A 144,179-nucleotide genomic window follows, 5' to 3' on the forward strand; every position below is an offset into this window, starting at 1 on the left:
TTCAATTCAGTTTTCATTATGTTCTTGTTTTTCATTTCGTGCTCTTTTACATTTCACCTTTCATCATCAATCACAATATTCTTGTATTTTTCCTTTGCCATCTAGAAGTGAACTTTCACACTTACTTAACCACTTGGTTAAGTTCGTCTCCAGTGGGGATCTTCTTTGGGTTCTCACCTTATAATTGCTAAAAAAATATCAATCTAAGTAAAGTGTCACATCTAAAATCAACTCACATCATGTGGTATTAAGAGCTTTGGTTTTTTAGCTTATCTTGTTTAGAGTTGATTGGAACTGTACTTTCTTGCATCTTTTTCATTGTCTTTACATTCATTACATTTAATTTCTTGTCTTTACATTCAAGCACTTTTAATTTCAGCCCTTTATTTTCTTGCTTTTAATTTCGGCATTTACCTTATTCAATAACATTGTTTCGCTTTTTGAATGTTCCTTTATGTCTTTTATTGTTCTTATTTCTTTGCCTTGAGTCATATGTTCTTTAGTGTTCCAGGAGTCCTTATATTTTTGCCTCTACTTACTTGCTTTTAATTGTGAAAGTTTATAAGTAATTGGAAACTTGTTTTAGTAGAAGTAGATTTAAGTTCCAAACAAAAGATTTCAAGTCATCAATTATTTTGAATCCCAATTTTTTGTGTGAAAATTGGAGTTATTGGAAAATATGCATGATCAAAACTATGGACATTTCATTTCCATAATTCAAAAACTAGTATAAAAAAAGTGTGAAGCGCAAATTTGGGGTTCCATTTTCTTAAAGAAAAACATTTTTTGGGTTCAACTTGATTGGCAAATTGATTTCAACCATTGTGGAATTTTTTATCCTTTTACTTTAACAATTTCTAAAGAAAAAGTTTCATTGTTAAAAGTTTAGTAAGTATCTTAGAGTCTTTTTGTGTGCCTTTTTTCTTTCTTGTCTTCCTTTTCAAGTTTTGTCATATTCTCTTTCTCAAATTTGGTTTAGCTTTTCTTGCTTAAGCTTTTCTTGATTGTCTTTTGTATTTCTTCCTTAAGTTTTCTTGCGGTTTCCATTAAGATCAAGTGTTTAAGACTTTGGTCTTTTTCATTTGAGAGTTTTCAACCTCAAGAAAGACCTTTGTGAGAGGATAAAATTCTTTTTGAGTGTTTTGAGTGTGATCTTCTTGATTCTCTTTTCACCAAAAGTGACACAAGCTTGAGAGTGTATTTTCTAACTTCTATTTCACTAATTGTTTGTTCACTTGTGAATTGTGGCTCATCTTTTTTTCAGGGGAGTCATCAAAACCCCAATATGCCCGAAAGGCATTCCTTATGGGTGAGTTGGTTCATATAAGACAACCAAGGAGATGGGAGCATAGAAGAGCTACACGAAGTTTCACTTAATATGGTAGTCATGAGGAAGAAGAAGACTGGAGATTGAATCACTTTGATGATAGGCTTCAACATGTTTCAAGACCTTCTTTGCCTTATGTAAAAATTCCTAGTTTTAGTGGGCAAGGTGACCTTAAAATTTACCTAGGATGGGAGGCTAAAGTTGAACAATTTTGTAATGTACATGAGGTCCAAGAAGACCAAAAAGTCAAGTTAGCCTCCTTAGAGTTTTTAGACTATGCCATGCAGTGGTGGCATAAGACTGTAATGGACATTAGACTTAACAAGAGGCCAACTGTGGTCTGTTGAGAGGATTTAAAGTTATGCATGCGCGCTAGGTTTGTTCCTCCTCACTATAGGAAGGAACTCTTGTTGAAGCTCCAACGACTTCAACAAGGAACAAAAAGTGTTGATGATTATTTTAAAGAGCTTGAAACGACTTTAACTCAAATTGACATGCATGAAAGTGAGGAGTCGAAAATGGCTAGATTTGTAAGTGGATTGAGAAGGGAAATCCAAGATGTGGTGGAACCTTATGAGTATTCATCATTAGAAAAATTGGTTCACCTTGCCATCAAGGTTGAAACCCAACTTTCAAAGAAAAACCATTTCAAAAACTCTCATAATGATGGCTACTACCAATCATCTTGAAAAAAAAGACACCAAAACTTCTTCCAAAACATTTCCTTCAAATGTTGAGAAAGATTCCACTTACAACCTAGACATTCTAATCCCTCCACTTGAACACCTAAGTCACCTACCAAAACCTCAAGTAGAAAGTGTTTTAAATGTTTAGGTTTTGGGCATATTGCATCTAGTTGTCCTTCAAAAAGAAACATGATGGTTAAAGAAGGGGTTGTCATGAGTGAGCATAGCTCCCAAAGATCTAGGTCCCCTAGCCATTCTAGATCCCCAAGTGAGGAAAAAAGTGAGAGTCCATGTGAAGGAGACTTATTAGTAGTGAGGCGCATGCTAGGTCAAGTTTTGAAACCTTTTGATGAAAGTAAAAGGGAAAACATTTTCCACACAAGGTGCCTCCTTAATGAGAAGTTGTGCTCCTTAATTGTGGACGGGGGGAGTTGTGCAAATGTGGCAAACACAAGAGTGGTAGACAAACTTGGGTTACCTACCATCTCTCATGAAAAGCCCTATAAACTTCAATGGTTAAGTGAAGAGGGGGAGATCATAGTTAATAAGCAAGTCCTCAAAGCCTTTTCTATTGGAAGGATGAGGTCTTGTGTGATTTTGTTCCTATGGAAGCTACTCATATTCTTTTAGGTAGGCCATGACAATATGATAAGAAAACCCTTCATGATGGCCTTACCAACAAAATCTCTTTCACCTTCCATGGGAATAAGGTCACACTAAAATCTCTCTCACCAAAAGAAGTCCATGAGGACCAACTTAAAATGAAAAACAAAAGAGAAAATGAAAAAGAGAAAGAAAGAAAAGATAAACCAGGTCACAAAATATCATCTTCCACAGCTAAATCAATCATGTTGACTCGTGCCATGCTACCAACTACACCTCCAAGGTGTCCTTCTTCTTTTTCTTTTTCATTACCAAATAAATCTAATTACTTGACATCTTGGACAAAGAAATTTTGGGATGAACATCAAACACCTCCTAAGGGTTCTCACCTTTTAATAGGATTTTTATCACCATGCTCTAGTTAGAAATATCAAGTAAATAGACATTGTTTGATCTCTTACCAACAAGTAGAACTTCCTTTGAGTTAGGTAGTAGAATTTCACATGTGTTACTTCTGAATGTGACTTGGTAGCCTCTGTCACAAAGCTGGCTTATGCTGAGAAGGTTATGTTTGAGCCCTTCTACATAGAGAATACCATGGATTAGAAAGTTATTTTCATTACTTATGGTACCTTTGCCAAGGATCTTCCCTTTATTGTTGTCTCCATAGTTCACATGCCCTTCCTGTTTAAGAGTGATGCTAACAAACTTTGATGCATCTCCAGTCATGTGCTTGGAGTAGCCACTGTCCAAGTACCATAAATGATGTTTTCTCACCAAGAAATCTTGCAAAATTCAAAATCAGGTGGCAAGATCTGGTCCCCTAACAAATTTGGGTCGAAGAATGTTAATCTGATTGTAAGGAACCTTAGGATTCTTGGGAACCCACTTTAGGATACCTTTAGGAACATAAACCTTTCGAATTTTACAAAATCTGAAAAAGTGACCCTTTCTCATGCAGTAGAAACAACAAACAACCGGTTGTTTCGACATTTTAATCGGTTCAATTTTTGGAATGGTTGAAAAAGGTTTTAAATAGCCATTGTTCTTGCTTTGTGGGTTAAAACCCAAACCAGATTTACCAAAGACACATCTTTGAGATGTTAAAACATTCTCAAGATTGGATTTACCTTTTGAAATTGTGTCAACTGTTTTTACAAGATACAAAACTTTCTTTTGAAGAGATTCACAATTTTTGCAAGTTCTAGATTCACACTTGCAAGAAGATTTTTGATAAATCATTTCAAGATTTTCAAAATCAGTTTTTGAATTGTTCAAATTTTCTTCCAGAACTTTGACTCTCTCCTTCAACTAGTTGTTTTCACTTTTCAATCGATTGTTAGAAAGGGTTAATCTATTAGCTTTTTCATGAGTCCCTTGGAAAGCCTCAATAAGTTGATAATAACTATCATTTGATGGAGGAAGATGTACTTACTTGGTTTGATGCAGATTCCTCTCTTGCCATCAGACAAACATCCATCTTGGAATCTGGAGGGGATGATCCAGCAGAGGACTCATCACTGTCCAACAAAACACTTCTTGGATCTTTGTGTATATTTCAATAGTATCCCACATTTCTTTAGCTGAGATACACTGCGAAACTTTAAGAATTTCATCAGAATTAAGGGCAGAAATAATGATGTTCTTAGCTACACAATCAAGATGATTTCTTTCATGTAAGGCAACATTATTTCCAAGTAGATGTGTGAAAGCATTGTTTGTAATGACATCCCAGATTTTTCTATCTAATGAGTCAACACAAAATTTCGTTCTTATACACCATAGCTGATAGTTTTCACCACAAAATAGAGATGGTTTATTTAAAGAAGAACCTTCCCCAAAAGAAAACTTGCTAGCCATTAAAGCAGTTTTAGAAAACAAAACAAAACTTGAGTATTTTTTAAGAACCTAGCTCTTGATGCCAATTGTTAGAATTAATGGCTTAAACAAGAGGGGGGTGAATTGTTTGTGAAAAGATTTTCGCAAAGATTGAATAAGAATGAAGCTTGATCAACAATCACAAACTAAGCAATCAAGGAAGCCAATCAAACAACGTAAAAGAAATTGTTTGCAGAATTACAAACAGAGAGAGAGAGAGAGAGAGAGAGAGAGAGAGAGAGAGAGAGAGAGAGAGAGAGAGAGAGAGAGAGATAGAGAGATTACTCAACCAATTTATGCAGGTTTACTTAACCTTGAGCTACATCCAGTTCCCAGAACAACCATTGGATTCCACTAGTAACCAATCACAGATTACAATACACACAAACACAAATAGGTGATCTTGATACCACAAGACCCACTCACCCTCTTTGCTACACACACATCCTTAGTCAGAACACCCTCTGACTTTACAGGTTTTCACATTCTTCACAAGTTTATAAAAGAACAAATACAAGAATCATGAAAGGAACAAATTACACCTGAATTTTTCAGGAATCACAGAGCTCCTAAGATTAGACCTTGAACTAGTGCACAACTATTTAGAAATCTTGCAAACCTTTGAAAAACTTTTCTCAAAATCAATCTCAATCTCACTGTATTTGATATCTTTCTTGTATATTTTTTTTTGAAAGAAAAGCCATGTTTATATCTCTCAAAACTAGCCGTTCGAGGCAGCAATCATGAGCCAAAATAATTTTGATTCAATTGCAAAACAAATTAATAGGTTTTTGAAAAGCTGTTATGAAATGTGACAATCAACCGGTTGAAAACTCGTTTTAACCGGTTGAAAACTCGTTTTAACCGGTTGAATTGGTTGGACAGATATTTAACCAAGTCAAAAACAGTTTTAAAACCTTCAAACAAGCTAAGTGACAAACAACCAATTATTTCGTGGTTTCAACCGATTGTTTTTCTATTTGCTTAGAAAAACAGTTTTCTCTTTTAAAAATAGTTTGATCTAGCTTGTGCAAGGGACTAGGAATGATCTTTAAAAGAAATCCAAACAACCTAGACTAAGCCCAAACCAAAAGCAACACAACTTCAACCTTCATCATAGATTTGAAACATCAAAGGTCCCATGTTTTACACATATGCACATTCAAACATTCACTGGTTTTGCCTTGTGTGATGTGCTAGTTCAATGCAGTTGTTCATCACCCATCTGCTCCGATCCACCATTCTTATGAGTAAATGTTGTGACATTTTCTAGCAGCGATTACCACAATTATACGTGCCAAGCTTGTTATAAGTTTGTATGGTTATATGCTTTGTTTTTTGGTTAAGATGTAGTTATAGCATGTTATAGATGGTCTAACATTAGTAAGGGGCGTGATGCATATGGTTAGAATAATTTGGATGGGTGCTAGGTTTGTAAGGTTGTCATTAGTCTGTCATGGCATCACTGTCACGTTTGGAGTTTTGGTGTTGTATTGGTTTGTATGGTGTTATATTTATTTGGAGAAAGTGAGGAAGGAATGTATAAGAAGCCTAAGCCTATTGTGTTGGGTCTATTAGTGTCTAAGTTTAAGAGGGGTTTGAATTGAGCTTTTAAAAATTTTCACAAACAAAAACTATTTTCCAGTAATTCTGAGAAAAAGAACAGATTGATTTTAAAAAGAACATATTTATTTTCTGATTACTTTTTCAAATCCTGTACTTATTCAGAATTTTTGCACACAGATTCAAATATTTGCACACAACCAAGAACTTATTCAGGATTTTTGAAGAACAGTATGAACAAGCCCAGAAAGAACAAATTTTATTTTGATTCAACAGATTTATTTGTTGGCATATTATCAGATTACGCAGAAAACGAGTGCATGGATTGAGAAGAAAGATAAACACACAGTTTATACTGGTTCACTCATCAAGAGCTACATCTAGTTTCATCTCACACCAAGGTGGAATCCACTAACAATACAATACCAATTACAAGACCTTGTGGTTCTTGAACTCTTCAAGAACAAGACATAAACAATTCCGAAAACCCTATTTCAGCAGCAAGAACACTCCAAGAAAACTTATCAAGAAGTGTCTATACAACCACCTTTACACAAGAATGAATAAGGAAAGAAAGCACCTGAAAAGAAGATGCAAGAAACCTAAAACAACAGACACTCTTTTGCAACACAACAATGACAATACCTCATCCTTGACCAAGGCTCAAAATGAACAAACACACTTTTAAATCTTTAAGAGAACCTTTCAAGAAAACATTTAAAGTTTTTATCTCTCAATGAAAACTCTTTGATCTATGTTGAAAAACGTGATCACTCAGCAGTCTTTTACGTAAGATGTGCCTTTCTTTATATAGAAACCAATTCATAACAATTTTTGCAAAAACAGTTGAAAGTTCTGATAAAAAGAACATGTTGAAGTTAAAATAAACATATTGTTTTTCTAAAAACACTTCAAGCTCATCTTAACAGAAATAACGGTCTACAACAATCTGTTTGGTGCCCTAACAGAATTTTGGAAAACATTTCACCAGTTCAGAAATAAATCTATTGTTTTACATAATCAATAGATTTATTTTTGTGCAGTATCCTGATTTTGAAAAAAACTTAAGGTAGTGGATAAAAGAGTTTTGAAAATTTTTGTGCTTGATCTTACCACCTTGGTTAAGGATATGAAGTAGGCCACTCAGCAAAAGGCCACCTTAAAGACACTCTAACTTCTATAACAACATTACAAACTTCAAAGCAAACTATACATTTTTCTACATGAAACATACGTACTAAGACTAGTGGAGAAGAAACTTCATTCATCTTCAACAATCTCCCCCTGTTTGATGGAGACAAATCCCCATTGCTAAGCATTTCTTTGGAGGAAGGTTGTAAACAAAAGAATGTTACATGCACTACAAATCTAGAATCTACAGAGAAAAATTCAAGTAGTAAGTCATAACAAATTTAAAGATTTGTACCTTCCTGCAACTAAAACCTGCATACACTTGCAGAAGCAATCTGCATGAGCTATTCTTCTCCCCCTTTGGATTCATCACACAATATCCATACATGACAGTTCAAAAATAAAAACACCATAAAATGCTATTACAATCCAGAAAACAAAACACAACCAGTGTAGAAAATTGAAAAGCAGATTGTTCAACAGGACATATAAGTGAAAGATTTGAAGAAGGATCACTTGTGCTTGTAGTAAAGTTCTGCTAGTTGCTCCTGGACACCTTCAATTTGATATTCTAGGTGTTGAAACCTAGCTTGAGTCATTTCAAAGTATGTCTTTTGATCATCTGTGAGTGTATCAAGTCTTGAAGAGCTTGTCTTTCAAACATTGATAGAGGTTCACCTCTATACTCAGGTGCTTGATATGCAACCAGAGCATTAAAATTTTTGGCAGCAACATCCTCATTCATAAATGAATGGACTGGTGATTCCTCCCTATAATGCATAGATGGTTGAGGTAGTGATTCTACCCTATGTGATTATGAGTGACGCATCTCATAGCATGATGCCTCTACAGCCTGCACACCAGCATCATCTTCTTCTGCATTGCTCAGATTGGAAGCTCTATTTTCCATCCTTGGAGTAGCAATTCTGTGAAATACCCATGTGTTTTCTTCCTTTTGAAAACCCATCTTGATGAGAGTAGAATTATCTATCTCACTTGCTGCTTTGATAGTGTCATTTCTTTCATTTGTAGTATCCACTTCAAAATAGTCAATTAGTTTGGATACAAATATTGCATATGAAAAGCGATAATCAGGGAGCCTTTTTGATTTGACCATATGTTCCACCATAGTACTCACCTAATTTACCTTGATTTGATACATTATGCAGTAAAGCAATATCAAATCTTCTTCATGAAGAACAACATGATTGCTACCTCTAGGAGTGAGTTGCCATGCAATGATGTGAGCTAAAAGTCTTGGAATCATAATCAAATTACTTGAATGAAATCTGACCTCTTGTTCAGTAGGATTTCTCACACAGCTTCGATAAAATTGCATCTTGCTGAACTCTTGAATCCTAGTAGTATTTCCTTTACTCACTTTCAGTCTTGAGTACTTAATTCCAACAATGTTGCTCCAGACCTCTTTGGTGATTTTCAGCTTCACTCTTTTCACATAGGAAACAAGATTCTTGCCATCTTGAGTAAGGTTACTATAAAACACCTTCACTAGGTCTGGATAGACATTTCCAGTCATTTCCAAGAAGTGTTTCAACCTTGATGCTTGAGGAAGGCTCTAGTTTCTGTCAAATTTTCACTCTTCAGCCATGAAAATTCCAGCACTTTGCGTATGTTGATTTGCTTCCTGCTTGTCTCATGTACGAACTTTGCCATTGCTTAAGAATCCCGAGAAAACCAATTTTCTAGAATACCTTGGCTGTTGTTAGGTTGCTATCAGGATTTCTTCCTTCTGTGTGAAGAATATGCCATTTTTTAATATGTTTTTTCTGCACCTATTTAACAAGATATGTTACTAGTTAGAAAGAATGTTAGTGCAAAATTTATATGATAGAAGATAAAGCTAACAGAGTAGAGAATGTAAACCTGAACAACTTGTAGCAAAGAAGGAAAATGTGAGAAAGAATTGTTTTAAACCCAACTTTTTATAGAAGAACATATTAGATTTCAGAATTTATTGGTTTGAAAAACAGAATCATGAAAACAGGTGTAGTACAGATTTGATTTTCTTTAGTACAGAGGAGTGCAATTTTGGGTTATGCAAGAATATATTGAAAACATGTTTCAAATATCAAGTCAAATCTGTTGCATAATCAATGTATCAAATCAGTTAGGATTTCCACATATCAATGTCATAAACCTTCTGGTCAATAACCATAAAAGCAATCAATGGTCAAAGAGAGAGAAATAATTATTTCTCTTTTCCTAGTCATAATTGTGATTCTGAAATAGGAAAATCAACACGTTAAAGCATGAAACAACAAATTTAAATATTTACTGTAGTGAACAATTTATGCTAATAATTCCCAATTCATTTAGTAGAAAGTAAAACCTATCTTTAGCAAGGGGTTTAGTAAACAAGTTAGCCAATTGAAATTCAGTACCAATGAATTTGATATCACATGTTCCATTAGCTATATGTTCTCTTAGAAAATGATGTCTAATTTCAATATGTTTAGTCCTAGAATGCATAACAAGATTCTTAGACAAATTTATGGCACTAATGTTATCATAATGAATAGGTATTTTGTTTAAGAGAATTCCAAATTCACTTAGTTGTTGCCTTAGCCATAGAGTTTGAGCACAACAACTTCTAGCTGCTATGTATTCAACCTCTGCTGTAGAAAGAGCAACACACGCTTGTTTCTTACAATGCCAAGAAATTAGACTTGATCCAAGCATGTGGTAAGTTCCACTTGTGCTTTTCCTGTCAATCTTGCATCCTGCAAAGTCTGGATATGAAAAACCAGTTAAATTCAAGGAAACATGTTTGGATACCATAGTCCAATATCTTTGGTTCCTTGCAAGTATTTCAGGATTCTTTTGGCTGCATTGTAGTGTGATTCCTTTGGATCTGATTGATATCTGGCACATATACATACAACAAAGATAATATCGGGTCTAATAGCAGTTAAGTATAATAAAGAATCAATTAACCCCCTGTATTTTGATTGATCCACTGATTTTCCTACATGATCCTGATCTAGTTGACAACTTGTTGGGATTGGAGTGTTGATTGCTTTGCATTTGTCCATCTCAAACTTCCTAAGCAATTCCTTGCAGTACTTTGCTTGAATTATGAAGATTCCATCCTTGAGTTGTTTAACTTGCAAACCAAGAAAGTAATTAATTTCCCCCAACATGGACATCTCGAATTCGCATTTCATTACTTCTACAAATGCTTCACACAACTCTTCATTTGTGGATCAAAAAATGATGTCATCCACATAGAATTGCACAAGTATAATGTCTTATCTTTTCTTCTTTATGAACAAGGTTCTATCAGAGGTGCCTCGGTCATAACCTTGAGAGAGCAGAAATCAGTTATCTTTTCATACCATTGTTTAGGTGCCTGCTTAAGTCCATAGAGTGCCTTCTTGAGCTTGAACACGTGCTCTAGATGTTTGTAGTCTTCAAATCCTGGAGGCTGAGAAACAAAAACTTCTTCATTAATATATCCATTTAAGAATGCACTATTTACATCCATTTGGAATAACTTGAATCCTTTTATGCTGAAAAATGCTAAGAGAAGTCTAACAACTTCTGGTCGTGCTACTGGTGCATAAGTTTCTTCAAAATCCATTCCCTCTTCTTGGTTGTAGCCCTTAGCAACCAGCCTTGCCTTGTTTATGGTGATAGCCCCATGTTCATCCATCTTATTTTTGTACACCCATAAGAAGCAGTGTATACTGCATCTGCCCATAAATATTTTGGTAGGTTGGATTCATTTAACATGGTCCTAGCTAACTCCTCAAGTGATCTATTCTTCCTTTCAACTACACCATTTTGTTGGGGAGTTTTAGAGGATGAATAACTATGTATTATCCCATGTTTTTCACAAAACCTATCAAAATTTTCATTTTTGAAACTCTCCTCCATGATCACTGCGAATCTGTTTTATGCTATTATCACTTTCATTTTGCAGAACCTTGGCCAGTTTCTTAAAAGCTTTGTATGCATCACCTTTAGAAGCAAGAAAAAGAGTCCAGGTATATCTTGAGAAATCATCAACAATTACCAAAGCATAGAAGTTTCCAGCTAAACTAGCAGTCCTTGAAGGTCCAAACAAATCCATATGCAGAATATCCAAGGTCTTATTTGTAGAAATCATATTTTTTGTTTTAAAAGAAGTTCTTGTTTATTTACCCTTTACACAAGCATCACACAATCTGTTATCTTGAAATTTTATATTTGGTAAACCAAAAACAAGATCCTTAGATTTCAATTTATTCAAATTGATTTGTATGGATATGAGCTAACCTCTTGTGCCACTGCCAAGACTCACAATTTTTTGATAAGAGACATTCATTTTCAGAGCAATTGTTCATGATATCTAATAGATAAATATTATTTACCCTTTTACCTGTGAAAAACGCCTTACCAGAGGTTTCATATAAAATTACACATTTGTTGGCTTCAAAGTTAACCTTGTAGCCCTTGCCACATAATTGGCTAATACTCAACAAGTTGTGCTTTAGTCCTTCGACATATAGGACATTTTCTGTTGTGGTTGAATTTCCAGTTCCAACATTCCCTCTTCCAAGAATCCTTCCTCGGTTATTATCTCCATATGTGACATGCCCTTTAGCTTTAAGTTTCAGACTTGTGAACTGAGTCAAATCACCAGTCATGTTCTTTGAGCATCCATTATCTAAGTACCACTCGTTTTTCCTGTTGTTTTTCTGCAAAACAAGATTAACACATATGGTACCTCTTTTTAGTCTAGGGTCCAGCAGGATTAATACTTTTCCTTAGGAAGTCATTTGGCCAATCCTTTAGGAACAAGGTACTTTCTAGCTTTACATGTTCTAGAGATATGTCCAGATTTCATATAGTAAAAGCAATAGACAAAATGAATTGTATTTGAACTGTTAAAAGAAGAAAAACATGTTTTAGAAGGAACAAAAATCTGGATAGCTTTTTAACATTGTTCTTTCTTCTAGGATTATATCTTAGCCCATTTTTATTAAAAACAACATTCTGTGATCCTAGCAGTGTTTCAAGATTTTCTCTTCCTTTGGTGAAATTTGATAAGGATTTCAGCAGATATTCAACCTGTTTTTCTAGCTTCTTACAATTTTCATAGGTTTTTATAGATGCATGCAAACATGTCAATTAAAGATTAACAACATCAGTTTTAGCTTTGTGTAATTCTTTCTCAAGTGACTTAATTATTCAGTTTGTTACATATGACAACCAATCTCTTTGCTTCATCATGTGTTTCTTTAAAGGCAATTAACAAATGATCATAACTTTCAGAATCAGTGGAAAAATCACTCACTGAATCAGAGATTGGTCCTTCATCATTCACCATGAAGCACAAATTTGTTTCTTCAGTTCTAGTTGAAGAATCACTTGCTGAGGAGACTTCATTTTCCTCCTAGGAAATATATGCTCTTTTTCCCCTGCCTTTTTCACCCTTCTTGCTAGCAAATTTTTCTTTAATTTGATTGTTTGGACAATAAACTTTTATGTGCTCTGGTTTACCACAACCAAAGCAGGTAAAATTTGAAGAATTTGATTCATTGGGTTTAGAGTACCTCTTCCTTTGTTGAGTTCTGTCTTAGTTTATCCTTTTTAGGAATCTATTAAACTTTTTGGTGAGCAGACTCAAGGTCTCATCATGTTTAGGATTCTCCTCCTTCTCACTTGTCTCATGTTGTATGTTAGTCTTCAAGGCAATTCCCTTGGTTTTTCTCTCCATTGTTTCTTGTTCTTTCAGTCTTTTGAGCTCTGGTTCATGCTCCATCAATTTCCCAAACAATGCAGCAGTGGACAACTTGGATAAATCTTTGGTTTCAGATATTGTTGTGACCTTAGGCTGTCAGCTTCTGTCAAGACATTTCAACACCTTTATGTTGATCTCTTCCTTGTTAAAAACCTTACCTAGTCCAGTGAGGTGATTTATAATATGTGTAAACCTTTTCTACACATCTGCCATAGTCTCTTCTTCTAGTTGCATCCTGAAGAATTCATACTCTTGGATGAGGGTATGCTTTCTAGCCCGTTTAACATCATCTGTGCCCTCACGAGTTACCTCTAATATTTCCCACATCTCCTTAGCTGAGTTGTACTGAGACACCCTGAAGAATTCATCCATATTCAAGGTAGATGTGACGATATTCTTTGCTAGAGAATCATATTGAGCCTTCTTCTTTTCAGTTTCATTCCATTGAGACCATGGCTTCATTACTGTTTCTCCTTTGACAACCTGCATAGGCACAAAAGTTCCATTGACCATTGCATCCCAAATTCCCATGTCAATAGATTCCATGAAAATTTTCATTTTAATTTTCCAGAATGCATAATTCAATCCACCAAACTTAGGAGGTTTATTGATAGACGCACCCTCAACAAAAGAGATTTTAAACTTAGACATAATGCACAAAACTCGAGTAAAATACAAGTCCTAGCTCTTGATACCAATTGTTGGGTCTATTAGTGTCTAAGGTCAAGGAGGGGGGGGGGGCGAATTGAGCTTTTAAAAAATTTCACAAACAAAAACTGTTTTCCAGTCATTATGAGAAAAAGAACAAATTGATTTTAAAAAAGAACAAATTTATTTTCTGATTACTTTTTCAAATCCATAACCTTAATCTGATTAGCTTGAGATTAAAATATAGTTTTTCCAAAACAGTGTAAGCTGTTTTACTGCAACAATATTTCCACCCAGAAATTAAACTTTGAATCTTTAACAAGTGATCTTTAAGGAAATATGAATCTTGAAAAGATTTAGTTTAAAGATTTATTACTCTCTTTAAACAGCCAACACACATATTCATATATTTGCAAACAATCAAGAACTTATTCAGGATCTTTGAAGAAAAGTATGAACAAGTCCAGAAAGAACAGATTTAATTTTGATTCAACAGATATATTTGTTGGCAGATTATCGGATTATGCAGAAAACGAGTGCAGAGATTGAGAAGAAAGATGAACACACAGTTTATATTGGTTCACTCATTAAGGGCTACATCCAGTTTCACCTCACACCAAGGTGGAATCCACTAACAATACAAAACCAATTACAAGACCTTGTGGTTGTTGAACCCTTAAAAAAAAGACATACACAATGCTGAAAAACTCTATTTTAGTAGCAAGAACACTCCAAGAAACTCTATCAAGAAGTGTTTATACAACTACCTTTACACAAGAATGAATAAGGAAAGAAAGCACCTAAAAAGAAGATGCAAGAAACCTAAAACAACAGACACTCTTCTGCAGCACAATAGTGACAACACCTCAACCTTGACCAAGGCTCAAAATGAACAAACACACTTTTAAATCTTTAAGAGAACCTTTCAAGAAAACATTTAAAGCTTTTATCTCTCAATGAAAACTCTTTGATTTATGTTCAAAAATGTGATCACCCTGTTGTCTTTTAAGTAAGATGTGCCTCTCTTTATATAGAAACCAATTCATAACCGTTTTTGCAAAAACAGTTGAAAGTTGTTATAAAAAGAACATATTGAAGTTAAAATAATCAAATTGTTTTTCTGAAAACACTTCCAATTCATCTTAATAGAAATAACGGTCTACATAAGACTGTTTCGTGCTCTAACAGAATTTTGAAAACATTTCACCAGTTCATAAATAAATCTATTATTTTACATAATCAACATATTTATTTTTGTGCAGTAACCTGATTTTGAGAAAAACTTAAGGTAATTGATAAAAAGAGTTTTGAAAACTTTTTGTGCTTGATCTTACCACCTTGATTAAGGATATGATGTAGGTCACTCGGCAAAAGGCCACCTTAAACACACTCTAACTTACTCTAACTACTAGAACAACATTACAAACTTCAAAGCAAACTATACATTTTTCTACATCAAACATACATACTAAGACTAGTGGAGAAGAAGCTTCATCCATCTTCAACATATAGGTGGTGAGGGCTTCTTGGTACTTATATACAGGTTGGGATACCCCAAAAGTATTCCCTTTTTATTCATTTTTTTCTTTGCTGAAAAAAAAAGAAAAAATTTCGTAGACTTCATTATAGGTCATATTTGATTTAGGCTAAGTTTTAATTTCCTTTTCTAACAAACATGGAATATTATACTTCAAAACAATCCCAAATTGAATCAAATTTATCCCATATTTATCTTAACACAAAAAGAAAGATAAATGCACAACAATTTAAAGTCATTCAAGTCCACACAAAAATTCATTTTAAGCTTAAATGAATCAACACAAAATTCTTGCAAAAAATAAAAACAATGTGGACATACTTCTTTACATTCATATAGTTTATCCTAAGGTACAATAATAATAATAATAAAAACTTAACTAGTTTCCCTTGTTTTTAACTTTCTTAAAAAAACTTTAAGCTCCAAACTCCACGAAACTCTATGAAAGACTAAATTTGTACACAAAAAATTTTGATCAATTATTTGAAGATACATTTATGCTCCTAGACTAACAAAGATTCAGTTTTTCTCTAGAAACACCACATACATCCAAGTTCCCCAAACATGCAAAACTTCTCAAAACTGATTCAAGAAAAAGGAAAAAGAGCTTATACCCTAAAATAGATTCCGATAAGATAAACTTCCTCTATTATTCAGCAAGATTCCTAGAGTGGACTTTGATCTTCAAAAGAATAAATGATTTTTTCAGAAATTTAGAGTAAAGGGAAGAAGGTTTTAAAGATGATAGTTTTTTAAAATAAAGTTTGATTAGTTAATTTTTTTTTTATAAATTTTATACTCTTAAACAACTTTTTAGTTCCTTACACTAGTTCATGTATTTTCTTTTCTTTTTGAATATATATATATATTCAAATAAAAATATTGAAGATATTATTCTTTAGTTTAGAATTATATAATAATATTAAGTACTATTTTTTCCTTATTTTTTGATAAAATATAGTTTTATTAGTTTTTAGTATGGAAATAGTTATATTATTTTCATTTTCAAATAATTTTTTTTATTTCTACTTCATAGTATATGTTACATAGATAATTATTATCTTTGTTGAAGAAACATTGGAATATTGTTTTTATCATTTATTGCTTTTATTTTTTAATGATATAAATATTTATTTGATTATAATAATCTTATGAATTAAATGTTATCCATTAAACTTCATTCATAAATTGAATAAGCTAAACTATGAAAAACATATAACTGAGTCATAAAATACACATTAATAATAATTATAACTTAATTTCTTACATTTGTTTTCTTTTCTTTTTATTATCTTTTTTTTTCTTTTGTTACTTCAAGTACATGAATTTCAATAAAAACAACTAAATTAGATATTGAGTTGTTCAAAAAAACTTAATAATACTCGTTTTCATGGAGGAACCAACATGCGTACATTTTTTTTTTGATGAACTATAAAAGATTATATAAATGAAAGTACTAGGAGTATTTAGAAAAAAAATAAAAATTAAGTGATCTCAAAACACTTTAATAGAGTCACCCAACCCTTGAAAAAAAAATAAAATAAAAAGACTCCTAAAATAGCAGAGGTTCCCTTAATAGAGAATAAATCTTCACTAACTATCAAACCTTTCAACCAAAAGATAAAAATCTTAACAATTGAGATGCCTAAGATATTGACACCATAATCACATCCTGCTTCGCCTACAGGCATGCTGATGAGAATAAACATATAATTTCAAAAACAAAAAATAGTGCTTCAACCGAAGAGAGGTCTATTCAAATAAAAATATAGGTCTGATAAAGCGTGATAGGGTTATCCAACCAAAGACACCAACATACTTACATGACAAAGTTTATTTAAATTAATGAAATATTTTTATATTATATGTGAAATTGATAATATGATAATATTTAATTTATCAACTTAAATATATTTTCCTCTTAATATTATGAGAAATCATTAATATAACTCAACTTTCTTTATGCATATCCGTGTACATATTTATGGGAAAACTATACTTCACACTCACCAAAAAAGTTATACCACTTCACAATTATTTTAATAATATAATAATATATATTGGTATTTCAAGTTAAAAAAATATAATTAAAATATTAATATGTTATGTGATCCCTATTTATTACATGAAACTAGCCCAACCCATGTCCTAAATTCCTTCCCCAATTATAACTTATTTAAAACATATTATACAATATGATTTTGGCATGTTTCTATGCTTGCCCTTTCCGTTAACCACACACCACTAATATTTTACCATGCATAAAAATTAACAAATGTTATCCTTTGGCCATGCACAACATAGAGGAGCCAAATCTCCATTGCCTTCCCAAACTCGTGAGAAATTAACATTAAAAAAAAATATGCATGTTCCAAATTTACACGCTTTCTATAATTCGTTGGGCAAAAGGCCCACATTTTCTACGAAAACCACCAATTAAACACAGAAACACGATTATAATATTCATACGTGTCTTTTCTGCTTTCTTTCTTCCTCTCTTAATGATTACTCAAAGAGATCAATGCATCAAGACAAAAACAAATTACCAGTGCTTTGGTGTTACTACCAGTGTTCATCTTTTAACATCAAGGAATTAACGAGTTATCATTATATGCATGCAACCGTATGATACATAAATAAATAAAAAATGAGCATGCAAAAAGAGAGCACTCTCATTAGACTCCTCATTTTCGACCAAGGTCATGCATGGCTCGCTCTTTTGCACCTTCTCATTCACATGTCACCGCCAGTAACCGGTCAATCGGTAACTCCGACGATAGAACCCGACGACAACAATTCCGTGATCGCCATCATGGTCATCATCGCCGTAATGTTCCTCATCTCAGCCTTCATCTCTCTCTACTCTCGCAAATGCTCCGACCGACAAGCACAGACACGTGGCATTCTCGACCTCGCCGCATCCACAGGCGCAACCGGTAATCCGTCGTCGCAAAGCGAACCCAACGGTCTCAGCCAATCCACCATAGAAACCTTCCCCACATTCCTCTACTCCGACGTGAAGGGTTTCAAAATCGGAAAAGAGACGCTAGCATGCGCCGTGTGCTTGAGCGAGTTCCAAGACCACGAAACCCTTCGCGTGATCCCCAAATGTTGCCACGTGTACCACCCTAATTGCATCGACCTGTGGTTAACGTCTCACTCCACTTGTCCAGTGTGTCGCGCCAACCTCGTTCCACAACCTGAAGATATGAACATGAACACGAACATGCTACCAATGTTGTCCATTCAGGTACCCGATGAAGATGAAGATGAAGATCAAAGTGGTGAACATGAACAAGAGAGTGTTATCAGTGAGGAAGGAAAAAGAGGCCATGATGACGTGGACTCGCCGAAGGTGGATATGCTTCGGAGGATTCACACATTGCATCAGAGCCGTCCATCAAGGTCGAGGTCCACGGGGTTCTTATCCACTCTCTTGTTTCCGCGATCGAACTCAATGGGGCAATTGGCGCAGCCAGGGGAGAACTATGAGAGGTTTACGCTAAGGTTACCGGAGGAGGTACAAAGCCAGATGGCGAACTTCAGGCTTAAGCGTGCGAATAGTTGTGCATGCTTTACGAGAATGAGCAGTGGCACGTGGGGGTATAGAACGAGAAGCGTGGGGAGTGGACGTGGGAGAGGGTGTGTGCAGTATGAGAGGTTCAATGGTGAGGAACAATGGGGTTTCTCTTTGACACCACCGAGCCTCGTTAAAAACGATTCGAATAGATCCTCCAGAAAATCATTGGTTCAATGTTCAGGTGTGGTGTTGGATTATAATCCTAATGAATGATCATCTGAATTCTTGCGTCTTGGGTAGCTATTTTTACATTCGAATATGGGGTTTGTACCAGTTCTGGGATCATACCAATCCTATCCAACATGATTTTGTACTAAAAGGGGTTTTAATGTTGGAGAAGAAGATGAATGTTCTTCTCTGTTGATGAGTAGACAAGACCTCAAGGAAATAACTATCTGTTTGATTACTTGGGTAATGGAAGACTTGTTTGGAGGATGTTTTTTATAGGGTTTTTAAGTATGATGGACTTTTTTTTTTTTTTTTCATTTTATTAAAATGAGGTTATTTAAAAAAAAAAAAATATAAATTTAGGTAAGTCGTGCCAATTCGGCACGAATTTATATGCACAAATCGTTTCAATTTGACACGATTATCCAATTTTTTGTTCCTTAAAACTATCAGTCTTAGAAAATTATGTATCAAATTAATTTTTAACATTACATAACTTACTACCCAATATATAAATAATAAAATTAAAAAAAAATATGACGTGACAGAAATCATGTCAAGTTGGCACGACTTCAGCATGATATGGCAGAAGTCGTGCCAATTTGGTACGACTTCAGTATGACATGGTAGAAGTCGTGTCTAATTGAGACGATTTGTGCATATGAAGTCATGCCGAATTGGCACGACTTGCCTAAATTTGTAAATTTTTTTAAACGAACCCCATTTTAATAAAAAAAAATAAAAAATAACCCATCATAGTCAAAAACCCTTTTTTTTATAACCTGTAATTTGTAAAACATCTTAATACTATTAAAGTTAGTTTGTTCACAGATTAAAATTATTTTAAGAATCATTGATTGCAGTTTGTAAGATCAGTTTAGATCACACTAAATCCAATTTAAATTGAATGTAAATTACATATCCATTTTAATTAAATCAAATTAATTTAAATTTTTTAATTCAATTTAAATTAAATTAAATTCACTTTATTAATTAGATTAAATTATCATCTAGAATTGATTTCAAAATCATAATCTCATTGTTAGTTTAACAAATTTTGAACAAACTTTTGCCCTTATAAAATTTGTTGCATTAACATCAATTGAAAGTAAATCATAACATTTGTGTGGACATTTTTAGGAGATTTAAGAAAAAAAATGACGTATTTAACAAACAAAAATAGAAAATGTTATAAAATAATGACTAAAATTAAAAATAACATGTTTATACAAACAATAAAAAAAATGATGTTATCAAATATAACATAATCAATATCAATCATGTTAGTATTTTGAACATAATAAAAATAAAGAAAATATTTAAAATTATAAAGACGAAAATATTGCTTATAAAATTCAATAAAGTTATATTTACTAAAATATTAGTTATCGCTTATATCTTTCACACAATGAAATAAAGAAGTATTGTAAGATGCTAAAAGAGATAATTTAATATCTTCTATTCATCTAATATACTTATTTATCAATGATAAGTGTATTTAATATTTATTTAAATATATTTTTAGTACATGTAAATATTACTCTGTCTAATTCCTACAAAAACATATTTATCGATTTTAAAATTATAACATTTTTAACTATTTTTATTAGTTTTTTTTTATCATAATTTTAATTAGATTCATGCTAAAAATGGAATATAATTTAGATAACAAAAAACGTTCAAGTTAAGGTAATTGAATTTTTTAAGTTAGGTAATTTAACCAGTAATATACTTTTTATTTAATACGAATAAAATAACTGTATATATTTATATATATTTTATTCAATTACTTCTTTTAACATCCTATATATAATTTATTTATATATATTATTTTGATATTATTATTTTAATTATTGCAAAATAATTTAATTTATGATATATATATATATAAATAAGGATTTTGTTTCTATAAAAAATCATAAAATAGCTATTATATTTCTAGAATTACTAATCATAATATACTAAAATTATTTAAAATGAATGTTAAATAATCTTGATTTTGGATTTTTAAAATAAAAAAAAATTATCCAATCCAAATCTAGTTGAATGGATTGGATTTAAAATCCAAAAATATGGATTTAGATTTTAAAATAAATCTATTTAAATGGACTTAAAGTAATATTGATTTGGATAATTATGGATTGGATTTGATAATTTGGATTTTTTGTCCACCCTTACTTATAGTGATTTCCTCCATAGCAACAAGAAAACTGAGAATAAAGAGACAGGGAGAGAACATGAAACAAGAAAACAGAAAGATTATATATATCTTTGTATCATTGAGAGGATGGAGAAGGGTTTATATATAAGGAAACACAGTTGAACAAGATGCTTTGATGTCTTCAAATCCAAGTGGAAAGCTTGAAGACCTACTGGGTGTGTGTGGTGTCTTGTAGTTTTTAACTTGTCAATTAACTCCTTAAGATGATTCAAGTTCAATTGAATCTTTACCTTTTTGAAAAGATGGGTTTTCTAAAAGTGTGTGAATTAAATTTCAACCTGTTGAAATGTCGAATCAACTGGTTGTTTGACACTTAGTGGTTTTTACAATGATTTGGAAAAGCTTGGCTTTGTTTTGGCTTTGCTGTCAAACAGAATCAACAGGTTGTTTCGATAAATCAACTGGTTGTTTCGATAAATCAACTGGTTGTTTCGATAAATCAACTGGCTGTTTATGTGAAAAACTTAAAAAAAAATTGTTAAGTGATTTTAATCTAATTTAAATGATTCCAACAGCTTTTGGTTTTTGAATTAACTGCTTTGACCATTTGATTGGGGTATATAAAGGTTGGTTTACGCTCTTATGCATTAACGAAGAAAGAGAGATTAATCAAAAACAGTTTTTAAGATTTCAAAAGCTTTAGATCATCTCAAGTGTGTGAAATAGGATTGGATTTTGTACTTCTGAACTTTAAGCTTTGATTTACTCATGTGTATTCTATTCCCTTCTTCCTTGAACATTGTATTTCTGTGTGTTCTTGTGTAAGGAAGTTTCAGAAGGTGTTTCTGGTGTTGTTTACCATAAAGTGGTGTGTGTTCTTGAAAGGTTCAAGACTTAGGGTTGATTGCATAGTGAATTCTCAGTGGTTAGCTGAGGACTGGATGTAACTCTTTGTTAAGAGCAAAGCAGTATAAACATCTTGTGTGATTCTCTCTATCCCTACACTCATAAACTATTTCAACATTGTTTTTCAATTCTGCTGGCATAAACAACCAATTGTTTCGTGAAAGCAACTGGTTGATTTTTTAGAATCAAACTTAAAACAATTTTTTATTGGTTGAACAAAATTTCCACATTGATTGAGTCTTCATACCTTTTCACTCTAACTTAAATTTTTGCGAAAATATTTCAAAAATAATTCACCCCCCTCCCCTCTTATTTTGGCCTCTAATTCTAACTAAAAGAAAACTAAACAGAAAACCAAAAGGAAAAACTAAAACAACTAACTAGTGATAAGCGAAAAATGGATAAGAAAACCAAAAAATAATCTCCTGGAAAATTCCAAGTTCGAAAATAAGCCCTTGAACGAAGTTAGAGGAATGTTTGGTAAAGATATGAGCATTGAAGCAAGAGAAAGAAGCTTGATCAAACAAACGTTAATTTTCTTGTGAACAATGTCATAGTCGATTTTGATGTGCTTCATTCATTCATGAATGACTTGATTTGAGACAATTTTTTTGTTGTTGATTGGTTATCACAATATACAAGGGTTGGTGATTTGGAATAAGACACACGAAAATCTTTAAAAGGGCAAGTGATTAATTGTATTTCACACATAGTAGTAGCAAGCTCACAATATTCTACCTCTAATGAACTTTTGGATTTAGTGGGTTGTTTCTTTGACTTTCAAGATATGATGGAATCTCCAAGATTAAGGTTGAGTATCATGTAATAGATATTTGTGTTTGTGGATAATTGGCCTAATCCGAATCACTAAAAGCTTTTAATTGAATGGTGTTGTGATTTATAAGAAACATACCATGATAGGGAACTCCTTTCAAATACCTTAGGATCTAAAAGACATCTTGTTGATGGTCATTAGTGGGTGAGGAAACGAATTTGCTTAGTTGATGAATTGCATAAGTGATGATGGGAAATGTAATAGTCAGATAAATGAGATGTCTTATAATTCTTTTGTATTGGAAAGAGTATTGATAGTTGATTTTATCATAATTGTCCACATAAAGACGAGAAGAATGAGCCATAGGTGTAGGAGCAGGAACTCAATGCAAGCAATTTAGTTTGAGGATATCTAAGGTGTATTGCTGAGAGATGTGTATTCCTTTGTTGTTTTGTGCCACCTAAATACCAAGGAAGTAAGATCTCCAAGGTTTTTAATGAGAAAGTTATGATCAAGAAGAATTTATTCGAGGGATTTCCCCATAATCATTTTCAGTGTGGATAATGTCGTCAACATAAACCAAAAGACCAGATGTAGAATGGCTAGAGTGCTTCAAAAATAGGGAATGATTTGAGGAGAAATAAGGATACCTATGAGAAATTAGAAATTGAGATAGTTTTGCGTACCACTGTCTCATAACTTGTTTTAATCCATATAAGCAATGTTGAAGTTTGCAAAGTTGATTTCCATTTTTGTACTGAAAACCTAAAGGGAGTTGTATGTAAACGTCTTGATGGAGATCTCTATGAATAAAAGTGTTATTTGTTATACAAAGAAGCTTTGATGCCCATATAAAAGTCATTTATATCGATTCTTCGCCATATAAAATTATTGAGAGTCTCCTAAATATTGATTCCTCGCATATTTATAAAAACTAGCATTACTATTAGATGTTGATAGCAATTAACATTTCAAATATATTCATAGCATTCAAATATTTAAGCATTGTCATTTGGGTCAGAAACTTAGAGACACTTTTCAGTCAAATATAAGGATCTTGATAATGGTAAACAAACATTACAAATAAAATGACAATACCAATCATCAATCAAGAAAAAAAAATATTATATTTAAATATCACCTCAATGCATAGGAGTTTGAACAGATAACTCCCAATCCCAAAGGGTAAAATTAGCCATTCATATTGGCCATTATAAGCATGGAAAGCAAGAAAAAAAGATTCAGGATGTTTTTCCTTGACAGTTGCCTCCTCTAGGGTTTTCTAACACCTTTTATTCTCCCCATTAATGTCTAGTGCTTCACACCTCATAATTAACCTAGTATAACTTGGGCTAAGTGATTTCTCGCTTGTGTGTGATTGGGCTCATCTGGGCGAGTTGGACCAAAACAGGACCAATGTGTCTGGAGTGTTCTCGCCTGGACGAGATTGGACGAGATCCTCTGGAAGCTTTTGGCTTGGACGAGTGCTGAAGCATTTCAACTTTCCTTTTTTATCTTTGTACATTCTCTTTTTGTCCTTTCATCTTCATTCTTCCCTAGAATCATAAAATTAACATAGATTTAGGAATAAATCGTTCTTATTCAAATTATAATCACAAAAATATATGTAAAAAGGTTTAAATTCATAAATTATTGGTTATATTATAGTTATTTTATCAATTAATATCCATAAGTGCATGTATTTTAATATGAAATATTAGTAAAATATGACACTTATCAACTCCCCCCAACTTATGATCTTGCTTGACCTCAAGCAAAGTAAATGAATATAACTAAATCATATTTGAATTTAATATCAAAACAACTTTATTCACTAAACAAGAAATTAAATTAGAAAGTTATGTTGCTTCCAAATTCAAATATAGCAAAATATAGATATAATCAACTTTCAGGATCAAACTAAAGCAATAAAATGACAATTCACCAAGGAATTTATTCTCATATGCTCACAGGTAAGTGTTGCTCTCTATTTTTACTTAATCATAACAAATCATAATTGTTTTTCATTTCATCTTCATATCTCCAACATATTAGAAGCATGAATCTCAAGGTCTTTTACAAAGTTATAATGAGGTTGTGTTTCTAAAAGGCATTGGTTTTTCAGATAATAAAATGCACATTTTAAAGAAGAAGAACATACCTACAATCTAATTATATCATGTACCGGGATGGCCGACCGGTCTATTGACCCGGTCAACCCATGCGTCAAGACCATACTTTAAGGTATGAGATCGACCACGTGTCATATGTGGCCGACCGACATAAGGTGCTCAAGTCAAACCGTTGACCCAATTAGCAAAGGCTAACCCACGGTTAAGGAACGGCCTAATCCAACCCTAATCGCTAAACAACCCCCTAATCCGGCCCAACAGCGAGGGCCCATCAAGGTAATATAAATATCATGCATTCCAAGGAAGAAGGTACGTCATTATCTACAGTATTCTAGCCAGCCGAATACGATACCCCACTGACTTGAGCATTGGAGTGCCATCTGCAGGTACCCCACCCGCCTGAGGAGTCATCCTACGAGAAGAACCGAAGGAGGAAGTGAAGTACGACCGACCGAGTGACATCCGAAGACAATAGTTCTCCCAGTCCCCAACCTATCACATATGTTATATTTTTTAGGCCCATTGATGGAATGTGTTAATGATTGCTTTTAAGAAAAAGAAATTAGTTCTCCTTCAACCAAGTACGTGAGATACTTTCTTCTCCATCAAAAAGTCTTGTAAAAGTGAGAAAAAGGTCAAGAAGAAGAAAACCAATTTTGTGGTCATCTATTTAAGAGGGGGTGAATTGTTTAAGAGGGGTTTCTGAAAACTTTTTCAGGTTTAATGAAATTCTTTGTATAAATGCAGAACAGGAATCAAGTTTAGCCAAGAACTCAAGCATTTATACAACAATACACAGAAAAACAATCGAATGTTTCTTCAAAACAATCGGTTGTTTATATCAGTTAAGCTTAAAACAAAATTTAAATGAGTTCAGGGTAAGAGAGAAAAACACAAACAATTTATACTGGTTCACTCTTAAGCCAAGAGCTACATCCAGTCCCCAGAATACCACTGAGTAATCCACTAAGCAATCAAACCAGATTACAAACACAAACCACCAAAGTAGTGACCTTGAACCCTTAGAGAAACACACTACCTTTGGCAAACCACACCAAGAGTATTGATCTTGAACACCTCAAGAGCACACAACACTCATTGACAACACAACACCAGAAATACAGTAGGTTTAGAAAGGATTACACCTGATCACAGTACAATCTGAATTGAATACAATTGCAATCATATTCCACTCTCTCTTGAAAATCCAAAGCTTGATGTGAATCTTGAAATCTTAGAATCAAATCTGTCAAACATAATTTCTCAAAAATGTTTCTTACATATTTGAAAACATAAACAAACCATATTTTCCAAAGATTGGTCAAAACAATTAATGAAGGAGCGTATTCAGTTAGAAAACATTTAAAATAGATTCACCATTCAAAACTAAATTCTGTTAGGATTTTCAAAGAAACAATCGGTTGAAACCACGAAACAACCGATTGTTTTGGCTTGATTTTTATGTCAACCGAACCAAAACAGTTTTCAACCTTTTTCAAAACTCCTAAGAGCAAAACAACCGGTTGATTCGACAAAACAACAGGTTGTTTTTCATTTAGTTGGAAGAACACTTGATTTAAAAAAAAGGTTTTAAATCACATCAGTTTTAGATTCAACAAAGGAGTGGATCACATTCTATTCTACCCAGATCCCACCCAAACACAGCAGCAACATCAGCCTTGCATCAAACACCTTGGATTTGGATTCTTCAAAGCACATGATCACTCTTGATCAACAATCTCCCCCTATTTGATGAAGACAAATCCCTAGTTGCTTGTGTTGATCTTGATTGAATCTGAAACAACACTTGCAAAACAAAAAAGCTATGCAATGCAAAACATCTCTCATAGCAGGTTAAGATGGTACATAAACCAGTTTTCTACATAATCATAACAGATGAAAAAACAGCCAAAAAACCAAGCTAAAACACACCAAACAAAAACTCCATACAAACCAGATTACATCAGAATTATAAAACAAAATTATAGCAGGTTATAACAGTTTGTAGGACAACACATGAACCGTATTCTCCCCTTATTTGTCTTCACAAATACACTTTAGGAAGAGATGAAAATAGAATAGTCCAAAATAAAGCAATACAAGCATAGAAAGAATAACAAAACTTGGCTTTCAAGATTCATAATCGGTTGTTTCGTGATATCAACCGATTGTTTTGGCTTCAATCTTCTTTATCATACTGCAACTCAAAAAGATGGTTCTGAACAACTTCAATCTGTTCATCAAGGGTCTGAAAACGTGTATCCATGCTTTGAAATCTGTTGTCAAAGTTCTGAAAATTTGTAACACAAAGATCATGAAGATTTCTTTGGTTTTCAGCAATGTTGTCCAGCCTATTAACCATGTAACTCTCAAAGGAAGACATTGAAGGAGTCTTATTTCCTTGATGTCCATCACTTGTTCCAGCACCTAAATCAGTAGCAGGTTGTTCTTCATCTTGAACATTCATATCAGCACCTTCAGCAACTTCTTGATCTTCTTCACCATGTTCAACATGAATTCGACTTGAGGAACCACCATGTTTACAATCCTTACTTACCCATCTTCCATTAATCTTGGTAAAACCCATCTTGCTTAGTGAACCATTGTTCACTTCATGTGTTGATTTTACCCTCAAGTGGAACTCAGATGTTTCATCCTCAAGATTCACTTCAAAATAGTTTAAGAATTTAGAAATCAAGATAGCACAAGGATAATGATAGTCACTTAACCTCATAGATTTTTGCATGTATTCCTTGATGATATGGATCCAATTGATCTTGACTTTGCTCATTATGCAGTATATGTAGACAAGATCTTCCTCAATGAGAACAAAATGGTTGCTCCCTCTTGGTGTTAGAATCCAAGTGACAATGAAAGCCAACAATCTTTCATTCAATTTCAACCCTTCAACAAAACAAGTTCTTACTTGTGTATGAGGATTCGTCAAACAGCTTTTGTAATATTGAATTTTGTTGAAATCTTCCACCACATCAATGTTCCCTTTGTTGATTCTCAAACCAGCATACTTTAGGCCAGTCACATCAACCCACACCTCATGAGTGATCTCCATATCCACACCCTTGACATGAGAGACAAGATTGTCACTTTCAAACTTTAAATTGGTGTAGAAAACCCGAATAAGATTCAGATAGATGTTCCCTTTCATCTCTAAGAACCTCTTCAGCAGTTGTTCTTTTATTAGTCTTCTCACATCATCCAACTTTTGACTCTTCAACCAGCTAAAAGAGACAACTTTTGAATTGTTTATCACTTTTCTACTTGTTTCAAAGTGATATTTCTCAATCAATTCATTGTCTCCTGAAAAACAGCCTTCAAGACGTCCTCCTGATCTTACAACTCTGGTTTTAATCCTTTTTTATGATGGAGGAGTGGAATCCATGAAACCAGAATGAGAGAAATCAGAAAAGCAGAGGAAGATATGAGATGCAACAAGAGATATGCCGATGGGTTGTTTTTGTGTAGAAAAACGGATGCAAAGGATTTTATAGCAAAACATAAATCCTCTTTGATCCTTTGATTGCAGTGGGTTTCAGGAGAGGAATCTGGTCCAATCTTGCACATAACCACGTCACACCTTATTAGAAAATCACATGGTCAGCACATGTGGATTTGACTAGTCATAAAGGCACTTGAATTTCCAAGATATGGAATATATTCCTTTTATGACAAGAAACAACTTTCTCCTGAACCAAATCAGACCTCATGACTGTTTTATTGACTCATAATCCTTTTTTTAAAAAATATGTAAAAGATAAAATGCATAAAGAAATTAAATAAATTTTATGCAGTGCTGCCAGAGAAGAAACAATCAGTTGTTTCGAGAAAACAATTAGTTGTTTTGAGAAAACAATAAGTTGTTTTTCTGAAGCAGCACCAATGTTTGTCTTTAAAACAAAAAAATAGAGAAGAATCAAAATGTAATTGTACATATACAGATAGATGAAGATTTTAGCATGAATTTATAATTGAAAAACAAAGAGAAAGAAAGTCTTATCCTTTTGTCATGGACTCCCTTCAATGAGTCATTATTCATGATCAAGAATGCTTCTTTTGACTTTCAAGACGCCTTGAGCTGGCATAGAACCTTAATTCTATTCCAGAAAAAATCATTTCCTTCCAAAAGCTTGATCTGATAACTCAAGACCCCATGCTTCTTTTAGTATCCCTGCAACACAATAAATTCAAGCAACAAAATTTAGTCCCCTTACAAATGTGGATCCTTTTGATTCATCTTCATCACTTGAAACTTCAGAGCCTTTGGGAATCCATCTCATAATACCTTTAGGAACAAATATTTCCTAATTTTACAGAATCTAACTAAGTGGCCTCTCTTCATGCAATAAAAACATGTAACAACCGGTTGTTTCGATCTTTCAATCGATTGTTTTTCTGACACCTTTCAATCGAAAAAGGCTTTGAAATCCCATTTTTCTTGTTTTGAGGATTAAATCCCAAACCATATTTTCCTAAAACACATTTTTGGGATGCCAAGACAGTTTCAAAGTTGGATTTACCCTTTGAAAGTTTATCCACAGTTCTTACAAGATAGTGGACCTTATTCTCAAGAATTTTACAATTTTCACAAACTTTAGAGTCACACAAGTAAGAAGAATTTTTGCAATGCATTTCAATATTTTCAAAATTAGTTTTTGACTTTTCCAATTCTTCTTCAAGAGTCTTGACTCTATTTTCAAGCCAGTTATTCAATCCTTTCAATCGGTTGTTTAAGAGAGCCAATCAGTTAGCTTCTTCATGAGTTTCTTTAAAAGCTTGAAGCAATTGACTATAGTTTTCAGCATTTAAGGAGGCACAAGAACTTACACTGCTTGAGTTGCTTGAATCATCATCTCCTTCAGCCATCAAACACAAATTGGCTTTTTCATCTTCACTTGATGAGGAGCTTGATGAAGAGACTTCATTTTCATCCCAAGCAATATAGGCTCTTCTTGATTTTCCTTTCTTTTCCTTATTGCTTGACTTCTTTTCCTTGCCTTCAAATTTTATATGCCCTTGTTCTCCACAACCAAAGAAAGTGTAATTGTTAGAATTGAAATCACTAGTTTTCTTGTTTCCATACCTTTCTTTGTTGGATTCCTTGTTGCGGTTTCTCTTCAAGAATTTGCTGAACTTTTTGGATAGCAAACTAAGATTTTCTTCCTCACATTCATCACTTAAGTCTTGCTTATTCTTGTGCTTGGAAGCTTTCAAAGTAATGTTCCTTACATGCTTGTCTTCACTTTCTTGAACATTGAGTCTATTCATCTCCAACTCATGTTCTCTAAGCTTTCCAAACAAGGAGGTTGTAGTCAAAGATGTCAAGTCCTTTGATTTTGAGATAGCCGTGACTTTAGGTTGCCAAGATCTATCAAGACACTTGAGAATCTTGATGTTCAACTCCTCTTTGTCAAATATTTTTCCAAGACTCATTAGATGATTGATAATGTGAGTGAATCACTTTTCTACTTCAACAATTGATTCTCCTTTGAGCATTATGAACATTTCATACTCTTGTATTACAATATGTTTCCTTGCTCTCTTCACATCATTTGTTCCTTCATGGGTGACCTTTAGAGTATCCCACATTTCCTTAGCAGATGCACAATGTGAGATCCTGAAAAATTCATCAGAGTTCAAAGCAGAGGTTATGATATTTTTGGCAATGCAATCAAACTTGGCCTTTTTATTTTCAGCATCAGTCCATTGGGACCATGGTTTTTCAATAGAAGATCCATCATTTTCCAATTTAGGAATAATAGGGCCATTTTCAAATGCATCCCAAATTCCTTTATCAAGAGATTCAACACAGATTTTCATTCTAACCTTCCATAACTGATAATTCAAACCACAAAACAAAGGTGGCTTGTTAATTGAGGCACCCTCCCCAAAATGTAGTTTTTCAGCCATTGAAAAAAGATTTTAGGATCAAACTTGAATATTTTTTAAGTACCAAGTTCTTGATGTCAATTGTTAGAATATATGGCCTTAAACAAGAGGGGGGGGGGGGGGTGAATTGTTTAAGAGGGGTTTCTGAAAACTTTTTAAGGTTTAATGAAATTCTTTGTATAAATGCAGAACAGGAATCAAGTTTAGCCAATAACTCAAGCAGTTATACAACAATACACAGAAAAACAATCGGTTGTTTATATCAGTTAAGCTTAAAACAAAATTTAAATGAGTTCAGGGTAAGAGAGAAAAACACAAACAGTTTATACTGGTTCTGATATGATTCCACTAACATGATAGAGATATGATATGAGCATGTTATGGATTCAACAAGAGTTGGAATATGGTTAGGCACTTTTTAAGAATTGGATCAATGTTCTTAACATTCAAGAACTCACCAAAACACAAAAATCAAGCCAAACTCACATAGAAACCCATTTTGAACAACAAACCCATGGATAGAAACTCAAGAACACAACATATAGCATTTATACCCATGGAGGACATGACCAGAACAACAAGAACAACCAATTTGCACCGATTAAAATTGAATATAAGTGCAGCAAATGAAAGAGGACATCATAAGGAAGAGATTGCACCGATTGAAAGTGAAAACAAACAAGTAGAACAAAAATGGGTAATTTGGAATGAAGGGAAAATGGACTTATGTGGATGAAGCTCTTGGTATGTGCACGCCACTTGAAGGATGGTTGGCTTCAAGATGAGTGTTGTTGCCGCCACTTGAGAGCCCAAGAATTCACTCAAGCCAAACAACGACGCAATGAAGCAAAAACCCAAACAACACGCAATGAAGCGGTGGTGACCTTTGCCACTACATGAAAAATAAATAGATAAAAGAAACAAAAAAAAATATATAAACCAATAGTGAAGAAGAAAGAGAACTCGAAACAAACTTACAATGGCACAAAGAAGAGAATGAAGGCTCGCAGAAAATGAGAGGAAGCACGAGAGCAGAAACAAAATATAAAATGAAGCGCTAGAGAACCCTTCACCAATGCATGAAAACAAACAAATAAGTGAAACGAAAAAAATTTATAAACCATTGGTGAAGAAGAAAGAGAGCGGATCGAAACGAACTTACAATGGTACGAGAACACAATGAAACTCGCAGAAGAAGAGAAGAACACCAGAGCAGAAACAGAGAGAAAACGCGAAGCCAAGAAGAAATAAAGTATGAAAGTGTAAGTGGCGCGCTTCAAAAGTAGGGTAAAAAATGATTTAAAAATGCGGCTATTAGTAATAGCCGCATTCTTAAATCATGCACTTTGATTTACGAATGCAGCTATTTAAATAGCCGTATTCGTAAATCATGCGTTTTATTTAAGAATGCAACTATTTAAATAGCCGCATTCATAAATCATGCGTTTTGATTTAAGAATGAGCCGCATTCGTAAATCAAGCGTTTTGAAAGTTAATTTAAAAAATGCCACTGGGTTTTGAATAACAGCGGCTAACCCTAAAATCGCATTAAATAAATAGTCGTTATTTATACATTTTGTGCTAGTGTCTCTCTCACTCACTCACCAATTTAGTAGAGGTTCTTTACTATAAAAAATCAATCTTATTATTTCAAAGACCTAAACACCCATTTTATAATAGAGAGGGCTGGTCACAAAATACAAGAGAAGCTTTTAAAGGGTCACCTTCTAACTCCTTCTATTATAGCGCCTAAAGGAGTGTGAAGAGACAACTTTCTAGTTTCTTCCTAAAAACTAACGCCTAAGGTACTTACAAAAGATGTGTCTTTTTGGTTTCCCTCTTAGTACCTTCCTAAACACTAATCCTATATGTTTTACAAATTTATACAAAATAAATTACATAGAAAGATATTAATTGGAGCCCATTCTTGAATGCTTGTAGTCTTCTTGTTGGCTTTGGGCTTGATCCTCCCTTTATTTAATTATTCTTTAATTTTTGAGAAGACTAGAAGGAAGAACTTTAAATGTTTGGGTGGATGGCCTCTTCCTTTATTAGTAAAATCCTTTTCTTTTTTATCTGCATCAGGTTCACTTTTAAGCCAAGAGCTACATCCAGTCCCCAGAATACCACTGGGTAATCCACTACGCAATCAAACCATATTACAAACACAAACCACCAAAGTAGTGACTTTGAACCCTTCAAAAAACATACTACCTATGGAAAACCACACCAAGAGTATTGATCTTGAACACCTTAAGAACACACAACACTCCTTGGCAACACAACACCAGAAATATAGTAGGTTTAGAAAGCATTACACCTGATCACAGTACAATCTGAATTGAATACAATTGCAATCCTATTCCACTCTCTCTTGAAAATCCAAAGCTTGATGTGAATCTTGAAATCTTAGAATCAAATCTGTCAAACATAATTTCTCAAAACTGTGTCTTACATATTTGAAAACATAAACAAACCATTTATATTTCCCAAGATTGGTCAAAACAATTAATGAAGGAGCGTATTCAGTTAGAAAACATTTAAAACAGATTCACCATTCAAAACTGAATTCTGTTAGGATTTTCAAAGAAATAATCGGTTGAAACCACGAAACAACCGATTGTTTCTGCTTGACTATTATGTCAACCAAACCAAAACAGTTTTCAACCTTTTTCAAAACTCTTAAGAGCAAAACAACTAGTTGATTCGATAAAACAACCAGTTGGAAAAACACTTGATTTCAAAAAGGTTTTAAATCACATCAGTTTTAGATTCAACAAAGGAGTGAATCACATTCTTCTCTACCCAGATCCCACCCAAACACAACAACAACATCAACCTTTCATCAAACACCTTGGATTTGGATTCTTCAAAGCACATGATCACTCTTGATCAACATCCCGTCTTTATTATTTTCGTCAAATTAAAAATTTATTGCAATTGAAAAGTAGATTATTATTATTTATGATGATTCAATATTGATTTGATTGCATAGATATAAAAGTAATAAATTGTTCTTCAATAGTATAGTATGAACAAGTTAAATATAATAACACCAAAGATTAAAGTATAATTATATAAGTGGAAGCATATTATATAAATTTTATTATAGTTATTGTTGATTTCTCAAAATCATGGTAGTGAGATGAAAGTAACACAAACAACTCCACAATGAGGAACATTGTCCTTGATTAAAATTATGTACATTACGAATAATTTGTTAGTCACCAAAGTGACCAAATTATAATGTTTTGATAAATGTAATGATTATGTGATGTTATTAATGAGATGATATGATGATTTATACATATCTATATTTTTTAATGGGTATATTGAATTTCATTGATTATAAAATGTTTAAGGATCACCCAAAGGTTGATTAATTTTTTTATAATTATGAACATGATAGTGGTTAAGTAGTTAATATATTTAATTAAATATGTTTAGTAGATCAAAAGATTGCAAACATGTCTTATTGAAGTATATCTAATTACCATTTACGTAAGAAAATATGTATATATATATATATATATTTTCAATCATATATACATATATATACATATTATTAGTATCAATCATGTTTATTGAAATGCATTGTTCGATCACCCAAAGGAGAACTTCAATGTACGTTTATTGTCTGTATGAATGTTATCTAAATCTATATTATATGTTTATGTTCATAACTCAAAGTATTAAACTGTGAGCATTATGTGTTTTATGCAACATTTGGTTATGTCTCTCTTCATTCGCAAGCTTCGCCTATTATGAAGTTTAATGGACTTAATTTTTCTTGAATGGTCTGAACAAGTTCATTTTCACTTAGGTGTTCTGGATCTTGATTTGGCACTCTTAACTGGTAAGTCTGCTGCTATTACTGAAACTAGAAGTGTTGAACAAAGATCTTTCCATAAGGTTTGGGAAAGATGATCAAATAGACTAAGTTTAATACTGATGTGAATGAAAATAACTGAGAGCATTAGGTCAACGATTTCTAAAACTAATTATGCTAAGAAATTTATGGAATTTGTGGAAAGTATGTCTCAGTCTGATATAACTAATAAGTCAATTGTTGGGACACTAATGGGTACGTTAACTACCATGAAGTTTGATGGTGGTCGTACAATGCATGAGCACCTCACTGAAATGAAAAGCATAGCAGCAAGATTGAAATCCATAGGATTGGAAGTGAATGAAAGTTCCTTATACAATTCATCATGAATTCCTTGCCTGCTCAATATGGTCCATTCCAAATAAATTACGACACTATTAAAGATAAATGGAATGTGGCAGAATTGCAAGTTTACTTATTCAAGAGGAAGCAAGGAAATCACTTTTCTTGTGGGTAAGTCATGAGCTAAGAAAAATCCAATAAAGAAGAATCAAAGGGGCAATAAAGGACCGTTAAAGGTTAATGAGTCATCCATCCAAATCCACAGAGAACAAAAGAACATGTGTCATTTTTGTAAGAAAATTGGACACTATAAGAAAGATTGCCTGAAACGTAAGATATGGTTCGAAAAGAAAGGTAAGTCTAGTGCTTTCGTATGTTTCAAATCAAATTTGGCAGAAGTTCTTTATAATACTTGGTGGATTGATTCTGGTTGTACCACTCATGTTTCTAATACGATGCATGGATTTCTTATCACCCAAACCACAAGCTCAACTGAAAGATTTATGTTTATGGGAATCGAGTCAAAGCTTCAGTTTAAGCCATCGGAACTTATCGTTTAATTTTAGATACTGGACATCATTTATATCTTTTCAAACTCTTTATATTCCTGTACCGACTCGTCCACGGGCGTTGACCAAAGTTAACACTTGGTGGGACCCATCAAGGGCACAGGGAGACAAGAAGGGAGGTGGTCAGGCCTCGGGCGTTGACCAGCCTTGGGCATTGACTGGGTCCAAACCAAGGGGTGCTTACGGGCACCACCTCCCGATACCCACGGGGAGGAACGACCGTGGAGGAGGCGGCACCATAGGACACGCCCACAGATAGGAGGGGCCACCCCCCGATACCCACGGGTAGGGAAGACTGTGGAGGGGGCGGCACGGTGAGAGGCCACGGTAAGGGCGTGGAGGCCTCGGGCCTCGGTACCTCATAAGAGTAATAAAGAGAAGAGAAAGGTGGCTTCAAGGCCATACTCCCAGTACCAGCACGGAGAGACCTGACTCGCGAAGTACCCATGCATGAGCTGTAGAGACGCGACAGTGCACGCCACCTTTGGAGAACCACTGGGACAGATACGACCCGGGAGAGGGCCACGTCCCAGGGAGTAATCTACATGCATGGTATGAGAGGAAGGTAGAGATACTCCCAGGGCGAGTGACTAGAGGCTGGGGTGCATGAGTTGGCACCCAGGTAGTCACCCCCTACGCTGGATGCACTTCGAAGAAGGGAGACTTACGCGCTGGGATTTCCCTAAGTTGGGTTACAGCGTCGTTAGGCCTCCACCCAGAGTTGCGCTTAAGTCCTAAGTGACACGTGGCTGAGGCACTGAAACCCAAGGTATATAAGCTTTTTTGAAAGGCTTAGTGAGGTACGTTTTACATGTTTGAATCATTTGCAAGCTTACACACTGTATGCACGAGTAATTTGAGCACAAGAGAGAAGTTAGTTAGAAAACAGTTACGCACCTTCAGAACACATTAGTTGTGGTGTTCTGAAACGGAGGTGCACGGTGTTTACTGCCATACTGACTTGAGCATCAGAGTGCAAACGACCGCGAGGGCGCCCTTTGTTCTCTATGTTTCAGGTACTCACGGTGGCGAAGGGTGGAGATTTGGAACAAAGACGAAGGAGTCCTTGATACGTGAGTCTTAGCTACGCACGAAACACGATCTAGTCAACCGGCAAGAACATTTGGCGCCCACCATGGGGCCGATCTAAAACATCAGTCCCACCGCAAGTAGTTGGAGGTTCAGTAGCAAGTTTTGTGGAGGTTTCTCAAGAATCTTGCAAGATTTACCGATAATCTTCGAGTTTCGTTCAGTTTCACCGATCATTTCAGTTTCGCTCAGTTTCCACCGTTCATCTTCAAAGTTTCATTCAGTTTCACCGTTTGTTCACGGTTTCGTTCAGTTTCTACCGTTTATCTTCGGATTCGCGCAGTTCTCTCGGTTGTCTTCTAGTTTTTCTCGGTTTACACTGATTTTTTTCGATTTCGCTCGGTTTTTGCCGAAGGATTTTCCAAGAATCACAGTAACAATTCGAAGTTCTACAAGAAGTTGCGAAGAATGAGGACAACGAGGCAGAGTTCGACGCGTGCTGAGAGTGATGACATGACCATGCAACAGGTCATGGAAATGATGCAAGGCCTTCAAGAGGCGATGGCGGCATCAAAGGCGGAGCAAGAGCGCATACAGGTTGACCTCGCAACGTCGCAAGCGAGGAATGAGGAGTTATGTCACGCGAACGAGGAGTTGTGTCGCGGGTTGCGCAATCACCCTGGGAGTCGTGAAACAGAGGACCGTGAATATTTCACGCCACCTAGGGAGTTCCCTATGCCGTTCTTGCAGTCTATTATGGAGGCGGTGATTCTGCACACGTTCGTAGGTCCTAAGATGACGTTCACGGGGATGGAAGACCCCGAGGCACACCTCACTGCGTTTCACACGCAGATGATGCTGGTTGGCGGTTCTGATGCTATGAGGTGCAAGATCTTCATGAGCACATTGACAGAGATGACAATGGACTGGTTTATCAGCCTTCTAGATGGCCATATAACTTCCTTTGTGCAACTTTGGCAGCTGTTTAGGGAGCAGTACATCGCGAATCGGGCTCCCCGTTGATGTCGTATGATCTCTTTGATGTGAAGCAATATCAAAGAGAGACGTTGAAAGAATATATCAACCGCTTCGGGGCGCAGGTGATGAAGGTTGGCACCACAGAAGAACCCATGATTGTGTACGCGTTCAGGAAGGGGATTTGCCCTGGACCATTCTGCGAATCAATCATCAAAAACCGCCCCCGAACCTTTCCAGAGATTAGGCGTCGCGCAGTGGAGCACATCGCCACGGAAGGCGAGGTGTGCGAGAAGCGTGAGAGTCTTGCACCAACACGCCCAAGAACGCAGTCATGTACACAGCCCGGCAGGGTGAACGAGGCCGCGACTGGGAGGAGAGGCCAGGACAGGAAGCGCCCCTACGAGGCGAGGAAGCCCCAGACGAGGGGGCGTACAAAGGGGAATAGGCCGGTGAGGCACAACTTCGTGGTGGAGTTGAAGGACTTAATTGTCGTGCCTAACATTGCAGATAGGCTGAGGGCCCCCGCGAAGACTGATAAAGTGCTGGGACCTCACAAGGACGCATGGGCCATTAGTTGGATGAGCTAGTGAAGAGTGGATTCCTGAAGGATTATCTGGCTGGGCCCTCTGCGGCTGCGGCCTTGGCAGTACCAGAGGAGGATCAGGCACACGAGATGTCAATCCATGGGGAGGTGCACACCATATCTAGTGGCTTCTCAGGAGGAGGATGCACTGCCTCTCAGCGAAAGAGGTACGTCCGATCAGTGAACTCGGTGGTTGAGTAGGGGGCGGATGACTCGTTGGACATAGACCTTTCATTTACGAAGGCTGATCTCCACGACGTTGTCCCCCACGACAATGACCCCGTGGTGATATCGGTCGTCAGCGTAGGGAGGAAAGTACATCGTGTGCTCGTGGACCAGGGCAGCTACGCGGACGTGCAGTTGTCCCTTGATTAGCTGAGGCCATACACATGGCGCTTGTATTTTTTCGCAGGGGACTAGGTAGAGGTACGTGGCTACTTAGAGCTGAGAACGACGTTCACCGATGGAGCGGCGTCGCGTACCGAGAACATTCGGTACCTAGTTGTGAACGTCAATTCGGTGTACAACATTCTGTTGGGGAGGCCCATGGAGGAAGAGCCCGTGGAAGAGGCGGTACCCGTGGGGGAGACGCCCGCCGAGGCTGGGACCACGGGGGTGGCGCCTAGGGAGGTGGCGCTCCTCCCTAGGCCTCGCCCATGGAGGAAGCGCTCGCTGAGGCAACGCCTAGAAGAGAAGGCTGCGGAAGCGAGTCTCGTGCAGAGAGCGCCCAGACAGACGACCCGAGGCAGTAAAGAACGTGGTGGAGAGGCAGATTGGTGGTAAGACCTTCAAGTTGGGGCGACTGCTGAGTCGGGAGGAGCAGGACCAGGTGGCGACAGTGATCTCACGCCATCTGGATGCCTTTGCATGGTCTGCCTCGGACATGCTAAGCATCGACCCAGATTTATTGAGCCACTGTCTCACCATGGACCCCAAGGTCCGCCCTGTACGGCAGAGGAGGAGGAAGTTTAATGAGGAGAGGCGCCTCATCGTACAAGAAGCAACTAAGAAGCTGCTGAGTGCCGGCCACATCAGGGAGATCCAATACCCTGAGTGGCTGGCCAATGTGGTGTTAGTAAAGAAGGCAAATGGGAAGTGGAGGATGTGTGTGGACTTCACGGACCTGAACAAGGCGTGCCCCAAGGATTCGTATCCCTTTCCCAGCATCGACGCGTTGGTGGACAGTGCCTCAGGCTGTAAAATGCAAAGCTTTTTGGATGCGTTCTCGGGGGACAATCAGATCAAGATGCATCCTCGTGATGAGTGCAAAACGGCATTCATGACCGAGACGTGTAGTTATTGCTACAAGTTCATGCCGTTTGGATTAAAGAATGCAGGCGCCACCTACCAGAGATTGATGGATAGGATCCTTGCACCTATGCTGGGTAGAAACGTGCAAGTCTACGTAGATGACATGGTGGTGACCTCCCAAGAGAGAGGGCGACACACAACTGACCTGGAGGAAATGTTCGCCACTCTAGCAAAGTACCGCCTCAACCTGAACCCAGAGAAGTGTATTTTTGGGTCGAGGCGGGTAAGTTTTTGGGCTTCTTGCTCACCGAGCGGGGAATAGAGGCAAACCCCGACAAGTTTGTGGCGATTTTAGCGATGAAGAGTCCCGCCTCGGTGAAAGAGGTGCAGCAGTTGACAGGGCGGATGACCGCTCTGTTTAGATTCGTATCAGTTGGAGGAGACAAGGGGCATCCTTACTTCCAGTGCCTCAAGAGAAATGGTAGGTTCGTATGGACCGAGGAGTGCGAGGCAGCGTTCCTCAAGCTCAAGGAGTATCTGGCGGCTCCTCCCGTTCTTTGCAAGCCACAGACTGGCGTGCCACTCAGGTTGTACTTCGTGGTGATTGAGTGGGAGATCATTGTTGTGCTAGTTCAGGAGCAGGACCAGACTCATAAGCCCATATACTTTGTAAGTAAGGTCTTGCAGGGCCCGGAGGCGAGGTATCAATCGTTAGAGAAGGCAGTTCTGGTAGTGGTTTTCTCTTCTAGGAGGCTCCGTCATTACTTCCTAAGCTTCACGGTAGTGGTAATGACGGACCTCCCCATCCAGAAGGTGTTGCAAAAGCCAGATGTCGCAGGGAGGATGGTCCGCTGGGCAGTGGAGCTGTCTGAGTTTGATATCCAGTACGAGCCCAGGGGGTCCATCAAGGGGCAGGTATACGCAGACTTCTTGGCGGAGCTTTCACCAGGAAGCACACAGCAAGAGCTACAGGTGGGCTCCCAGTGGGTGCTTTCGGTGGATGGGTCCTCTAATCAACAAGGAAGTGGAGCCAGCATGGTCCTAGAGTGGCCAAACGGTTTGCTGATCGAGCAGGCCCTGAGGTTTGCGTTTAAAGCCAGCAACAATTAAGCAGAGTACGAGGCCCTCATAGCTGGGATGCTCTTAGCCAAGGAGATGGGTGTGCGGAGCCTGTTGGCGAAGAGTGATTCACAGTTGGTCCACGGTATATAAGCTTTTTTGAAAGGCTTAGTGAGGTACGTTTTACACGTTTGAATCATTTGCAAGCTTACATACTGTACGCACGAGTGATTTGAGCACAAGAGAGAAGTTAGTTAGAAAACAGTTACGCACCTTCAGAACACATTAGTTGTGGTGTTCTGATACGGAGGTGCACAGTGTTTACTACCATACTGACTTGAGCGTCGAAGTGCAAACGGCCGCAAGGGTGCCCTTTGTTCTCTCTGTTTCAGGTACTCACAGCGGCGAAGGGTGGAGATTTGGAACAAAGACAAAGAAGTCCTTGATACGCGATTCTTAGCTACGCAGGAAGCACGATCTGGTCAACCGGCAGGAACAATTCCTTTCATTTCTAGAGATTTAATTTCTTTGTCTAAACTTGATACAGCTGGATATTCTTTTAAGTTTGAAAATGGATGTTGCAGTTTGTTTAAACTTAATCATTTTATTGGTTCTGGTGTTCTTTGTGATTGTTTATACAAATTAAAACTTGATAATCTGTTTGTTGATACTCTATTAACCTTGAATCATAATACTGGTACTAAACGCGGTTTAGTGAAAGAAAGTTAAGCTTATTTGTGGCATAAACGTTTGGGTCACATATCCAAAGAAAGAATACAAAGATTGGTAAAGAATGAAATCTTACCTGATTTGGATTTTACTGATGTTTGTATATTTGTAGATTGTATTAAGGGAAAACATACAGAACACACAATTAAGAAAGCAGCCACAAGAAGTACACAACTCCTTGAACTTATACACATTGATATGTGTGGACCTTTTGATGCTTCGTCTTTTAGTGGATAAAAGTATTTTATCACATTCATTGATGATTTTTCACGTTATGGATATATCTATTTGTTGCATGAGAAATCTTAGTCAATAGATACCTTAGAGGTATTTATTAATGAGGTTGAAAGACAATTAGATAGAAAAGTGAAAATTATCAGGTCTGATAGAGGTGGTGAATACTATAGAAGGTATGATGAAATGGGACAACATCCTGGCCCATTTGCTATGTTCCTTGAAAACTGTGGCATTTGTGCCCAGTATACAATGCCAGGTACACCACAACAAAATGGTGTTGCAGAAAGGCGTAATCATACTTTAATGGATATGGTTAAGAGTATGTTGAGTTATTCTTCTTTACCCTTTGTGGATGTATGCTTTGAAAACCGCCATGCATTTTTTGAACAGGGTTCCCAGTAAGGCAGTTCCAAAGACACCTTTTGAATTGTGGACAGGAAGGAAACCCAGTTTGAGGCACTTACATGTTTAGGGTTGTCCGTCATAAGTAAAAATATATAATCCACAAGAAAGAAACTGGATTCAAGAACAACTAGTGATTTTTTCATTGGTTATCCAGAAAAATCTAAAGGGTATAGATTTTATTGTCCTAGCCATAGTACGAGAATTATTGAAATTGGAAATGTCAGGTTCATTGAAAATGGTGAAATAAGTGGGAGTGTCAAACCACGTAAGGTGGAAGTTGAAGAAGTTAGGGTGGAGATTCCTTTACCTAAAGTTTCTTCTCAGGTTGTTGTTCCCACAATTGTAGAAACATTTGGCAACATACAAGAACAATAAACAATAAATGATGAAACACCCCAAAATGAAGTTGTCACCGATGAACCTGTAACAAATGAACCATATGGAGCAGTATTGGGAAGATCTGAAAGGCAGAGAAGACCTGTTATTTCTGATGATTATGTGGTTTATTTACAAGAGTCAGATTTTGTCTTAGGTATTGATGAAGATCCAGTTTCATTTTCACAAACCATGAAAAGCAGTAATTCTATTAAGTGGTTAGATGCAATGAAAGAAGAGTTGAAATCAATGGATCATAATGAAGTTTGGGAGCTTGTTGAATTTCTTGAAGGATGTAAAAGAATTGGGTGTAAGTGGGTTTTTAAGACCAAGCGTGACTCTAAGGGGAATGTTGAAAGACACAAGGCTAGACTTGTTGGTAAAGGTTTCACTAAGATAAATGGTGTTGATGACAAAGAGACCTTTTCTCTAGTTTCTAAAAAGGATTCATTTAGAATTATCATGGCATTGGTAGCTCGGTATGATTTAGAGCTTCATCAAATGGATGTAAAAATCGCCTTTCTAAATGAGAATTTAGAGGAAGAAGTTTATATGGATAAACCTGAAGGATTTGCAATTAAAGGAAAGGATTACATGGTGTGTAAGTTTAAGAAGTCAATATATGGACTTAAACAAGCTTCGGAACAATGGTATCTTAAGTTTAATGATACTATCACTTCCTTTGGATTTACGGAAAATATTGTTGATCGATGTATATATCTAAAGGTCAGTGGGAAAGGTTTATAATTCTAATTTTGTATGTTGATGATATTTTGCTTGCTGGTAATGAATGATCTTGGTTTATTACACGAGACCAAGAAATTTCTCTTCAAAAACTTTGAAATTAAAGTATGGGTAAGGCATTCTATGTGATTGGAATTGAAATTATTCCTGATAGATCACAGGGATTATTAGGTTTGTCTCAGAAAGCATATATTAATAAAGTTCTAGAGAGGTTTAAGATGGAAAAATGCTCCGCAAGTGTCGTTCCAATTCAGAAAGGGGATAAGTTTAGTCTTATGCAATGTCCAAATAATGAGTTGGAACACAAGGAAATGGAACGGATTCCTTATGCATCTATCGTTGGCAGCTTGATGTATGCTCAAACTTTTACTAGACCAAATATCAATTTTGCTGTTGGAATGTTCGACAAGTATCACAGTAATCCAGGATTAGATCATTGGAAAGCTGCAAAGAAAGTATTGAGATATTTGCAAGGAACAAAAAATTACATGCTCACTTATAGAAGATCTGATCACCTTGAGGTGATAGGATATTCAGATTTAAATTATGTTGGATGTATGGATACAAGAAAAATTACATTTGGCTATTTGTTTCTTTTAGCTAGAGGAGCAATCTCGTGGAAGAGTGTGAAGCAATATGTCAATGTTGTATCCACTATGGAGACTGAGTTTGTGACATATTTTGAGGCCACTGTTTAGGGATTATGGCTACGAAACTTTATTTCAGGACTTGGAATTGTTGATAGTATTGCCAGGCCGCTGAAAATTTCTTGTGATAGTATCGCATCAATCTTCTTTTCTAAAAACGACAAGTATTCAAAGGGTGCTAAACACATGTTATTGAAATACCTTGTCATAAAAAAAGAAGAAGTTCATAGACAAAGGGTGTCAATTGAACACATTAGCACCAAACTTATGGTTGCAGATCCTTTGACAAAAGGTTTGCCACCAAAGACATTTAATGAGCATGTTGAAAGAATGGGTAACTAAAAACCCTTATTGACATTATGATTGAGTATTATGCTCTTTATGTATTGGCACTCTGACCCCATTACATTATTGTTTCTGATATTTAATGCATCCTGTTTTATTGAATTAGTTGTTGTATATACATAATGAGTTATGTTGATATAACAGGATTTGTCTTTGACTAAGACATTATTGTTGGACCATCATGAGCCTTTCATTTATAGGTCATATTAAGTAGAAAACTAATATTGTAGTACTTAGAAGGAATTATGTCGATTTAATGACATAAAACTACTAAGACTTTTATTAGTCTATTTAATGATGATAGAATTATATAACCAATGCTTAAGATATTTTCACCTTATATTTATGGTTAATTTTTCCATTAACGTAGTTCTGCCACATTGGTCAAGTGGGAGAATGTAAAATATGCATATATGACCTATGTGAGAAATGTTGATGAACCTGGATGCATCACCTGTCATATGTTTTGAACAGCCACTATCTATGTACCATAGGTGTTGTTTTCTCTCCAAACAACCCTACTAAAGAAACAAAATCAAGTTGCCAAATCTGGTCCCCTTGTGAATTTGGGTCCATAGGTGTTAATGTGTTTCCAAGAAACATTAGGCTCTTTAGGAACTCATTTCATAAAACCCTTAGGTACAAAGAACTTTCTGATTCTGCAGAACCTAACAGAGTGTCCCTTTTTCATGCAATAGAAACAACAAACAACTGGTTGTTTCGATGCTTTAACTGATTGTTTTTTAGTGAAGGTTGAAAAAGGTTTTGTGCACCCACTTTGTTCGTTTTGGGGGTTAAAAACCCAAGCCAGATTTTCCAAAAACACATGTTTGGGATGCCAACACATTTTCAAAATTTGATTTTCCTTTCGAAATAACATCAATTGTTTTCACAAGATATAAGACTTTCTCTTGAAGAGACTCACAGTTTTTGCAAAAATTTGAATCACATTTGCAAGAGGATTTTTCATACATCAAACCAGAATTTTCTAAATTAGTTTTTGATTGATTCAAGTCTTTTTCTAAAACTGTGATTTTCATTTTCAACTTGTTGTTTTCACATTTCAATCGGTTATTTGAAAAAGTTAATCTCTTAGTTTCTTCATGTATTTCTTGGAAAGCATCAAGCAATTGAAAATAACTTTCACACTTATTAGAAGAGGTTTTACTTACTTGACTTGATTCTGATTCTCCCTTGGTCATTAAGCAAACTTCCACTTTATTTTCAGAAGAGATTGAGCCAGCAAATGACTTTTCTTTATCTACCAAGTCACTCCTTGGATTCTTGTGCAATTCCTCAAGTTTGTCCCACATTCCTTTAGTTGTAGTGCATTCTGAAATCTTGAGCAGTACATCAGAGTCTAGAGCAGACACAATAATATGTTGGGCCATACAATCAAGATGTTCTTTAGAAGATTCATTAATTTCAGGCATATGCACATAGGTATTATTTGAAATAACATTCCAAATATTCTTATCTAAGGATTGAATAAAGAATTTCATTCTTATGCACCAAATAGGATAGTTTTGACCACAGAACAAAGGTGGTTTGTTCAAAGAGGCACCTTCCCCAAAAAAACTTTTATCAGCCATCACAGATTACACAAACACCACACACAAAGAGGTGACTTTGAATCTCACAAAGCATACTCACCCTCCTTGCACACAACACACACCTCAAGCCAGAATCACACTAACTTTACAAGATTTCACAGCACCCTATTGATCAGTTCTTTGAACCACAATACACCAACACCCTATTGATCAGTTATTTTGAACCACAGCAAAACACAAAGCAATCTTGCTAAAACTTGATGAAAAACCTTATCAGAAGCAGTTTTTGTAATCTCTCAAATCAATCTCAACTCAGAGTATCAACAAATTTTGTTTCATCAATCTTTAAATGTTTGAATCAAAAACATATTTATAATACTTGAAATGCTAACGTTGAAGCAAATCGAAACAACCAAATCAGTTGAAACAGATTTTCAAAAAGTTGTTACAAGGACATACATTTAATCGGTTAAAAGCACGATTTAACCAGTTGAATGCTCTTGTCAATTATAAAACAGTTTCAAAACCTTTTTTGCCAGCTAAGTTACAAACAACCGATTATTTCGAAACATTAATCAGTTGTTTTTCCCTTTCCATGGAAAAACACTTTAATCTTTAAAACTGATTGAAATGAGCTTTGTTTGAGAATCAAGACTGATCTTACAAAGATTCTAAACCCCAAACCAAAACCTGAACCTAAAACATTACACAGCTTTAGGGTTCATGAGGATTTGACACATCAAAGCTTCCCATCTTCAACACCAGAAACCTTTGGGTATCCACTAAGTAATCAAAAACCAGATTACAAACACACAACCACCAAAGAAGTGATCTTGATCCCCTCAAGAACACACACTTCCTTTGGCACACCACAAACACACCACAAATCATAACACCCTCTGACTCTGTGAACACTAGTACTTACAGAATTACAAATCAAGAAAAAATAGGATTAATCACACCTGGTACAAATCAAATCAAAGTACACAATAAGTCCTATTTCACTCTTAGAGAAATATCCAAAGCCTTAAGCAATCTTGGAGAAAACTTGATTTCAAAAACTGATCTTGTAAGTCATTTGCTAGGAGTGTATAACAGAACATTTATACTCCAATTAGAAGTTGAAAACATTTATTATCAAAGTCATCATTTTCAAATCATTTAAAGCAGATTTAACAAACTTAACAGAATTTTGTTAAGACAGTTAAAAAAATAGTCGGTTGTTTTGTCGAAATAACCGATTGAATTGGTTTGACAGCAAAATCACCCAAATTCAAATCTGCCAAAACCAGTTTCAAAAACCTTAAGTATGAAACAACCGATTGAAAAAAGAAAACAATTGGTTGTTTTTCTGATTCTTCATAAAACACTCTTTTCAAAAAGATTTGAATTAAACCAGCTTTTGGATTCAAATTAAGAGTGAATTGACAAATTCAAACTACCCATAACACACTACAATCAGCCTTCAAGCAATCCATGGAGATTTGGAGTCATCAAAGCTCTTCTTCAACATCCTCCACACCTAAGTTCACACCTACACAAGTTTGGAATAGAGTAAAGACTTATCCTAAGATAAATGAAAGTGGTGTGCAAAGAATACATGGTTACGGGGAATGGCATAACTGGACAAAAAAAGCATCTTTTGGAATCTTCCATACTAGAAAGACAATATATTAAGATATAATCTTGATGTTATGCATATTGAAAAAAATTTATTCGATAACATCTTTAACAATGTCATGAATGTGAATGGGAAGACAAAGGACAATGACAAAGCACGAATGGACTTAAGTTTGTATTATAGGTGAAGAGACTTGGAACTGAAGTCACATCCTAATGGAAAGATGTTCAAGCCAAAAGCAAATTACACACTTGCAACACCTACACAAGTTTGGAATAGAGTAAAGACTTATCCTAAAGTAACTGAAAGTGGTGTGCAAAGATTACATGGTTACGGGGAGTGGCATAACTGAACAAAAAAAGCATCTTTTGGGATCTTCCATACTGGAAAGACAATATATTAAGACATAATCTTGATGTTATGCATATTGAAAAAAATTTCTTCGATAACATCTTTAACATTGTCATGAATGTGACTGGGAAGACAAAGGAAAATGACAAAGCACGAATGGACTTAAGTTTGTATTGTAGGCGAGGAGACTTGGAACTGAAGTCGCATCCTAATGGAAATATGTTCAAGCCAAAAGCAAATTACACACTTGCAACAGAGGAAATTAAACATGTGTGTCAATGGTTAAAAGATGTTAGGATGTTTGATGGATATTCTTCGAACTTGGCTAGATGTGCTGATGTGAACAAGGGAAAGGTACTTGGATGAAAAGCCATTATTGTCATCTATTCGTGGAATGCCTACTTCCCATAGCATTTAGTTCGTTACCAACTCATGTTCTGAATCCCATTATTGAGGTAAGTCATTTTTTCAAAGATTTGTGTTCTACAACACTAAAAGAGGATGACCTTACTATGATGGAACAAAATATTCCAATAATTCTTTGTAAGTTGGAAAGAATATTTTCCCCTGCATTTTTTTATTCTATGGAACATGTCCCTGCCCATTTAGCATATGAAGCCAAACTTGGTGGACCTGTAAATTATAGATAGATGTACCCATTTGAAAGGTAATAATAAGAGTTATTAGTATTTATTTAATGTGAAGAATAATTATGAATCATAACATATTTCTTTGATTATAGATTCATGGGATATGCTAAAAGATCAGTGAAGAATAAGGCTAGGGTAGAAGGATCTATTTGTGCATCTTATTTGCATCGTGAGACAACTCATTTTTGTTCACACTATTTCAACAACTTCATGTTAAGACCACAACATTGTAGAAATGAAGTGGACATTGAAAGTGAAAGGCTTCCATCAATCTTATCTTTCTTTGATTCTGGGAGGGAGATCACTTGTTGGTTAATTGATGAAGAATTGAACTCCACTCATGTTCATGTTTTGATCAACTGTAATGAAGTTAAACCATACCTTGAGTAAGTCTCACGCAATATATCCTTTTAAACCACTATTATTCATTCATTAAGTTATCACTAACCTAATGCATTGACACTTATATATTGACAGCTTTTTCTTACATTCTAATCAAATTTCCGAATCACATGCTTCGGCTCGTATACATGCAAATTTCCGTTTGTGGTTTAGGATACAAGTATGTATCTACAAATTCTATAATTTACTTTTTCTTGACTTCTTTGACCATTTCATAATTAATGACATTGATATATTTATAGGTTCGTAGAGACCCTTTAAGTGTGAAGAACCAACACCTAAGAGATTTATTGTTAGAATATATGGCCTTAAAAGAGAGGGGGTTAATTGTTTAAGAGAGGTTTTTGAAATCTTTTTTAAGTTTAAAAAAATTCTTTGTATGAATCCAGAACAGAAATCAGGCTAGCCAAGAACAAGATCAATAAAATAGCAAAGCAACAAAAAAACAATCGGTTGTTTCTGCGAAACAATCAGTTGTTTATACCAGTAAAGCTAAAAACAAAATGTAAATGAGTTTAAAGGTAAGAGAAAAATACACCAACAGTTTATACTGGTTCACTCTTAAACCAAGAGCTACATCCAGTCCCCAGAAAACTTCTGGGTAATCCACTAAGTAATAAAACCAGATTACAACACACAATCCACCAAAGCAGTGACCTTGAACCGTTCAAGAAACACACTCGCTTTGGCAAATCACACACCAAGAGTATTGATCTTGACCACCTCAAGAGCACACAACACTCCTTGGCAACACAACACCAGTAATACAGAAGGTTGAGAATAGATTACACTTGTTTACTGAAGAATTTGAAATCAATACAAATGCAATCATATTCCACTCTCTTAGAAAACCCAAAGCTTTGATGTGAATGTTCAAATCTTGAATCAACTCTTTCACAACTGAAAAACTCAAATTTGTTTCCCTTTTCTGTTTGAAAATGTACCGACCCGTCCTCGGGCGTTGACCAAAGTCAAACACATGATGGGACCCACCAAGGAGCCCCAAGAAGGAAAGTCAATGGGTTGACCGCTTTGGGCGTCGCCAGGTATGGGCGTCGCCAGGTTTGGGCGTCGACAGGTTGAAGCGTCTCCCACCTTAAAGGCACTACCCGTTACTCTGAGAGCATGTTTCGGCTCGGATGGTGACACCCTCCGATACCCACGGGTAGGGAAGACCGTGGAGGGGGCGTCCCAGCAAGAGGCCACAGTACGGACGAGGAGGCCTCGGGCCCCGGTACCTCAGAACATTAATAAAGAAAAGAGTAAGGTGGCTTCAAGGCCATATCCCTAGTACCAGTAGGGAGTAACCTGACTCGTGAAGCAACCACACCACTTCTGGAGAATCCTTGGGACAGATACGGCCCAGGAGAGGGCCACACCTAGGGGTAATCCACGTGCGTGGTACGAGAGGAAGGCTGATACACTCCTAGGGCGAGTGACTAAAGGCTGGGGTGCATGAGTTGGCACCCAGGTAGTCACCCCTTGCGTAAGATGCACTTCGAGGAGGGAAGACTTACACGCTGGGATTTTCCCTAAGTTGGGTTACAGCGTCGTAAGGCCTTCCACATGGAGTTGCGCTTAAGTCAGAAAGGCCACGTGGCAGTAAGCATTGAAACCCAAGGTATATAAGCTTTTCTGAAAGCTTAGTGAGGTACATTTTTACACACGTTATAATCATTTGCACGCTTACACACTGTACGCACGAGTGATTTGAGCACCAGAGAGAAGTTTGTTAGAATACAGTTATGCGCCTTCAGAACATCGCAGTTACGGTGTTTCGATACGGAGGTGCATAGTGTTTTCTGCATACTGACTTGATCGTCGGAGTGCAAACGGCCGCAAGGGCGCCCTTTGTTCTCTCTGTTTCAGGTACTCACGGCGGTGTAGGGTGAAGATCTGGAACCAAGACGAAGGTGTCCTTGATACGCAAGTCACAGCTACGCACGAAGAACATTCTGGTCAACCGGCAGGAACAGAAAACATAAACAACCTTTTTATATTTTTCAAAGATTGGTCAAAGCATTTAATGAAGGAGCGTATTCAGTTGGAAATCATTTAAAGCACATTCAACCACCAAAACAAAATTATGTTAGGATTTTCAAAGAAACAATCGGTTGAAACCACGAAACAATCGATTGTTTGGTTTGGCAGTTAAGTCAACCAAACATAAACAATTTTCAACCTTTTCAAAAAACTCCTAAGAGTAAAACAACCGGTTGATTCGACAAAACAACAGGATGTTTTTCACTTAGTTTGAAAAATACTTTATTTCAAAAAGGATTTAAAACACATTACCTTTAGATTCAACAAAGGAGTGAATTACAAATAAAACTACCCATATCCCTCCCAAAACACAGCCTTGTATCAAACACATAGGATTTGGATTCTTCAAAGCACTTGATCACTCTTGATCACTCTTGATCAACATTTATCACTTGGTCCTTTAAGGTGAGCAAAAGAATGGCACACATTCTTTGTGAATGCGTACAAATTCCACACTCATGCATGGAGCGAGGGAAAGAAAACATTAAGTAGTGGGATGCATCTAAAGGGTCTTACAGAAGGAGGTGAGGATGATTTCTACTGTGTGATTCAACACATGTATGAGGTGGAGTACAATTCTTCGACCTCAAATAAGAAAGTTGTATTATTTTACTATAATTGGTTTGATCCATCAACAAGAGGTACATGAGTGGATTCCAAATATGGTATTATGGATATTCGAATGGATAGAACAAATGTGTCATTTGATCCTTGTATCGACCAGTCCTCGGGCGTCGTTGACCACTAGTAATGATGGGGCCACGTAAGTTGGGTCCCACGAGCGGCTTGGGCCAGTGTCTCGTAAGGAACGTGAACCAAGGTGTCGAGGAGTGGTCAAGCGTCGATCATCAGGATGTACTGATGTGTCCTCGACAGTATAGTGAGGGCGATGAGAGATCGGACATCGGTGACTCAAACAGTAGAGCTGGGTCATAAAAGGTGGACCCCAAACCACAGACCACTTATTAGTGAGGGAGAAGCCTAGGCCACGAGAGTCCATGCGTGTAGTGGGAATGGCACGTGAGCAGCTAGGGCACTCCCAGGACGGGTGACCCCAGAGATTAGGTGCACGAGGTGGCATCTAGGTGGTCATTCCGTCAGAGGTCGCACTCTACTTATGGAGCCCTACGTGCTAGGTTATCCTTAGAAAGCCTATTTTGGGTATTGGAAACAACGGAAACCCTGGACTATATAAAGGGTTAGGATAAATCTAGTAAGGTACGCTATTCATTTGCGCCACTCCACACACACAATTCACACAGAGCTTTTACGCTTAAGAGTTTTGGTGTTTCCTAGCCCTAAGATTGACTTGAGCGTCGAAGTGCAAACGACCTCTAGGGTGCCCTTTGTCTTTGTGATTTCAGGTGTTAGATTGAGAGAAGCACGAACGAAGGCACAGAGAATCGGGTGTGGGAGTATCGTGAGACATACGAAGGCGATCGAGTTAACCGACGGGAACATTTGGCGCCCACCGTGGGGCATGATCTAAAACACTGTTCCACCAGCAAGAACAAGAAAGATCAAGAAGATGAGAAATACGAGGCAAGGATCTGTTGCACCAAACGAGGGCGAAAGCCTCACCCTGCAACAGATTATGGAATGATGCAGGCCCTCCAATAAGAAGTGGTTGCATCAAGAGCGGATCAAGAACGCATCCAGGCTGATTTGGCTGCGTCGCGGGCAATAAACAAAGAACTGCGCCAATCGAAGGAGGAGTTGTGCAAGGATCTGCAGAATCAGGCAGGGGAACGTAGGTGGAAGATCTAGAACTTGCGACGCCCCCCAGGGAGTTCCCGATGCCGTTCTCACAAGCGATCATGGATGTCGTGATACCAACCACGTTCGTAGGTCCCAAAGTCACCTTCATTGGTATGAAGGACCCAGAGGCTCATCTCACGGCTTTCCATACGCAGATGATGTTGGTTGGGGGCTCTAATGCGGTGCGGTGCGGTGCAAGCTGTTCATGAGCACTTTGGTGGGAACAACGATGGTCATCAGCCTCCCTGATGGCCACGTGACGTCGTTCCCACAACTCACTATGTTGTTCAGAGAATAGTACATCGCGAATCGGGCTCCCCCGTCCATTTCTTACGATCTTTTCGACGTAAGGCAGTGATCCTGCCTGTTGACCAGAACGCAAGAGCCTTGCCTCGTCAAAGGTAGCTTCCTCTGGATCGGCTTTGCACCGTGTTAGCTTCCGTCCTTCACCTTGATTCACCTCAAGAACCTACAAAAGATAGAACGGCGCCGCTGCGGCCGATCGTGCTCCGACGCTCAAGTCAGCGACTGAACCACCAAAATACTAAGAGGAAAACTAAGAACTTCAGGAACCGTGCAATGTTCTCTCTCCGCGTACTCAAGTTATCGCAAGCATAAAAGAAGTATTCTAAAACGTGCGTACCTCAGAAGTTCGTTAGAATCCCTTATATACCTGTGCGCTTTCTCTCTCCTGACAGTTACACATCTGGACACGTGGCTCGCATCCAGCTGTACACGTGTCACCATCTGGAGCATTCTCTGCTTGAGCGTCACTTCTTACTCTTCAGGCTGTTCGACTAAGTTACCCATGCAGGAAGTAACTCAGTGTATAGCTGCCTTGGAGCGCGATCTCTTCTGTGTGGCGAGTACGGGTGTCATCATACACACCTTCCCTGTGGTCTCGCCGGCCACCATTATGATCTGCTTCATTTACCTTACCGTGCATGTTCGGGTAAGCTGTTCCCTGACCTCAACCTCTGGCCAGCTAGGGAATGACCATCTGACAACTTTATCCTTTGCTTCGAAAGCCTGGAACAAGCTTTCCTGATCTTTCGGCGATGTCCTCCTCTCGGCGATCTCCGATCGCCTTGTCGCCTGGGTTCACATCCGGCGACTACGACACAAACTTGGTGATCGCCGGTTTAGGTATGCTAGAGATCGGGGCACGCCAACTTAACGACTGGCGACTACACGAGCCCCCCGACTTCCCTCCCTTCTGCCAGCCTGGTGTCCCGTTCAACGCGCCTATGTTATAGCTTGCTGCCACGTCATCACTTCCGACTACCTGGGCGGTACAGGCAGTGTCAGGGAGAGTCCCTGAAGAAGTTCCTCAACTGTTTTGGGGCACAGGTGGTGAGACTGAACACTAAGGATATAACGATGATGGTGTATGCGTTTAGAAAGGGCATCGTGCCAAGGCCTTTCTGCGAATCACTTATCAAGAACCGCCCCAAGACTTTTGCTGAGATAAGGCGTCGTGCGGTGGCCCACATCGCGGCAGAGGGAGAAGTTAATGAGAAACGCACGTGTATTGTTCCCACGCACCCACGTGCACCTGGTCGACCTCAACCCCTAAGGGTACACGAGGCAACGACAGAGAAGAAGACCCCGGCGAAGCAGCAGCCCTACCAACCTAGGAATCCCCAAACTAGGGGGCGCGCAAGGGAGAACGTGCCGCCAAGGCACAACTTTATGGTAGAATTAAAGGACCTCTTCGCTATCCCCAACATAGCGGAGAAACTGAAGATACCCGCGAAGATAGACAAGAAGTTGAGGCCCAACAAGAACGTCTGGTGTGAGTTCCACCAAGCATTTGGCCACCCCATACGCAACTGTTTGGCGCCTGGACACCAGCTAGACGAGTTGGTGAAGAACCACTTCCTGAGGGATTACTTGCAGGAGACACAGGGTGCCGAGGACGTGGCGGTGACAGGGGTGACCAGGGGCATGAAATCCCCGTGCATGGTGAAATCCACACCATTTCGAGAGTTTTTCAAGAGGAGTTTGCACCGCTTCTCAGCAGAAGAAGTATGCATGGGCGGTGATGTCGGTAGAGGCACAAAGGGCAGACGATGCCTTTGACGTTGATGTTGTCTTCACCAAGGCCGACCTCCGAGATGTTGTTCCCCACGATAATGATCCGGTGGTGATCTCAATAATAACCGCTAGGAGGAAGGTGCACCATGTACTGGTGGATCAAGGAAGCTCGGCGGACGTAATGTGCTGGACGACTTTCAACAAGCTGCAGCTGTCCCCTGACATGCTAAGGCCTTATACTGGCTGCCTGTACAGTTTCACGAGAGACCAGGTAGAGGTGCATGGGCACTTGGAGCTAAGGAGCACCTTCACAGATGGTACCGCGTCCCGTACGGAAAACATCAGGTACCTTATCGTCAATGCCCCCTCCGCTTATAACATACTGCTAGATAGACCTACGTTGACAGGCTGGGGGCGATATCGTCGACAAGGCACATGAAGATGAAGCTACCTGACTTAGGGGGAAAGGTGATTACCATCAAGTCGGATCAGAAGGAGGCCAAGAGGTGTTACGAGAACAGCCTCAAAACGAAGAGAGGGGTGTTCATGGTCACTACCCGTGCACCGCACTCAGAAGAGGTCGCCCGGACCGAGATCATTCACGCAGAGATCGCCCGGGAGGGGCGAGTGCAGAGAGGAGTACCCACTGTCACCACTCGGGAACAAAGTGAAGAGCGGGCCGCTAGAGCAGAGATAACCCGTGCAGAGATCGCCCGGGAGAGGCGACCTGAGCTGGCCGGTGATGTGAGGGAAAGAGAGATTGGAAGAAAGATTTTCAAGCTTGGCAGCGCTCTTGACCAAGCGACGCAAGATCAGATAGCCGAGATCATAACACGGCACTTGGATGCCTTCACATGGTCCGCCTCGGACATGCCGGTATAGACCCAGACTTCCCGTGCCATCGCCTGAGCATGGATCCCAAGGTTCGGCCTGTCCGCCAGAGATGAAGGAAGTTTAATGAAGAGAGGTGTCAGGTCATCAGGGAAGAGACACGGAAGTTACTGAGTGTTGGCCACATCAGGGAGATCTAGTACCCGGAGTGGTTGGCGAACGTGGTCTTGGTGAAAAAGGTCAATGGGAAGTGGAGAATGTGCGTTGACTTCACGGACCTCAACAAGGCGTGCCCAAAGGACTCTTACCCTCTGCCAAGCATTGACGGATTGGTATACAACGCCTCGGGTTGCTAAATGCTCAGCTTTCTAGATGCCTTTTCTGGGTATAACTAGATTAAGATGCATCCCAGGGACAAATGCAAGACAACGTTCATGACTGAGCTATCTTGCTACTGCTACAAGGTCATGCCCTTCGGGCTAAAGAACGCAAGCGCCACTTACCAAAGGCTGATGGACAGAGTGCCCGCGCCCATGATAGGGCGAAACGTGCAAGCCTACGTGGATGACATGGTGGTGACCTCGCATGTGAAAGAACAGCACGTCACTGACTTGGAAGAGCTATTTACGACAATAGCTAAGTACAGACTGAAGCTGAATCCGGAGAAGTGTGTGTTCGGGGTAGAAGCAGGGAAGTTTCTAGGTTTCTTGCTCACCGAGTGGGGGATAGAAGCGAACCCAGAGAAGTGCGTTGCAATCTTGGCAATGAGAAGCCCAAGTTCAGTGAAAGAAGTACAATGGTTGACAGGGTGCATGGCCGCCCTGTCCAGATTCGTATCAGCTGGAGGAGACAAGGGACACCCCTACTTCCAATGCCTAAGAAGGAACAACAGGTCCGTATGGACCCAAGAGTGTGAAGAGGCGTTCCTCAAGCTGAAGGAGTACCTGGCCAGCCCTCCAGTCCTGTGCAAACCGCAGCCAAGCACACCATTTCGCCTGTATTTTGCAGTGACTGACCGGGCGATCAGTTCAGTCCTTGTTCAGGAGCAGGACCAAGTTTATAAGCATATATACTTCGTGAGCAAAGTATTGCAAGGGCCTGAGGTCAGATACCAGGCCTTAGAAAAGGCAGCCCTGGTGGTTGTGTTCTCGATGAGAAGGCTTCGTCACTACTTCCAGAGTTTCACTATGGTGGTGATGACAGATCGGGCCATTCACAAGGTCCTACAGAAGCCGGATGTGGCAGGTAGAATGGTGCGTTAGGCGGTGGAACTATCTGAGTTTGATATTCAATATGAGCCTAGAGGCCCTATCAAAGGCCAGGTCTACGCCGACTTCGTGGTAGAGCTTTCCTCGGCAGATGCACACCAAGAAAAAACCAACTTCCGATGGGTGCTCTCTGTAGATGGGTCCTCTAACCAACAAGGCAGCGGGGGGTGCCCTCACGCAGGACCGAACGGGTTGTTGATCGAGCAGGCCCTACGTTTCGCCTTCAAGGCCAGCAACAACCAGGCGGAGTACGAAGCCCTCATTGCAGGTATGTTGTTGGCAAAAGAAGATGGGAGCGCGAAGTCTGTTAGCGAAAAGCGACTCCCTACTAGTCACAGGTCAGGTGACTGGTGAATATCAGGCCAGGGACCCTCAGATGGTTGCCTACCTAGGGTATGTTCAGATTTTGAAGGGGTCTTTCGCGGTGTTCGAGCTGGTGCACGTCCCAAGAGAGCAGAATGCCCGAGCTAACTTGCTAGCTAAGCTTGCCAGCTTAGGCAAGGGGGCAGGCAGAGGACGATCATACAGGAAACCCTAAAGACACCTCGAACATTCACTGCAGATAACTGGGTGCATCAGGTCAGCACAACAAGAGGAGGGATGAGGAGTCATCGGTCATTGACTCAGGAAACACTGCAGACTCCCAAGGTAAGCCTGTATCCAGTCCTACGGGTGGAATCAATGCAGGTTTGCTTGGTCAGGCGACACATGGATGACGCCTTACAAGTGCTACCTGGCCGATGGGATACTCCCATTGGAACCCGCAAAATCCAGGAAAGTCAAGAAAAATTCTGCCAAGTACACTCTCATTGACGGGGAGTTGTTCAGACATGGGTTCACCCATCCCATCTTGGTATGCGTAAGCGGAGACCAATGCGTGCGCATAATGGCATAGCTCCACGGAGGGATATGTGGGAGTCATATCGGTGGTCGATCTCTAGCATTGAAGGTCATTCGTGCGGGATATTATTGGCCAACCGTAAGGGAAGACTGCACGAGGTACGCACAGCAGTGCAAGCAGTGTCAACAACACGCTTACTGGCACAAGGCGCCGCCAGAAGAGCTCAGGTCGATTTACAGCCTGTGGCCTTTCCATACATGGGGAATCGATATCCTGGAGCCCTTTCCTCTGGCGATAAGACAGATGAAGTACCTCGTGGTCGCCATAGAGTACTTCACGAAGTGGATTGAGGCTGAGCCCATGGCCCAGATCACGGCCCACAAGATAACGCACTTCGTATGGAGGAGTATAGTGTGCCACTTCGAGTTACCGAAGCGCTTTGTGTCTGACAATGGCACACAATTTGCAAGCCAACAGCAGGGTAAGCTATGCTCAGAGGTTGGAATAAAGTAGGTGTTCGTCAGTCGAGCACCACGAGACAAATGGGCAGGTCGAGTCTGCCAATAGAATCCTGCTCAGAGGTGTGAAGAAAAGGCTTAAGAAGGCCAAAGGTACCTAGGCAGAGGAGGTTCCTAGAATTGTGTGGGCTTACCACACCACTCCCCAGTCCACCACCAGAGAGACACCCTTCAGCTTGGTGTATGGGTCGAACGCGATGATTCCAATGGAGATCCAGGAGAGCTCGCCATGCTTCTTGAACTTCGTGGCTGAAGAGTCCAACGAAGAAAGAAAGGTGAACCTGCACCTACTGGATGAGGTCAGGGAAGAAGGAAGAATCAAAGCTGAAGCGTTGAAAAGAATAGTGGAGTGCAAGTACAGCTCGAAGCTGAAACCTCGCCAGTTCCAGGTCGCCGACCTGGTAATGCGGAAGGCCCACTCCCATCAATTATAGAACAAGCTATCCCCCAAGTGGACTGGTCTTTTCAAAGTGAGAGAGGCCCTTTGGAATGGGGCATACAAGGTTGAGACGCTGGAAGGAGGCGTGATTCCTCGTACATGGAAGGCGGCCAACCTCAAGTTTTATTTCAGTTAAACAATAACATTGTACATAGTTCTGAGGAGACACTCTTTTTCCCTTATAAGGGTTTTTTAATGAGGTCACCTAATAAATTTCAATTGAAACATTTTATCGAATTTTGAACAAGGCAGTTACGAACTTGTTCCCTGGCGTTAGAGGTCTTGAAAGCGGGAAAGGTAGGTTCGTAAAGAACACCCCCCCCCCCCCCCCCCTCGAGTGAGAACGCCAAGGCTGAACGAAATAGTTCATCAGTTAAATCCTCATCGCCCTTGAACGAAGATGAGTTCAGTTAAGAACTTGTTTGTCTTGTATAGAAACTTATTTAAGCTAAAGCTTGACCCACAAATAATGTTGACTAGTCAGCAAAAACTCAGTCTTCTTGTGTTCTTCTGGCCAAAGCTCTATTTTATGTTTTGAGGACTTGGAGGTCTTCTTGAATTTGTTTGTACATTCCTTCACCCTAGAGTTTTCCTCTTGATTGGGCCTACAAAAATAAACAAAAGCCCAATTAGACTCATATTTGCAATTAAATCAATAAACAACCTTTAGGTCTTCATCCTCCTTATTATGGGGTTGTGTGTGGCTAGACGGTTTCCAACACCATCTCCACATGTTGGTTCTAATGCATCAACCCTAAACCCAAATATTACACCATCTCCATATACAAATCTTGGAGGGACGCATTCAAATTTTGTAGCCAATAACTTAGAGGGCGAGGTCCTCTCAACTAGTGATCACCCTCTTATTCAGCCTATTGGGGGAGGGTAAGAATATAATAAAATTCAATTTATATAATTTAATATTATTGTCTTATAATTTTGACTAACTTTGTTTTGGTATTTAGGTTTTATCCATCAAAAGTTGCATCAAAAACCATCACTGCCACCATTAAGCAACAATTTGGTGAGCCATGACTAACATGGCGGGCAATCTCAAAGGCTGACTGGGATATATTTTTTCAATGTTTTAAGGTACTTGTTTTTTATTCGCTTTAAAAATGCTTATATTTTACAATTTGGATTGATGATTTTTGTTGTTTTTCAGAGGAAGGTCATATGGAGGGTTGAGGATGAGGAAAAAATTAAGAAAAATTTCCATACGAAGGCTTCTCACATCCTTTCACAAATGTTTAAAATGGCTTGCCACGAAGCTAAACGACCAGAATGGATTGGCAATAATGTTTGGAACAACCTCTTGGAATAGTGGAACATGCCTTTGTATCGATCCAAATGCAATACAACTAAAAAAAAATTGTTTGTCTGAAAAAGGTGGATGTCTGCATACCGGAGGATCCATTAGCGTGCATGAACACGCTATTCGTTTGGTATGACTTCCATATAAAATTTTGTATTAGTCTATGATTAATTATTACCTCCTTAGTTTATAAAATGTTTTCTTTACTAACAGAGGAGCTTGGTCGCTCGGTCCATGTTGAATATCAAACAATTTTATCAAGTAGCATCCTGGCTAGAGAAATTGAAACTTGGGACATTTAGGAACGTAGAGCAAGTTATCCAAGCATTACCAAATTTTAGTACGAGCTTAATGAAGTTGAGAGAAACACTTTCTCAACTGGCCCCACTAAGATTGATGACTAAATCATCGACAGAAAACAAAGAATAAGGGATCTTTAGAGTAAAAATGAACTTACTCTATTTGAAAATCTAATTGGGTAGAAATGTACCCTAACTCCTTAACTACAACATGGTGTGATCAGATTTTGGAATAAACGAGGTATGAGAGAGAAATTGAAGAAAGAAGGTAGAGGGGGAGAGAAGGGAGAGAGAGGATGAAAGAGGGTTACGATTTTGTTCCTTTTCTTCTTGATTTTTCTACCTGGTTATATGTAAGGTTAGAAGATCTCTAAAATAATTTTTCATTTAATACTCTTAACCTTGTAATATATCTTAAAATATTTTCATTCAAGTTTAAAATAAATAAAAAATATGTCTTATGAATTATTATTATTATTATTATTATTATTTGTACCGGCAGGCACCGGACGAACTGATATACCGACCGTCCGACCGAACTCATAATAAATGTGAGGGCGCAACAAGACTAAGGTAGTTAAGATACTCCGAAAAATAAGGAATACGTGTGTGAAGAAGATATTTTCCCCCGGGTATTCCGGAGCACGATTGGTAAAACCTATCCATAACCACCCTGAGCCCAAGAGGTAGAAAGCCCATTTAGAGGTAGAAAGCCCATTTAGCAATCCTATAAATACAGTGCTCAAGCCAGAGAAAGGTACGTTTTGATTCACTCACTAAACCTCACTTAGAATCTCATACTTACTTGAGCGTTGGAGTGCCTTCGCAGGTACCCTCCCCCGCCCGACCGAAAGAGATACCAAGAAGAAGCGACCGACTGAAGGAGAAGAAGACCGACACGTCAGCAACTACACTACATCAACCGACCGTGCCTGGGCCCCATCTCTCCACTCAGGTACAATTGGCGCCCACCGTGGGGCCGAGGCAAATCTTCAATTTGTGAAGCTATAATGGTTGCGACAAGAAACAACAACGACGCTATGGCAGAACAGATGACTATGATTCAAATCCTCCAAGCTCAGATGGAGGAACTGCGACAAAAGGGGATGGAAGACCATCGTCAACATGAAGAAGACAGACGCCGCCAAGAAGAAGATAGACGCCGCCAAGAAGAAGAAATCGCCTTATTAAGAGAGCAGAATGCACGACTCCAACAACAGGTCGATAATCCCGAACGAGAAGGCCAATCCCATATGGCCGACCGAACCGCCTCTCGCATACCTACACCTGCCAATACCAATCCTGCTTCCAGAGCTGAAACAGTCGAAAGAAAGTCAAGTAAAAGGGGTCATCCTTTTACAGACGAAATTATCACCACTCCACTTCCTGACAAATGGAGAGGTCTCGCTATTAAACTCTATGACGGCTCGACCGACCCGGACGAGCATTTAAATGTCTACATCAGAATTTATCGGATTTATATATGCCTCGTTCGACATCAGAATTATTACTTTAACGTAATCGAAATTATTTATGCCTCGTTCGGCATCAGAATTTATCGGATTTATATATGCCTCGTTCGGCATCAGAATTATTACTTTAACGTAATCGAAATTATTTATGCCTCGTTTGGCATCAGAATTTATCGGATTTATATATGCCTCGTTCGGCATCAGACTTATTACTTTAACAATCGGAATTATTTATGCCACGTTCGGCATCAAAATTATTCAATTATTTATGCCACGTTCGGCATCAAAATTATTCAATTATCTATGCCACGCTCGGCGTCAAAATTAATTTCTTTATGCCTCGTTCGGCATCCGACTCATTTATGCCGAGTTCAGCATCAGAATTAACTTACTATAACGAAATCGCAATTATGTATTACTCATTTGCCTTCGCATTGTTACTAACAGAATCAACTACACCCCGTTCGGCATCCAAAATGAAAATCTACAGCATACAACCAAGGTTGGTCGGCACAAGCTTTCCATCCACCACTAACTTCTCAATATCATACCGGTCGTCCTCCAGGGGCGTACCGTGCAAACAAGCCACTTGTTGGACGCCTAGCCGGAAGTATTCTTCGCTAATGCGACCCATAAAGTCCTGACACTTAGCCACTTCCGTCTGTAATGCCTCCTCCCGGTCGGCTCCTTGTTTCAGTTGCGCCTCAAGGTTCTTTGTAAGTTCCTCTTGCGCTTTTAAGGTTGTCTGCTTCTCCGCTCTGATATGTATCATCCCGTACGACGGCCAACCTTTTCTTTGCAGCAGCCGAAGCACCCGCCGCAGTAACCGTTGGGGCCGGCACAGCTGCCGATGGCCCGGTCGTACCGATAGAAGCGTCCGCACGACTCATGATTTCTGCAAAACACAGGAATTAAACACTATTAATGAAGTTATTCAGTAAAACCGAATTTACAATTACATACCAATAAAATCCGCCCAGGGGTCGGACGACGCATATAATGAAATTATCTCCCTCGCAGGTAACTTGTGAGGGAGTTGGTCAAACACCACCATGAAGCAATACCATCATTATAAAAGTACTCCAGGTCGTCCGGATCTACGAATATCTTGAAATATCGTTCCCTGAAATTCTTGTAGGACGTGGTGAAGGCCGCCAACCGCACACTTCCCGGACGGCTGGTCAATGACACCCAACTTACAGGGTTGGACGAATATGTGTTATAATAAAATAAAAACACTCCCGCTCTAGGCGTCAAGTCAAAAAGTTAACACACCATTCAGAAGGCCTGTATGCACGCCCACACGTTCGGATGAAGTTGGGTTGGTGCTATGTTGAGAAACCGTAGCACATCCATTGTGAACTCATCGAACGACAACGTTACTTTCAAATCAACGAATAACGTACTATAAACATAAAAGAAATCTACTGGAGCATTCTCCCTTCCATGATAGACACGGTCGGTGTACCCACATATTTCAGCAATGAGAATATCCGAAGGTAAACACGACCGCACTACGGGGGCCCTAGCTATCACTTTGTCAAGGTCGTCCGGTTTCTTAAAAACAGTGGGTGTGTTCCTAACACTCATCTACCCAGTCATAGCTCGGACCCACAGATCCACTCGTACTTTCGTCACTTCCGGACGATGACTCCCCACTCTCACCCGACTCTCTACTCCCTACCCTATTTGAAGAAAGTTGCGACATAACTAACCTTTCGTTCACAAATTAACACCTCGGTCGACAACTATGGTTCGTACGGCGCAATAACTCGCAATGTAGACACTGCAATCAGAGCAACTCGGATGCCGAACTCAACGAAACGTGATCTCTTTGCAACTGGGAACGCTATTTATAGCATTTCCCTCTCACCCCCATCCGTTAGATTCCCTCTCATCCTACGACCCATATCAGCCGGAATTCGAAACGTCATTTAATCCACACCGCCGGATTCATCTCCGCCGTCTTCGACCAAAAGCAAATGTCCCATCATACCGTTACACTTAATGCCTGACACCTCGAAAGCACAACCATTACGACTCTTCGGCCTTTGTTCACCTCGAGCCTGGGGGGCAAGTGTACCGGCAGGCACCGGACGAACTGATATACCGACCGTCCGACCGAACTCATAATAAATGTGAGGGCGCAACAAGACTAAGGTAGTTAAGATACTCCGAAAAATAAGGAATACGTGTGTGAAGAAGATATTTTCCCCCGGGTATTCCGGAGCACGATTGGTAAAACCTATCCATAACCACCCTGAGCCCAAGAGGTAGAAAGCCCATTTAGAGGTAGAAAGCCCATTTAGCAATCCTATAAATACAGTGCTCAAGCCAGAGAAAGGTACGTTTTGATTCACTCACTAAACCTCACTTAGAATCTCATACTTACTTGAGCGTCGGAGTGCCTTCGCAGGTACCCTCCCCCGTCCGACCGAAAGAGATACCAAGAAGAAGCGACCGACTGAAGGAGAAGAAGACCGACACGTCAGCAACTACACTACATCAACCGACCGTGCCTGGGCCCCATCTCTCCACTCAGGTACATTATTATTATAACATTTATATACATTTAATGCATGAACTTGTGTATGGAAACGGTGAAAGAAAATTTAATGCGTGAAAAAACTTCTTAAGAAAAGTTATTGGTTCATAATTTATAAATATATAACCTATATAAATATCAAATAGAGGATCATAAACTATAAAGAAATAACTCATAAATTAAAAAATAAAATTAAAAGAATTAAAAAGAATTTAATATTTTTATGAAGCCATAGAAGCATCATAATAGCCTAGTCTTTCAGTTTTATACAAAGGTATGTTGATATATAAGAATAATAAAATTATAATAACCCCTCATAATAAATTTTCATTAAAATTAAATATTTTTAAGTGTTTACATGAATATCTTAATCATAGAATTATTAGTAACACATTCTTCTTTTAAGGAATCACTTGAAAATTTAAATCATTATACTATAAGAAAACTAAAAGTACAAATTAGAATTTAACTTTAAAATATAACCAATCAAAATCGAATAGTAAAGAAATTTTATTTATGACTGATCTATTAATAGAAATTAGGATAAGAAAGAAATATATTTTTCTTATAAACTATTCCAACGATAAGAATCATCTTTTGCTTTAGAAAAAAATCAAACATTGTCCATCTTCTATAACTGCCTAACTACATAATACACATTTAAGGATTAGAGTACTTAATGGTACTCCAATTCTTATAACAAACGATCCATATAACAATACAATACTACCTAAACACTAGCAACTACTATTGAAATGAGGCACCTTATTAATCTGGTTTATATAATGAAACAATTATTTGTTTGGTATTTTATTTTCCTTATCAAGGTGCAAATATTTTTATATAATCCAATTATAGTAATGATAAAATTAGTAATTATTTTAAAATATACATCTGCATTTCTTTTAATTTATTAATAATGCAAAAAAAAAACTATAGTAAAAAGTACGAAAATCTAACATCACAAAGGTTAGTGGCTTTAAAATATGTTTTATTCACTTGTAAAAATTATTTTATTCACTAAAAAAATATTATACTTTTTTAGATTTAGTTCCTCTTTAATAATTTAATTTTTGTATATAATAAAATTAGTATAGGTTTAGTCTTTCGAAAAAATTATTTTTAAAAAACTGATAAAATAAATTTTTATCTTTCATGAATATATACCTTTGGCTCATTCTCAATGGCTTTTAACTTCTCACCACCATCTTGGTAGTCGCAGGTAGTAATAATAGTAAAAATTAATAAAAATCAAACATTTTGCTTCACAAACTTTCATTTTCAGTTAAACATTTATATATGATGTAAGTTTGAAAATTAAAGAGAAAAACTAAAAATTAAAGATTATTATGAGACAAATAGGAGAGAGTATTTTAACAAATGGATGATTAATAAATAGGAAAATACATGTTGGATACCAAATTTGAAAGATGAAATAGGATGATGGTAGTGCCTCCAAAACAAGATTAAGAAATGAAGATAAATTAGGTAGATGAAATAAGAAGATTAAGAAATAAAATAAGAAAAGTGATTTGTAGAATTATATATGTGCTTACAACTAATTAAAAGTGATATGGGCTTTCTCTCTAAAATTGTTAAAAGTTGCCTCCAAAAATAAATGTGTAGAGAAGTGAAGTGGGAGATTAATGGATTTTGTGTAAAATTACCTTAACTTTAATAAATCCCAAGAAACTTGTATCTCTTATAATAACCCCTCATAATAAATTTCCATTAAAATTAAATATTTTTTAGTGTTTACATTAATATCTTAATCATGAAATTATTAGCAACACATTATTCCTTTCATGAATTACTTGAAAATTTAAATTCTTAAAAAAATTATACTATAAGAAAACTAAAAATACAGATTAGAATTTAACTTTAAAATATAATCAAGCAAAATCATGAATAGTAAAGAAGTTTTATTTATGATTATTCTATTAATCGAAATTAGAATAAGAAAGGGATCTATCTTTCTTCTAAACTATTCCAATTATAGCAATCAGTTCTCCCATTCAAAATCAAACATGGTCCATTTTCTTTGACTATCCAATTGCAGATGCTACATGTATCGTGATCCCTTCTTGTTTTGTAAATAACAAACTTATGCAAGACGGAATCCCATTGAAAGGAACAATGGAACAACGTTGTTCCAAAGACGTTAATTTGGAATTTCCACCGAAAAGAAGTATTAGGATGCAAAAGTTGCACACCAAGATCATCGTCAGCAGATTCGCAGTGAAGCAACAGGTCTCGACCTCCTTGTAATCCATTTTCAACAATAATAGTTTTTTCAGAATCAGAAAAACTTGTTAAAGGTTGCCCAAGCAGAAAAGTAAGAAAAAACTTTTAACAGTTAAAGACATTGCTTCTTTTCCAATTATCATGACTCAAGTTTAGTTCTCATATTATATTTATAAGTATAAGAATAATTATCAATATCAATATAATTAATAATATAGATATTATTAATATTCATATATTTAATATCATTTTTATTATTATTCAAATTAATAATATTAATAATTATTAAAAAAATATTATTAATATTATGAAATATTCTACTCTTATTAAATATTCATAATATTTTTAAATATTATTAAATATTATTAATACTATTAAATATTATAAATTTTATTCATACTATTAAATATTATTAATACTCTTAAATATCATTAATACTATTAAATATTATTAATATTATGAATATTATTATTAAAATTATTAAATATTATTAATATTATGAAATATTTTACTGTTATTAAATATTCATAATATTATTAATACTATTAAATATTATTAATACTATTAAACACTAGCGGGCACATGCGCTATGTATCTGCATTTTTTATTTTTATCATTGATATATATATATATATATATATATATATATATATGTGTGTGTTTTTAATATTAAAATTCGAATAAATAATGTTATTATTCGCACACTTATATTAACAATATAAATTTATAGTATATTATGAATAAAAAATATCATTATCATCATTGTGTAAAATCATTGTTCTTCTCTCCAGTTTTCTTTTTTTTTTTCTTACTAATTTTTTTTTTATAATATATAAGTTTTTCACAGAATGTAGAAAATATGGTAAAAAAGAATGTGAAAAGTAGGTACGTGAAGGAAAGAGAGTGAAAGTGGGAAGTAGGGTAAGTGGTTTATGTGGACGGGAGAATCATAACAACTTTTTCTTAAATAAATTTTAAATTTGTTACAATAGTGGAGAGTAATTAGGAATAATAAATGTAATGCCCATCTAAAACAGTTCTTTCAAATTTAATATTAACTATTTTTTTAGTTTTAAATTTAAGTAATTATAAAATGACGAAATAACCAAAATAAAATATTGATATAAAGATAAAATAGAAAAATAAATTTATAAAAAAAAAACAGTTATAATGAGAGGTATAAAGTATAGATAACTAAAATAAAATATTTGTTAATATTTGTTGCTAGATAACTAAATAATTTATTTTGTAAATAAGGTTATATAATATTTTAATACTATTTTTTAATAAAATTACAGTACTAAAAATTAAGTTAATTAATAATTAGATAAACAATATTTATATATTAATTTCAAGTGAGAAACATAAGATGTTAAAATATAAGTATACTGAGATTGAATAATAAATTGTTATAAATTAGAAGTGCTTAATTTTATAATAATTTCTTTTAAAAATATATTAAAATTGTAAAACTATGAACTAATTTTAGGATACCATTGTTAAGATTTTGAATGTTTATACCACATTAATATTTTAAAAATTAAAAAAAAATAATGTAAAATAAATTAATTAGGATTAGTTATATAATTTTTCTTTAAATTATTATATATGTCACAATTGTTCTCATTCATTTTTTTTTTCACATTTTGCAATCATAAATACACTCTTTAATAAATATTTGTAAATAATTTTTTTAAATAATATTATATAACTTTTTAACACTATTTTTTGATAAAAGTAATTAAAGTAAAGAAAAGTAAGTTAATAAATAATAAGTTAAAAATAGAAGGGTATTGATATATTAATTTTAAGTAAATTTCATATTTGTTAACAATATTAATTTATCTGCAAAGGAACTTATGTGATATTTCTTTATTATAAAATTTAAGAAAAAAAACAGAAAATATCTAAAATATGAAATTGATCAATTTTAAATGCAAATGATAACATTATAAAATACTTTTTTTTAACTGATTTCATAAGATTGTTATTGTCTTTAAAAACTCACATATTACAACACAATAAAAATTAAAAATTAATAACTATTAATAAAACATGAAAAACATACTATCAATTTATTCCTAATCTTTATTCCTCTCTCCAGTTTTCACTTTTTTTCTTATTAATTTTTTTTATAATGTATTAGTTTTTCACAAAATGTGGGAAGTATGGTAAAAAAAGAATGTGGAAAGTAGGTACATGGGAAGGAAAGAGAGAGAAAGTGGGAACTAGGGTAAGTTGTTTATGTGTTGTGGTAAATCATAAAAACGGTTTCTGAAATAAATTTTAAAACTGCTACAATAGTGGAGAGTAACTAGGAATACAGAGTTAGCCAACAATAGTTTGTGCATGTAAGAGAGTCTAAGAAAATATAAGAAATATAGTAGGAATAAAAACTTAATTATCCACCAGTAATATGCAAGTATGCAAACTTTAGAATAACATGAAATGAAAATTCAGCCTTTTTCCAATATTAACAAAAAACTATGAGATTCAAAATCATGAGAATTAAAAGAAAATAATACCATTATTGTGGAATACTTTTATACTATATTTAATCCTCTCTACTCATCACCCTAAAAAAAACAGACCAAACATTCCACGAATACGAAAATACATTAGTCAACAGTGGTTGGTGGTGCCTCATTGTCAAAATGGTCAATCACCGACTCTTCAGATGCTTCATCATTAGTAGCCAGTTGTACCGACCAGTCCTCGGACGTCGTTGACTGCTAGTAGACATGGGGCCACATAAGCTGGGTCCCACGAGCGGCATGGGCCAGTGTCTCGCAAACAGTGTCTCGCACACAGATTACACAGTGCTTTTTACAGCTAAGTTTCGGTGTTTCCTAGCCCTATACTGACTTGAGTGTCGGAGTGCAAACGACCTCTAGGGCGCCCTTTATCTTTTCATTTTCAGCTGTTTCATCGAAGAAAGGCACGAACGAAAGCAGAGATAATTGAGCGTGTGATCGTCGTAGATGTACGAAGGCAATCAAGTCAACCAACAGGAACATTTGACACCCACCGTGGGGCCCGATTTAAAACGTTGTCCCATTCACAAGAACTGAGAAAGATCGATCAAGATGAGAAACACGAGGCAAGGATCTCTCGCACCGAATGGAGGCAAAAGCCTCACCCTGCAACAGATCATGGAAACGATGCAGGCCCTCCGAGAAACGGTGGCTGCATCAAGAGCGGATCAAGAACGCATCCAGATTGATTTGGCTGCCTCGCTAGCAAGGAATGAAGAATTGCGTAGGGGGTTGCGGAACGTGAGGTGGAAGATCAAGAACCTGCGACACCACCCAGGGATTTCCCAATGCCATTCTCAGATGCAATCATGGACGCCGTGATACCAACCACGTTCGTGGGGCCCAAAGCCACCTTCACAGGTGTAGAGGACCCAGAGGCTCATCTCATGGCCTTCCATACGCAGATGATGTTGGTTGGGGCGAGATCAGACGTCGAGCAGTGGCCCATATTATTGCAAAAGGAGAGGTCAACGAGAAGTGCACATGCATTGTCTCCTCGCGCCCACGAGCATCAGCTCGACCTCAACCCTTGAGGGTGCAATAGGCAACGACGTAGAAGAGGGCCCCAGCAGAGCAACAACCCTACGAACCCAGCAAGCCCTAGATTAGGGGGCGCGTAGGGGAGAATGTACCACCAAGGCACAACTTTGTAGTAGAATTGAAGGACCTGATCATCGTCCCCAGCATAGCAGAGAGATTGAAGATACTCGCAAAGACTGACAAGAAGTTAGGATCTAACAAGAACGCCTGGTACAAGTTTCACCAAGCATTTGGACACCCAATATGAAACTGTTTGGCGTTGGGACACCAGTTAAACGAGCTGGTGAAGAATGGCTTCCTCAATGACTACTTTGTGGAGTCATAGGGAGCCCAAAACTCGAAAGCGTCAGGAGAAGATCAGTGGCACGAGATACCCGTGCATGGTGAAATCCATACTATTGCTGGGGGTTTCTCAGGTGGAGGGTGCACTGCTTCTCAGCGAAAGAAGTATGCACGAGCAGTGATGTCAGTAGAGGCCCAAAAGGAAGACCAGGCCTTTGACGTCGACATTGTCTTCACCAAGGCCGAGGACAATGACCCAGTGGTGATCTCAATAGTGATCGCAGGGAGAAAGGTATGTTGAAGATGGTTGTTGCCCCCTTCAAGATTGTGTTTGATGAAGACTTATATGTAGTGTTTGATGAAGACTTGTATGTACTTTTCATGTATTTTTGCTTTGCTTTAAGTATGTCTTAGGTAGTGCTTAGAGGTTGTCTAAGAGTGGGCTTTTTGCTGAGTAACTCACCTCATAACCACTGGCCATGTGTTAAGAACAAGCATAAGTTTTCTTAAACTGGTTTTCACATGTTTTACACAAAAACACGTTTACTGCATAAAAATAAATCTGTTCTTTCCTAAATAAACAGATTCATTTTTCTCACTGATGCCTTGGCTAAGTTCTGTAAAAATTAGTTTTTGTGCATCAGGTATTTTGACTAAGTCTTCTTCTTTTCAAAACGACTGAGTTTTAAGTAGTTAAACTTTCTCTGTTTTCGTTTTGAAAAATAAATCTGTTCATCTGTAAATGAATAGATTCTTTTTTGTCTCTGGTGCCATGTCAAGCTTAAACGTTTTTCCGTTTTATCTCAGCACCAGAATGGTTGACTAAGTCTCCTCACTTAACAAATTCTCTAACTGCTTTTGAAAATAAATCAGTTCATTTTATTTTCAATCTGTTCATTTTATAACAGCTTTAACTGTTTTTCAAAATTCTGTTATAAGCTGGCTTTCTATAAAATGCAAACTTGTTTCTGAGCTTAATAACAATTCATACATTTGCAAAAACAAGTTTTGACAGCAGAGAGTTAAGTGTTTACAAAGGATTAACATTTGTTCTTCAAAGATTTCGAAAATCAAAAAGTGCTTGTTCTTGGTTTGATTCAAAAGCTTGGTGTGAGGTGCAGCTACTGTTCTAGCAATCTTGCCTACTGGTTTAAGGCAGATCTGTGTATCCTCAATCAGGTGTAGTCGTTTCACATCTCTTTCTTGTAATAGTTTGGTTGAACACTCTTCTTGATAGGTGTTCTTGAAGAGTGGGTGTGTGTATGCTGAAATAGGTTTTTTCAGCAAGAGTACCTAAGTTCTTGTAGGTTTCAAGAACAGTGGGAAGTGTACTTGGTTGTACTGTGTGTTAGTGATTTCCACCTGTTGTTGGTGAAGACTGGATGTAGCTCAGTTGAGTGAACCAGTATAATTGCTTGTGTTCATTCTCTCTCACTCTCTGCAATTTCGTTTCTGCACAATTGATAAAACAACAAAGAAATAAATCTGTTCAATTGAAAATAAATTTGTTCTTTCTGGGCTCTGTGCATACTGTTCTTGATTTCTGAAAAAGGTGTTTGAATCTGATAAGAACATATATAATCTGCTAAAAACCATTGGAACAGATTGACTGTGATAAGTTGCTCAAGAAACTGTTAATGCTATTAATTGAACCTTAAACAAATTGCTTAAAGTTGAAACTTGCTATTCTGTAATTCATTGTTCTTAATTTATGGAAAATTGCTTGACATCAAGAAGAACACTCATAGTCTGTTAAAAGTCACTGGAACAGTTTGTTTGCAAAGGTCACTGGAACAGTTTGTTTGCAAAGGTCACTCAATTAATTAGTATGCTATCAATTGAACCTTAATCACTTGCTTGAAATTGAAGCTTGCTGTTTTGTGTTTCACTGTCTTTTCAAATCTGATATTTGTGTGTGTGTTGCTGGAAATTCTCACTGCATAATCTTGTGATTAATCTTGCTGAATTAAAAGCTTTTCAAACAAAAACAGTGCTGAAATAAATCTGTTCATTTTCACATAAATCGATTTATTTTCTGTAAAACTGTGTTAAATACTGTTTCTGCGAGAAAGTTTTAAAAGGTCAATTCACCCCCCCTCTTGAACTTTGGCACTATTAAACCCAACAATTGGTATCAAGAGTTAGGACTTGTATTTTAATCAAGTTTGTTTGTAATAATGTCTGAGTTTAATGTGCTTTTTGCTGAGGGTTCTGCTGTTAATAGACCACCTATGTTCAATGGAATGAATTATGCATTTTGGAAAGTTAGAATGAGAATTTTCATGGAATCCATTGATGCATTAATTTGGGAAGCTATGGTCAATGGACCTTATGTGCCAATGCAGGTTGTCAAGGATGAACAAGTGGAAAAGCCAAGATCAGAATGGAATGAGACCGAAAGGAGGAAAGCTCAACATGATCTTGTGGCCAAGAACATCATAACCTCTGCATTGACAATGGATGAGTTCTTCAGGATATCCCAATGTAAGTCAGCTAAGGAGATGTGGGAAGTCTTAGAAGTGACTCATGAGGGTACTGAAGATGTGAAAAGGTCAAGGAAACATGCACTCATCCAAGAATATGAGCTGTTCAGAATGCAACCCGAGGAGAGCATTGCTGATGTGCAGAAGAGATTCACCCACATTGTGAATCACCTCACTGGCTTGGGAAAAGAATTTGACAGAGAGGAACTCAACATAAAGATATTGAAGTGCCTCGACAGAAGCTGGCAACCAAAGGTGACAGCTATCTCTGAAAGCCGTGATCTGTCAAAGTTGGGAACTGCTGCATTGTTTGGAAAGCTGATGGAGCATGAGCTAGAGCTCAAAAGACTAAAAGAGCAGGAAACAACAGAGAGAAAACCCAAAGGTCTTGCACTAAAAGCAACTGAATTGGATGAGATCAAGGAGGAAAAAGAAGATGCTGAAGATGATGACACAATCAGCCTTCTTACAAAAAGATTCAGCAAATTCCTGAGGAAGAAAAGCAAAAATAGGAACCAGCAGAAAAGAAGGTATCCTAAACCCAATGATTTAAATTCCTCTAAATATACTTGCTTTGGATGTGGCAAAACAGGGCATATCAAAACAGATTGTCCAGACAATCAAACTAAGGACAAATCTGCCAGCAAGAAATTTGAAAGGAACAAAGGAAGAAGAGCCTACATCTCATGGGAGGAAAATGAAGTATCCTCAACTAGCAGCTCTTCAACAGAAGATGAGGAGAACAATCTGTGTTTCATGATGAAGGATGAGGAGTCAAGCTCTGAATCAGTAAGTAATTTTTCTGCTAATTCTGATAACTATGATGATTTGCTTGCTGCCTTCAAGGAAACACATGATGAAGCCAATAGGCTAGCTGTAATATGCAATAAGCTGCAAAAGGTAAATAATGTGCTTGCACCTAAAGTAAAAACACTTGAGGAAGAATTGCATAAGGCCAAAACAGATTTGGTAAGCCTTGAACTGACTTGCTTGCATGCCTCTATTAAAAACTGTGAAAACTGCAAAAGATTGGAAAAACAAGTGGAATATTTGCTGAAAACCCTTTCCAATTTCACCAAGGGAAGAGAAAACCTTGAGTCTCTCCTTGGATCACAAAATGCTGTTTTCAATAAGAATGGACTTGGTTATACCCCTGGAAATACAACCAATGTTAAAAAGCTTTCAAGTTTTTTTGTTCCAGCAAAATCAGGTTTTTCAGCTTTTAACAGTGGCAAAAAGGCATCTCATGTAACCTGTTTTTACTGCATGAAATCTGGTCATACATCTAGGTCTTGCATTGCTAGAAAGCATCTTGTTCCTAAGAACTTAGCAAAATGGCTACCAAAGAGAAGGTTTTAATCTGTGCTGGACCCTATACTGAAAAGGGTACCATTTGTATATTTTTTATTCTGTTTTGCAGATTGGAAGCAAGAAAAACCAGTGGTACTTGGACAGTGGCTGTTCCAAGCATATGACTGGAGATCTTACAAAGTTCACCAGCTTAAAGCTCAAAGCAGAAGGACATGTAACCTATGGTGACAATAACCGAGGGAGGATTTTGGGCAGAGGAACTGTTGGAACAGGGAACTCAACAACCATTGAGAATGTGCTGTATGTAGAAGGACTTAAGCATAGTCTTCTCAGCATAAGTCAGCTTTGTGACAAAGGATACAAAGTGAATTTTGAGTCAAATGGCTGCACAATCTCAAGTAATTCATCTAGTAAGGTACTGTTTACTGGTAAGAGAGTGAATAACATTTATCTGTTGAATATCATGGAAACTAACTCTTCAAATGAGTGTTTGCTGTCCAGAAGTGATGAGTCTTGGTTGTGGCACAGGAGGTTAGCTCACATACACACAAATCACTTGAATAAATTGAAATCTAAAGATTTAGTTTCTGGTTTACCTAACATTAAATTTCAGGACAACAGGCTTTGTGATACTTGTGTGAAAGGTAAACAAATCAAATCTTCTTTCAAGTTAAAGGATATTGTCTCTACAAAAAATCCATTGGATGTGTTACATATGGACTTATTTGGTCCATCTAGAGTTGCTAGCTTGGCTGGAAATTTGTATGCTTTAGTTGTTGTGGATGATTACTCTAGATTTACATGGACTCTATTTCTTGCACATAAACATGATGCTTATTCTGCCTTTAAGAGATTAGCAAAAATTCTGCAAAATGAAAATGGTTACTGCATTAAATCAATTCGAAGTGATCATGGGGGAGAGTTTCAAAATGCTAAGTTTGAGAGGTTCTGTGAGAAGCATGGGATAGCACATACCTTTTCAGCCCCTAGGACACCTCAACAAAATGGTGTAGTTGAAAGGAAAAATAGATCACTAGAGGAACTTGCTAGAACTATGTTGAATGAATCTAAGCTTCCTAAGTATTTTTGGGCTGATGCTGTTTATACTGCAGGTTATGTCTTAAATAGGACCTTAATAAGACCAATTCTTAAGAAAACCCCATATGAATTGTATAAGGGCAGAAAACCTAGTGTGAGTCACCTTAGAGTATTTGGGTGTAAATGCTTTGTATTGAATAATGGCAAAGAAAATCTTGTAAGTTTGATGCTAAATCTGATGAAGGTGTGCACATTGGTTATGCTTTGAATGGTCATGCATATAGAGTCTTCAATAAAAGGTTGCTCATAGTAGAAGAATCAATGCATGTTGTTTTTGATGAAACTGATCATAGTGTATCTAAAACTGCTGCTGATGAACCTGACAGTAATGAATTTAAATCTGTTTTAAATCAAAATGAATCGATTCATTTTGATACTGCTGATACACATGCTATACAAGAATCTACTGTAGCTGCAGATTTGCCAAAAGAGTGGAAAACCCCAAGAGACCTAACCCTTGATAATGTCATTGGGAACATTGAGAAAGGAGTGTCAACTAGAAAATCCTTGAACAATTTCTGTGAAGCAATGGCCTTTGTATCTCAAGTTGAACCCAAGAATTTGAATGAAGCTCTCAAGGACAGCAACTGGATTTTAGCTATGCAAGAGGAACTGAATCAGTTTGCTCTTAATGAGGTCTGGACTCTTGTTCCTAGAATACCTGAGATGAATGTAATTGGAACAAAATGGGTATTTAGAAACAAGATGGATGAGCATGGAGTGATCACCAGAAACAAGGCTAGGCTTGTAGCTAAAGGGTACAATCAAGAAGAAGGAATAGACTATGATGAGACATATGCACCAGTGGCTCGGTTAGAAGCTGTTAGACTGCTGCTTGCCTTCTCCTGCATCAAAGGGTTCAAGCTATTTCAAATGGATGTGAAAAGTGCCTTTCTAAATGGCTATATAAATGAAGAGGTATTTGTTTCACAACCACCAGGTTTTGAAGACCATCAACATCCAGAATATGTGTTCAAACTCCAAAAAAGCTCTCTATGGACTCAAGCAAGCTCCTAGGCAATGGTATGAGAGGCTAAGTGATTTTCTCACCTAACAAGGCTGTGACAGAGGCACATCAGATAAGACCTTGTTCATTAAGAAGAAAGGAGATGACTCAATTCTAGTCCAAGTATATGTGGATGACATCATTTTTGGATCAAACAATGGAGAATTGTGTGAAGCTTTCGTGAAAGTCATGAAGAGTGAGTTTGAAATGTCAATGATGGGTGAGTTGAACTATTTTCTAGGCTTGCAGGTCAAACAACTCAAGGATGACATTTTCTTAAGTCAAGCTAAGTATTGCAAGGATTTGCTGAAGAAATTTGAAATGGACAAGTGTAAACCAATCAGCACACCCTTCTCAACAAGCTGTCATTTGGATCATGATGAAGCTGGAATTTCTGTTGATGAAACCAAATACAGAGGACTCATAGGATCACTACTGTATCTCACTGCTAGCAGGCCAGATATAATGTTTGCAGTGTGCATGTGTGCAAGGTTTCAGTCTGCTCCTAAAGAATCACACTACAATGCTGTCAAAAGGATTTTGAAGTATTTGCAAGGAACTAAAGAAGTTGGCTTGTGGTATCCAGGTAATATTTCATTAAGCTTAACTGGATATTCTGATTCAGATTTTGCAGGTTGCAAAATTGATAGGAAGAGCACAAGTGGAACCTGTCATTTGCTTGGATCAAGCTTGATCTCATGGCAATGCAAAAAGCAGGCTTGTGTAGCTCTTTCCACTGCTGAAGCAGAATACATTGCAGCAGGGAGTTGCTGTGCTCAAACTATATGGCTAAGACAACAATTGAATGATTTTGGTATCTTACTTAACCATATACCTCTGCTGTGTGATAATACAAGTGCAATCAACTTAACCAAAAATCCTGTCATGCATTCAAGAACCAAACACATTGAAATAAGGCATCATTTTCTAAGGGAACACATATCTAATGGAACATGTGATATTAAGTTCATTGGTACTGATTTACAACTTGCTGATTTGTTCACAAAACCATTAGCCAAAGATAGGTTTAATTTTCTGCTTAATGAATTGGGTATTATAAATGTCAATTGTGCCTAGCAGTAAAAAATTAAATCTGTTTATTCGCAATTAAATGTGTTTATTTTCTGCACTGATATGCATTGATGACTAGGAAAGAGAATTTCTGATCTTTGACTGCTTGACTGACTTAGTGGGCATTAACCTCTGTACCTTTGACGGTTTTGGTCATGGTTATGTAACCGATTTGATGGTTTGGGTGCCCAATAAGAGTTTGGGTGTATGCATTGTGACCCTAAATATTTGGTGCATATTTTCAAAGATTCTCTGCCCAAATTCAGAGCATAAAATCTTCATGCATATCCACTCATAACTGCCATATCAATCCATTTATTCTGCTATAAATCTGTGTGAATACTTGCTACCCACATTGGCCATTCTCTTTCTGTTCTCACCATTTGAAACCAAGAAAAGAATTCAGGTTCAACCATGGCTTCTTCTTCCAAGAAACAGAAAAATAAGGGGAAGCAAACCACCTTTCAAGGTGTATTAGAAGGATGGTTCGCTGGAAATGAAGAAGGCATCAATGCCTACATTCATGAGACAAGCAGGAAGCAGATCAACATACCCAAAGTGTTGGATTTCAACTGGCTGAAATCTGAAAAACTGGTAGAAACAAGGGCTGTGTTGAAGCACCAGAAACTGAAAAAAGATGCTGGAATTAACGGGTAATGTTTATCCTGACTTGGTTAAGGTGTTTTATACTAACCTCACATTGGATGGGAAGAATGTTGTCTCTTATGTGAAAGGAATCAAGATGAAGATCACAAGTGAGGTGTGGAATTCTGTGGCTGGAATAAAATATGTTGGATTGAAAGTAGGAAAGGGAAACACCAGTGGAATCCAAGAATTCAACAAGCTGCAATATTATAAGAGTTGCATGAGGAATCCTACTAAGAGTATAAACAGGTTCCGTGCAGGGCATTTGAACCTCACTCCACGCCTAGTTGCATACATCATAGCATGGCAACTGATTCCAAGAGGGACAAACCATGCTGTCTTACATGAAGAGGATCTCATTCTCCTATATTGCATCATGAACCAGATTAAGGTAAACTGGGTGTTCATTGTCAATGAACACATGCTCAAGTCAAAAAGGTTGTCTGATTACCGATTTCCCTATGCTATTCTCGTTTCCAAATTAATTGATTACTTTGGCGTTGATGTTACAAATGAGAGAAATGACCTTATCAAAGCTGTAAGTGAGATTGATACTTCAACTCTCACCAAAATGGGTTTTCACAAAATTGAAGACAAGTGGGTGGTTCTCAAGGAGAAGGACCCTCAAGCAGAACATGAGGATGAGGATGAAGCTGTTCCTATGGATGATGACTCACCTGCTACCCAATCTAAACATGAGGAAGTTGCTGCAAATGCCATAGTTGCCTATCAAGGTCCAGAATACCGTGAAGAACCAATGTCTATGTTTGAGAGGCAAGTGCTGTATCGTCTTGATGTAATGTCTGCAGAACAAAGGGCACACTTTGAGACTACTCATGCAAGGTTCCAACACCTTGATAATCAGATTGAAGGGGTTCAGGCACAACTCGCAGAGCTTTACTACAAGGATTAGTAGTTTTCTGTTTTTAATGCTTTCTTTATCAGTTTTCAAGTTTCTGTAATGTTGAACAATTTGGTTTTATGTTTCTGAACTATTATGATTGTGGTTTTTGCTTTATATCCCTTTATTCCCTATGCTTATATGCTGTTTGATGAATCCAAAGGGGGAGAAAAATAGCTCACCATGCTAGGTGAAGCTAGCTGAAACAGGGAGTTAATTCTGCACCTTAAAACCATGTCTTATGCTATGCAATACTGCTGTTTTTTCTAGTTTAAAATCTAGTGCAGTGCAGGAGCAATTCTGGTTTAAAATCTGGTGTAGTGCAAGTGCTTAAAGCAACAAAGCTATGAGGTTAGCTATGGGGATTTGTCTCCATCAAACAGGGGGAGATTGTTGAAGATGGTTGCTGCCCCCTTCAAGATTGTGTTTGATGAAGACTTATATGTAGTGTTTGATGAAGACTTGTATGTACTTTTCATGTATTTTTGCTTTGCTTTAAGTATGTCTTAGGTAGTGCTTAGAGGTTGTCTAAGAGTGGGCTTTTTGCTGAGTAACTCACCTCATAACCACTGGCCATGTGTTAAGAACAAGCATAAGTTTTCTTAAACTGGTTTTCACATGTTTTACACAAAAACACGTTTACTGCATAAAAATAAATCTGTTCTTTCCTAAATAAACAGATTCATTTTTCTCACTGATGCCTTGGCTAAGTTCTGTAAAAATTAGTTTTTGTGCATCAGGTATTTTGACTAAGTCTTCTTCTTTTCAAAACGACTGAGTTTTAAATAGTTAAACTTTCTCTGTTTTCGTTTTGAAAAATAAATCTGTTCATCTGTAAATGAATAGATTCTTTTTTGTCTTTGGTGCCATGTCAAGCTTAAATGTTTTTCCGTTTTATCTCAGCACCAGAATGGTTGACTAAGTCTCCTCACTTAACAAATTCTCTAACTGCTTTTGAAAATAAATCAGTTCATTTTATTTTCAATCTGTTCATTTTATAACAGCTTTAACTGTTTTTCAAAATTCTGTTATAAGCTGGCTTTCTATAAAATGCAAACTTGTTTCTGAGCTTAATAACGATTCATACATTTGCAAAAACAAGTTTTGACAGCAGAGAGTTAAGTGTTTACAAAGGATTAGCATTTGTTCTTCAAAGATTTCGAAAATCAAAAAGTGCTTGTTCTTGGTTTGATTCAAAAGCTTGGTGTGAGGTGCAGCTACTGTTCTAGCAATCTTGCCTATTGGTTTAAGGCAGATCTGTGTATCCTCAATCAGGTGTAGTCGTTTCACATCTCTTTCTTGTAATAGTTTGGTTGAACACTCTTCTTGATAGGTGTTCTTGAAGAGTGGGTGTGTGTGTATGCTGAAATAGGTTTTTTCAGCAAGAGTACCTAAGTTCTTGTAGGTTTCAAGAACAGTGGGAAATGTACTTGGTTGTACTGTGTGTTAGTGATTTCCACCTGTTGTTGGTGAAGACTGGATGTAGCTCAGTTGAGTGAACCAGTATAATTGCTTGTGTTCATTCTCTCTCACTCTCTGCAATTTCGTTTCTGCACAATTGATAAAACAGCAAAGAAATAAATCTGTTCAATTGAAAATAAATTTGTTCTTTCTGGGCTCTGTGCATACTGTTCTTGATTTCTGAAAAAGGTGTTTGAATCTGATAAGAACATATATAATCTGCTAAAAACCATTGGAACAGATTGACTGTGATAAGTTGCTCAAGAAACTGTCAATGCTATTAATTGAACCTTAAACAAATTGCTTAAAGTTGAAACTTGCTGTTCTGTAATTCATTGTTCTTAATTTCTGGAAAATTGCTTGACATCAAGAAGAACACTCATAGTCTGTTAAAAGCCACTGGAACAGTTTGTTTGCAAAGGTCACTCAATTAATTAGTATGTTATCAATTGAACCTTAATCACTTGCTTGAAATTGAAGCTTGCTGTTTTGTGTTTCACTGTCTTTTCAAATCTGATATTTGTGCGTGTGCTGCTGGAAATTCTCACTGCATAATCTTGTGATTAATCTTGCTGAATTAAAAGCTTTTCAAACAAAAACAGTGCTGAAATAAATCTGTTCATTTTCACATAAATCGATTTATTTTCTGTAAAACTGTGTTAAATACTGTTTCTGCGAGAAAGTTTTAAAAGGTCAATTCACCCCCCCCCCCCTCTTGAACTTTGGCACTATTAAACCCAACAAGGTACACCGTGTATTGGTGGACCAGGGAAGCTCGACAGACGTGATATTCTGGACGACCTTCAACAAACTGCCGTTTTCCCCTAATCAACTGAGGCCTTATACTGGTTGTTTATACAACTTTGCGGGAGACCAGTTGGAGGTGCGTGGGCACTTAGACCTGAGGACCACTTTCACAGATGGTGCTGCCTCCCACATAGAAAACATCAGGTACCTCGTTGCCAATGCCCCCTCCGCTTATAACATATTGTTGGGTTGACGTACACTGAACAGGCTAAGGGCGGTAGCATCGACGAGGCACAAGAAGATGAAGCTGTTTGACTTGGGAGGAAAGGTGATAACCATCAAGTCAGACCAGAAGGAGACTAAGAGATGTTACGAAAATAGCCTCAAGACCAAGAGAGGGGTGTTCATGGTCACCACCAGGGCACCAAGTTAAGTAGGGGTCGCCCGTGCAGAGATCGCCCGGGAGAGGCGACCCGAACCACCAGGAGACGTCTTGGAGAGGGAGATTGGAGGCAAGACGTTCAAACTTGGAAAGTCACTAGGCCAAGCAGCACAAGACCAGATTGTGGAGGTCATAGCACGACATCTGGAGGCCTTCGCATGGTCTGCCTCGGACATGCCAGGCATAGAGCCAGACTACTTGTGCCATCGTCTCACCATGGACCCCCAGGTCAGGCCTGTCCGCCAGAGAAGAAGGAAGTTCAACGAGGAGAGGCGACAGGTCATAAAAGAAGAGACGAAGAAGCTGCTGAGCGCTAGCCACATAAGGGAAATCCAGTACCCTTAGTGGTTGGCAAACGTGGTCCTGGTGAAGAAGGCCAACGGAAAGTGGAGGATGTGTGTTGACTTCACCGACCTCAACAAAGCTTGCCCGTAGGACTCCTATCCTCTACCAAGCATCGACGACTTGGTGGAGAGTGCCTCGGACTGCAGGATGCTCAGTTTCCAGGATGCTTTCTTTGGGTATAACTAGATCAAGATGCATCCCAGGGATGAATGCAAGACGGCGTTCATGACAGGGTTGTCTTGCTACTGTTAAACAGTGATGCCCTTCAGAATGAAGAACGCGGGCGCCACCTACCAGAGGTTGATGGACAGAGTGCTCGCGCCCATGATAGGGTGAAACGTGCAAGCCTATGTGGACGACATGGTAGTGACCTCACAGGTGAAAGATCAGCATGTGGCTGATTTAGAAAAGTTATTCACGACAATAACTAAGTAAAGACTGAAGCTGAACCCTGAGAAGTGCGTGTTCGGGGTGGAAGCGGGTAAGTTCTTGGGTTTCCTAGTCACCGAGCGTGGGATAGAGGTGAACCCAAGAAGTGCGCTGCAATCCTCACGATGAGAAGCCCAATCTCAGTGAAGGAGGTGCAACAGTTGACAGGGCGAATGGCCGCTCTGTCTAGATTTGTATCAGCTAGAGGAGACAAGAGTCACCCTTACTTCCAGTGTCTGAGGAGGAACAGCAGGTTCATCTGGACCAGGGATATGTGGGAGTACCTGGCCAGTCCCCTAGTGTTGTGCAAGCCAGAACTGGGTAATCCACTCCACTTATACTTCGCTGTGATGGAGCGGGCAATCAGTTCGGTCCTTGTGCAGGAGCAGGACCAAGTGCAGAAGCCTATATACTTTGTGAGCAATGTATTGCAAGGGCCTGAGGTAAGATACCAGGCCCTAGAGAAGGCAGCACTGGCAGTGGTGTTCTCAGCTGGGAGACTTCGCCATTATTTCCAAAGCTTTACAGTGGTGGTGATGACAGACCTGCCTATCCGCAAGGTCCTATAGAAGTTGGACGTGGCGGGAAGAATGGTACGATGGGCAGTGGAACTATTAGAGTTCAATGTCCAGTACGATCCCCGAGGTCCTATCAAAGGCCAAGTCTATGCAGATTTTGTGGTAGAGCTCTCCTCGGCAGATGCACACCAAGAGAAAGCCGACTTCCGGTGGGTGCTCTGTGTAGATGGGTCCTCTAACCAACAAGGCAGCGGGGCGTGTGTCATCTTGGAGGGACCGAATGGGCTATTGATCGAGCAGGCCCTACAGTTCGCCTTCAAGGCCAGCAACAATCAAGTGGAGTACGAAGCCCTCATCGCTGGCATGCTATTGGCAAAGGAGATGGGAGCGTAGAATCTGTTGGCGAAGAGTGACTCCCTATTAGTCACAGGTCAGGTGACTGGAGAATACCAGGCCAAGGACCCTCAGATGGCCGCATACCTAAGGTACGTCTAGATTTTGAAGGGGTCATTCGCGGTATTCGAGCTGGTGCATGTCCCTAGAGAGCAGAATGCCTGAGCTGACTTGCTAGCTAAGCTCGCCAGTTCAGGCAAGGGGGGCAGACAAAGGACGGTCATACAAGAAACCCTGAAGACACCTCAAACTTTCACCGCAGATAATCTGGTGGGGGTCCACCAGGTCAGTACGTCTAGAGGAGGGGCGAGGAGTCATCGGTCACTGACCCAGGAGACATTGAAAACTCCCAAGGTAAGCACATATCCAGTCCTGGGGGAGGAATCAATGCAGGTCTGCCTAGTCGAAGGAGGAGAAACCTGGATGACACCCTACAACCGCTACCTGGCTTATGGAATACTCCCGTTGGAACCCACAGAAGCCAGAAAAATAAAGAAAAATTCTGCCAAGTACACTCTTATTGATGGAGAGTTGCTCAGACACGGGTTCACCCACCCAATCTTGGTATGTGTAAGCGGAGACCAATGCGCACGTATAATGGCGGAGCTCCACGAAGGGATATGTGGGAGTCATATCGGTGGTCGATCTCTAGCATCGAAGGCCATTCGTGTGGGATACTATTGGTCAATTGTAAGGGAAGACTGCACGAGGTACGCACAACATTGCAAACAGTGTCAACAACATGCTGACTGGCACAAGGCGCCGCCAGAAGAGCTCAGGTCGATTTATAGCCCTTGGCTATTCCATACATGGGGAATCGATATCTTGGGGCCCTTTCCTTTGGCAATAAGGAAAATGAAGTACCTCGTGGTCGCCATAGAGTACTTCACGAAGTGGATAGAGGCTGAGCTAGTGGTGCAGATCACGGCCCACAAGATCCAGCACTTCGTGTGGAAGAACATAGTGTGCAGCTTCGGGGTACCGAGCGCTTGGTGTCTAATAATGGCACACAGTGTGAAAGTCAACAGCTGCGCAAGCTATACTCAGAAGTTGGAATAAAGCAGGTGTTCGCATTAGTCGAGCAACCACAGACGAATGGGCATGTCGAGTCTGCCAATAGAGTCCTGCTTAGATGTCTGAAGAGAAGGCTCGAGAAGGCCAAAGGAACTTGGGCAGAGGAGGTTCCTAAAATTGTGTGGGCTTACCACACCACTCCCCAGCCCACCAACAAAGAGACACCCTTCAACTTGGTGTCGGACGCGATGATTCCCGTGGAGATCCAAGAGACCTCGCCACGCTTCCAGAACTTCGTGGTTGAAGAGTCCAATGAAGAGAGAAAGGTGAACCTGAACCTAATGGATGAGGTCAGGGAGGAAGCAAGAACTAAAGCTGATGCATTGAAGAGAAGGGTGGAGTACAAGCACAGCTCGAAGCTGAAGCCTCGCCAGTTCCAGGTCGCCGACCTGGTGATGTGGAAGGCCCACCTATATCAACTAGAGACCAAGCTGTCCCCCAAGTGGACTGGTCCTTTCAGAGTGACAGAGGCCCTTGGGAATGGGGCATACAAGCTTGAGACGCTGGAGGGAGGCGCAATTCCTCGTACATAGAATGCGACCAACCTCAAGTTCTACTTCAGTTAAACTTTAGCATTGTACATAGTTCTTAGGAGACGCTCTTTTTCCTTTATAAGGGTTTTTTAATGAGGTCACCCAATAAAATTTGATTGAAGTATGTCCTCGAATGTTTTGTACAATGCAAATACGAACTGTTTCCCTTGCGTTAGAGGTCTTGAGAGCGGGAAAGGTAGGTTTGCAGATAACACCTCCCCCCTTGAGTGAGAGCGCTAAGGTCGAACGAAATGGTTCACCAGTGAAATCCTCCTTCGCCTTTGAGCGAATATGAGGTCAGATACGAACCGTTTGCTTGGGTTAGAAGTCTCGAGAGTGGGAAGGGTAGGTTCGTAGAGAACACCTCCCCCTCGAGTGAGAACACCAAGAATGAACAAGTATGGTTCACCAGAGAAATCCTCCTTCGCATTTGAGCGAAGATGAGGTCAGATACGAATCGTTCCCTCGCGTTAGAGGTCTCGAGAGTGTGAAAGATAGGTTCGCAGAGAACACCTCTCCCCTCGAGTGAGAGCGCTAAGGTCGAACGAAATGGTTCACCAGTGAAATCCTCCTTCGCCTTTGAGCGAAGATGAGGTCTGATACGAGCCGTTCCCTTGCGTTAGAGGTCTCGAGTGCGGAAAAGGTAGGTTCATAGAGAACGCCTCCCCCTCGAGTGATAATGCTAAGGTTGAAAGAAATGGTTCATCAAAGAAATCCTCTTTCGCCTTGAGCGAAGGTGAGGTCAGTCATAAGCTTTCCCTTGGGTTAGAAGTCTCGAGAGTGGGAAAGGTAGGTTCGTAGAGAACACCTCCCCCTCGAGTGAGAACGCCAAGGTTGATCAACGTTGTTCACAGTTAAATCATCCCTTGACTTTAAGTAAGGGCGATGTCAGTTCAGAACCTTCCCCATGGGTTAGAAGTCTCAAGGGTGGGCAGGATGGTTCGTAGAGAATGCCTCCCTCCCCGTCGAGTAAGAACGCCAGGGGAAAGAAGTAAGGTTCGCCAGTTAAATCCTCTCTTGACTTTATACAGCAAGGACAAGGTCAGTTATGAGTTTCTCCTCGGGCTAGAAGTATCGAGACTAGGCATGATAGTTCGTAGAGAACAGCCCCCCTCTCAGGTGAGAGCACCGTAATGGAGACAGTGCGGTCCAGAAGGTGAGTTCTCCCCCAAACCCATGGTGGACAGATAGGGAGCAAACACGATTTCTCCTTGGGCCAAGAAGCTCAAAGCGGGATAGCGCGGAGTGCACCTCCCTCTTGAGCGAGAACGCCGAGGCGAGGTCATCACGACTCGCCAACGACATCAGTAAAGCGCCTCCTTGCTCAGTAAGATAGGGGCAAGGTCAGTTAAAAGGTGTCTCTCTTCCATGCCTTGTGAAGCAGGTTCGAAGAGCGACTCTCAGAGGTTCCCTCACCTTGGTGTATGAGAGTGAGTTCAGTTACAGGTTAGTGTGCGCACCCCCGCTGCCTAAAGAAGTGCATACGGTAGGGCGGGGGTAGGTAAGCGTGCTACCTAAGGTTCAAGTGATCGTAGACGTTGTTAGCAGTGTTAGCGCGAGGCGCGACAGTTAATGGTCAAAGACGAAGAATGCAAGTTAAAGTAAGGTAAAGATGCGACATTCAAACAGATCAAGACCAAGGAAACAGTTCAAGCAATTAAAGGTTTAAAGCAATTAACAGTTCGGACAGTTAAAATCAAATCAAGCATTTACAAAAAAAAAAGGAGGATTGTTCATTGAAAGACTAAATACAAGCTAAGAGGGAGGAACCCTAGGAACAACTTGCCCATCTACGACACGGTTCGACGTCACGAAGGGTGAGGTGTCCATCTTCAGATGCACGCAGGCAAACTGAGCAAGGGCATCCTCGAACCCTATAGCGTAGGCACCGACAACGTCCTCGATGAGTTCTGCCTCGGTCTTCTTGAAGGCTTCAGCTTGTTCGGTGAGTTCAACCTCCATCCGGCCAAGTTGCACCTCCTGATTAGTGGCCCTCTCCTCCAGCTTGGCCATCTTGGCCTTGGTTGCTTCGGCCTCTTCTTCCAGTTCAACTACCCTGGTGCACAGAGGCAAGACCCTTGACTCAAGATCGGTATAATCTTTGCCTTTGTCGAAGAGCCGCTTCTGGACGTCCCTTTCAGACTGGCGGATACTGCTGAGTTGTTGCTCCAAAGCAGTTTCACTAGCTGGACCAGTTCCCCTTCTTTTTCTCCTCCACCAGAGCCAGATCTTCCTTGGCCTTCGCCTCCACCAGGGCCAGGTCCTCCTTAGCCTTTGCCTCCACTAGGTCCGGTTGCTCCTTGATCCTCACCTCAGTCTTGCTTGTGAGGGCATTTGATTGGGCAAGGAATTCGCCAATACTGAGGCCCAAGCATTCTCTTATCGCGTCCTCGTCCACGTCCTCTGCTACCCCTCGTTGGAAGCCTTTGAGGGCATGTTGAAGGATAGTGGGCAGCTCGGGGAGGGTGGAGTTTGCTCATTCCCAGGAGTGCTCTCACCACCACCTTCGAGCGCGAGGAGGTCGTGAGGCGAAGAAGCGTTTGGCGGGTGATCCCTGAACGATGCAGGGCAGCCAACGATGGTGGAGTGGGAGGTCGCCGCCACCACTGCCCTTCGCCTCTTGAAGACGGGTCCTTCTGCAAAGTACTCGTCGGATTCAATCTCCACGACCCCTTTGTCCTTCTCAAGAGGGGCAGGAGTAGGCGAGGCCCGGACAGCGGCCAGGGGGACTGCGACAATGGGAGCAAAAGGGGCGGGGGAAGGCACGACATGGGCAGAGATGGGAACGAAAGGAGCTGAGGCACCCGCGAGATCAAGTGCCCCTTGGCAGTGGGCAAGGGAATTAGCTAGCCTAGCCCTCTTCTCTTCGTTCAGCACCATGCCTGCGCCAAAACAAGAAGGCATGAGAAGGCAGTATTCACCAAAGGCAAGAGATCAGTACATACACAAGCGTGAAGAAGCAGATAATAACAGGCAAACATAGTGAAGTGTAGAAGGTAGCATAAACGAACCGATGTAGCCCTTGAGGCTTGAGGCGCTGAACTCATGTTTGATCAGTTGGCTAGTGTTGAACACTGCCCCTAGACTTGAGAGAACCTGACAGACTTCGCGATCGGGAGGGGCCAGTTCCTCGAGATTTTTGGGCTTCTTAAGTTTCAGTTCCCTCACCCAGTATAGGGGGAACCTGTCCAGCAACTGGCAGGAACATTTGCACCCACCGTGGGGCACGATCTAAAACACTGTCCCACCAGCAAGAACAAGAAAGATCACCAGGATGTCTCATAAGGCACGTGAACCAAGGTGTCGAGGTGTGGTCAGGCATCGATCACCAAGATGTACTGATGTGTCCTTGGCAGTATAGTGAGGGCGATGAGAGATCGGACATCGGTGAATCAAACAGTAGAGTTGTGCCATAAAAGGTGGACCCCAGACCACACACCAGTTATCAGTGAGGGAGAAGCCTAGGCCACGAGAGTCCATGCGTGTAGTGGGAATGGCGCGTGAGCAACTAGGGCACTCCCAGGACGGGTGACCCCAAAGATCAGGTGCACGAGGTGGCATCCAGGTGGTCATTCCGTCAGAGGTTGCACTCCAGTTACGGTGCCCTACGCGCTAGGTTATCCTAAGAATGGGTAATAGTGGCGCTAGGGCACACCCTCAGAAAGCCTATTTTGGGTATTGGAAACAACGGAAACCCTGGACTATATAAAGGGTAAGGATAAATCTAGTAAGGTACGTTATTCATTTGTGCCGCTCCACACACAGTTCACACAGAGCTTTTACGCATAAGAGTTTTGGTGTTTCCTAGCCCTAAGATTGACTTGAGCATCGGAGTGCAAACGACCTCTAGGGTGCCCCTTGTCTTTGTGATTTTAGGTGTTAGATTGAGAGAAGCACGAACGAAGGCACAGAGAATCGGACGTGGGAGTATCGTGAGACGTATGAAGAACGATCGAGTCAACCGGCAGGAACAATCCTTTTATCATTCCATATAATGTTCGACAAGTTTATTATATACCATATCCAACATTATGCAGAGACAAACGTGACTGGTGTATTGCAATCAAAACGAAGCCCAAAGGTCGTATAGATTCTAATGATCTAGAAGTTGAAGTGCCATATCAAGTTGATGAAATGTCACATGTTAATGAAGTTATTGAAGTTGAACAACTTCCAGGATTAAGATATTTAGAGGTTGAATTTGAAGAAGTGGACATAAAAAATGTATCATTATTTGAAGATGAGATAGATGAAGAAACAAATGAATGGGAAGAAGACAAGTGAAGATGAATATGGAGATGACTTTGACATCTCTAGCTCTGAATAGACTTAAGCAACCAGTGTTAACAAATAATATCTATTGTAGGAACTACAATGGTACTGTTGTTGTTAACAAACTATTTATTACTCTAGTTAATTTGATGTCATATTCTTGGGTTATGTTTGCTGATGAAATTTTTGCATGTTTATTTGAATTTTTTTATTGAACTATATTCAATATATTTTTCTCCATTGATAAACTTATATTACCTTCATTATCATTTCATGTCATATATATAGATGTCATCAGGAGGTTCTGATCAACCATCACCGAGTAACAACAAAAAGAAAGGAAAAAAAACCTTATGTGATAAAATTGTTATCACGATTTAACAATCAAAATCCATCATCCAGTCAACCCAATACACATATTCCTTCTTTAGCTCATGGATCTACCCCACCAGTAGCAGATGTTACCCAATCCACCCCACTTGATGGATTTGTGCCTTCATGATCGAATTCTTTGATTGAATTTTGGAGAGGATTGGGGAAAGCTTCAATGGATGAGGCGTGCAAGGAGCTCACTTAGAGCTTGTGGTTTCCTTGGAGGTGCATGCTAAGTATGGAGAGTGATAAGTGAGGCCTAATCACTTGAGCTAGGTGGAGAATTGAAGACTAAAGTGTCTATCCTAAAAAGGCAAGACAAGAGTAGAATTGGCTCAATATTTTGACAGCAATTTCACTCATTCATTAATCTTACCAAATGAGAGCCAAACACCTCAATTTATAGGAGAGAGGGTTGAACATTTTGGATCCAAAATTTGAAAATTCAAAATAAAACTCTCTAATGAGAAGGTGCTATGTGGAGTCATGCTTTCCATGTTTAGCTCACACATTCCATGCTAAATCCTCTCCACTTCTAGGTTGCCATGTGGACGTCCATGTGCTCCATGCCAAGGTATTTTCGTTCTCCAATATACCCTAGACCTTTTAGGGTTACATTGGGCTCAAAGAAGCCCAATTGTTACCCTAACTAGTCACTTTAACCCTAACTAGTCATATTTTACTATTGGCCCAAAAACCTATGCTACTTGGCCCAAATATTCGGTCCATTTATTTTATGTTACTACCCATAAAATCCTAAACAACTTTATACAATTTATTTAAGCTAAAGCTTGGCCCTCAAATAATGTTGATCAGTCAGCAGAAACTCAGTCTTCTCGTGTTCTTCTGGCTAAAGCTCTAGTTTATGTTTTGATGACTTGGAGGTTTTCTTGAATATGTTTGTACATTCCTTCACCCTAGATTTTTCCTCTTGATTGGGCCTACAAAAATAAACAAAAGCCCAATTAGACTCATATTTGCAATTAAATCAATAAACAACCTTTAGATCTTCATCCTCCTTATTATGGGGTTGTGTGTGGCTGGACGGTTTCCAACACCATCTCCACATGTTGGTTGTAATGCATCAACCCTAAACCCAAATATTACACCATCTCCATATACAAATCTTGGAGGGACGCATTCAAATTTTGTAGCCAATAACTTAGAGGACGAGGTCCTCTGAACTGGTGATCACCCTCTGATTCAGTCTATTGGGGGAGGGTAAAAATATAATAAAATTCAATTTATTTTATTTACTATTATTGTCTTATAATTTTGACTAACTTTGTTTGGGTATTTAGGTTTTATCCATCAAAAGTTGCATCAAAGGCCATCACTGCCACCATTAAGCAACAATTTGGTGAGCCATGACTAACATGGCGGGCAATGTTTTAAGGTACTTGTTTTTTATTCCCTTTAAAAATGCTTATATTTTACAATTTGGATTGATGATTTTTGTTGTTTTTCAGAGGAAGGTCACATGGAGGGTTGAGGATGAGGAAAAAGTTAAGAAAAATTTCCATACGAAGGCTTCTCACACCCTTTCACAAATGTTTAAAATGGCTTGCCACGAAGTTAAACGACCAGAATGGATTGGCAATAATGTTTGGAACAACCTCTTGGAATAGTGGAACATGCCTCTGTATCGATCCAAATGCAATACAACTAAAAAAAATTGTTTGTCTGAAAAAGGTGGATGTCTGCATACCGGAGGATCCATTAGCGTGCATGAACACGCTATTCGTTTGGTATGACTTCCATATAAAATTTTGTATTAATCTATTACCTCCTTAATTTATAAAATGTTTTCTTTACAAACAGAGGAGCTTGGTCGCTCGGTCCATTTTGATGAAGTGTTTCAACAAACACATATAAGTAAGAGTAGTGAGAATTTTGTAGACGATAGATCGAGGCAAACACATGTTAGTTTTTTCTCAACATGTTTTAAATTTTTTTCATGTACATTAATTACTATGATAACAAATATTTTTCATTTTAATAGGAAGATTTTCAAAGTAGATTCTCTCGAGCAGCATCTGAGTCACAATCTACGTCTGCCTCAATATCTACTCCATTAGATCCTGTTGAGGAGGAAAGATTAAGAAACAATTGTTGGTTACAATCTGTAGGTGGAAGGTACAAGGGAGGAGTATATGGGGTTGGACGTGTCGAGCGTTAGGACGATTGTGTTGATCGCTACCTACAAGAAACACAAACATCTTCTAGTAATAAGAAAGTTGATTCAGAAGAAATTGTTGAACATAGATAGCAGATACAACACATGAATGCTTAGTTTCAATCCTTTCAACATTTTATGATGCAATATCTATCACCTGAAGCAATAGCAGCTGTACAAAATATTTTTCAACAACCAAATATCCCGCAACCAACTCAAAAAAATCATATGCAAGACAATGATGAAGTACAACATGATAGTAATCATGATGAACAACAAAATTCACCTGGTCAAGATTATAATAATTATTCGCTTCTTTAAAACTTTGTAATGACTTGAATTTCCTTTTATTATATGTTTTTAATGTTTTAAGGAAACATACATTTGGATATTTTGAACATTTGAAAATAGAATTGTATTTATTGGCAAGCCTGAATGTTGATGGATATTGTCTTTGAATGAATTCTGAAAACTAGAATTGCTTTCAATATACGCAGGTTCTGAACAGAATTCTAGTGCTTACAAATATTGAAAATACCGCACAGCGTTACATACAAATTTATCCGTATGTAAGCTTGCCCACTGTTACATACGGATTTATCTGTATGTAATAAATCCGTATGTAAGTCTGCCCACTGTTACATACGGATTTATCGGTATGTAAGTCTATACCGAGTTACATTTGGATATTACACGCTTGGCTCTCACTGGTAAGCTCCTCTTCGCCTAGTCGAACTTGGCTCGAGCCTGGGGGCTTGTGTACCGAACAGGAATGCTCGGGACCTCGGTCCAAGCATTTAGGTATTGGTCAGCTCGATTTTGGGCCCAAAAGGCGGGTCATGAGCTCGACCTAGATGTTGGTGGTCAGTTCAGAAAAGATCAGTAAAATAGAAAGAATATTCATATTGGTTATAATACATATGTTAATTAAATATAAATAAAGTTGTTGTGAATAAAGTAGCGAGCACTAGAAAATAAAGGTGCCTGTGAACATAATGTTTTTCTCTTATGATTATATGCTTTCTATTGAGATTATATGCTCATCAGAGAAAGTTATTAAAGGGATATCTATAAAAGGGGCTTGAGACCATGAGTAAAGGTACGCTTTTTTTGAATACTTAAGACTAAAACTGAATATTTACTTTGTATGCTCTCACTGACTTGGTCATCAGAGTGTGATCAACAGGTAGAGCCCCCTTTGTCCCAGTGGAGCAGCATCTCGGAGCACCAATTGGAGACAAGTCAGAAGCGAAGCTCGCCATTTAACTCAAACATGACAAGAAAAGCAAGGGTAAGCTAATGAAAAGAAATTCCACAACATATCTAATTCATGCAAAAAGAACCAATTAAACTAATCATTATAAACATTTCTTTAAATGTTGTCATATAAAATTTCAATACCAATTCCATCATTCATATAGATCACACATATATCTATTTTCAATCACAATCATTGGATTTGATTTCAATCCAATTGAGTACTCATGAATCCATCGTCCTCCGGAAGACTCATTAAGTATGTTGCTATCAGAGACTAACATTTGATCCAAAGATTATCAGCGAATCCAAGAGAAAGGATCAGAGTAAGTTCAAACATCCAATACCGGTGTGTATGAACTCCCTCTCAGCTTCTCACCACTTGATATCTTAGTCTATACGACTATCATCAGTGAAGATAGAGAATCTCTGTTAACCATAGACTTTTCATACTTAATGCCATCAAACAACAACTCATACATTATTCCAAATGTATGACATCAATTTCATAAAATTTTCATCATTCATATATAATACATATTATTCAATCACATAACATTTAAAAATTTATACTATTCAAGAACTTTTCCAGCATAAAAAAACAATAATTGAGTTTCAAAATATCAAAATATAATATTTATACATGTTCACACAACAAAATATCAAACAATTTTATCAAATAGCATCCCTGCTAGAGAAATTGAAACTTGGGACATTTAGGAACGTAGAGCAAGTTATCCAAGCATTACCAAATTTTAGTACGAGCTTAATGAAGTTGAGAGAAACATTTTCTCAACTGGCCCCACTAAGATTGATGACTAAATCATCGACAGAAAACAAAGAATAAGGGATCTTTAGAGTAAAAATGAACTTACTCTATTTGAAAATCTAATTGGGTAGAAATGTACCCTAACTCCTTAACTACAACATGGTGTGATCAGATTTTGGAATAAACGAGGTATGACAGAGAAATTGAAGAAAGAAGGGAGAGGGGGAGAGAAGGGTGAGAGAGGATGAAAGAGGGTTATGATTCTGTTCCTTTTCTTCTTGATTTTTCTACCTTGTTATATGTAAGGTTAGAAGATCTCTAAAATAATTTTTCATTTAATACTCTTAACCTTGTAATATATCTTAAAATATTTTCATTCAAGTTTAAAATAAATAAAAAATATGTCTTATGAATTATTATTATTATTATTATTATAACATTTATATACATTTAATGCATGAACTTGTGTATGGAAACGGTGAAAGAAAATTTAATGCGTGAAAAAACTTCTTAAGAAAAGTTATTGGTTCATAATTTATAAATATATAACCTATATAAATATCAAATAGAGGATCATAAACTATAAAGAAATAACTCATAAATTAAAAAATAAAATTAAAAGAATTAAAAAGAATTTAATATTTTTATGAAGCCATAGAAGCATCATAATAGCCTAGTCTTTCAGTTTTATACAAAGGTATGTTGATATATAAGAATAATAAAATTATAATAACCCCTCATAATAAATTTTCATTAAAATTAAATATTTTTAAGTGTTTACATGAATATCTTAATCATAGAATTATTAGCAACACATTCTTCTTTTAAGGAATCACTTGAAAATTTAAATCATTAAAAAAAATATACTATAAGAAAACTAAAAATATAACCAATCAAAATCATGAATAGTAAAGAAGTTTTATTAATGACTATTCTATTAATAGAAATTAGGATAAGAAAGAAATATATTTTTCTTATAAACTATTCCAACGATAACAATCATCTTTTCCTTTAGAAAAAAATCAAACATTGTCCATCTTCTATAACTGCCTAACTACATAATACACATTTAAGGATTAGAGTACTTAATGGTACTCCAATTCTTATAACAAACAATCCATATAACAATACAATACTACCTAAACACTAGCAACTACTATTGAAATGATGCACCTTATTAATCTGGTTTATATAATGAAACAATTATTTGTTTGGTATTTTATTTTCCTTATCAAGGTGCAAATATTTTTATATAATCCAATTATAGTAATGATAAAATTAGTAATTATTTTAAAATATACATCTGCATTTCTTTTAATTTATTAATAATGCAAAAAAAAACTATAGTAAAAAGTACGAAAATCTAACATCACAAAGGTTAGTGGCTTTAAAATATGTTTTATTCACTTGTAAAAATTATTTTATTCACTAAAAAATATTATACTTTTTTAGATTTAGTTCCTCTTTAATAATTTAATTTTTGTATATAATAAAATTAGTATAGGTTTAGTCTTTCGAAACAATAATTTTTAAAAAACTGATAAATTTTATCTTTCATGAATATATACCTTTGGCTCATTCTCAATGGCTTTTAACTTCTCACCACCATCTTGGTAGTCGCATGTAGTAATAATAATAAAAATTAATAAAAATCAAACATTTTGCTTCACAAACTTTCATTTTCAGTTAAACATTTATATATGATGTAAGTTTGAAAATTAAAGAGAAAAACTAAAAATTAAAGATTATTATGAGACAAATAGGAAAATACATGTTGGATACCAAATTTTAAAGATGAAATATGATGATGGTAGTGCCTCCAAAAACAAGATTAAGAAATGAAGATAAATTAGGTAGATGAAATAAGAAGATTAAGAAATAAAATAAGAAAAGTGATTTGTAGAATTATATGTGTGCTTACAACTAATTAAAAGTGATATGGGCTTTCTCTCTAAAATTGTTAAAAGTTGCCTCCAAAAATAAATGTGTAGAGAAGTGAAGTGGGAAATTAATGGATTTTGTGTAAAATTACCTTAACTTTAATAAATCCCAAGAAACTTGTATCTCTTATAATAACCCCTCATAATAAATTTCCATTAAAATTAAATATTTTTTAGTGTTTACATTAATATCTTAATCATGAAATTATTAGCAACACATTATTCCTTTCATGAATTACTTGAAAATTTAAATTCTTAAAAAAATTATACTATAAGAAAACTAAAAATACAGATTAGAATTTAACTTTAAAATATAACCAAGCAAAATCATGAAGAGTAAAGAAGTTTTATTTATGATTATTCTATTAATCGAAATTAGAATAAGAAAGGGATCTATCTTTCTTCTAAACTATTCCAATTATAGCAATCAGTTCTCCCATTCAAAATCAAACATGGTCCATTTTCTTTGACTATCCAATTGCAGATGCTACATGTATCGTGATCCCTTCTTGTTTTGTAAATAACAAACTTATGCAAGACGGAATCCCATTGAAAGGAACAATGGAACAACGTTGTTCCAAAGACGTTAATTTGGAATTTCCACCGAAAAGAAGTATTAGGATGCAAAAGTTGCACACCAAGATCATCGTCAGCAGATTCGCAGTGAAGCAACAGGTCTCGACCTCCTTGTAATCCATTTTCAACAATAATAGTTTTTTCTGAATCAGAAAAACTTGTTAAAGGTTGCCCAAGCAGAAAAAGTAAGAAAAAACTTTTAACAGTTAAAGACATTGCTTCTTTTCCAATTATCATGGCTCAAGTTTAGTTCTCATATTATATTTATAAGTATAAGAATAATTATCAATATCAATATAATTAATAATATAGATATTATTAATATTCATATATTTAATATCATTTTTATTATTATTCAAATTAATAATATTAATAATTATTACAAAAATATTATGAATACTACTATTAAAAGTATTAAATATTATTAATATTATGAAATATTTTACTGTTATTAAATATTCATAATATTATTAATACTATTAAACACTAGCGGGCACATGCGCTGTGTATCTGCATTTTTTATTTTTATCATTTATATATATATATATATATATATATATTAAAATTCGAATAAATAATGTTATTATTCGCACACTTATATTAACAATATAAATTTATAGTATATTATGAATAAAAAATTTCATTGTCATCGTCATTATGTAAAATCATTGTTCCTTTCTCCAGTTTTCTCTTTTTTTCTTACTAATTTTATTTATAATATATAAGTTTTTCAAAAAATGTAGAAAATATGGTAAAAAAGAATGTGGAAAGTAGGTACGTGAAAGAAAGAGAGTGAAAGTGGGAACTAGGGTAAGTGATTTATGTGTACTGGAGAATTATAACAACTGTTTCTTAAATAAATTTTAAAATTGCTACAATAGTGGAGAGTAATTAGGAATAATAAATGTAATGCATATCTCAAACAGTTCTTTCAAATTTAATATTAACTATTTGTTTAGTTTTAAATTTAAGTAATTATAAAATGACGAAATAACCAAAATAAAATAATAAAATAAAATATTGATATAAAGATAAAATAGAAAAATAAATTTATACAACCAAAAACAGTTATAATGAGAGAGTATAAAGTATAGATAACTAAAATAAATTAATAAAATAAAATATTTGTTAATATTTTTTGCTAGATAACTAAATAATTTATTTTGTAAATAAGGTTATATAATATTTTAATACTATTTTTTAATAAAATTACAGTACTAAAAATTAAGTTAATTAATAATAAGATAAAATATTTATATATTAATTTCAAGTGAGAAACATAAGATGTTAAAATATAAGTGTACTGAGATTGAATAATAAATTGTTATAAATTAGAAGTGCTTAATTTTATAATAATTTCTTTTAAAAATATATTAAAATTGTAAAAACTATTAACTAATTTTAGGATTTTTTTTTTCCTTTTCTTATATATTTTCCATCTTTCATTGTTAATATTTTGAATGTTTATACCACATTAATATTTTAAAAATTAAAAAAAATGAATGTAAAATAAATTAATTAGGATTAGTTATATAATTTTTCTTTAAATTATTATATATGTCACAATTGTTCTCATTCATTTTTTCACATTTTGCAATCATAAATAGACTCTTTAATAAATATTAGTCTTGGTATTTGCCTAACTAAAGACAATTTAAAAATTATAAAAATTAACTATATATATTTACTTTTAATTAAACAATTTAAAAATTGAAATTAATTTTTTTAAATAATATTATATAACTTTTTTATACTATTTTTTGATAAAAGTAATTAAAGTAAAGAAAAGTAAGTTAATAAATAATAAGATAAAAATAGAAGGATATTTATATATTAATTTTAAGTAAATTTCATATTTGTTAACAATATTAATTTATCTGCAAAGGAACTTATGTGATATTTCTTTATTATAAAATTTAAGAAAAAAAAGAGAAAATATCCAAAATATGAAATTGATCAATTTTAAATGCAAATGATAACATTATAAAATATTTTTTTTAACTGATTTCGTAAGATTGTTATTGTCTTTAAAAACTCACATATTACAACACAATAAAAATTAAAAATTAATCACTATTAATAAAAAAATGAAAAACATACTGTCAATTTATTCCTAATCTTTATTCCTCTCTCCAGTTTTCTCTTTTTTTCTTATTAATTTTTTTTATAATATATTAGATTTTCACAAAATGTGGGAAGTATGGTAAAAAAAGAATGTGGAAAGTAGGTACATGGGAAGGAAAGAGAGAGAAAGTGGGAACTAGGGCGGTTGTTTATGTGTTGTGGAAAATCATAAAAACGGTTTCTTAAATAAATTTTAAAACTGCTACAATAGTGGAGAGTAACTAGGAATACAGAGTTAGGAAACAATAGTTTGTGCAGTACTTTATATTTAAGTAAGAGAGTCTAAGAATATGCAAGTATGCAAACTTTAGAATAACATGAAATGAGAATTTAGCCTTTTTCCAATATTAACAAAAAACTATGAGATTCAAAATCGTGAGAATTAAAAGAAAAGAATACCATTATTGTGGAATACTTTTATACTATATTTAATCCTCTCCACTCATCACCCTAAAAAAACAAGACCAAACATTCCACGAATATGAAAATACATTAGTCAACAGTGGTTGGTGGTGCCTCATTGTCAAAATGGTCAATCACCGGTTCTTCAGATGCTTCATCATTAGTAGCCAGTTGTACCGCCAGTCCTCGGACGTCGTTGACTGCTAGTAAACATGGGGCCACATAAGCTGGGTCCCATGAGCGGCATGGGCCAGTGTCTCGCAAACAGTACGACCAGAGGGTCGAGGAGTGGTCAGGCATCGGTCATCAGGATGTGCTGACGTGTCCTCGGCAACAGAGTCAAACAGCGGAGCTGGGGTACGAAAGGTGGATCCTAGACAACACACCAGTTATCAGTTAGGGAGAAGCCTAGATCACGAGGGGTCCATGCGATATGACCCGAAAGCTCACGTTTCAGGGGTAAGCTGCATGCATGACACGTGAACAGCTAGGGCACTCCCAGGACGGATGGTCCCAGAAATTAGGTGCAGAAGTTGGTATCCAGGTGGTCATCCCGTTAGAGGTTGCACTCCTGTAAGGGAGCCTTATACGCTAGATTATCGTAAGAGTGGGTGATAGCGGTGCTAAGGCACACCCTCAGTAACCCTAATTGTGGTTAGCGGAAACCCTAGAGTATATAAAGGGTAGTATCAAACCTAATAAGGTACGCAAGTTTTTACGTAGCGCTTACGCAAATACACACACAAATTACACAAAGCTTTTTACACCTAAGTTTCGGTGTTTCCTAGCCCTATACTGACTTGAGTGTCGGAGAGCAAACGGCCTCTAGGGCGCCCTTTGTCTTTTCATTTTCAGGTGTTTCATTGAAGAAAGGCACGAACGAAAGCAGAGATAATTGAGCGTGTGATCGTCGTAGATGTACGATGGCGATCGAGTCAACCAAGAGGAACATTTGGCACCCACCGTGGGGCCCGATTTAAAACGTTGTCCCATTCACAAGAACTGAGAAAGATCGATCAAGATGAGAAACACGAGGCAAGGATATCTCGCACCGAATGGAGGCGAAAGCCTCACCCTGCAACAGATCATGGAAACGATGCAGACCCTCCGAGAAACGGTGGCTGCATCAAGAGCAGATCAAGAACGCATCCTGATTTATTTGGCTGCATCGCTAGCAAGGAATGAAGAATTGCAAAGAACCAATGAAGAATTGCGTAGGGGGTTGCAGAATCAGGCAGGAGAACATGAGGTGGAAGATCAAGAACCTGCGACACCGCCCAGAGATTTCCCAATGCCATTCTCGCATGCGATCATGGACGCCGTGATACCAGCCACGTTCGTGGGGCCCAAAGCCACCTTCACAGGTGTAGAGGACCTAGAGGCTCATCTCACGACCTTCCATACGCAGATGATGTTGGTTGGGGGCTTTGACGCGGTGCGATGCAAGCTGTTCATGAGCATGCTGGTAGGCACAACGATGGATTGGTTCATCAGCCTCCCTGATGGCCACGTAACGTCGTTTGCACAACTTTATAAGCTGTTCAGAGAGCAGTACATCGCAAATCGGGCTCCCCCACCCATTTCATACGATCTTTTCGATGTAAGATAGTATCAGGGAGAGTCCCTAAAGGAGTTCCTCAACCGTTTTGGGGCACAAGTGGTGAAGTTGAACACCAAGGATGAGACCATGATGGTACATGCGTTCAGGAAGGGCATCGTGCCGAGACCCTTCAGTGAATCGCTCATCAGCAACCGCCCCAAAACTTTCGACGAGATCAGACGTCAAGCGATGGCCCATATTGTTGCAAAAGGAGAGGTCAACAAGAAGTTCACATGCGTTGTCTCCTCGCGCCCACGAGCACCAGGTCGACCTCAACCCTTGAGGGTGCATGAGGCAACGATGGAGAAGAGGGCCCTAGCAGAGCAGCAGCCCTACGAACCCAGGAAGCCTTAGACTAGGGGGCGCGTAGGGGAGAATCTGCCACCAAGGCACAACTTCGTAGTAGAATTGAAGGACCTGATCATCGTCCCCAGCATAGCAGAGAGATTGAAGATACTCGCAAAGACTGACAAGAAGTTGGGACCTAACAAGAACGCCTGGTGCGAGTTTCACCAAACATTTGGCCACCCAATACGAAATTGTTTGGCGTTGGGACACTAGTTAGACGAGCTGGTGAAGAATGGCTTCCTTAAGGACTACTTGGTGGAGTCACAGGGAGCCCAGAACTCGAAAGCGTCAGGAGAATATTAGTGGCACGAGATACCCGTGCATGGTGAAATCCACACTATTGTTGGGGGTTTCTCAGGTGGAGGGTGCACTGCTTCTCAGCGAAAGAAGTATGCACGAGCGGTGATGTCAATAGAGGCGCAAAAGGCAGACCAGGCCTTTGACGTCGAAATTTTCTTCACCAAGGTCGACCTCCGAGATGTCGTCCCCCACAACAATGACCCAATGGTGATCTCAGTAGTGATCGCAGGGAGAAAGGTACACCGTGTATTGGTGGACCAAGGAAGCTCGGCAGACGTGATGTTCTGCACGACCTTCAACAAGCTCCAGTTGTCCCCTAATCAACTGTGGCCTTATACTGGCTGTTTATACGGCTTTGTGGGAGACCAGGTGGAGGTGCGTGGACACTTAGAGCTGAGGACCACTTTCACAGATGGTGTCGCGTCTCGCACAGAAAACATCAGGTACCTCGTCGTCAATGACCCCTCCGCTTATAACATACTGTTGGGTTGACGTACGCTGAACAGGCTGAAGGCGGTAGCATCGACGAGGCACATAAAGATGAAGCTGTCTGACTTGGGAGGAAAGGTGATAACCATCAAGTTAGACCAGAAACAGGCTAAGAGATGCTACGAAAATAGCCTCAAGACCAAGAGAGGGGTGTTCATGGTCACCACCAGGGCACCAAGTGAAGAAGGGGTCGCCCGTGTAGAGATCGCCCAGGAGAGGCGACCCGAACCAGCAGGAGACGTCCTGGAGAGGGAGATTGGAGGCAAGACATTCAAACTTGGCAAGTCACTAGGCCAAGCAGAACAAGACCAGATTGTCAAGGTCATAGCACGACATCTGGATGCCTTCGCATGGTCCGCCTCGGACATGCCAGCCATAGAGCCAGACTTCTTGTGTCATCATCTCACCATGGACCCCCAGGTCAGGCCTGTCCGCCAGAGAAGAAGGAAGTTCAAAGAGGAGAGGCGGCAGGTCATAAAACAAGAGATGAAGAAGTTGTTGAGCGCTGACCACAAAAGGGAAATCCAGTACCCTGAGTGGTTGGCAAACGTGGTCCTGGTGAAGAAGGCCAACGGAAAGTGGAGGATGTGTGTTGACTTCACTGACCTTAATAAAGCTTGCCCGAAGGACTCCTATCCTCTATCAAGCATCGACGCCTTGGTGGACAGTGCCTCGGGCTGCAGGATGCTCAGTTTCCTGGATGCTTTCTCTGGGTATAACCAGATCAAGATGCATCCCAGGGATGAATACAAGACGGCATTCATGACAGAGTTGTCTTGCTACTGTTAAACAGTGATTCCCTTTGGGATGAAGAACGCGGGCGCCACCTACCAAAGGCTGATGGACAGAGTGCTCATGCGCATGATAGGGTGAAACGTGCAAGCCTATGTGGACGACATGGTAGTGACCTTACAAGTGAAAGATCAACATGTGGCTGATTTAGAAGAGCTATTCACGAAATAGCTAAGTATAAACTGAAGTTGAACCCCAAGAAGTGCGTGTTCGGGGTGGAAGCGGGTAAGTTCTTGGGTTTCCTAGTCACCGAGTGTGGGATATAGGTGAACACAAGAAGTGCGCTGCAATCCTCATGATGAGAAGCCTAATCTCAGTGAAGGAGGTGCAACAGTTGACAGGGCGAATGGCCGCTCTGTCTAGATTTGTATCAGCTGGAGAAGACAAGGGTCACCCGTACTTCCAGTGTCTGAGGAGGAACAACAGGTTCATCTGGACCAGGGAGTGTGAAGAGGCGTTCCTCAAGCTGAAGGAGTACTTGGCCAATCCCCTAGTGTTGTGCAAGCCAAAACTGGGTAATCCACTCCGCTTGTACTTCGCTGTGATGGAGCGGGCGATCAGTTCGGTCCTTGTGCAGGAGCAAGACCAAGTGCAGAAGCCTATATACTTTCTTAGCAATGTATTGCAAGGGCCTGAGGTAAGATACCAGGCCCTACAGAAGGCAGCACTGGCAGTGGTGTTCTCAGCTGGGAGACTTCGCCATTATTTCCAAAGCTTTACAGTGGTGGTGATGACAGACCTGCCTATCCGCAAGGTCCTACAGAAGTCGGACGTGGCGGGAAGGATGGTACGATGGGCAGTGGAACTATTAGAGTTCAATGTCCAGTACGAGTCCCGAGGTCCTATCAAAGCCCAAGTCTACGCAGATTTTGTGGTAGAGCTATCCTCGGCAGATGCACACCAAGAGAAAGCCGACTTCCGGTGGGTGCTCTGTGTAGATGGGTCCTCTAAAAAACAAGGCAGCGGGGCGGGTGTAATCTTGGAGGGACCGAATGGGCTATTGATCGAACAGGCCCTACGGTTCGCCTTCAAGGCCAGCAACAATCAAGCGGAGTACGAAACCCTCATCGTTGGCATGCTATTGGCAAAGGTGATGGGAGTGTAGAGTCTGTTGGCGAAGAGTAACTCCCTATTAGTCACAGGTCAGGTGACTGGAGAATACCGGGCCAAGGACCCTCAGATGGCCGCATACCTAGGGTACGTCTAGATTTTGAAGGGGTCATTCGCGGTGTTCGAGCTGGTGCATGTCCCTAAAGAGTAGAATGCCTGAGCTGACTTGCTAGCTAAGCTCGCCAGTTCAGGCAAGGGGGGCAGACAGAGGACGATCATACAAGAAACCCTGAAGACACCTCGAACTTTCACTGTAGATAATCTGGTGGGGGTCCACCAGGTTAGCACGTCTAGAGGAGGGCCAAGGAGTCATTGTTTAGTGACCCAGGAGACACTCAAAACTCCCAGGGTAAGCACATATCCAGTCCTGGGGGAGGAATCAATGCAGGTCTACCTGGTCGAAGGAGGATAAACTTGGATGACGCCCTACAAGATCTACCTGGCTGATGGAATACTCCCGTTGGAACCCACAGAAGCCAGAAAAATAAAAAAAAAAAATTCTGCCAAGTACACTCTCATTGATGAAGAGCTGTTCAGACATAGGTTCACCCACCCAATCTTGGTATATGTATGCGGAGACCAATGCGCACGTATAATGGCGGAGCTCCACGAAGGGATATGTGGGAGTCATATCGGTGGTCGATCTCTAGCATCGAAGGCCATTCGTGCAGGATACTATTGGCCAATCGTAAGGGAAGACTGCACGAGGTAAGCACAACATTGCAAACAGTGTCAGCAACATGCTGACTGGCACAAGGCGCCGCCAGAGAAGCTTAGGTCGATTTATAGCCCTTGGCCATTCCATACATGGGGAATCGATATCATAGGGCTCTTTCCTTTGACAATAAGACAGATGAAGTACCTCGTGGTTGCCATAGAGTACTTCACGAAGTGGATAGAGGCTGAGCTAGTGGTGCAGATCACGACCCACAAGATCCAACACTTCGTGTGGAAGAATATAGTGTGCCGCTTCGGGGTACTGAGCGCTTGGTGTCTGATAATGGCACACAGTTTGAAAGTCAACAACTGCGCAAGCTATGCTCAGAATTTGGAATAAAGCAGGTGTTCACATCGGTCGAGCACCCACAGACGAATGGGCATGTCGAGTCTGCCAATAGAGTCCTGCTCAGAGGTCTGAAGAGAAGGCTCGAGAAGGCCAAAGGAAATTGGGCAGAGGAGGTTCCTAGAATTGTGTGGGCTTACCACACAACTCCCCAGCCCACCACCAGAGAGACACCCTTCAACTTGGTGTATGGGTCGGACGTGATGATTCCCGTGGAGATCCAAGAGAGCTCGTCACGCTTCCAGAACTTCGTGGTTGAAGAGTCCAATGAAGAGAGAAAGGTGAACTTGGACCTACTGGATGAAGTCAGGGAGGAAACAAGAACTAAAGCTGATGCATTGAAGAGAAGGGTGGAGTACAAGCACAACTTGAAGCTGAAGCCTCCCCAGTTCCAGGTCGCCGACCTGGTGATGCGGAAGGCCCACCCATATCAGCTAGAGAATAAGCAGTCCCCCAAGTGGACTGGTCTTTTCAGAGTGACAGAGGCCCTTGGGAATTGGGCTTACAGACTTGAGACGTTGGAGGGAGGTGCAATTCCTCGTACATGGAATGCGACCAACCTCAAGTTCTACTTCAGTTAAACTTTAGCATTGTACATAGTTCTTAGGAGACGCTCTTTTTCCCTTATAAGGGTTTTTTAATGAGGTCACCCAATAAAATTTGATTGAAGTATTGTACAATGCAAATACGAATTGTTTCCCTTGCGTTAGAGGTCTTGAGAGCGGGAAAGGTAGGTTCGCAGAGAACACCCCCCCTTGAGTGAGAGCGCTAAGGTCGAACGAAATGGTTCACCAGTGAAATCCTCCTTTGCCTTTGAGCAAAGATGAGGTCATATACGAACCGTTCGCTTGGGTTAGAAGTCTCGAGAGTGGGAATGGTAGGTTCGTAGAGAACACGTCCCCCTCGAGTGAGAACACCAAGAATGAACAAGTATGGTGCACCAGAGAAATCCTCTTTCGCATTTGATCAAAGATGAGGTCAGATACGAGCTGTTCCCTTGCGTTAGAGGTCTAGAGAGTGGGAAAGATAGGTTCGTAGAGAACACCTTTCCCCTCGAGTGAGAGCGCTAAGGTCAAATGAAATGGTTCTCCAGTGAAATCCTCCTTCGCCTTTGAGTGAAGGTGAGGTCAGTTATAAGCTTTCCCTTGGGTTAGAAGTCTCGAGAGTGGGAAAGGTAGGTTCGCAGAGAACACCTCCCCCTCGAGTGAGAATGCCAAGGTTGATCAGCGTTGTTCACAGTTAAATACTCCCCTAACTTTAAGTAAGGGCGATGTCGGTTTAGAACCTTCCCCATGGGTTAGAAGTCTCAAGCGTGGGCAGGATAGTTCGTAGAGAACGCCTCCCTCCCCTTCGAGTGAGAACGCCAGGGGAAAGAAGTAAGGTTCGCCAGTTAAATCCTCCCTTGACTTTATACAGCAAGGAAAAGGTCAATTATGAGTTTCTCCTTGGGCTAGAAGTCTCGAGACTAGGCATGATGGTTCGTAGAGAATAGCCCCTCTCTCAGGTGAGAGCACCGTAATGGAGACAGTGCGGTCCAGAAGGTCAGTTCTCCCCCAAACCCATGGTGGACAGATAGGGAGCAGACACGCAGGGTAAAGATGCGACATTCAAACAGATCAAGACCAAGGAAACAGTTCAAGCAGTTAAAGGTTTAAAGCAGTTAACAGTTCGGACAGTTAAAATCAAATCAAGCATTTACAAAAAATAAGAGGATTGTTCATTGAAAGACTAAATACAAGCTAAGAGGGAGGAACCCTAGGCACAACTTGCCCATCTACGACACGGTTCGACGTCGCGAAGGGTGAGGTGTCCATCTTGGGATGCACGCAGGCAACCTGAGCAAGGGCATCCTCGAACCCTACAACGTAGGCGCCGACAACGTCCTCGATGAGTTCTGCCTCGGTCTTCTTGAAGGCTTCGACTTGTTCGGTGAGTTCAGCCTCCACCCGGCCAAGTTGCACCTCCTGATTAGTGGCCCTCTCCTCCAGCTTGGTCATCTTGGCCTTGGTTGCTTCGGCCTCTTCTTCCAGTTCAACTACCCTGGTGCGTAGAGGCAAGACCCTTAACTCAAGATCGGTATAATCTTGGCCTTTGTCGAAGAGCGACTTCTTGACGTCCCTTTCAGACTGGCGGAGATTGCTCAATTGTTGCTCCAAAGCATTTTCGCTAGCTGGACCAGTTCCTCTTTCTTTTTCTCCTCCACCAAAGTCAGATCTTCTTTGGCCTTCGCCTCCACCAGGGCCACGTCCTCCTTAGCCTTTGCCTCCACTAAGGCCAGTTGCTCCTTGATCCTCACCTCAGTCTTGCTTGTGAGGGCATTTGATTGGGCAAGGAATTCGCCAAGACTGAGGCCCAAGCGTTCTCTTATCGCGTCCTCGTTCAGGTCCTCTGCTACCCCTCGTTGGAGGCCTTTGAGGGCATGCTAAAGGACAGCGGGCAGCTCGGGGAGGGTGGAGTTTTCTCATTCCCAGGAGCGTTCTCACCACCACCTTCGAGCGCGAGGAGGTCGTGAGGGGAAGAAGCGCTTGGCGGGTGATCCCTGAACAATGCAAGGCGGCCAACGGTGGTGGAGTGGGAGGTCGCCGCCACCACTACCCTTCGCCTCTTGAAGACGGGTCTTTCCGCAGAGTACTTGTTGGATTCAATCTCCTCGACCCCTTTGTCTTTCTTAAGGGGGTCTGGAGTAGGTGAGGCCCGGACAGTGGCCAGGGGGACCGCGACAATGGGAGCAAAAGGGGCGGGGGAAGGCGCGGCATGGGCAGAGATGGGAGCGGAAGGAGTTGAGGCACCCGCGAGACCAAGTGCCTCTTGGCGGTGGGCAAGGGAATCAGCTAGCCTAGTCCTCTTCTCTTCATTCAACACCATGCCTGCACCAAAACAAGAAGGCATGAGAAGGCAGTATTCACCAAAGGCAAGAGATCAGTACATACTCAAGCGTGAAGAAGCAGATAATAACAGGCAAACACAGTGAAGCGCAGAAGGTAGCAAAGACGAACCGATGTATCCCTTGAGGCTTGAGGCGCTGAACTCATATTTGATCAGTTGGGCAATGTTGAGCATTGCCCCTAGACTTGAGAGAACCTGACACACTTCGCGATCGGGAGGGGCCAATTCCTCGAGATTTTTGGGCTTCTTAAGTTTCAGTTCCCTCACCCAGTATAGGGGGAACCTGTCCAGCAACCGATAGGAACATTTGGCGCCCACCGTGGGGCACGATCTAAAACACTGTCGCACAAGAAGGAATAAGAAAGATCACCAGATGTCTCGTAAGGCTCGTGAACCAAGGTGTCAAGGAGTGGTCAGGCGATCACCAGGATGTACTGATGTATCCTCGGCAGTATAGTGAGGGCGATGAGAGATCGGACATCGGTGACTCAAACAGTAGAGTTGAGCCATAAAAGGTGGACCCAAGACCACACACCAGTTATCAGTGAGGGAGAAGCCTAGGCCACGAGAGTCCATGCGTGTAGTGGGAATGGCGCGTGAACAACTAGGGCACTCCCAGGACGGCTGACCCAAAGATCAAGTGCATGAGGTGGCATCCAGGTGGTCATTCCGTCAGAGGTCGCACTCCAGTTAGGGAGCCCTACACGCTAGGTTATCCTAAGAATGGGTAATAGTGGCGCTAGGGCCTACCCTCAGAAAGCCTATTTTGGGTATTGGAAACGAAAACCCTGGACTATATAAAGGGTAAGGATAAATCTAGTAAGGTACGTTATTCATTTGCGCCGATCCACACACACAGTTCACACAGAGCTTTTACGCTTAAGAGTTTTGGTGTTTCCTAGCCCTAAGATTGACTTGAGCATCGAAGTGCAAACGACCTCTAGGGCGCTCTTTGTCTTTGTGATTTCAGGTGTTAGATTGAGAGAAGCACGAACGAAGGCACAGAGAATCGGACGTGGGAGTATCGTGAGACGTACGAAGGTGATCGAGTCAACCGACAAGAACAATCCTTTTATCATTCCACATAATGTTCGACAAGTTTATTATATACCATATCCAACATCACGCAGAGACAAACGTGGTTGGTGTATTGCAATCAAAACGAAGCCCAAAGGTCGTATAGATTCTGATGATGTAGAAGTTGAAGTGCCATATCAAGTTGATGAAATGTCACATGTTAATGAAGTTATTGAAGTTGAACAACTTCAAGGATTAAGAGATTTAGAGGTTGAGTTTGAAGAAGTGGACATAAACAATGTATCATCATTTGAAGATGAGATAGATGAAGAAACAAATGAATGGGAATAAGACAAGTGAAGATGAATATGGAGATGACTTTGACATCTCTAGCTCTTAGGAGGACTCTCCCTGCCACACCACTAAAGCTGACCCAGAGGTTCTTCCCGGGTATCTTGGCTTCAAAGAAATGTAGGAAGACGTCGACGGAAAGAGGGTGCCTAAAGTGGTTGCACAGTATAGCGAACGCCCTCATGAAGGCCCAGCTGCGCGGGGGCCACGTTGATTTCCATTAGCAACGCGCTCTCAAAACCAGTGAGTGGGAGACGGAGTTTGATCCATTTAAACACGGTTGAGTAAAGGAAGAAGAAGGGCTCTCCATCATTGGCCCGGTCATCGGCACACACGGGTTCGCCCTTCGCACAGGGACGAACCGAGAGATATGCGTCGCTCTCTCTCCGAAATACCCTTCCTCTTGCAGTCAGGCTCCCCTTCTCGATGTTTCCTTATGTCCTCGCTAGAGTTGAGGGTAGAGGTTTCAGGGAGAAGCTCAGCTGAGGCCCAAGGGTACAAGGCTCTAAAATCTATGTTGGGTGGAGGGTTGGAAGTGGTTTTCGCTTGAGCCATCTCGAAGAAAGCTAAAAAAGCAAGGAAAGAAAAGAAGAAAATGAAGGTTTAGAAGAAGACGATAGCGTAAAAACCAGAAAAACCCCATACTCGAAGAAGAAACTCAGAAAAACAGAGGAACAGAGGGAAAAGCATAGAAAGCCTAAAATGTAGAAATTTAAACAGTCCCAGATCGTTATCAAGCAGCGAAATCAAAGAACAAGGGCGATCAATGGATAAAAATCATACCTTTGATCGACGAGAGTTGAAAGTTCTGGTTTTTTGCAAAAGAGAAGTGAGAGCGTTTGAAGAAGAAGATGAAGTGATCACAAAAGTTTCTGAAAGTGATGGAACAGTGATCGAAGCGCGCGTTTTTGAATGCTTAACGTAAACTAAGAAGTGCAAGTGGCGTTAAGTCCTGGTCATTGATCAAGACACGTGTGCGTAGATTAAAATGGGCAAAGAGAAGTCTCACTTCGGTGCACTATTCACATCTTGTCACACAGAGTCACGTAGGTCGCCGGAGTCGAGGACTTAGTCTTTTCGCTGAACAAGTTACAACTCGAGAATGGGGGACTTGTGTACCGACCACTCCTCGGACGTCGTTGACTGCTAGTAGACGTGGGGCCATGTAAGTTGGGTCCCACGAGCGGCATGGGCCAGTGTCTTGCAGATGCTATGCCCAGGAGGTCGAGGAGTGTTCAAGCATCGGTTGTGTAACCTGGGTCCAACGAGCGTATACCCAAAGTGCCTCGCAAATAGTATGCCCAGAGGGTCGAGGAGTGGTCAGGCATCGGTCATCGGGATGTGCTGACGTGTCCTCGGCAACAGAGTCAAACATCGGAGCTGGGCCACTAGAGGTGGATCTTAGACAACACACCAGTTATCAGTTAGGGAGAATCCTAGATCACGAGGGGTCCATGCGTGTGGTGTGGATGACATGTTCAGGCATAACACAAGTAAAGAGCCACTGGAAGAGATACGACCTGAGAGGGTCACGTTCCAGGGGTAAGCTGCATGCATGGCACGTGAACAGTTAGGGCATTCCTAGGACGGATGGCCCTAGAGATTAGGTGCACAAGTTGGTACCCAGGTGGTCATCCCGTCAGTGGTTGCACTCTAGTAAGGGAGCCTTACGCACTAGATTGCCCTAAGAGTGGGTGATAGTGGCGCCAAGGCACACCCTCAGTAACCCTAATTGCGGTTAGCGGAAACAACGAAAACCCTAGAGTATATAAAGGGTAGTATCAAACCTAATCAGGTACGCAAGTTTTTACGCAACACTTACGCGAATACACACACAAATTACACAGATCTTTTTACAGCTAAGTTTCGGTGTTTCCTAGTCCTATACTGACTTGAGCGTCGGAGTGCAAACGACCTCTAGGGCACCCTTTGTCTTTGCATTTTCAGGTGTTTGATCGAAGAAAGGCACGAACGAAAGCAGAGATAATTGGGCGTGTGATCGTCGTAGACGTACGAAGGCAATCGAGTCAACCGACAGGAACACCAGTGTTTTAGAAACAGGATGTTTTAGATGTTTCAGACTCTGCTGGATCATTCTTGGGATGAGCATTAACACCAACAGCTGGATCAACTTTAATATGAGGAGTCACCACCTGATCTCCTTCGATCATATCAACCATCATGCCTAACACCTAGAAGACAAAAGATACTAATTAGGAACCAAGGTCCAATTGCCTTCTCTTCCATGTAATTTGCTAATTATCATAATTGAGAAGCAATAATATACTACATATAAAATAAGATAATAATAATGATTTAATATGACAACAAAAGTGATTACATATCTAACAGAGACATTCTCTCTAAACTCATCCAAAAAACGCTAAATATCGGAATAATTGTTTTACCTTGCATATACTGGAAAAAAATAACTTCCTGCCAAAACTCAAACAAAACACATGAATAAACGAACAAACAAATCAGTGTTACGTTAATAATTATTTTTCCCAAATTAATGGGGTGGAGATGAAGGAATATAGTAGGATGAGAAAAAGAAGAATAAAAGTGAAACCTGCTCTTGGAGGGTTCAAGCAAGCGAGGTCAGAATCGACCTGGGTGAGATTAGTGAAAGGGATCGCGAAAGGTTGGGGAGAACAATTGATTCTCCTTCACCCAGATCAGCTTCTCCATTTTCTACTTCTTCCGCCTCCACTTGCTCTTCCAACAATTAAATAATCGAAATTATATAGGCTTTTTTTGTGCTTCTTTTATACTCTCGTAAGAGAGCATTGAGAAAGAGTGGAGGATGATGAAAAAGCGGAATGGATGTAGTGGATGGGACGGTTACTTTAGATTTTTTTTTATAATAGTTGGTTATTGTAAATGGTTGTGTTTGGCCACTACTTACTCACGTTTCCTTTTTTTTTTCTCTCTCATAATTTGAACATACACTCTCTTTAAGCAATTGATTTCCAAAATAAACCATCTCTTTTAATTCAAAACCGCTCCTCCATTTATTCCAAATATTTTTAAAAAGAAAGAAATGACACGATACCCAAAATAATGAAATAAAACTAAATATTAATTTAAGGATAAAATAGGGAAAAAATTGAGAGCAGTTAAAGAGGGAATCCCCTTTATATATAGTATAGATTATTAAATATTATTAATATTATAAAAAATATTATTAAATAATATTCATATAATTTAATATTATGAAATATTATTCAATATTATTATATATAATTAATATTATTAATGTTATTAAATATTATTATATATTATTGTTTCTGCCGGTTGACTTGGTCGCCTTCGTACGTCTCACGATACTCCCACGCCCGATTCTCTATGCCTTCCTTTGTGCCTTTCTCACGATCTAACACCTGAAATCACAAAGACAAAGGGCATCCTAGAGGTCATTTGCACTCCGACGTTCAAGTCAATCTTAGGGCTAGGAAACACCAAAACTGTTAAGCGTAAAGCTCTGTGTAAATTGTGTGTGTAAAGCTGCGCAAATGAATAACGTACCTTGTTAGGTCTATTACTACCCTTTATATAGTCTAGGGTTTCCACTGTTTTTGCTACCCAAATTAGGATTTCTGAGGGTGTGCCCTAGCGCCGCTATTACCCACTCTTAGGACAACTTAGCGCGTAAGGCTCCCTAACTGGAGTGCAACCTCTGACGGAATGACCACCTGGGCCACCTTGTGCACCTGATCTCTTGGGTCACCCGTCCTAGGAGCACCCTAGTTGCTCACGTGCCATGCGTGCAGTTTCACCCCTAGAACGTGACCTTACCAGTCGTATCCTTTCCAGTGGCTCTTCACTTGTGTTACGCCTGAACGCGCCCTCCACACCACACGCATGGACCCTTCGTGATCTAGGCTTCCCCCTAACTGATAACTGGTGTGTGGTCTGGGACCCACTTCTCGTGGCCCAGCTTTTCTGTTCGAATCACCAATGTCCGATCTCTCATTGCCCTCACTACACTGCCGAGGACACATCAAGACATCCTGGTCTTTGTTCTCTGACCACTTTTCAACCTTTTGGCTAACGCCTTGAGAGACCCTGGACCAGCCATGCCCATGGGACCTAGCTTATATGGCCCCATCATTACTAGCGATCAACGACACCCGAGGACTGGTCGGTACAATTATTAATAATATTATTAATATTAACAATATTAATAATATTAATAATGTTAATAATATTAACAATATTAATAATATTAACAATGTTAATAATATTAACAATATTAATAATATTAACAATGTTAATAATATTAAAAATATTAATAATATTAAAAGGTGTTCCCGCCGGTGACACAAACGTCTTCGTGCACCTCTGATAACTTCGCGTCCCATAACCCCTGTCTCTACGTTCCCTCCCCTCGATTATCAAACACCTGCAAGAAAGAGACAAAGGGCGCCCTCGCAGCCGTTTGCACTACGACCTGAGAATCCCCCCGAGATGGTGCGGATCTCCCATGAACGGGCATCTCATGCCCCTGGTCCTCTCCTGACGCTGTTGGGTTCTCAGTCCTCTCTGGTTCCGCCAAATAGTCATTTAGGAACCTACTCTTCACCAGCTCATCAAACTGGTGTCCCAACGCCAAGCAGTTGCGTATGGGGTGACCAAACGCTTGGTGAAACTCACACCAAGCATCCTTGTGAGGTCCCAGCTTCTTGTCAGTTTTGGGCGGCATCCTTAACCTATCTGTTATGTTGGGCACGGCTATCGAATCTTTCAACTCCACCACAAAGTTATGTCTTACAGGCTTATTCTCTCTTGCGCGCCCCCTAGTCTGAGGCTTCCTAGACTCATAGGGCTGCTTCTTCCCATGGTTCTTCTCCCCCATTGCGGCCTCATGGACTCTCATGTGCTGCGCACGCACCAGCGCTCGTGGGTGCGTGGGGACAAGACACGCACGTTTTTCATTCACCTCTCCTTCTGTTGCGATGTGAGCCATCGCACGACGCCTAATCTCAGCGAAGTTTTTGGGGCGGTTCCTGATGAGTGATTCACTGAAAGGCCTTGGACAAATCCCCTTTCTGAACGCGTGAACCATCATCGTCTCGTCCTTGGTGTTAACCTTCACCACCTGCGCCCCAAAACGGTTAACAAACTCCTTCAGCAACTAACCCTGGTACTGCCTCACGTCAAAGAGATCGTAAGAATTGGGTGGGGGAGCGCGATTCGCAATATACTGCTCCCTGAACAACTTCGACAACTGTGCGAACAAGGTTACGTGGTCGTCTGGAAGGCTAATGAACCAGTCCATCCCCGTCCCTACCAACATGCTCATGAACAACTTTCACCTTACAGCATCAGAACCAGCAACTAGCATCATCTGCGTATGGAAAGTTGTGAGATAAGCCTCTGGATCCTCCATCCCAGTGAACGTGGCTTTTGGCCCTACAAACGTAGCTGGTATCACAGCATCCATAATCGCTTGCGAAAAAGGCATAGGAAACTCCCTAGGAGGTGTAGTACATTCCTGTTCTTCTGTTTCACGATTCCCTGCCTAGTTTCGCAAACCGCACCGCAATTCCTCATTGGTTTGGTGTAACTCTTCGTTTCTTGCTTGCAACGCAGCCAGATCCATCTGGATGCGTTCTTGGTCAGCCCTTGACGCCGCCATCGCTTCTTGGAGGCCCTGGATCATCTCCATAACCTGTTGCAGGGTCAAACCTTCACTTCCGCCTGACGTGGTAGATTTTTGCCTTGTATTCCTCATTCTTGACCGATCCTTGATGAATCTTTCTCACTTCTTGCAGTTGGGACCAACATTTTTAGATTGTGCCCCACGATGGGCGCCAAATGTTTTCGCCGATGACCCAAACGTCTTTGTGCACCTCTAATAACTTCGCGTCCCAGAACCCATGTCTCTACGTTCCCTCCACTTGATGATCAAACACATGCAAGAAAGACACAAAGGGCGCCCTCGCGGCCGTTTGCACTCTGACGCTCAAGTCAAACTCTCGAGCAATGAAACACCAAAATCTCTTAACTCTCTGTGTGTTACTCCCATTAGAAATGCGTACCTTGTTACGCTAGTTGTTTCCCTTTATATACCTTTCAGTGTCTCTTCCCCTCTTGCTAATTGTGACTTAAGCATATTGTAGGTGCGTCTTAGTGACACTATGACCCAATCTTAGGGCCATCTAGTACGTAAGACTACCCTGCCGAAGTGCAACTGGCGCAGGATGACCACTTGGATGCCAACTCATGCACCCAATCTCTGGGTCATCTGCCCTGGGAGTTCCCTGTCTTATTCACGTGCCATGCATGCAGATCACCCCTGAGACGTGACCCTTACGGGTCATCTCTTTCCCAGTGGCTCTTTGATGGTGGTGCGTACTACCGCGTTCCCTACACCCCATGCATGGACCATTCGTGACCTAGGTTTTCCCTTACTGGTAACTGAAGTGTGGCCTGAAAACCACCTTTTTCGGTTCATCTTTACTGTTGAGTTGCTGATGCCCGAGGACTCCTTGTCCTGCCTCGAGGTCGTCCCCTCCTCGGCTCCCCTTAACTGTGAGCCTAGCTAGACTCTGTCCTGTTTCGCCAACCTCCTCGTGGGTCCCTGCCTTCGGGTCCCACCATGTCTTTGGTCAACGCCCGAGCCGAGGACTGGTCGGTACAAATAGTATTATTAATATTATTATAAATATTACTAAATATTACTAATAATATAATAAACATTATTAAATATTATTAATATTATTAAATATTATTAATAATATATTATAATATTATTCATAATACATAATAATATTTAATTATATTAATAATATACAATAATATTTATTATAATATTAATAATATTTAATAATGTTTAATAATATTTTAAAATATTATGAGTATTTAATAAGAGTATTAATAATTTATAACATTTGTAATATTTATTTAATAACATTAATAATATTTAATAATATCAATAAAATTCCATAATATTATTAATACTCCATAATATTAATAATATAAATAATATTAATAATATTTCGGTTGACTGTGAAAACAAGTTGTGACTCCATCTATCTCGTTAGAATCTGCCATTCATTTGGATGCTGGAATGTAGCGTCATTTGAAACAGAGGGGGTCCTACCTGTTGATTACACTCCGACGATCAAGTCAGTACAGGGCTTATTAAAACAAGAAAGTAATTAAGTAGTTTCAGTCTTAGAAACAGTGTACCTTCACCTGAGATTTCAAGTCCCTTTGATAGATTACTTTTAGGTTACCTCTTGTAACAACCTTCTTTCACGAGAACCTTATCTCGAGTGAAAGAATGTTTAAGGAAAGATTGGTGGTTGCCTCAAGGAAAGATTGATCAATCAAACTTGATAAAGCTCCGTGGGCGTACAAGACTGCATTAAAAACTCCTACTGTGATGTGAGTTGATTTTTAGGAGTTTTCATTTAAGGTGACACTTTACTTTAAGATTGAGATTTTAGGAAATTAAGAGTGAAAACCTTAGGAAAATTCCCACTGGACACTAACTTAACCAAGTGGTTAAGTAGGTGTGAAGGTGCATTTCACAAAGGAAAAGATAAAAGACAATATACGGTGAGAATGGATGCAATTCTCAATTAACCATAAGAAAACCGAGAGCAATCCAAGGTAAAATATAAAGACAGTTAACATGAATGGAAAGGAAACATGAAGGAGAATGGAAGAAGGAAACTTATGGAAAAGGAAGTAGTGATCACGCCACTTGGTGGGTGGTAACCACCAAGATAAGTGGAAGGTCGTCACTTGAGAGCTTCATTTTCATCAAGATAAGACCAAAGGGTGAGGCCTCCTATTTATAAGTGAAGGAGCCTTGGAGAACAAGGAGTGAGGGTAGAAAGGGAAGAGCTAAAGTGGTGCGGCCTAGGTCATTGACTATGGTCAATGCCGCACAATAAGCCTAATGTTCTAGAAGCTAGGTTAAGCTTCCTTCCCTACAAGGCTTCATGAGTTAAAAAGCTAGGCACACTCCCCTATTTGTGCTAAAAGACACTTACTCTACTGAAATTACAAATAGTGAAACCAACTGATGCTTAACACACAAAGTCTGTGCTTTGCTCCTAGTGATCCTCTGAGGTATGGTAGTTGCTGAGGTCATGGCTGGAGGATCTTTGATGGAAGAGGCCCCAACACCAATCCTTTGAAAGGCCACCTAAATATCAAAATAAGGCAACCACTAGAGTTATGGTCAAAGAGGGGCCAAGAGGACATATTTTACATGTCATAAACTCTAGTGTAGAATAGTTTTTAAAGTAGCATAGTTTAATTTCTTTTTGTAATTGTGTTGAAACATGCAAAGAGGCACCTAGAAGGCTAAATCTTAAGTTTAATTAGGATTTCCTAATTAAACTAAAGTCCAGCCCACACATAGACATCATGGAGCGTAAGTTCTAGGCCTTTCCACACATGGAAGGATTCTAGAACCTATCTCCACATGTGTGCTCTCATTTAGGCGCCAACTTCATTTCATTTTGTGCACATTTGCCTTTCATTTGACTCTTCATTTCCGGCCTCCTAGTCCTATATAAGGAGAGCTTGGGTGCTGAAATTGTAAGATTAATTTGAGTAATGAAATGCTGCCAAAATGTGTCATTCTTACTCCTTGCCTAAAATCTCTTAGGATTTAGGTCTTAATCTTCCAAAACTGCACCTCAAAGAGAGTTGTCCAAACCTCTCTCACTTTCACACTCTTCATGCACCTCTAAGGCTTACACAACTTTTAGGAGAGCCTTATTCCACCTCAATCCATGGATGCTTCCGCCAATGCCACCACAAAAACCGCAAGTTGAAGAGCTCAAGCTATCAAAGTTTCCTAGGTCCTAGGTCTTGGGTCATCTCTCGTAGATCTTCATCATACTGCCCTTTCCCCATTTCAGCTGATTTATGGGAAAGTTTGTCATCTTCCGGTGGAATTGGAGCATAAAACATATTGGGCATTAAAAACATTAAATTTAGATGCCAAAGAAGCAGGGGGGAAAAAGAAAAATTTAAATCCAAGAACTTGAAGAGATGAGATTAAATGCATACAGTTCTTCAAAGCTCTATAAAGAACGTACAAAGAAATATCATGATAAGAGGATTGTGGAAAGAAATTTTCACCCTGATCAATCTATGTTGTTATTTAATTCTAGATTAAGAATTTTTCCTGGGAAGTTAAAATCTAGATGGTCAGGTCCTTATGTGGTGAAAGAGGTGAAGCCTTATGGAGCAATAATGTTAAAAGACCCAGAATCACAAGAATGTTGGGTTGTAAATGGTCAAAGGGTAAATCCTTACTTGGGTACTGAATAGGAAAACCTCACTACGATAATCCTCTTAGAGGACCCTTAAAGGCATAGGCATCAAGCTATATGACGTTAAAAGAGCGCTTACTGCGAGGCACCCCAGTCCATATTTTAGTTTTATGTTGTTTTTCTATCTTTGTTTTGAGTTTACCTTTCAAAAACCTTTGCAAGGATTCACGCCCAGGCGAGTCCACTCTCGCTTAGGTGAGTTGAACGAAGAAAAGTGGGTGCCCTTGGGAGTTATCTCGCTCAAGTGAGTAAATTCTCGCTCAAGCGAGTTTTGACGACGAAATGCTAGCAAAAGCGCGTTTAACATCGAAAAAATTAAGTTTCTCCTAAGGAATCTCGCTCAAGCGAGTGAAATTTCCAAAATAAAAATATCTTTTATTTTATTTTGGCCTGAAGATAACCCACTCCCTATATGCCTCCCAATTAGGTTTTAGGTTGTGTATTTTGGCCTTGTGATAGGTTCTATTATATAGAGGGGCAGATCCAACAAGACTATAGATGACGATATTAACAAAGAGCTGGATGATTTCTTAGGAAGAGAAGACTGAGCAAAAGTATGGTTTTATCTTTCTAATTCTCTTTTCTTTTCAGTTATTTGAATTTTGCTTTATTTTTTTGTTTAGTTTTTTTTTCGGTTATTTTGTTTTCTATTTATTTGCTTATTTGGTAGTTTGAATAAATTTGTTGTTTTGTTAGTTTTATGTCTTGAATTATTTTTCTTGAATAAATTTCAGTTTTAATTTGGTTGTTTTCTACTTTTATTTGTATCAAATAAGAAAAAATTAGAATATTAACTTTAAATTGTGAAAAGAAAAAAGGAATTTGTGTTTAAATATTAGATAGTGAGATGAATTAGACACAGGTTAGAAAAGAAAATATGATTGAATCCCTATTCAAATGTAGTTGAAATTGTGAAACATGAAAATTTAACAAGATAATTGATTAAGACAGAGAATCACAAAAACAAAAAGGAATGAAGCCAATTAAACCAAGTGAGTGTGTGAACCTTAAACAGTTTTGAGAGTTTTATTGATGAATTGACAGTTGTGATTGCTTAATTATTATTTTTTTGTTACATCATAAAAGAGTGTGAGGATGATTGAGGCATTCGTTTTGTATTAATTAAGAATCCAGGGCCAAATAGCCAACCTTAATTTTATTAGAATTCATTTGATATCCCCTTTGAGCTAAAAATTGTTGTTATTATTTGACCCTAACCTTTGATGATATTTTTTCCTACCCTTTAGCATGTTTAAGGACGAAGAACATAAAAGCAATAAATATAGAAAAAGGAATGGTTGGTTTTAAATCTTGAAAGATCAAAAAAAATAGGAAGAATTTATTCCTATTGAAAAAAAAAAGAATCATCATGAAAATCATGAATAAGAGAAAAAAAAATGAGGAAAAGTGTGAAGTCAAAAGAAAATGGTGATTAGGTAACATATATGTTATATATAATTAGATTGTAGGTATGTTCTTCTTCTTTAAGATGTGCATTTTGTTATCTGAAAAACCAATACTTTTTTGAAGCCCAACCTCATTACAACTTTGGAAAAGACCTCAATATTCATGTTTCTAATATGTTTGTGATTTGAAGATGAAATGAAAAGCAACTGTGATTTGTTATGATTAAGTGAAAATAGAGAGAAACACTTACCTGTGAGCATTTGAGAAGATATTCCTTGATGAATTGTCATTTATTTATTTTTGTTCCTGTCAGTTGAGTCGATTTCCTTCGTACTTCTAACGACGATCACATGCCCAATTCTCTTTGCCTTCGTTCGTGCCTTTCCTTCGATCAAACACCTGAACATGCAAAGACAAAGGGGCGCCCTAGAGGCCATTTGCACTCTGACGCTCAAGTCAATACTAGGGCTAGGAAACACCAAAACTCTTAGTTGTAAAAGCTCTGTGTAAACTGTGTGTGTCTTGCGTAAATGGTGCGTACCTTGTTAGGTTTGTGTTCCTGCCGGTTGACCAGATCGTGCTTCGTGCGTAGGTGAGACTCGCGTATCAAGGACTCCTTCATCTTAGTTCCAGATCTTCACCCTTCGCCGCCGTGAGTACCTGAAACAGAGAGAACAAAGGGCGCCCTCGCGGCCGTTTGCACTCCGACGCTCAAGTCAGCAGACAGTAAACACCGTGCACCTCCGTATCGGGACACTGCAACCACTGTGTTCTGAAGGTGCGTAACTGTTTTCTAACTAACTTCTCTCTGGTGCTCAAATCACTCGTGCGTACAATGTGTAAGCTAGCAAATGATTCAAGTGTGTGTAAAATGTACCTTACTAAACTTTCAGGAAAGCTTATATACCTTGGGTTTCAGTGCTACTGCCACGTGTCACTTATGACTTAAGCGCGACTCTGGGTGAAGGCCTTACGACGCTGTAACCCAACTTAGGGAAAACTCAGCGCGTAAGTCTCCCTTCTCTGAAATGCATCCGGCGAGGGAGGTGACTACCTGGGTGCCAACTCATGTACCCCAACCTCTAAGTCACTTACTCTGGGGTATCTTTGCCTTCCTCTCGCACTATGCATGCGGATATCCCTCTAGGACGTGGCCCTCTACCGGGTCGCATCTGTCCCCAGTGGTTCTCCAAAAGTGGCGTGCACTGCAGCGTCCCTATCCCTCATGGATGGGTACTTCACGAGTCAGGTTTCCCTCTGATGGTACTAGGGATGTGGCCTTGAAGCCACCTTTCTCCTTTCTTCACTATTCTCCTGAGGTGCCGAGGCCCGAGGCCTCCACGCCCTTTTCGAGGCCTCCTACCATGTCGTCTCCTTCCTATTCGTGGGCGCGTCCTTTGGTGCCGCCTCCTCCACAGTTGTTCCTACCCATGGGTATCGAGAGGTGGCGCCCATCGGATGCGGGTACCCCTTGACTCGGACCCAGTCAACGCCCGAGGCCTGTCCGTCTCCCTTCTTCCCTAAGCACGCCCCTGAAGGGTCCCACCAAGTGCTGACCTTGGTCAACGCCCGAGGACGGGTCGGTACAATTTGTTACTATCCTTTATATACTCTAGGGTTTCCGTTGTTTCCGCCACCCGCATCTAGGGTTTATGAGGGTATGCCTTAGTACCGTTATCACCCACTCTTAGGGCAATCTAACGCGTAAGGCTCCCTTACTAGAGTGCAACCTTTGACAGGATGGCCACCTTGGTACCTACTTGTGCACCTAATCTCTGGGGTCATCCGTCCTGGGAGTGCCCTAGCTGTTCACGTGCCATGCATGCAACCTACCCCTGGAACGTAACCCTCATGGGCCTTAGCTCTTCCAGTGGCTCTTTACTTGTGCTACGCCTGAATGTGTTATTCACACCACCCGCATAGACCCCTCGTGATCTAGACTTCTCCCTACTGATAATTGGTGTGTTGTCTGGGATCCACGTCTCGTGGCCCAGCTCTGTTGTTTGAGTCACCGATGCCCGATGTCACATCACCCTCACTCTATTGCCGATGACACATCAGCACATCCTGGTGATCGATGTCTGACCACTCTTCGGCACCTTGGCTCGCGTCGCTCACAAGACACTGGCCCATGCCGCTCATGGGACCCAACTTACGTGGTCCACCATTACTAACAGTCAACGACGTCCGAGGACTGGTCGGTACAGTTTTGATTTGATCCTAAAAGTTGAATGTATCTATATTTTTCTATATTTGAATTTGGAAGCATCATAAGTTTCTACTTTAATCTGTTATTTAGTGAATTAAGTCGTTTGACATTTAAATTCAAATATATTAATTTACTTTGCTTGAGGACAAGCAAGATTCTAAGTTGGGAAAAGTGATAAGTATATAATTTCAGTAGTATTTTATATTAAAATATAAGCACTTATAAGTATTAATTGTTAATTTACATAGAAAATAATCCCTAATTTATGCATTTATATCTTTTTACATTTTTTATGATCTTTAATTGAATAAGAGCATTTTATTTCCAAATTTAGTGTTAATTGCAGGTTTCTAGGGAATAATGGAAATTTGGACTAAAGAAGAATGAGATAAGCTACAAGAAGAAAGCTAGAAGGCCAGAAACGCACAAAAGAGAGAAGAAAACCCAACTCAGCAGCGGAGATTCTCGCTCAAGCGAGAATGAGCTCGCTTGAGCGAGAATGCTCCAGCAAGGTTTTTGGAAATTAACTCTTTACTCGCTTGAGTGAGAATGCGTCAGATACATTGGACCATTTTATGTTTTTATCATTAAACCCATTAGCGCGACACAGAAAGTCACCTAACACTAGTAAATTAGGTTAAATAGGGGGCTATAGGCTCAACCCTAGTGTGCCATATTGAGAGGAAAACACCACTAAGTGAACTGTAACCAATTGGGAGAATGGAAGGTGCTAGAAGTATGCGTGACTAATTCTACCATTTGGGATTGGGAATAATCTATTTGAGCTCTTATGTATTGAGGTGATATTTAAATATGATATAATATTTTGCTCTTGATTGATTATTGGTATTGTTGTTTTGATTCTTAGTAGTTGTGACATGTTTGAGAATCTTAAATCTGATCGAGAGGTACTTTTAGGGTTCTGACCTAAACAACAATACTTAACATATTTGAGTGCTAGAGATAAACTTGAAATGTTAATTTTTATTAACGTTTGAGTGCGACTTTGAGTTGTTTTTATAAGTATGCGAGAGATCGATATTTAGGAAACATTCTTAAGAATTTTATATGTGAGAGATTGATATAAATGAATTTTATACCGGCATCAATTTAAATCAAAGAACTTAATATTAACATGCTAATCAAAATATATGAGAGTGAGAGATATGAACATAATCCCTATTTTTCCAACTTGAAGCAACCAATTCTTTGTTTATTTTCTTATTGATCATTGTCAAGACAACCATTTCAACACACTTTTTATTGTTTTGTTTTATATTTGGCAAACATTATACTTAATAATTCAATTGTTCCTTGCGGGATCGATATCTGTCCTTAGGATCAATTATTACTTCTGACAATGCCGTGCACTTACCATATAAATTCATCACACCACCACCCTCACCTTCGCCCTCTTCTTCATCTTCTCCATCCACCGAGACTAACTCACCATTGAAACATCTTTGTTTTCATCATATCGATCGTCGTCAATGGGAATTCCATGGTAAAACGCCGCTTGGCGGATTCCTTGGTTAAAGTATTGCTTGCTGATACAGAGGAGGAACGACTCATAATAAGCCAATTCCTATGCTATTTCCTTTTGTTTAGTCGTTGCCTCCTCCTCGGCTTTCACCTGCTCCGCTTCTTTAGTTTCCAGTTCGGCCTCCAGGTCATAAATCCTACCCTTTGCAATATCAAAATCAACTTTTTCTTGGTGCCTTTGCTCTTCCAACGACCACATTGCTTCAAAAGTCGCCTTCAGACAATTGAAGGACTCGCTTATCTCGGCTTTTAACTTAGCCACAACTGTAAACGAGCTCCTCTCCAACTCGCCCCTAAGCGTTCGGCTCACTGCGAGCAATTTACTCAACATTTCTATTAGACTCGATACCAAGTCGATCATGGTAGTTACAACCAAAATTCTCTCCTCTTCGGGAGTGAGACGCAATTTGCACACCCTGAGTGTGATTTAGATGCTTGCCCAACACTAAAGATGAATAAGAGGAAGACCCCGCTTCCAAAAGAGGTTGGGGTGAACGAGCAGGTCTCCCCCATTTCTTTGCCTTTTGAGGTCATTCATCACTTGAAGAGGGCACCAAGTTTATTATGGGGGCAGATGTTCTGGCCCCTATCAATTCAAGCGACCCTTTTGCTGCTTGGCCACCTGTCTACACAATATTTTCAGTACGTTGATGGATTCAGGGTTAGCGTGAGACATTATTTCTACAAATTCAGTAAAAACTAAGCACACGATCAACATATCGAATACAAATATACACACATTAAACGTAACATACCAGTAAAATCCACCATTGGAGGGTCGACTCGTATACGGTCATAATTCTCCGAGTAGAGAACCTATTCGGAAGCGGGGTCATCGAAGACCTTGGCCATGAAGTGTAACAAGTAGGCGACCAGGTCCAATGAAATGGAAATTTGGATTTTCCCTTAGAATCATAAAAATAGGGCTTACCGTCTTGTTCAACAAAAATATTGAAATACCTCTCCTTGAAGTTATAGTAGGAAGAGGTGAAAGAGGTAAAAAGAATACCACCCAGACAGCTTGTCAAAGATAGCCAAGCCACAAGATGAGTCGATTGGGAATTATAATAAAAAAGAAAAGACTGAGGGGACGACCTCAACCAAAAGGCATAACAAATCAGCCTGAAGGCCTGGAAGGCCGTCCAAGGATTTGGATGTAATTGAGTAGGAGAAATTTGACGATCCTAAAGACCCCCATGGTGAATTAGTCTAAGGGAAGAGTTACATGCAAATCATTAAAAAGACAAGTATAAACAAAGAAAAAGTCTTGATGGCCATTTTCCCGACCGTGACGTACTCGGTCGGTGTGATTGCAACTATCGGCTGCAATCGAAGGGGAGTCAAGTTTTAACACATAAATTTTAGATAGAAACCCATCTAAAGAGAATGAACCCCTAAAACATTTAGGGATATCAAGGACGCGTGGATCAACCCACTTATAATCTGGATAACAAGGCGGTCGGCTAGCAAGGTCGGATAACAAGTAGGGATATCAAGGACGTGTGGATCAACCCACATCCCTCACCTCATTAGGTTCAAATGTGTGCTCTTAGAAAAGGAAGAACAAGAAGGAACACTAGAAGACCCAGAAGAAGTAGCCATTACTAACCTCTTGAAGCACATGTGCAGAAAAGAAAGTGGAAAAACACTTGTGTTAGAATTAATGGCCTAAACAAGAGGGGGGTGAATTGTTTGACAAAAGATTTTTGCAAAGATTGGATAGGAATGAAGTTTTATCAACAATCACAGAAGAAGCAATCAAGGAAGTCAAACAATCAAAGCAAGCAAAACTATTTGCAGAAAATCAATCGGTTGAAACTTCGTTTTAACCGGTTGTTTATAGCAGCAACAATACAAATTCAAATCAAACAATTTATAATGAGTGAGAGAGATAGATAGAGAGATTACACAGCCAATTTATACTGGTTCACTCAACCCTGAGCTACATCCAGTCCCCAGAACAACCATTGGGTTTTCCACTAGCAATCAATCACAAATTACAAAATACAACACCACAAAGAGGTGATCTTGATACCACAAGAACACTCACCCTCCTTACCTTTCACACAACCTTAGTCAGAACACCCTCTGACATGCAGGTTTACCTACCTTTTATAAGTATAGAAAAAAATAATTACAAGAATAAAAAAGGAACATATTACACCTGGTAATTCAGGAATCACAGAGCTCCTAAGATCAGGTCTTGAACCAACGCACAACTACTTAGCAATCTTGCAAAACTTTTGTATCAAATCTCTTCTCAAAAACAATTTCAATCTCACTTTCTGTGTCTTTTTTAATACAAAGAGAAACCATATTTATAGCTCTTAAAACTAGCCGTTCTAGGCAGTTAATCACGAGCCAAATCAGTTTTAATTCAACTGAAAACATATTTAACAGGATTTTGAAAAGCTATTATGAAATGTGACAATCAACTGGTTGAAATGTCGTTTTAACCGGTTGAATTGGTTATGACAATTAGTCAACCAAGTCAAAAACGGTTTTGAAAACCTTCAAATAAGCTAGGTGTAAAACAATCGATTATATCGTGGTTTCAACCGGTTGTTTTTCTCTTTGCTTAGAAAAACATTTTTCTCTTTTAAAACAGATTGGTTCAGCTTGTGCATAGGATTAAGAGTGATCTTTAGAAGTATTCTAAACACCCTAAAACTAAGCTCCAACCAAAACAACAAAGCATCAACCCTTCAACACAGATTTGGATCATCAAAGCTTCCATGTTCTACAACTTGAACCAAAACACTTCGCACTCGGACAACTCTTTATAACTCGGAAGAAACAACTGTAGAAGTAGACATAACAAAGTTTGAAAGAAGTCTCTATTTATAGATATGTATAAAAGGGAGAACGAAACGTCGGTCCATCTACACCGTTAGATTCATTTGCATCCAAGGGCGTACAGTGCTCGACATTCGAAAGGACACGGCCTACCAACCATTAGATCTTTCTGATCAAAAAGTGTAAAACTCGAACAACACATTGAAAAGATGGACGTCATGTCTCTTGCATAACAATTAATGCATCAAATGTCGTTTCTTACCTCAGGGCACCCATCAGTCACATCAAAACTCTTTTGAAACACACGTTCACTAAGCCTCGGGGCAAGTGTACCAGTAGGTTACCTAACAGGCCACGTAACTCAACCCCGGTGACCGACTGACCGGTCGAAAGTATATTTAAAACATTTATAGTAAATGGTAGTTATGGAGACTTCCTAAGAATCAGGATCACATCCCATCAAATCTGAGTAATGTCCCAAGAAATCAGGATAACCACCCTAGGAATCAGCTAACACTAATATGTACTAGATTCGGTCCATCATTCAGATGGCCCATGGCTCAATGCTATATAGTCTTCACACAGAGTACTTACTTGATAGTCGAAGTATCTTTTGCAGATCAACTCCGACCGAGTGCTAAGGAATCAAGGAGAGAGAGTTTTAAAGTCTGAAGTGGAGCATTGAAGAGCAAGGAAGTTGACGAGGGATCAACACTGCAACAATTGTTACAACGGTCAAAGGTACTATCTAGATCCACTTTATCTTTATAAGTACACAAACTTTGGTGGCCAATGTGTTGTAGCATTGGTTGGTTACCTTACCTCGGTACCATGTTTCCTTTAAGATCACTAAACCGTAACCCCACTAAGATGCCCTTCAAAGTACGTCCACACCCATGTACCCATTCCTTGAACTATTTTTCCTATTTCCCTTTTTCTACTACCCCAACATTACCAAGAGCCACAATGTCTCCTACTAGATACCCTTGCGAATTGTTCATCACATCTCAGCAACCGCAAGCCTATTTGTAACCTCCCATGGGCTGTTGAGGCCCTACACCCTCATAGCATTCCTTGACCAACACCTGGAGTCTACTGATAGCCAACTACTGGTAAAGATGTGCTCATGAGAGACCTCCAATTTGTTGCAGCCCAATAAAGCAATCGTACTGCACCTGCATGCTAACCACTTCCCAAAACCTGCGCCTGCAAAAAGGACTAACCATTATCTAAAACAAATTTTAAAAAAAGTGTATCACCCCAAACAAATAAGCAGTGGTCCCAGTTACCGGTTTTACTTCTTTGTGATCGATTTTAGACATGTCAAGGATCCATGCACCATTGTTAGTATGCAAAAAACAGCTACTCCTTTAATAAATGCCGATCAAAAAAAAAAAATAACTCCTTTAATAAATAAATAACTTAACAGTGTTTAGGGTTAAATGTAGCTAACAGTTAAACACTTTTGCTACTTTTGTTAAATGTAGCTATGACATGTTCCAAAATGACTGGATCGCTAAAATGTTAGGTTAATCAGAGACAAGTAGCAATGAATATATTTCCACTATTTTCCTGCTTATCTTAATTTTTATCTCACAAGCCAAGATATTATATTTGTCAAACATTTTCTCTTTGATTTCGGCAAAGCCTTCACGTCCATTGGAAATTCTTTCTGGGATCTTCAATTCGACATTGCTTCTTGCGAAGGATGGAAGGATTACAGGAATTAAAATCGGGTGACTAGACAATTTTTTGTTAGAAAACGATTATTTAGGGTTTAGACAAGGGTTGAATCTAATCTACAAGGGAAGTTATAAACGGCGTCGTATATTCGTTTTCAGGGCGCGATTATATTGTTCTTGATACGGAAGAAATGTATTTGGGCCTATAAGTTTTTATTTTGTTCTACCAGCTTCTTCACCCTAGCCCAATCATACTAACAACAGCAAAAACTAAAATATCCTCTCTTATTATACTATATTATCGTTGTAGTTGTTGTTATCGTTGTAGTCCTTCTCTACTACACTCTTTGAAAGGAAAAAAAAAAAGTGTGTATAAAATGTTGGATTTGGTAGAAAATTCATTCTGAAAAGTTTATTTCTGAAATTCTGTTTTCAAAACTTTTCATATATTATAAAAAATTTGTTCCAGAAAGAAGTAGGTCATATATTCTGAAAAGCTTATTTGGAAAAATTTATTTCACAAAATTTATTTTGAAATGCATTTCATATTTTGAGAAAGCATCTTTTGAAAATTTTGTTCAAAAAGTTCGGTAAAACTTGTTTTGAAAGATTTCCATAACAAATAATCTAAATGTCACCTTTATGAAAGGTAAACTAGTCAATTTAAAAGATATGAGTGCAGTAAGAAATTGTGGGGTGCAGGAAGAAAATACATATTTTTGGTAGAAATGAGGCCTATATTTTAAGGGCTTATATGTGTGGGTCAAAACCAAAGAAAACGTGTCACATTTTACCTCTCGATTTGCATATTATTCCTAGACCGTAAAATTAAGAAAAAAGCTAAAATATAAATTGTAAGAGGAAGACGAGCTTGGAATACCCAATTGGTTCTCCCTCTCTAATCAAATCGACAAAGAGTATATTTAGGAAATAAATAAATAAACTTAAAAAAAATAAACGAATTTGTGCATAAACAAAACAAATTCATATGGTTTCTCTATTGTTTTAAAATTATACGTAAGTTAATTATAATTTATGAAGAAAAAAAAATCTTAGTAAACATACCCTATTAGATAAAATGTGGTTGTGACTTATAGTGTCATATATGAATAAAAAAAAATCTTCCCATTTTTGCATATTTTATAAAAATAATGATCCAATGTATTTTCATTCATAATAATTAATTATTTCTACAAAACCCTTATTTTGAAACAAAAGGCAAGTTAGTTTCTTGCTTGCTGCACCAGGTGGGAATCTGAAGGCACCAAAGTCTAAATTTGTATACAACAATACCTAGCTGGTCCAAACACATGCAATGGTATAACAATAACTAGCTGGTCCAAACACATGCAATGGTATAGTAAGTGTACAGGCCAGACCTCGGTCATCGGCCTGAAAGAAAGACATCGGACATCGGACATCAGTGGACTGATAGTAAGGATGGGTCACGTAAATTGGGTCGCACAAACAGTATGAGTTAACATGAAGTTAACACCATATACCAAATAAAGACCTAAGTCACGAGAGGATCATGCATGGGGTGTGTATGGTACATTCGGGTACAACACGAGCAAGTGTTCCTTGGAGGCGCTAAGGCATGTTAGGGTTAGGGTTTCCAGGCAAAGACTGCATGCATGGCACGTGAATACTTAGGGCACCCACAGGAAAGATGATGCTGCAGCGCTGGTACGTGAGTAGGTACGTTGGCGGCTACGCTGTTAGGTCTATGCACTCCAGGAAAGGGAAGTCCCTTGCGCCAGATTACACTAAGATTGTGTGATAGTGGCGCAAGAACATTCTCCCAAGAACCCTAAACCCACTAAGAGACGTGGGAGCATCGCAAAAGTAACCCTAGATACAACCTATAAATATGGTGGTAAGAACCCTAGCAAGGTACGTCATTTCTAAGATGGAAACTGTTTTACACACATTATTGTTTCTTTAGCCCTTACTGACTTGAGCGTTGGAGTGCAAACAGCCGTAAGGGCGCCCTTTTGTCTTTACAGGTGAAGCGTTCTTCTACCTAATGAAGTTCGACTCAAGGAAGATACAGGCGGGCCTGAGGCTGCCATTCAAGTCAACCGGCAACCGAGTCAATTGGCGAAAACATTTGGCATCCACCGCGGGGCCCGATAAAACTAGGTCCCATTCGCAATCGTGTTGAGAGCCACCAGCAACATGAGGAGCACAAGGCAAGGATCTGCTGCATCCCCAAGAGGGAACAACGTCACCATGCAACAACTCATGGAAACCATACGCGCCCTTCAGGAGGCGGTAACAGCGTCCAGAGTCGACTAGGATCGTTTCTGGGTTGATCTGGCCAGATCGCAAGCAAATAATGAAGAGTTGCGCAAAACCAATGAGGAACTGCGCAAGAATTTACAAAACGTAGGAGAACGCACCGTGGATGAGCGAGCCCCGCCTCTGCTAGTTAAGGCTCCCCCCATGCCATTCTCTCAGGTAATCATCGTGATACCAGCCTCGTCCATGGGCCCGAAGGTCACCTTCACAGGTGTAAAGGACCCAGAGGCGCATATCACAACGTTCTACACCCAGATGATGCTTTCAGAAGGTTCCGACGCTGTGTACTGTAAGCTATTCATGAGCACGCTAGCAGGCGTAGCGTTGGATTGGTTCGTCAGTCTCCCTAACGGACACATTACTTCATTCGACCAATTCTCAACGTTGTTCAGAAAACAGTACATTGTCAACAAGGCTCCCCCTCTGATCTCTTACGATCTCTTTGACGTAAAGCAATACCAAGGAGAGTAGTTGAAAGAGTTCTTAAATAGGTTTGGGGTAGAAGTGGTGAGACTACACACCAAGGACGAAGCCATGATGGTGCACTCCTTCACCAAAGGAGTGTTGCCAGAACCCTTCAGTGATTCACTGATAAGATGTTGCCCAAAGACGTTTTGCGAGATCAGTCGTCGAGCTATGGCACACATCATCGCAGAGGATCGGGTCACAGAAAAACGCGGTAGCGTTGGCCTTGTCCGACCTCGGGGAACAGGTCGTCCTCAACCCATGAGGGTACACGAGGCCACGACGGAAACAAAGGCCCCAGGAGCACCGCCGTCGTACAAAGCAAGGAAGCCCCAAATCAGGGCACGCACAAGAGAGAACACTCCACCCAGACACAATTTATGGGTGAACCTTAAGGAGCTGATCGCCATCCCTGATGTGGTCAGAACACTAAATCCTCCACCGAAGACCGATAAGAGGCTAGGGCCCAGTAAAACCACTTGGTGTGAGTTCCACCAAGCCATTGGCCATAACCTACGCAGTTGTCTGGTGTTGGGTTTCCAGTTAGATGAACTGGTAAGAGGCGGTTTCTTAAAACACTACCTGCAAGAGCCGCAGGGGGTCTGACGACAGCGGCCCCAACAAGAGATCAGGGGCACAAGGTGCCCATCCATGGAGAAATCAACACCATCGCTGGAGGACTCTCTGGAGGAGGGTGTACCGCCTCCCAACGTAAGAAGTACGCCAGAGGTGTGATGAAAATAGAAGTCCAGGGGTCAGACCTGACGCCCAAGCCCGACCTCGTCTTCACCAAGATCGACCTGCAGGACGTAGTCCCACACGACAATGACCCCGTGGTGATTTCAGTAGTGATAGCAGGCAGAAAGGTACACCACGTCCTAGTAGATCAAGGAAGCTCAACCGATGTGATGTTCTGGTCAACCTTTAACAAGCTGCAGTTGTCCCCTGACCAGTTGAGGCCTTACGTTGGCTGCCTGTACGGTTTCGCAAGAGACCAGGTGGAAGTGCGGGGGCACATAGAGTTGAGGACGACCTTAACTAACGGCGTCGCGTCCCGCACCGTCAACATCAGGTATCTCGTCGTTAATGCTCCTTCAGCCTATAACATTCTTTCGGGCATACCTGTTTGGAACAGGATTGGAGCAGTGGTCTCTTCAAGGCACATGAAGATGAAGTTGCCTTCCATTGAGGGAGTCGTGATCACCTTGAAGTTTGATCAGAAGGAGGCCAATAGGTGCTATGAGAACAACCTCAAGACAAAGAGAGGAGTGTGCTCAGTCACCACCCAACCTCCAAAGGAAGAAGGGGTCACCCGTCTCGAGGTCGCCCAGGAGCAACGACCCGAGCCTACATAAGAGGTTCTGGAGAGGGGGATCAGGGGCGGCAGTTCCAGGTCGCTGACCTGGTGATGCGAGAAGCCCACCCGTACCAGTTAGAAAACAAGTTGTCTCCCAAGTGGAAGGTCCCTTCCGTGTGACAGAGGCCCTTAGGAATGAAGCATACAGGCTCGAGACTCTAGAAGGTGGAGCAATCCCTTGTACGTGGAACGCAACCAACCTTAAGTTTTATTTCAGTTAAGATTATTGTATTGTACACAATTTTAGGGGACACTATTTTTCCCTTATAAGGGTCTTTTAATGAGGTCACCCAATAAAAATTTCAATTATTTAATTAAAGAGAAATATTTTGTACAATGCAGTTAATGAACCTCTCCTTTGGGTTAGAAACCTCAAGATTGGGAATAGTACGGTTCTTCGTGAGCCTCCCTCTTGAGTAAGAACACTGAGGTCGAGATAGCAAGGTTCTCAGTTAAAATCCTCCCCTACCTTTGTACAATTAGGGCGAGGTCAGTGAAACAAACCTCTCCCTTGGTTTGATACGGCAAGACTGGGAATAATATGGTTCTTAGTGAGCCTCCTCTTGTGTGAGTTCACCAAGCCTGAGAACAATACGGTTCAACAGTTAAAATCCTCCCTTATCTTTGTACAGTTAGGACGAGGTTAGTAAAACAAATCTCTCCTTTGGTTTGATATGCCAATATTGGGAATAGTATGATTCTTCGTGAGCCTCCCTCTTGTGTGAGTTCGCCAAAGTGGAAGAACAGTATGCTCCAACAGTTAAAATCCTCCCCTATCTTTGCACAGTTAGGGCGAGGTCAGTAAAACGAACCTCTCTTTTGGTTTGATACACCAAGATTAGGAATAGTATGGTTCTTCGTGAGCGTTCCTGCCAGTTGACTCCCTTCGCCAGTTAGCTCTAACAGCAGCTTTGGCCCTTCAATCTTGCCAGAGAATCGTGCCTTCTTGATCAAGAAACCTTTCACCTACAAAGACAAAGGGGCGCCCTAGCGATCGTTTGCACTCCGATGCTCAAGTATTAGGGCAAAGAAACACCAAGTGTGTGCATTAGCTTCAGTTTTATAAACTGCGTACCTTACTAGGGTTCTTAGCACCCTTTATATAGGTTGAAACTACGGTTACCTTTATGTTGTCACCTTTGACTAGGGTTCCTTCGAGAATGCCCTTGCGCCGCTATTCATGGAATTTAGCGTATCTGGCGCATGAACTTCCCTTAACTAGAGTGCAACGAATGTCAGAGTGGTCGCTTAGGTACCAACTTGTGCACCTATTCTCTAGCGTCATCTGCTTCGTGGGTGCCCTAAGTATTCACATGCCATGCATGGAGCTTCCTTGGAAACCCTAACCCTAATGGGCCTTAACACCCCCTAGGATTATCCACACGTGTTGCGCCTTCATGTGTCATACACACCACGTGCATGGATCCCTTGTGACTTAGGCTTCCCACATATCTCTTGTCGTTAACTATTATCTTAACAAAACTCTAGGGCCCACCTTACGTGGCCCTCTACAACGTCCTGACGACTGATGTCCAATCTTCTCCCGCCACTGGTGTGGTTTGATATCGATCTCCTACATCGGGCTTAGAATACCAATGTCCAAAGACTAACCAATCCCTTGGTAGGTATGTCTGTGGTCTACCTCGTGGCCCCCCTTCCCTCACCAAGCATCGGTGCGCGATGTCTGAGGTCAGTCTCTGGGTCGATGACCGAGGACTGGTTGGGACACAAGCCCCCCAGTCTCGAACTGTAGCTTGTTTCAGTGAAGAGACTAAGTGATTGCGCTGGGCGACGTACGTGGCACTGGGTAACGGGCGTGAACAGTACACCGAAGTGACATCTCATCATTTCTTCATTAATCAACGTACACATGTCGGGATTGATGGCTGAGACTTGTTGGCGCTCGAACTTCTTCGTGTACTGTTTAAACACTTTAACCCTTACGCTCTCACCACTGTTTCATCACTTTTACTCACGCGAACCTTCACTTGGAATTTGCGGGAAAACGCTCTCTTCTCTTTCTTCCAAAACTCGAACCCTCGAACCTCATCACTCGAAAGGTATGATATTTATTCCCCGATCACCTTGCCATTTATGATTTCACTACTTGTAACATGCTCATAACTACTTGGGACTGCTTATGATTTCTGCATTTCTCTGCACATTCATTTCTATTGTTCATGCTTCGAGTCTTTGTTTTATGGATTTCTCTCATTCTGTCGAGTTAAGCCGCTTTCCACCTCTAAAGTTTCTCTTTTTCTTCTCCTTTTTAGCTTTCTTAATCCAAGATGACCAAACGAGCTCCTGAACCGGCTTCTCCTTCAGACTCCAATTCCACTTCGACTTCATCCCCTGTTCCAACTTCTTCACCGGTTCCCCCTCCTCCAGCCTCATTCTACAAGTCCCTGTATCGCTGGGCACCGGTGGACCTTCTAGAAGAAACGTCCACCTTTACATCCCTTGAAAGCATAGCGACCTATAGGAAAAAGCAAAACTGCCACCCTTCGCGCGTTTTTGGCAAAGACCATGACAAGTTCGTGCGGATCGTGGCTTGTCGCGAGGGCGAACCAGTATGTTCTGATGAAGGTTCTGATCCGAAGGGCCCCTTCTGCTTCACTTATTCCACCATTTTTGAAGACTAGGGCTTCATTTACCCCTTACTCCCTTCGAACGCACACTTCTGACTGAGGTGAACGTAGCCCCTACCCAACTACATCCCAACAGTTGGGCATTCGTAAGGGCTTTCGTCATCCTCTGCTACAGCCTCGACCTTACGCCGTCTATAGACACCTTTCTTTTCTTCTTCGAAGTTAAGGACCCTGGGAAGAAATTGTGGGTCAGCTTCAATGGGGTGGCTGGGAGGGTGCTCTTAACGCTCTTCCAGCAATCATATAAGGGGTTCAAGAAGAACTTCTTCAAAATCAGGAGCAATCGGAGGGACCCCGCTCTCCTCAATGGGTTTCCCTTGTAATGGACGGAGAAACCCATCATTCAGAGACCCTGAAGTCTTGAGGACCTAACCCCTCAAGAGCGGGGGGTATGCGAGTTCCTCTCTGAACTCCCTACTCCCTTCAGCACTTTGGAGCTGCTCAAGCACGAGTTTAGCCCAAAAAGTCTTAAGACATATATTGGTATGTCCTGATTCCTATACTTCTTCTTTCATTCTACTTTCGCTTGCATTCTCACCTTGCCGTTGTAAATTTCTGTGTTGACTTATTGTTTATGTGTAGACATGGGCTTCAACAATGATAAGAAGAAGAAGCTAGCCGACCTGCTGGCCAAACGAAGGGTATAGATTTTATTGTCCTAGCCATAGTACGAGAATTATTGAAATTGGAAATGTCAGGTTCATTGAAAATGGTGAAATAAGTGGGAGTGTCAAACCATGTAAGGTGGAAGTTGAAGAAGTTAGGGTGGAGATTCCTTTACCTAAAGTTTCTTCTCAAGTTGTTGTTCCCTCAGTTGTAGAAACATTTGGCAACATACAAGAACAACAAACAATAAATGATGAAACACCCTAAAATGAAGTTGTCACCAATGAACCTGTAACAAATGAACCATATGGAGCAGTATTGAGAAGATCTGAAAGGCAGAGAAGACCTGTTATTTTTTATGATTATGTGGTTTATTTACAAGAGTCAGATTTTGATGATGAAGATCCAGTTTCATTTTCACAAACCATGAAAAACAGTAATTCTATTAAGTGGTTAGATGCAATGAAAGAAGAGTTGAAATCAATGGATCATAATGAAGTTTGAGAGCTTGTTGAATTTCTTGAAGGATGTAAAAGAGTTGGGTGTAAGTGGGTCTTTAAGACCAAGCGTGACTCTAAGGGCAATGTTGAAAGACACAAGGCTAGACTTGTTGTTAAAGGTTTCACTCAGATAGATGGTGTTGATTACAAAGAGACCTTTTCTCCAGTTTCTAAAAAGGATTCATTTAGAATTATCATGGCATTGGTAGCTCAATATGATTTAGAGCTTCATCAAATGGATGTAAAAACCGCTTTTCTAAATGGGAATTTAGAGGAAGAAGTTTATATGGATAAACCTGAAGGATTTGCAATTAAAGGAAAGGATTACATGGTGTGTAAGCTTAAGAAGTCAATATATGGACTTAAACAAGCTTCCCAACAATGGTATCTTAAGTTTAATGATACTATCACTTCCTTTGGATTTACGAAAAATATTGTTAATCGATGTATATATCTAAAGGTCAGTGGGAGAGGCTTATAATTCTAATTTTGTATGTTGATGATATTTTGCATGCTGGTAATGATCTTGGCTTATTACACGAGACCAAGAAATTTCTCTCAAAAAACTTTGAAATTAAAGACATGGGTAAGGCATCTTATGTGATTGGAATTGAAATTATTCGTGATAGATCACGGGGATTATTAGGTTTGTCTCAGAAAGAATATATTAATAAAGTTCTAAAAAGGTTTAAGATGGAAAAATGCTCCACAAGTGTCGTTCCAATTCAGAAAAGGGATAAGTTTAGTCTTATGCAATGTCCAAATAATGAGTTGGAACGCAAGGAAATGGAACAGATTCCTTATGCATATGTCGTTGGCAGCTTGATGTGTGCTCAAACTTGTACCAGACCAGATATCAATTTTGTTGTTGGAATGTTAGGCAGGTATCACAGTAATCCAGGATTAGATCATTGGAAAATTGCAAAGAAAGTATTGAGATATTTGCAAGGAACAAAAAATTACATGCTTGCTTATAGAAGATCTGATCACCTTGAGGTGATATGATATTCAGATTCAGATTATGTTGGATGTATGGATACAAGAAAATTTACATTTGGCTATTTGTTTCTTTTAGCTAGAGGAGCAATCTCATGGAAGAGTGTGAAGCAATATGTCAATGTTGCATCCACTATGGAGACTGAGTTTGTGGCATATTTTGAGGCCACTGTTTAGGGATTATGGCTACGAAACCTTATTTCAGGACTTGGAATTGTTGATAGTATTGCCCGATCGCTGAAAATTTCTTGTGATAATATCGCATCAGTCTTCTTTTCTAAAAACGACAAGTATTCAAAGGGTGCTAAACACATGTTATTGAAATACCTTGTCATAAAAAAAAGAAGTTCATAGACAAAGGGTGTCAATTGAACACATTAGCACCAAACTTATGGTTGCAGATCCTTTGACAAAAGGTTTGCCACCAAAGACATTTAATGAGCATGTTGAAAGAATGGGTCTAACTAAAAATCCTTATTGACATTATGATTGAGTATTATGCTCTTTATCTATTGGCACTCTAAGTCCATTACATTGTTGTTTCTGGTATTTAATGCATCCTGTTTTATTGAATTAGTTGTTGTATATAAATAATGAGTTATGTTGATATAACATGATTTGTCTTTGACTAAGACATTATTGTTGGACCATCATAAGCCTTTCATTTATAGGTCATATTAAGTAGAAAACTAATATTGTAGTACTTGGAAGGAATTATGTCGATTTAATGACATAAAACTGATAAGACTTATATTAGTGTATTTAATGATGATATAATTATATAATCAATGCTTAAGATATTTTAACCTTATATTTATGGTTTATTTTTCCATTAACGTAGTTCTGCCACATTGGTCAAGTGGGAGAATGTAAAATACGCATATATGACCTATGTGGCATATATATGGTTTAAAAAAATTAAATCATAAAATAAAATAAAATATTAGTTAGTTTTGAAATTTGAAAAGGTACTTTTCAAATTTGAAATTTGAAAAAGGTAGTTTTCAGATTTTGAAATTGTTTTTATATTTTTTAGGCACATTGATGGAATGTGTTGATGATTGTTTTTAAAAGAAAAAATTTGGTCATCCTTCAACCAAGTACGTGAGATGTTTTCTTCTCCATCAAAAAGTCTTGTAAAAGTGAGAAAATGGTCAATAAGGAGAAAATCAATTTTGTGATCATCTATTATCAACATATTGAAAAACAAATCTTCATGGATCAAGGTACGCATATTTATATTTATGAGGTCAAACAGTTTAAGAAAAACTTACAATTTGGTCATGGGTTCCTAATTAACACAATTGCCTTAATCATCTTCATGCTCTTTTATGAAGTAACCTAAAATAAAAATTAAGCAACCACAATTATCAAGTAAAACTCTCAAAATTGTTTAAGGTTCACACAGTGACTTGGTTTACCCATTCTTTATTGTTTTGTCATTCTTTGTTCTAATCAAACATCTCGTTAAATTTTCATGTATCACAATTTCAACTACATTTGAATATGGATTCAATCACATTTTTTTTCCAACCCGATTTTATTATTTAATATTTAAACACAAAATCCTTTTTTCCACAATTCAATTTTAATATTGCAGGCCTTTTTTATTTAAGAAAAAATAAATCTAGAAAACCAATTAAATTAAAACTGAAAAGAAATCAAGAAAAATAATTAAATTCATCTAGGAGCTTCTAGCTTGGGCGAGCTTGGATGAGTGCTGAAGCGTTTCAACTTTTCCTTTTTATCTTTATCTATTATCCTTTTGCCCTTTCATCACCATTTTTCCCTATAATTCTGAAATAAACACAAATTTGGGAATAAATCATTCTTATTCAAATTATATTCACAAAATATTTAAAAAGGTTTAAATTCATAAATTAGGGGTTATATTATTGATATTTTATCAATTAATATCCATAAGTGTTTGTATTTTAATATAAAATATTACTGAAATATGACATTATCATTGCATGTAAACCTCTTGATGGAGAGCTCTATGAAGAAAAGTGTTATTTATTAAACAAAGAAGTTTTGATGATTCCAAATCTATCTAGAAGACCTGTTGTTATGTGTGTACAGTTGTACAGTTAGGTAGATTTTGTTATATAAATTTGCATCTCATTATGATCCAAGTAAACCTGATTTGAAATCTCATTTAAATGTTTTGTTTTTCAAATTTGTGTTTATTTTAATTTGTCGATCCGTATATTAATCAATTGAAATTACTTTTATTCAAGTCAGTTAGGTAAATCCACTTCTTCATCACGAACTTATCATTAGATTGTTTTATTCTTTTATTGTTTATTTAATTTTATGTGTTAATATTTATTAAAATTAAATGATATGTGTTACAAAAATAAACTATAAATGATCATAATTTAATTTTCGTTATTAATCATATGCAAAATTCTAAAAATTTGGGGACCGCGATACCCCTCCTATAATTTTTATGAAATTAGTAGAAACTAAACAAGTTGAATTACTGAGAGATGGGACGAAAATGGTATAGCAAATTCAAAATTCTTCAAATAAAATGAAACTAATAACAAAATAAAAATAAGATAATTTTTTTATATTACCTAATAAACTAAAAGTTTAAACGATTGAAGATTCAAAATTAATTGTCATACATTCTCGTATGAGAAATAAATAAATAATAAATAAAAATAATTAAAAAGAAACAAAAATATCAAATGTGTGTTTTATAAATAATATAATTCTATAAAGTATGTTTTTCTAAATGTCACACAAAGGAAAAATGTTGAAATTGAGGTTATGGAAAGAGAAAATACCTTGAAGATCATAGTCAACTTGATGAATATTAATGAATTGAACAATTGAAAGAGATAATAAAAATTTATGTAAAAAAAAAAATTTTAAAATGAAATGAAACAATTGACAAAAACATAGTGGAAACAAATTAACGAGATTTTATTAATTTAACTTATGGAAACGAAGGAAATATGTTCTATCTCTTGATATTATCAATATCCATACTTTATTTAATTAATGTAAGAATTCTTCATTAAAACTAAAATCAGAATAAGTTCGCATAATACTCGTAAGAATAAATTTATTTGTCATGTTAACAAAATGAAAAAAAAATGAGACACTTTAAGATTTGTAGGCTTAATAAAAGCAAAATAAAGATGTACCCTATAATTATTATGAGGATTTTACATTTATTTTACTTTTGAAAGATGAATTTTTTTTTAGATAAATTATAATTTTAATGTCTCTTTTTATGTTTTATGACAATCATATCTAACAATCAAAGAAGTTAATTAGCATTTAGAATAATAGAAAATACGTAATTAGAGGTGAACAAAAAGTAGTTGCTGAAAGGAAAAGTAAGAAGCAATAATTTCAGCTTTTTTAGGCAAACCAAACACTCCCGAGAGGCCACATGCATTTTCACACCAATATACATAGCACTACCCTCTCTTCACTCTTTCATCACAAAATAAAAAGAAAACCTCACACAATCTCTAACACTTATTTCTTCATTATCTTTCTCTCTATAATTTCCGTAGTCATGGCATCTCAATCATTCTCCATCAATTCCTTTCCTTCCTTGTTGCTATCCTTGTAACACTTTTCTTTGTTGGTATTGTTGTTGCTGCGAAAGATTATCCTATTTCGGCACCGACACCAGAACCTCATTTCCAAATTGTCTTATTTTTTGAATCTTAGTCACATGTAACAACATCTCAAAGTTGATTTGGGTGATGATTTTCACATTGGATTAAGTTTTGTGACATTTATATTTGTATACATTTTCATTATGCACGGTTGTTTTTACTTGGAGAATTAGTATCATGAATTATAAATACATTCTTTATAATAAATTTATTATTATTATTATTATTTGACAATTTTGTATATAACCATGTGTTACACTAATTAAAATTATTTTTGCTCATAAAAAATATTATTATTATTTAAAAATAAAATAACTACTGAATTACTAGTGAAATAAATTAAATATAAAAATAATACATATAATATATTTATATGATGATAAAAATATTCAAATTTAAAATAACATAAAAATAACTAAAGTATATAATTAGAAAATTATTAAAAAATTACAAAAAATCTATCGTATATCAAACTTATTGAAGTATACTATCGAAATAGTAAAATAACTATTATAAATAATATAAAAGTAAAAATAAAAGTTATATAATATAAAAGTATCTAAATATAATATTGCTAGTAATTTATTATTATTATTATTATATTTTACATAATTGTCAATATTTTATTCCTAGAGACTGAAAATTAAAATATGTGCAAAAAATAAAAAAATAATAAAGTTTTATTTTTAATGAGTGGAAGAGAAAAAAAAAATAAAACATTTATTATATGAAAAATAGTAGAAGGAAATTGGATGAATATTTTAAAATTTAATATATATATATATATATATATATAGAGAGAGAGAGAGAGAGAGAGGGAGAGAGAGAGAGAGAGAGAGAGATTTTCCAAAATATTTTCATGCTTCCATCATAATTATTTTTGGAATTGAAATTCTAATAGTGAATTGTGAATTATAAATTATTTTTCAATTTTTTTAATTGGACTAAAATCTTATTATATATTATAATATATTATAAATAAAATATGATATTTTTACGGAAAATTAGTAATATGAGATTTTTTTTTTAAATTACATATATAAAAATCAAGCAAGTTAAAATGCTCAATCATCAATCCAACAATAAAGTATTATTTTTTATATTTAAATTTTATCTTTTAATTTTATACTTTCATTTGTCATATTCATATGAATGTCACTTAACTCATTTTCTCCTTGAATATGACATTTTTTACAACTCATCTTCATCCTCTTCTTCTTCCACCATCTTTACAAATAATTTATTTATTATTATGGTAGATCTTCCGAAATGCTGCATTCTCAACAACAAGTCTTTGAATTTTATTATATATTTATTTCTTATTCAAACTATTAATTTTACTTTTTCTTAGTTGTTGAATTATAAATTAATTGTTACTTATATTTCATAATACTAAAATAAGTAATAAGAAAGTATTATAAGATTTTAAATAGTATAACATCTGATTATAAATTCATATTTATTATTATGAACACTAATATACTATTACATTTCTTAACTCTTTTTTTTTCAGAAACCGAGTCACTAAGCACACAAACTCTTGAACAAATCTATCAAGAATGGTCGAAATATTTTCTACAAATTAGGAATCAAAACATGTCATGATTTGTAACTTTCTACATATATGTACACTTTCATTAGATTTAATTATACTATTTTGATTAGTTTCAATTGCATGTTTGAATATGTCTGAATAAAGAAATTGATCTGGCTGGTATTCTGATTTGATTTGAATATTACAGGTTGGGAAAAATCATATTTTAATAATTTTATAAAAAAAAATGTCACATATTACATCGGTTATGTCAATAACCATGTAAAATATAATACATTATACCGGTTAAGACCCATAATCGGTATAATATGTCCCTTCTAGATGCTATATTTTTGAATTGTTTTACTCAAATTTGGTACTTTACATCAGATTTTACAAGCAATGTAATATGTGATTGACATTTTAAATTGTTGAGATTTACATCGATGGTAAAACCAGTGTAATATGTCTCCTAGAATTGATGTAATGTGTGTTATATGCACTAGTGGTAAGCCTACTTAGTGGAGCTTGAAAAGTTGGTCAAGAACTAGAGTAGTTCTACTTATTATTTTCTAGCACAAAGATTAGTCAATAAGATTAACATATTGTTAGACAATCTTATTTTAATTGGATGGCCTTTTGAAGATCATTTGGTGCTATATATTAGAAAGTTCATAACATAAAATAATAGCATGCAAAACATTTAATAAATTTTATTCATATTTATTATCATCAAAATTTTATATACCAAAAAGACAAAAATCTTAGATAAAAATAGGCTTTCTATGTCTTAATAAATATTTTTATATTTTAAATCTCTTTTGTCAACCCTTTATTGAGCTTTGTACTTATATGTGACGCTTAAGTCTCATTACCACGTAGGTACTTTGTAGGGGAAACTTCTAACTTCATTGTAGAGATAAATTACTAAATAAAAACATTCATCTGAGACTTAATTAGTATATGTATCGGCCGGTACCGGACGAAATCCAGAAGTTTCGTTACTCGGTTATAACCGATTGACATATTCAAAAGACATTAAGACCAAAAGAAGATCCATGTGCTAATTCTACCCAATAATAATGGTTCATGATAGACAAATAAATAGTCACAACTTTCGAGAAAAAAGTATGTCATTATTGCGCATTAATTGCACCAAACATCAAATATTTAATACTTAAACGTCAAAACACTTTTTGCATGTGTGCTCCCGACCGAGAACATACGAAGTGAGGAGAGCTTGATTGAGTGAAAGAGTGAAGGTAAAGGAAGAGAGAGTGAAATAGTTTGATTCGTTCAGTACAAGAAAAATGGTTCATCGACGGACCGAAGTGCAGATCAGTACATAGAGATTCTCTCAATTCCTTTTTATACGAGAACAATATATAATGGAATGGACATTTTATCTACAATATTTGATCATATTCTATAAAAAAATTGATATATGTGACAAAACAATTATGACATAAATTATAATTAACTTTTGGAAATAAGGATTTTAATGTAATAAAAAAAAGATTAATGATAACTAAAGTATAACAATCTTATCTAAAGACTTTGATTAGATAACTAAAGACTTTGATTAGATAATTAGTTTTTTTTTTCATTTCTTCATGCCATCCCATTCTAGAAATAAGCAAAAAGGTTCTCAGAGTTTTTTTTCAAATTAGTATAATTTTTTGTGAACAGAATTTTTTAAAATATTCAAATAATTAAATTATGTCCAGTTCACACAACTTTATTATGAAAAAAAATCATTTTATTTTTAACACAACTTTAATATTATGAAAGTAAAAGTAAAGTCGTCTTACATTAACATAATTTTAATATAATATTTTTTACGATAAAATCAAATTACATTTAAATCATACCATATTAATGTGATTTTATTTAAAATTAATAACAATTAATATTAATTAAAATCATGTTAATATAATATGACCTCGCTTTCATAAGACCAAAGTGATGTCTGAATAAGATGATTTTATTATAATAAAATCGGGTGACACAATTTATTGATATAGATAACTTTTAGAAAATCTATTCATTTTAATAGTAAACGTAATAAAGTACACTAAATTTATATAAATAAAAAGGTTTACCTATCTATAAGAATCTTTGTAAAAAATTGCGCGTAATTAAATGATCAACCATATTGTGGAATAATAGAGTTGGATGATGAGTTCCTATTATTTTGGGAATCACCCTCAGAAGTCACAGGTATGTAAACGACAACTCCACGGAAACAAGTACTCCCCCACATGGCTAAAATTCATATCGAAACTGCCACTTCATTTCCGCGATTATACTTACGTATAACCCTATCACTACCACTGTCAAACTAGATTCCAGATGCTTCATATCTGGTGTCAGTGCCTTTTTTATCAGAAAAAAATAAGAGAATCTTTTAGAAATTAGCATAGAGGATACACTGCCAAAATGGTGATATATTCCACAATGCAAGATTATAATAAAACCAGTAAACCAGTGAAAATTACGAAGCTCCTACCACACCTAACAAAAAAATTCTGCATCCCTTCTTATGATTTGCATGGGCTCCTAATTCTGCATTACTCGGAATGGCAGAGTCTTCCACTTCTATCTTTCTAATTCGAATCAAATTTCTTTCACGATTTGACTAAAGTTTTTTGATACTTTAATAGCAAAAAATTCAACTATTTTACTATAATAAAATAATAATTTATTACATCCTATGAAAATATAAAAACCTTATTTGCTATCAGTTGAGAAAAAATTTATTAAGTTGGTCGTATTCCATTTCAGGCACGACCAACCCATAAATGTTACTAATAAAATTAGTGATACAAAAATTCTAGAATAATTTAAGAAATACTTTCGACTAATGAAGAATCTATATGACAGTTATTATAGAATTTGCGACAGGATGTAGATGAAGACGGTATACATATATAGCTTATAAATAGAGGTTAAAATTTAGGATTTAAAATATAAAT

At 38.5% G+C, this 144,179-nt stretch overlaps 2 protein-coding genes and 3 pseudogenes across 2 annotated transcripts; 4 read left to right on the top strand and 1 right to left on the bottom strand.

The window, feature by feature from the left end:
* Positions 1-13,132: 13,132 nt before the first annotated feature.
* Positions 13,133-13,465, bottom strand: LOC137825298 (uncharacterized). The gene has a single exon (XM_068630973.1). It carries the CDS (start codon positions 13,463-13,465, stop codon positions 13,133-13,135), a length of 333 nt encoding a protein of 110 aa, XP_068487074.1.
* Positions 13,466-17,629: 4,164 nt separating this feature from the next.
* On the top strand, positions 17,630-19,155 carry LOC137825625 (RING-H2 finger protein ATL11). The gene has a single exon (XM_068631342.2). The coding sequence runs from the start codon at positions 17,767-17,769 to the stop codon at positions 18,910-18,912; it is 1,146 nt and encodes a 381-aa protein (XP_068487443.1). The 5' UTR covers positions 17,630-17,766; the 3' UTR covers positions 18,913-19,155.
* Positions 19,156-42,982: 23,827 nt separating this feature from the next.
* Positions 42,983-43,573, top strand: LOC137825300 (secreted RxLR effector protein 161 pseudogene; annotated as a pseudogene).
* A 3,888-nt stretch (positions 43,574-47,461) lies between these two features.
* LOC150025634 (uncharacterized) lies at positions 47,462-90,504 on the top strand (annotated as a pseudogene).
* Positions 90,505-90,646: 142 nt separating this feature from the next.
* Positions 90,647-91,305, top strand: LOC150025635 (uncharacterized; annotated as a pseudogene).
* Positions 91,306-144,179: the final 52,874 nt, after the last annotated feature.

The sequence above is a fragment of the Phaseolus vulgaris genome, chromosome 8 (assembly GCF_051622355.1).
Source record: "Phaseolus vulgaris cultivar YP4 chromosome 8, ASM5162235v1, whole genome shotgun sequence".
Taxonomy (NCBI): Eukaryota; Viridiplantae; Streptophyta; class Magnoliopsida; order Fabales; family Fabaceae; genus Phaseolus; species Phaseolus vulgaris.

What these genes read in the sequence shown, in the direction of transcription:
- LOC137825298 (XM_068630973.1), bottom strand. Translation starts at nt 13,465, where the DNA reads ATGGGAATTTGGGATGCAATGGTCAATGGAACTTTTGTGCCTATGCAG.
- LOC137825625 (XM_068631342.2), top strand. Translation starts at nt 17,767, where the DNA reads ATGAGCATGCAAAAAGAGAGCACTCTCATTAGACTCCTCATTTTCGAC.